Consider the following 139,384-nt stretch of genomic DNA (forward strand, 5'->3'; position numbering starts at 1 on the left):
GTGGACAGGGAACAACTGGCACTGAAGGTCCCCCACAGCTGTCTCACAGCAGCAGAGGACTTTCTAAATCTCTAGCCTCTCTTCACATCCCTCATCAGGTATTTTAGGATGTCTTTGGGAAGCCATCAAGGCAAAAGAGAACTCTGAAGTCCTTTTGTTCTAGCCCAGAGTTTTGAGAAAATTGTGGGAAGTAGATAGAAGAGACCACGGTGACTTAGGATGGAACTTTTCTGCCTTCTTGGCCTACAGACTGCCGTCTGTCCCAGAGCAGCTGAGAAAGCCATAAAACTGAACTTCTGAGGGACCCAGCTTAGGTTCCCCCACTTAGGCCTTCAATTCCTTTCCTTCCCAGGGGCAGCCTTGGTGCCCGTGGCCCTGAAACACGCATACATCTCCCCCTTCCTTTCCTGGCACCCACAGTGCATCCTTACAAGTGGAAGAATTAGGATAGCTCTCAAATTTCTTTTTTCTTTTTTTAATATATTTATTTATTTATTTATTTTTGGCTCTGTTGGGTCTTCGTTGCTGTGCACAGGCTTTCTCTAGTTGCGGCGAGCGGGAGCTACTCTTCGTTGCAGAGAGCGGGCTTCTCATTGTCGTGGCTTCTCTTGTTGCGGAGCACGGGTTCTAGGCGCGCAGGCTTCAGTAGTTGTGGCACGTGAGCTCAATAGTTGTGGCTTGCGGGCTCTAGAGCTCAGGCTCAGTAGTTGTGGCGTACGGGCTTAGTTGCCCCGTGGCATGTGGGGTCTTCCCAGACCAGGGCTCGAACCGGTGTCCCTTGCATTGGCAGGCAGATTCTTAACCACTGCGCCACCAGGGAAGTCCTCAAACTTCTTAAAAATGAAGTTTTTCTCTGTGCTGCTTTCTCCGTGGAGCAGGAGAGAAGATGTTTCATTGCCTTGGGACTGGGAAACCATTTCACCAGGCTTCATCTCCCCTCCCCAAACCCCCTTAGGAACAGGATTGGCCTTAGCTTCTGGACCTATCTGCTGCCTTTCTTCTGCTCCCTACCAGCTCTTCTGCTTTCCTGTGAGCTCTGTTGGGCTTGAGGAATCTTAGTGTTTACTTCCCAGCTCTTCACTTTTTCCTTCTGCTCAGTTTTTTTTGGGGGTGGGGGGGGGGAGGGCGTGTGTGTGTGTGTGTATGTGTGTGTTTTTCTACTAAGAAAGTGTTTGACTTTTTCCCCCCTTCTTCCTCTTCCAACATAACAATTGTAATGGAATTCAACTGCTGATTTACTGCTGCATTTACTCTAAGTAAAAAAGGAAAAAAATAAAGAAAGAAATTAAATGAATGATAGCAATGACCAGAAGAGAAATAGAGACAATGAAAAATTTCTTCTACTGAACTTTATAGGTGTGTGTCTGTCAGTTTAAAAAAAAAAATTAATTAATTAAATAATAATGTAATAATAGTAATAAAGTACCTACCAGTTTTTTTTCCCCCCAAGGTAACAGTAGTGTTTGTTTTTTATTAAATTGCACATGTCTATAAACCTAATAAACAGGTTTTTTCTATTTTTTTTTTATACAGCAGGTTCTTATTAGTCATCAGTTTTATACACTTTAGTGTATACATGTCAATCCCAATTGCCCAATTCATCACACCACCACCACCACCACCCCGCGGCTTTCCCTGCTTGGTGTCCATACATTTGTTCTCTACATCTGTGTCTCAATTTCTGCCCTGCAAACAGGTTCATCTCTACCATTTTTCTACGTTCCACATATATGCGTTAATATACGATATTCGTTTTTCTCTTTCTGACTTTCTTCACTCTGTATGACAGTCTCTAGATCCATCCACATCTCAACAAATGACCCAATTTTGGTCCTTTTTATGGCTGAGTAATATTCCACTGTATATATGTACCACATCTTCTTTATGCATTCATCTGTTGATGGGCATTTAGGTTGCTTCCATGACCTGGCTATTGTAAATAGTGCTGCAATGAACACTGGGGTGCATGTGTCTTTTTGAATTGTGGTTTTCTCAGGGTATATGCCCAGTAGTGGGATTGCTGGGTCATATGGTAGTTCTATTTGTAGTTTTTTAAGGAACCTCCATACTGTTCTCCATAGTGGCTGTATCAGTTTACATTCCCACCAACAGTGCAAGAGTGTTCCCTTTTCTCCACACCCTCTCCAGCATTTATTGTTTCTAGATTTTTTGATGATGGCCATCCTGACTGGTGTGAGATGTTATCTCACTGTAGTTTTGATTTGCATTTCTCTAATGGTTAATGATGTTGCAGCTGCGTTTTCTTCCCTCAAGACTGCTTTGGCTATTTGGGGTCTTTTGTGTCTCCATACAAATTTTAAGATTTTTTGTTCTAGTTCTGTAAAGAATGCCATTGATAATTTGATAGGGATTGCATTGAATCTGTAGATTGCTTTGGGTAGCATAGTCATTTTCACAATATTGATTCTTCCAATCCAAGAACATGGTATATCTCTCCATCTGTTGGTATCATCTTTAATTTCTTTCATCAGTGTCTTACCGTTTTCTGCATACAGGTCTTTTGTCTCCCTAGGTAGGTTTAGTCCTAGGTATTTTATTCTTTTTGTCGCAATGGTAAATGGGAGTGTTTCCTTAATTTCTCTTTCATATTTTTCATCATTAGTGTATAGGAATGCAAGAGATTTCTGTGCATTAATTTTGTATCCTGCAACTTTACCAAATTCATTGATTAGCTCTACTAGTTTTCTGGTGGCATCTTTAAGATTTTTTACGTATAGTATCATGTCATCTACAAACAGTGACAGTTTTACTTCTTCTTTTCCAATTTGTATTCCTTTTACTTCTTTTTCTTCTCTGATTGCCGAGACTAGGAGTTCCAAAACTATGTTGAATAATAGCAGTGAGATTGGACATCCTTATCTTGTTTGCTATTCACTACAAAGTCTTTACCAAAGATTTAAGAACAATAGTTGGGAAATAAAGAGTAAATACAGCTAGAGAATGTGATCTACAAAATCTCTGGAGTGCACAGCACACAACTATCCAGCTCATACTCTGCCTGCTATGGGCTGAACTATGTGTCCCTCTGACAAATTTGTATGTTGAAGCCCTAATTCCCCATGTAATTGTATTTGGAGCTAGGGCTTTTAGGAGCCAATTAAGATTAAATGAGGTCATAAGGGTGGGCGTCCTAATTTAATAGGATTGGTGGCCTTATTAGAAGAGGAAGACACAGGGAATTCCCTGACGGTCCAGTGGTTAAGACTTGGCGATTTCACTGCCTGAGCCGGGGTTCAATCCCAGGTTGGGAAACTGAGATCCTGCAAGCCATGTGGCATGGCCAGAAAAAAAAGAAAAAAAAAGAGGAAGATACATTCTCTCTCTCTCTCTCTCTCTGCCCCCACCCACCGCCTCTGCATGCACAAACCGAGGAAGGACCATGTGAGGACATATCAAGACAGCCATCTGCAAGCCAGGAAGAGAGGTCTCACCAAGACCAAATCGGCGGGCACCTTAATCTTGGGCTTCCCAGACAGGAGTGAATTGGGAGAATTTCCAGTTAAATAGTTGTCTCCTGTCACACATGGAATCAGCTATATGCACTCATTTCAAGAGTAAGTTCTCTATGAGAAATGAATTTCTGTTGTTTAAGGCACTCAATTATGGTATTTTTAAAATTTATTTATTTATTCATTTATTTAATTTTTGGCTGCATTGGGTCTTCTCTGCTGCACACGGGCTTTCTCTAGTTGCAGTGACCGGGGGCTACTCTTTGTTGTGGGGTGCAGGCTTCTCATTGTAGTGGCTTCTCTTGTTGTGGAGCACAGGCTCTAGGCACGCAGGCTTCAGTAGTTGTGGCACACGGGCTTCAGTAGTTGTGGCTCGCGGGCTCTAGAGCGCAGGCTCAGTAGTTGTGGCTCACGGGCTTAGTTGCTCCGTGGCATGTGGGATCTTCCCAGACCAGGGCTCGAACCTGTGTCCCCTGCATTGGCAGGTGGATTCTTAACCACTGCACCACCAGGGAAGCCCCTCAACTATGGTATTTTGTTATGACTCCCAAGCAGACTGATACACTGCTCCATGTAGTGAACTCCACCTTGCTCTGACAGGAGTTGCCAAAGATATGGCTGTAATCAAGGAGGATATTTAATCCATGGCAAGCAGAGGAAGAACTTTTGGGGCCTTAGAGTGCCCAGACTGGAGATGGCTGTGGACTTGGTAGATGGACTCCAGGGAGAAGAGGGACACATGAGACAAACTCCTGTGCTTGAGTGCCAACTTTCCTTTCACCCCCAATTTATGACCAGTTTATGTGTGTGTGTGTGCACGTGCACGCACACTAATGCATATTTTATTATGCCTCCAAGTATCTTTGGAATTAAGACATTTTAAAAATAGTTTAAAGTGAGTACAAGAAGAATGAAAGGGGAGGCATTAAAGAGAATAACCGTAGAAAGCAAACAGAAAGAGGCGGACAGAAAGAAAAAGGAGGAAATTAGAAGATGGGAATAAATGGTGGAGGAAACATGGATTACTAGCGTGAGTTCCCTGCATTCACCTCAGTTGGCAACATGAGAAGTGACTAAAGAGACAGCAGGGTCAAGAAATATTCAACCACGGATGTAAAAACTTACATCGGTTATCATTGGGAGAAGTTGGGTGAATGCATTAGGAACTCTCAGTAGTACTGTTTTTGCAACTTCTTGTGAGTCAAAGTATTTAAAAACTGAAAGTATATGCATATTTAAAATACATAAATATATTTTAGCTTAGAAGAAAAGCTACATCTAAAACTCCACTGAGCAGGTAATATAACATACTGTCAAATAAGAGTATAGTTTATATCCGTTAAGTGATCTGTTGAATAAATATTCTTTTTTTTAGTAATATTAAAGTTTTATTCAAGGGATAGACACCTACAAAATGTTAAAGGGCAAATGGCAGAGGTTTAGGTCTGATACTATTTAATTAATTTTAACTAATAACTAGGGAAAATATGAGGGACATACAAAGAACAAAATATGGACATTTTCCACAGGTATGAAATTGAATAAATATTCTTTTATATAGATCTGGTGCCAACCAATGTGCTAGGAGCTATGAATATAGAGGTGAAAAGATAAGGTCACTGTCCACAAGGAATTGATGGTTTAGTGGAGAAATAGACACACATATAATAAATACAAATATATTTAATAAATATAATATAATATGACCACTAAATCAAAGGAGAAATGGACAAATTCTGTAGTGGACATTTGTTTGTTTTGGTTGTCCAGCTTCTAAATATCCTTCCTATTTGGAAGCAATCTGAAGACCAACAAGAGGCAGGGCTGCACTGCCCAATATGGAAACCTAAAGGGGGCCCTGCCATTGTCCCCTGTATTGGCAGGTGGATTCTTAACCACTGGACCACCAGGGAAGTCCCAAGTTACTGGTCATTCTTAGCTGCGGTGGTATGTTGGAGTCAGCTTGTACCTGCTCATGAAAGCTTATTGTAAATTATTCAGGAATATTGTGAAAATATTGTGACAATGCTGAGTGTATTAATTTCCTGTATCTGGTATAAAAACTGCCACAAACTCAGTGCTTTAAAGCATCACAAATTTATTACCTTATAGCTGCAGAAGTAACGTGTCTGACATTGGTCATCAGGGCTGCATTCCTTCTGGAAACTCTAAGGGAAAATCTGTTTGATTGCCTGTTCCTTTCCTTGGCTGTGGGAATTACCTCCATCCATCTTCAAAGCCAGCAGCATAGCACCTTCTACTCTCTCTTTTTCTGACCTCTGCTTCTATTGGCATATCTCTTTCTCCTCCCTGTGATGACATGGAGCCCACCTAGATAATCCAGAATAATCTTTCCATCTCTGAATCCTTAACTTAATCACATCTGCAAACCTCATTTTGCCATGTCAGGTAACATATTCACAGGTTCTGGGGGTTCAGCTGTAGACATTTTTGAGGAGCCATTATTCAGCCTGCCATTAATGATCAATCTTTCAATTCTTACTGAGTACAGACTTGGTCTCAGATTCCTAACACAATCACTTTATAGCAATAGGTCTGAGTCAGCACGGGAGATAAAAACCTATATTCCTATCTTTAGCCAACGTTAAATTTGTCCAATCATTCAACATATATGTGTAAAGTTTTTACTATGAGTTATGTGTTGGCCTAGACAAATGTTGATGGAAATGGATGCAGACCCTGCCCTAGTGGAGGCCAAAGTCTATGGGGGAAGAGAGGCACTAAGCCAGGAAGCACAGCAAGGAATACAATAAAAAAGTAAGAAGAGTGCTAGCAAGGGAAAACACAGGGTCCTGATAGAGAGCAGGTGTGATGGTCAGGGAAGCCATGTGTAAGAGGGTAACAAGCTGAGGCTTGAAGGATTGGGAACCAGTGCTGTGAAGAGTGGAGAAAGGTGTTACCAGTGAGGGACCTCTGTGTGGGAAAGCTCTGAGGCCGGACTAAATGCTTTCATGGAACCAACACTGACAGTGCTGAGAGAGAATGCTGTGGCAGCCCCAGACTGCTTCCTTGAGGTACAGATTCTCTGAATAAAGCTGACTTATTTCCCCATAGAGGACTTACCATGGTGAGACTGTATTCACCTATGGCCAACTTCCGTCCCCACCTGGCCACAGCCCAAGCCACACCCTTTGACTAGAGCCATCTAGCAAAGAAAGCTGTTAGAAAATAACCTTTGCTCTCATTCTTCACCTGTTCAGATTGCCATGCTGCAGCACTTGAGTTTGGCCAGAGTCTTTCAACAGTCTGTTTTTCTGTGTAGGAGGGAGAAATTGGACTTGTGCATTAGTTCAGAGGGATATAACATTGTAGACAAGTAGGTATTGCTTTTATTTTAAAAGAGCAACTAGTATGTTCTCTGCCCACGAATCTGTTACACACATTGACGCTGTTAAACAGATACCCTTTAACCGAATAAAAAAGGTACAGTTTTACCTATCTGTTGAATATTTGAAAATGTCGTAGTAGCTTTTTTTCTTCCAGAACTGCTGTTTCTGTCTTGCTTCATATTTCATGTTTGATTAATACTGTCATTGTTCCTAAATGCCCCTACTGTTAACTACGTTTTATTCATTGGAACCTTTAATTTGTCTTTTATTATTGTCCTTTCTGTTTTCAAATTAAGGTATTGATATTATTCCCACTTTTTAAACTTTTTTAAATTGAAGTATAGTTGATGTACAGTATTACATAAGTTACAGGTGTGCAATATAGTGATTCACAATTTTTAAAAGTTATACTCTAGGACTTCCCTGGTGGTGCAGTGGTTGAGAGTCCGCCTGCCGATGCAGGGGACACGGGTTCGTGCCCCGGTCCGGGAAGATCCCACATGCCGCGGAGCAGCTGCGCCCGTGAGCCATGGCCGCTGAGCCTGCGCGTCTGGAGCCTGTGCTCCGCAACGGGAGAGGCCACAACAGTAAGAGGCCCGCGTATCACACACACACACACACACAAAAAAAAGTTATACTCTGTTTATAGTTATTATAAAATATTGGCTATATTCCCTGTGTTGTACAATATATCCTTGTAGCTGACATTATTCCCATTTTAGGACAGAATTCTTGAACTCAAAAACAGAAGCGTTAAAAATCTCTATTGTCTCTTGTCATGAAGAACTCTTTGGTAGGAATGTCTATTTTAAGGAACTTTAACAAAGGCCAGGGAGGGAAGGCAGAGTTTAATTCTGCAAGTTGCTGTACTGACTCCATATGGCCACCAGGGGGAGAGAAAACCTTTGAAGCTCTTTTATCTCCAGAGCTTCTGCAGTATTTTTCTTTAGCCGTAATCTTTGCCTTTGACTTGTTCCAACCCAAACATGTACATAAATTAGGGAAGTAACTTGCATAAAGCGGCTCAGTCCTGTTTTCCTCATATAATATAATTCCTGGGAGCCTTTCCTATTTGTTTACTGCTCCACCAAAATGGTTAAGTGGCCCACGTGACAAAGTGAGCTTTGTAAGCAAAAGTGAGGTCATGAGGATACAAATTCTGACCACTACTGCGTGCAGACATGCCCCAGTAGATCATGTAGCAGAGAATCAAAGCGAACTCAGCTTTTCACACAGATGTGCGCATCTCTTACACTTCGGACTGAGCTCTCAAAAGTGGCTGAAAAAAAAAGGGAGGGGCCCTGGATACTGAAAGGGTAACAGTGCTTTAGCCATGCTAAAAGCAACACTAAGCTATAAAATGACAAGTGCAATGTATTCTGAGGGCTCCCTGCCACTTCACAGAAGAGGAACTGGGAGGATAATTTCATGTAAAGAAGTTCTAGACAATATTGCAGTCATTTGATCACTGACAGGCAGCAGGACTTATTCAAGCAGGTAGAAGTAGAGATGCAGATGTGACAGGTTATTTTATAATGATCATCTAATAGATTTCATGAAAAATTGCCTCTATTTATATCTCTATTGATGAATTTACTAAAAGGGATGTGCTCAAATTTATCAAAAAACTGATAGAGTCAATTCAATTTAGTGAATTATTGAATTCTTTTAACCATGTCTTCTAGATTCTCTCCTAATGCTCCAGTCACTCATGGACTCAAACAAACAAAAAATGTTTGGCACTGCTTTCTTAAATTTAGGTTCAATAGATGAGGCAAGTGGGCTCAGATATCTAAATTTTTAAAAAGTTTTAGAGATGCGTTTGATTCATGCTCAGACCTGAGAAAAGGTGGCATGGATTCACCATGTGAATGAATGGTGATGAATTCATTATTTCCGACAAATATGTCAAGGTGGGACTTCCCTGGTGGTCCAGGGATTAAGACTCCATGCTCCCAGTGCAGGGGGCCTGGGTTCAGTGCCTGGTCTGGGAACTAGATCCTGCATGCCGAAACTAAAAGATCCCACATGCTGCCACTAAAGATCCCGCACGCGGCAACAAAGATCCTGCATGCAGCAACTAAGACCCGGCACAGCCAAATAAATATATAAATAAGTAAATAAATATTTCTTAAAACGTGTCGGGACCTCCCGTGGCGCAGTGGTTAAGAATCCGCCTGCCAATGCGGGGGACACATGTTTGAGCCCTGATCTGGGAAGATCCCTCATGCTTCCGAGCAACTAAGCCCGTGCGCCGCAACTACTGAACCTGCCCTCTAGAGTCCTCCAGCCACAACTACTGAGCCCGCGTGCCACGACTACTGAAGCCCATGCATCTAGAGCCCGTGCTCTGCAACAAGAGAAGATACCGCAATGAGGAGCCCTGACATGGCAAGGAAGAGTAGTCCATGCTCACCGCAACTAGAGAAAGCCCGCACATGGTAACGAAGACCCAACGCAGCCAAAAATAAACAAATAAATAAATTTATGTTTAAAAATGTGTCAAGGTTATGGAAGATGGAAGCTGGATGAAGGGTATACAGGAACTCTCTGTACTTTGCAACTTTTCTGTAAATCTAAAATTATTCCAAAATAAAAGTTTATTTTAAAGTTAAACAAAAAACTTAATAGAACCAATTTAGTTAAATAACCATTAAATATTTTATCTAAATGTTTCCCATCAAAAGATATTTTTAATTGTCAAATTTTTTAAAAAAAGGAGATTGTAAAACAGTTTTATATGTATAATATAGATGAAATACAAGTAATTGAAAAGATATTTTATACTCCATGTTACAGTTATCTCTCTTTGGAAGATGGGATTATAGGTGATTTTTTTTTCCTGGTTACCATTATTTTTTAAATTTTCTATAATAAGTAGGTGTTATTTTGGTAATGAAAGAGGTTTTGTGTTTTGGGTTTTTTTCAATTTAATATTCTCCAATATAACTCTAGAGAGGTCCCATATCAAGGCCAGTTATCGTACACAGCTCTGGGCTTTTTCCAAAGTTCTGATTCTTATTAATTAGTGCTTTCTAGGAAGTACTCCACTTAATGATGGTAATTTGACTCCAGGCAGAGGTTGGAGAAGACAGATTCAATCTCCTCTCTGTCCTTCAAGTCAGAGTAGATCCAGAGCTGGGTCAGAAAACCCAAAGATGGCTCATTGGAAAAAAGTACTAGTCTAGTCTTTTACATAACATAAAATTTACCATTGTAAACATTTTTTTTTTTTTTTTTTTCGGTACGCAGGCCTCGCACCACTGTGGCCTCTCCCGTTGCGGAGCACAGGCTCTGGACGCGCAGGCTCAGCGGCCATGGCTCACGGGCCCAGCCGCTCCGCGGCATGTGGGATCTTCCTGGACGGGGGCATGAACCCGCGTCCCCTGCATCGGCAGGCGGACTCTCAACCACTGTGCCACCAGGGAAGCCCCATTGTAAACATTTTTAAGTATACAATTCAGTGGCATCAGATAAGTACATTAGCAGTGTTGTGTAATCAAAACCACTATCCATTTCCAGAACTTTTCATCATCCCAAACTGAAACTCTCTACCCATTAAACACTAACTCTTCATATCTCCTTACCCCCAGCCCCTGGCAGCCTCTTTTTTACTTTCTGTCTCCATGAATTTAACTACTTTAGGTACCTCAAGTAAGTAGAATCATACAATATTTGTCCTTTTGTGTCTAGCTTGTTTCACTTTAGCAAATGTTTTCAAGGTTTATCTATGCTGTAGCACGTGTCAGAATTTCATTCCTTTTTATGACTGAATAATATTACATTGTATGTATATACCACATTTTGTTTATCTGTTCATCAGTCGAGGGACATTTTAGTTGTTTCCACCTTTTGGCCATTGTGAATAATGTTACTATGAATATTGGTGTACAAGTATCTGCTCAAGTCCCTGCTTTTAATTCTTTGGAGTATACAATAACAATAATTCTAGGAGTAGAATTACTGGGTCATAAGGTAATTCTGTGTTTAACTTTTTCAGGAAAACAGCTAAGCTGTTTTCCTCAGAGGCTGCACCATTTCACAGTCCCACAAGCAGTACACAAGGAAGGGTTCCAATTTCTCTATACCTTTCTCAACACTTGTTATTTTCTGTTTTTGTTTTGTTTTGTTTTGTTTTGTTTTTTTGCGTTACACGGGCCTCTCACCGTTGTGGCCCCTCCCGTTGCAGAGCACAGGCTCCGGATGCGCAGGCCCAGCGGCCACGGCTCACGGGCCCACCCGCTCCGCGGCATGTGGGATCCTCCCGGACCAGGGCACGAACCTGTGTCCCCTGCATCGGCAGGCGGACTCTCAACCACTGCGCCACCAGGGAAGCCCCTTGTTTTGTTTTGTTTTATCATAGTTACCGCACTGAGTGTGAGAACCACCCACATTTTATATGTCACGTGTATTGTTAGCAAGCACAATTATACTTGTTCGTTAAAATTTGTCACAATAAAAAAATAAAAAGAGTTGTCACAATAATTAATAATTGACCCAGGACAGTTGAAAAGCAAAGTTTGCTGTTTACTGTCCCATCTCCAGGACAGTGTGTCAGAAAACAGGCACGGGACTAGATTGCCACCGGAAAGCAGGACTAGAGGGGGCAGGAGGGCTTCCGAGGGAAATATTGGAGAGGCAATCAGAGCCCAGAGGAAACCAAGCAAAGCCAAAAGCACAAGACAGGGGGCGCCTTCAAGATGGCAGAGAAGTAAGACGTGGAGATCACCTGCCTCCCCACAAATACATCAGAAATACATCTACATGTGGAACAACTCCTACAGAACACCTACTGAACGCTGGCAGAAGACCTCAGACTTCCCAAAAGGCAAGAAAGTCCACACTTACCTGGGTAGGGCAAAAGAAAAAAGGAAAAACAGAGACAAAAGAATAGGGACGGGACCCGCACCAGTGGGAGGCAGCTGTGAAGGAGGAAAGGTTTCTACACACTAGGAAGCCCCTTCACTGGTGGAGACAGAGGGGTGCATGGAGGGGAAGCTTCAGAGCCACGGAGGAGAGCACAGCAACAGGGGTGCAGAGGGCAAAGCGGAGAGATTCCCGCACAGAGGATTGGTGCCGACCAGCACTCACCTGCCCGAGAGGCTTGTCTGCTCACCCGCCGGAGTGGGCGGGGCTGGGAGCTGAGGCTCGGGCTTCGGTCGGATCCCAGGGAGAGGACTGGGGTTGGTTGCGTGAGCACAGCCTGAAGGGGGCTAGTGTGCCACAGCTAGCCGGGATGGAGTCCGGGAAAAAGTCTCGACCTGCCTCAGAGGCAAGAAACCATTGCTTTGGGGTGCGTGAGGAGAGGGGATTCAGAACACCACCTAAACGAGTTCCAGAGATGGGCACAAGCCGCAGCTATCAGCATGGACCCCTGAGACAGGCATGAAACGCTAAGGCTGTTGCTACAGCCACCAAGAAGCCTGTGTGCGAGCACAGATCACTATCCACACCTCCCCTCCTGGGAGCCTGTGCAGCCCACCACTGCCAGGGTCCCAGGATCCAGGGACAACTTCCCCAGGAGAACACATGGCGTGCCTCAGGCTGGTGCAACGTCACGCCGGCCTCTGCCGCCACAGGCTCATCCCGCATTCCATACCCCTCCCTCCCCCCGGCCTGAGTGAGCCAAAGCCCCCAAATCAGCCGCTCCTTTAACCCCATCCTGTCTGCGTGGGGAACAGATGCCCTCAGGCGACCTACACGCAGAGGCAGGGCCAAATCCAAAGCTGAACCCCAGGAGCTGTGCAAACAAAGAAGAGAAAAGGAAATCTCTCCCAGAAGCCTCAGGAGCAGCAGATTAAATCTCCACAATCTACTTGATGTACCCTGCATCTGAGGAATACCTGATTAGACAATGAATCATCCCAAAATTGAGGCAGTGGACTTTGGGAGCAACTGTAGACTTGGGGTTTGCTTTCTACATCTAATTTGTTTCTGGTTTTATGCTTATCTTAGTTTACTATTTAGAGCTTATTATCATTGGTAGATTTGTTTACCGATTTGGTTGCTCTCTTTCTTTTTTAATTTCATATATATATATTTTTTCCTTTTTCTCTTTTTGTGAGTGTGTATGTGTATGCTTCTTTGTGTGATTATGTCTGTATAGCTTTGCTTTTGCCATTTGTCCTAGGGTTCTGATTGTCCATTTTGGTTTTGTTTGTTTGTTTGTTAGTATAATTTTTAGTGCTTTTATCATTGGTGGATTTGTTTTTGGTTTGCTTGTTCTCTTCTTTCTCTTTTTTTTTTTTTACTTATTAATTTTTTAAAATAATTTTTTCTACTTTAATTATTTTATTTATTTTTTCTTTCTTTCTTTTTCTCCCTTTTTTTCTGAGTCATGTGGATGACAGGGTCTTGGTGCTCCAGCCAGGTGTCAGGCCTGAGCCTCTGAGGTGGGAGAGCCAAGTTCAGGCCCCTCGTCCAGCAGAGACCTCCGAGCCCCATGTAATACCAAATGGCAAAAGCTCTCCCAGAGATCTCCATCTCAACGCTAAGACCCAACTCCACTCAACAACCAGCAATCTACAGTGCTGGACACCCTATGCCAAATAACTAGCAAGACAGGAACACAAACCCACCCATTAGCAGAGAAGCTGACTAAAATCATAATAAGGTCACAGACATCCCAAAACATATCACTGGATGCAGACCTGCCCACCAGAAACACAAGATCCAGCCTCATCCACCAGAACACAGGCACTAGTCTCCTCCACCAGGAAGCCTACACAACCCACTGAACCAACTTTACCCACTGGGAACAGACACCAAAAACAACGGGAACTACGAACATGCAACCCGCTAAACAGAGGCGCCAAACACAGTAAGTTAAGCAAAATGAGAAGACAGAGAAATACACAGCAGATGAAGGAGCAAACTAAAAACCCACCAGACCAAACAAATGAAGAGGAAATAGGCAGTCTACCTGAAAAAGAATTCAGAGTAATGATAGTAAAGATATCCAAAATCTTGGAAATAGAATGGAGAAAATACAAGAAACGTTTAAAAAGGACCTAGAAGAACTAAAGAGCAAACAAACAATGATGAATAACACAATAAATGAAATTTAAAATTCTCTAGAAGGAATCAATAGCAGAATAACTGAGGCAGAAGAACGGATAAGTAACCTGGAAGACAAAATATTGGAAATAACTACAACAGAGCAGAATAAAGAAAAAAGAATGAAAAGAATTGAGGACAATCTCAGAGACATCTGGGACAACATAAAATGCACCAACATTCGAATTATGGGGATCCCAGAAGAAGACAAACAAAAAAGGGACTGATAAAATATTTGAAGAGATTATAGTTGAAAACCTCCCTAATATGAGTAAGGAAATAGTCAGTCAAGTACAGGAAGCATAGAGAGTCCCATACAGGATAAATCCAAGGAGAAACATGCCAAGGCCCATATTAATCAAACTATCAAGAATGAAATACAAAGAAAAAATATTAAAAGCAGCAAGGGAAAAGCAACAATTAACATACAGGGAATCCCCATAAGGTTAACAGCTGATCTTTCAGCAGAAACTTTGCAACACAGAAGGGAGTGGCAGGACATATTTAAAGTAATGAAAGGGAAAAACCTACAACCAAGATTATTGTACCCAGCAAGGATCTCATTCAGATTCGATGGAGAAATTAAAACCTTTACAGACAAGCAAAAGATAAGAGAATTCAGCACCACCAAACCAGCTTTATGACAAATGCTAAAGGAACTTCTCTAGGCAGGAAACACAGGAGAAGGAAAAGACCTACAATAACAAACCCAAAACAATTAAGAAAATGGTAATAGGAACATACATATCGATAACTACCATAAATGTAAATGGATTAAATGCTCCAAGCAAAAGACATAGACTGGCTGAATGGATACAAAAACAAGACCTGTACATATGCTGTCTACAAGAGACCCACTTCAGACCTAGGGACACATACAGACTGAAAGTGAGGGCATGGAAAAAGATATTCCATGCAAATGGAAATCAAAAGAAAGCTGGAGTAGCAATTCTCATATCAGACAAAATAAACTTTAAAATAAAGACTATTACAAGAGACAAAGAAGGATACTATATAATGATCAAGCGATCAATATAAGAAGAAGATATAGCAATTTTAAGTATTTATACACCCAACATAGGATCACCTCAATACATAAGGCAAATGCAAACAGCCATAAAAGGGGAAATCGACAGTAACACAGTCCTAGTAGGGGACTTTAACACCCCACTTTCACCAATGGAAAGATCATCCAAAATGAAAATAAATAAGGAAACACAAACTTTAAATGATGTATTAAACAAGATGGACTTCATTGATAATTATAAGACATTCTATCCAAAAACAGCAGATTACACTTTCTTCTCAAGTCCTCAAGGAACATTCTCCAGGATAGATCATATCCTAGGTCACAAATCAAGCCTTGGTAAAATTAAGAAAATTGAAATCATATCAAGTATCTTTTCTGACAACAACACTATGAGACCAGATATCAGTTACAGGAAAAAATCTGTAAAAAATACAAACACATGGAGGCTAAGCAATACACTACTAAATAACCAAGAGATCATTGGAGAAATCAAAGAGGAAATCAAAAAATACCTAAAAACAAATGAAAATGTAAACATGACAATCTAAAATCTATGGGATGCAGCAAAAGCAGTTCTAAGAGGGGAGTTTATAGCAATACAATCCTACCTCAAGAAACAAGAAACATCTCAAATAAACAACCTAACCTTACACCTAAAGCAATTAGAGGAAGAAGAACAAAAAGCCCCCAAAGTTAGCAGAAGGAAAGAAATCATAAAGATCAGATCAGAAATAAGTGAAAAAGAAATGAAGGGAACAATAGCAAAGGTCAATAAAACTAAAAGCTGGTTCTTTGAGAAGATAAACAAAATTGATAAACCATTAGCCAGACTCATCAAGAAAAAAAGGGAGAAGACTCAGATCAATGGAATTAAAAATAAAAAGGAGAAGTAACAACTGACACTGCAGAAACATAAAGGATCATGGAGATTACTACAAGCAACTATATGCCAATAAAATGGACAACCTGGAAGAAATGGACAAATTCTTAGAAAAGCACAACCTTCTGAGACTGAACCAAGAAGAAATAGAAAATATAAACAGACCAATCACAAGCACTGAAATTGAAACCGTGATTAAAAATCTTCCAACAAAAAAAATCCCAGGACCACATGGCTTCACAGGTGAATTCTATCAAACATTGAGAGAAGAGCTAACACCTATCCTTCTCAAACTCTTCCAAAATATAGCAGAGAGAGGAACACCCCCAAACACATTCTACAAGGCCACCATCACCCTGATACTGAAAGCAGACAAAGATGCCACAAAAAAAAAAAAAGAAAACTACAGGCCAATATCACTGATGAACATAGATGCAAAAATCCTCAACAAAATACTAGCAAACAGAATCCAACAGCACATTAAAAGGATCATACACCAGGATCAAGTGGGGTTTATCCCAGGAATGCAAGGATTCTTCAATATATGCAAATCAATCAATGTGATACACCATATTTACAAATTGAAGGAGAAAAAACATATGATCATCTCAATAGATGCAGAAAAAGCTTTTGACAAAATTCAACACCGATTTATGATAAAAACTCTCCAGAAAGTAGGCATAGAGGGAACTTACCTCAACATAATAAAGGCCATATGTGACAAACCCACAGCCAACATCGTTCTCAATGGTGAAAAACTGAAACCATTTCGACTAAGATCAGGAACAAGACAAGGTTGCCCACTCTCACCACTATTATTCAACATAGTTTAGGAAGTTTTAGCCACAGCAGTCACAGAAGAAAAAGAAATAAAAGAAATCCAAATCAGAAAAGAAGAAGTAAATCTGTCACTGTTTGCAGATGACATGATACTATACGTAGAGAATCCTAAAGATGCTACCAGAAAACTACTAGAGCTAATCAATGAATTTGGTAAAGTAGCAGGATACAAAATTAATGCACAGAAATCTCTGGCATTCCTATACACTAATGATGAAAAATCTGAAAGAGAAATTATGGAAACACTCCCATTTACCATTGCAACAAAAAAGAATAAAATACCTAGGAATAAACCTATCTAGGGAGATGAAAGACCTGTATGCAGAAAACTGTAAGATAATGATGAAAGAAATTAAAGATGATACCAACAGATGGAGAGATATACCATGTTCTTGGATTGGAAGAATCAATATTGTGAAAATGACTATGCTACCCAAAGCAATCTACAGATTCAATGAAATCCCTATCAAACTACCAATGGCATTTTTCACAGAACTAGAACAAAAAATTTCACAGTTGTATGGAAACACAAAAGACCCCAAATAGCCAAAGCAATCATGAGAAAGAAAAACGGAGCTGGAGGAATCAGGCTCCCTGACTTCAGACTATAATACAAAGCTACAGTAATCAAGACAGTATGGTGCTGGCATAAAGACAGAAATACAGATCAGCGGAACAGGATAGAAAGCCCAGAGAAAAACCCACACACATATGTCACCTTATCTTTGACAAAGGAGTCAAGAATATACAATGGAGAAAAGACAGCCTCTTCAATAAGTGGTGCCGGGAAAACTGGACAGCTACATGTAAAAGAATGAAATTAGAACACTCCTTAACACCATACACAAAAATAAACTCAAAATGGATTAAAGACCTAAATGTAAGGCCAGACACTATAAAACTCTTAGAGGAAAACATAGGCAGAACACTCCATGACATAAATCACAGCAAGATCCTTTTTGACCCACCTCCTAGAGAAATGGAAATAAAAACAAAAATAAACAAATGGGACCTAATGAAACTTCAAAGCTTTTGCACAGCAAAGGAAGCCATAAACAAGACCAGAAGACAGCCCTCAGAATGGGAGAAAATATTTGCAAACAAAGCAACTGACAAAAGATTAATCTCCAAAATATACAAGCAGCTCATGCAGCTCAATATCAAAAAAACAAACAACCCAATCTAAAAATGGGCAGAAGACCTAAATAGACATTTCTCCAAAGAAAATATACAGATTGCCAACCAACACGTGAAAGGATGCTCAACATCACTAATCAGTAGAGAAATGCAAATCAAAACTACAGTGAGGTATCTATCACCTCATAGCAGTCAGAATGGCCATCATCAAAAAAATCTAAAAACAATAAATGCTGGAGAGGATGTGGAGGAAAGGGATCCCTCCTGCACTGTTGGTGGGAATGTAAATTGATACAGCCACTATGGAGAACAGTGTGGACGTTCCTCAAAAAACTAAAAATAGAACTACCATATGACCCAGCAATCCCACTACTGGGCATATACCCAGAGAAAACCATAATTCAAAAAGAGGCATGTACCAAAATGTTCATTGTAGCTCTATTTATAATAGCCAGGACATGGAAGCAACCTAGGTGTCCATCGACAGATGAATGGATAAAGAAGATGTGGCACATATATACAATGGAATATTATTCAGCCATAAAAGGAAACAAAATTGAGTTATTTGTAACGAGGTGGATGGACCTAGAGACTGTCATACAGAGTGAAGTAAGTCAGAAAGAGAAAAACAAATACTGTATGCTAACACATATATATGTAATCTAAAAAAAAAAAAAAGGTTGTGAAGAACCTAGGGGCAGGCCAGGAATAAACATGCAGACATAGAGAATGGACTTGAGGACACAGGGAGGGGGAAGGGTAAGCAGGGATGAAGTGAGAGAGTGCCATGGACATATATACACTACCAGATGTAAAATAGATAGCTAGTGGGAAGCAGTCGCATAGCACAGGGAGATCAGCTCAGCACAGGGAGATCAGCTTGGTGCTTTGTGTCCACCTAGCGGGGTGGGATAGGAAGGGTGGGAGGGAGACTCAAGAGGGAGGAGATATTGGGATGTATGTTTATGTATAGCTGATTCACTTTGTTATAAAGCAGAGACTAACACAACATTGTAAAGCAATTATCCTCCAATAAAGATGTTAAAAAAAAAAAAAGCACACAACAAAGAGATAAAAGAAGAAAAAAGGAGAAAGATTAAAGAGTTAAGGGGAAGGACTAAGAGACCAAAAATTCAAAGGAGATTTTACCCAAACAGAAATATTACCACCTGCCACTCATCTGGATCAAGTCCGCCTCCAGAAAAGCCAGTTTGGCAGGTTGAAAAAAGAAAAGGGTAAAAATCAAAGCTTCTGATTTGAGCGTTAGGAAACATATCTGGACATGACCCTTTTATATTTTGATCCTTTTGGGTTCCTTCTTTAATCCCCACCCCAATTAAATTTCTTAATTTCAGAAATTAAGTGATTTCTGAAATTAACCTGGGCATTACATAATCACAAACTTATTCAGGCATCTGCAATGAAACTCCTTTCACCAGTTTTCAGAAATAGATGTCTGGTTGTGTGCAGTCAAGTAATTACCAAACTTGCATGTCTCATACACCATCCTGTCTCACAAAAGCATTCTGAAGACTGACAACACAGTTTACATTTTAAAAGAGTTTTTAAACTTTTTATTTCCTATTTTTTTCTAGAACTGTTAGGTTTTATTAAAAGCCTTCCATTTCAACTGTAAAGGATTAATCTCGAAGCCGTGAGTAAAACATTTTAAAGTATATATAATATTTTTGATTGCAGTAATTGACTCCTATTCCTAATGCCTTTTTTCCTCCATTTCACACTGGAACTTGGTGATCTGAAAAGAGATTTATTTTTTAAATCTTAAAATTAAAAACAACACTTGGGAAACATATTCTTCCTGAAAAAATATTTTAAATATTCTCTTGAAACGTTTGTCATAGAAAAAGAAAAAACTAAAGATAAATAGAAAAATTCTCAATGGAACCTTAGCTATTATGCCACTCTCCCAAACTAACTTCATTTCTAGGCACAACTAACTGGACATCTTTGGAGACCTTCAGGGAAAACCTACTGTGCTTCGGGACATAATATAGGTCATTTAGTAAAACAAAATTTCCTCATGAGTCAGCAGTGGGACAATCTTATTTATACATAAAATGACATATAAGGCATAAACAGGAATCTCAGGTTGACCTCTTAAGGTGCCAAGTAGGCATTATCTCATCTATTTTACTATATGTCATTTCAAGAACATATTTATTTACAACTTCTCTTCCTTTTCTTAATTTCTGCTGAGGTTCCTTTTTTATACTGTCATTCAATTCCTCTATATCAGAGAAACAATCAAACACTGTTTACTGAGCCCCGTTTTTGGACGCCACACTAGCAGACATCAAGAGAGACAGAAATGAGGTAAAACATAATTCTTGGTCCTTAAAAGAAGTCGCTGTTTTTTTAAGATTTCACAAGAGCTGTGCGGTCTGTTTGTGAATGTACGTTTTGCCTTCTAATATAATTAGTTATTTAAACATCTGTCTCTCCCAATAGACTATACATGTGAATTCTTGAAGATAAGGATAAAAACTATCCAGGAACCAGGCTTTATTCTTCCACGGATCCATCACAATCCAATAAATATTTATTGAAAAATATAAACAGGTGGGCCACAATTTATAATATCATGTTTCTATAGTTTATTAGTTAAGTTTCAGGAGCTCAGCACAAGATTTCCCATAGAAAATTTTTAAATTGGTGGTTTAATGACCAAACTGGTAAAAATGGGAGTTCAGTGGCCAAACCCACAACACTGGAAGTTGAATTTTGATACTATATTCTAGTGTGTAAGGTGTAGGAGAGCAGGAAATGTTTCTGTCTTGGTGTATCAGTAAGAATACTTTTGCTACAACGCAACATGAATCAACTCTACAGGAGCTTGACGTGTACAGAATCATAATCAATGAAGCGTATGACAGAGGAAGAGAGTAGACTATAAGAGCACACGATAGAGAGGGATGTGGAAAGTTTCCAAGAGGTTGTTTCATTTAAGGTGAATCTTGGAGGAACAAACACATTTCCAGGCAGAAGAGAAGAGAAAGGATCATCCCAATGGAGGTGGCAGCTCCTGCAAATGTGAGAAGGGGAAGTGAGAGGTTACTTGAGGCATCCAGGGAATGGCTGTTTAATAGGACAGGAAATAAAATTTTCAAGCATTCAGTCATTGATTCATATAAAAATATTTATTGAGTGCTTACTATGTGCTAGTATAATGAATGTTTGTTGTCTTTTTAGCTACCGGTATCCGTTTTCTCTTCCCAAAATCATCTTATTTCCTTTTAAGAAATTGCCTCATCCTAGTTCATCAGTTATACGGTACTTCATCAGGGCCCTGCTTTCATGGCTAGGGATGGGCATAGCTAGGACAATTGGATATTCCTTTCTTGAAACTTGCCCAGCCAAACAGACAGAAAATGGTTGGAGTTCATCCAGTTTGCTCCAGCTACAAGACTGTTCTGTCCACTTCTGTTTTCTATTTCCTAAGAACAGCCCTGGACCCTTCCTACTTCCAAATCTGGCTCTCCATCCTTCCCTTCTATGAGCTGATATCCCTCCTGTAAATTCCCTTTGGTTTAGGTTAATTAGAGTCGGGCTTCCATTGTTAATAGCAGAAGACTCTTAACAGATACAGCCATTCCCTATGTTAGCAATGATAATGTACAACTAAAAAAGTGGTGGTTCTTATTCTGAAGAAGCATATTTTCCAGAATGGGGTTGGGGTCGTGGTGAGGATTATATAAAGAAACATAACTGGGACTTCCCTGATGGCACAGTGGTTAAGAATCCGCCTGCTAATGCAGGGGACACGGGTTCAATCACTGGTCTGCGAAGATCCCACATGCCACAGAACAACTAAGCCCGTGTGCCACAAGTACTGAGCCTGCACCCTAGAGCCCGCGAGCCACAACTACTGAGCCATGTGCTGCAACTACTGAAGCCCACGCACCTAGAGCCTGTGCTCCACAGCAAAGAGAAGCCACTGCAGTGAGAAGCCCGTGCACCATGACGAAGAGTAGCCCCCACTTGCCGCAACTAGAGAAAGCCCGTGCACAGCAACGAAGACCCAATGCAGCCAGAAAAAAAAAAAAAGAAACATACTTGAGTTATGTAAAAGATATAATGAGAACATAAGGAGAGCAACCCTACGTCTGTCTGGGAAAATCAAGACAGACTACACAGAAAAGGAAGCTCTTACTCTATCTCCTGAAGGAGAGGAAGAAATTTATGGATAGGGAATTGTGGAAGGACATGCCAAGAAAAGAGAACTTTATGCAGGAAGGAAAAATCATGGCTTATTTGGGGAAACTACAAGTATATTTTAGAATGTGAAAAAGACCTTGTATAGGATGCAGAAATGTTTGTATTTTATCCTATAAACAGTGACAAGTAATTCAAGAAATTGTAGGCAGTAGAATTATATGACAGGATTTATATCTAGAAATATAACTCTGCAGAGTATTGAGAATAAACTAAAAGAAGGTAAGAGATGGGAAGAAGGAAGAAGTGTGAAGTGTGAGTAGGAGGGGTGGGATGGAGAGGAGGGAAGTATTAGCCTGGAAGGAGAAAGTTTCCACAAATAAAAATGTTATTTAGGTGAGAGATGGCAAGGGTTCAAGTCTAAAAATTATAGTGGGAAGGACTGAGTCTAGAGATATTTCAAAAGGTATTTGACAGACTCGAAACCTGTTTGCTGTGGGAATTGAAGGAGAGCTGAGGGAGAATAGTATGGTCTAAGATAAAGGATAAATCACTGGGTAATTGGTAACGACCAAGATAAGGCACGCAGGGGAGGAGCAGATTTAGGAAAAGATGATGTGGCACGTTCAGGAGGCTATGACTGCATGTCAGGTCTAGAGTTCATGATACATGGATGTGAGTTAGCATGAACCAGTAATTAAAGACGTGGAAGTAGATAAAATTACTTGGGAGAGTATGTGGAATGAGAAGGAAAGAAGAGGGCCCCAGATGGAAGCTTGATATGTAGCAAGTCTCCAAATACGGCCCCAGCGAAACAACACCTCCCACTATTTATGCCCTTTTATAGTCCCTGCTTACATCAAGTCTGAGGTATCAATGTTCTATATCTTGGTTGTAGTCATGGCTACACATCTACATGCATCTGTCCAAACTCATCAAATTGTACATCTAAAATGGGTGAGTTTTACTAAATGTCAATTATCCTTCAATTTTTTTTTAATTAAGAAGAGAAATAAAGCCAAGAGAATGATATTCTAGTTCTATTATCTCCAGTGTCTTTGAGAACCAGGATTTTTGGTGAGGAGAAAATAAGGCACAGATGTAATATAGAAGGTTATATAAAAATCTCGTAGTCCTGAATTAGAACTGAAAATATCGTATGACTCATGAAGTATTTTATCAAAACGAATGAAAGGAAGAAAGGAAGAGATAAAGAAAAAACAGAAAAGAAATAATGACAAACTCAAAGGCAATTAATAACTCTAATACTCAAATGTGGTCTTAAAAATGCTTCTTGAGAGGGCTTCCCTGGTGGCGCAGTGGTTGAGAGTCCGCCTGCTGATGCAGGGGATGCGGGTTCGTGCCCCGGTCCGGGAAGATCCCACGTGATGCGGAGCGGCTGGGCCCGTGAGCCATGGCCGCTGAGCCTGCGCGTCCGGAGCCTGTGCTCCGCAGCGGCAGAGGCCACAACAGTGAGAGGCCCGTGTACCGCAAGGGTAGACCCCACTTGCCGCAGCTAGAGAAAACCCACGTGCAGCAACGAAGACGCAACGCAGCCAAAAATTAATTAATTAATTATTTAAAAAAACTGTGGCACTGCCATTTAAAAATAAAAAATTAAGTGGTTTTATATATCTCCCAAAATGTAACATGACACATCTACTTTGGAAAACTGGCAGTTTCTAATAAACTTATATATATGCCCTATGACCCAGCAATTCTACTTCTTAGTAACTTCCCCAAAGAAATTAAAACCTACATCCATGAAAAGAGTTGTATACAAATGTTCAGAGTAGCTTTATTCATAACAGCCTGAAGAGATCTGGAAACAGTCTAAATGTCTATCCGCAGGGGAATGGAGGAATTCCCTGGCGGTCCAGTGGTTAGGACTCCATGCTTCCACTGCAGGGGGCACGGGTTTGATCCCTGGTTGGGGAACTAAGATCCCGCGTGCCAGGTGGCACGGCAAAAAAAAAAAAAACAATTAGGGGAGTGGATAAACAAATCTGTTATATCCATACAATGGAATAGCATTCAGCAATAAAAAGAACTATTCCATGCAACAGCATGGGTAAATCTCAAAAATGTGACGAGTGAAAGAAGCCAGACCAAAAAAAAAAAAAAAAAATCACATATTGTCTGATTCCATTTATAAGAAGTGCAACAACAGGCAAATGTAATCTACGGTAATAGAAGTCAGAATAGTAGTTATCTCAGGAGGGCAAAAATCTATTCTTCCCAGGAAGTTTGGAAAAGTACATGTTGTAAATCCTTTAGTCCGAGTCATTTTTATTAATAGAAAACTAGTTTCTCTCCACCCTCACTAAATAAATGTTGAACGTTTGCAAAATATCTGTTATTTGAAGGGATACCCAATTCTCATTCCAGCCCTGGGAGTGACTGCCATCTGTATCATGAATAAGGGACATGGAGAAAAAAAGGAAACATACCATCGAGGTTTTGAGGGGGAGAGTGTAACTGAATACAAAAATACCTTGGCCTTCACCACCCCACAGAGAAAGCCAGTTCTCTTGAACCCACCCCCACCCACCCCCGAGTTGAGAGATTCTCCACTGCCTGGGTCCTTCCGGGAACGGAAGCTGAAGATGGAGGGAGTTTAGACAGAGGGAGTGCTGTCACTGCCGTCAGAAATGAGTGTTTTCAGTTTCAGCTGCTAGGGGGCAGAATTGCAGCAGCGGTAATGGTGGAACGTTTCCAGATATGGAGAGGCTGGAGGCGGAATTAGGCACCTAGCCAGTGAAAAAGCAAGAAAAGTTACAAGCCAGAAAAGGCACAGGAACCATAGGCTCAGCAGAGCTGGTAGGTTGGAACGAGGGTGTGTACAGACCAGGAGCATAATGTTGAGGTGGCAGTAGGCTACTGAAAACTACTGAGAGGCAGGGTGAGAAGGGCCCAACCAACCTCCAGAACCTGGCATTGCCTCTGACAAGGGTACCAAGGTGTAGCTACTGCAAGCAAGAATCCGTAAGCCTGGACACTTAAACATATATTGGGGGTGGGGGGAAACTAGAGGAACAGTTTTCAGAGGGAACCCCCCAGGAAAGTTAGAAGGAACCCAGAAGCAAGTACAGAGAGAAAATGGGGGTGGCCTCTGTGAAAATCGAGGTAGGAGTTTTCAGGACAGTGGTGAAGAAATTCTCCTCGGTCCGTAAATTGATGATTGAAATCTCACTAGCTTGCTTCTTTTTTTAAAAAAAAATAAATTTATTTATTTATTTTTGGCTGCATTGGGTCTTTGTTGCTGTGCGAGGGCTTTCTCTTTGTTGCTGCAGAGAGCAGGGGCTACTCTTTGTTTCAGTGCATGGGCTTCATTGCTGTGGCTTCTCTTGTTGCGGAGTGTGGGCTCTAGGCGCGTGGGCTTCAGTACTTGTGGCACACGGGCTCAGTAGTTGTGGCTCGTGGACTCTAGAGAGAAGGCTCAGTAGTTGTGGTGCACAGGCTTAGTTGCTCTGAAGCATGTGGGATCTTCCTGGACCAGGGCTCAAACCCATGTCCCCTGCATTTGCAGGCATATTCTTAACCACTGCACCCCTCAGGGAAGTCCCTAGCTTGCTTCTTCTTGATCTTAAAGCTTCGATCCCAGGTAAAATGCAATGCCCCCCAAAAATGGAATACTTGGAGCATTTGTCAGTCGTCTGTACTATTGTACAAATGAGTGATTTATTAGACAAATGTTAATTGAGCATCTGCTTTGTGGGGCTAGAGCTTGCATTCTAGTGGGGCTGTACCAGCAATAAACAAGTAAACAGATATATAAATTAAAATTTCACACCATGAAATGGCAAAGAAGAAAATGAATCAGATACTGAGATAGAGAAAGACTAGGCAGGCTGGGAGAATCTTCAGTTAAGATGCTCAGAAGAGTCTCAAGGGTGACGTCTGAGGAGTGCCAAGGAATCTACAATGCAGAGATCTGTGGAAAGAAGTTTCTAGGCAAGAGGGGACAGCAGTTCAAGGGTTCAGACTTTGTAAGCTCCAAAATAAGGGGTTGGATTTTATTCTACTTGCAATGAAAAGTCATTGGAGAGTCATAAACAGAAGAGTGGTCTAGCCTCATTTACATTTTTAATAGTGTTCAGTGAGACATCAGCTCTAAGGAGGGCAGAATGGAAGCAGAGAGACCAATTAGGGACCAAGTGCAATAGTTTCAGTGGGAGATGATGGCGGCTGAACTAGAGGAGAAGCCGAGGGATGGAGAGGGGTGGAGGGGTATTGACTATTTTCTAAGTGAATGAGGGAGGTCAGCAGAAGCACAGATGATGGCTAGATGTTTAGCTTGAGCAACTGCATGGGTGACAGTGCTGTTAAACGAAAAGAGGAAGGCTGCAGAACCAGTCAGTGGTTGTGTCGGTTGCGGGGGTCAGGGCTCTATTTTGGACATGTTGAGTTTGAGGTGCCTAACAGATACCCAATGGAGATGTCAAGTAGGCAGCTCTGGAGGAAGGTTGGGGTGGAACTGTACCTGCCATTAGCATATGGAGAGTAGAGGTGCTAGCGTTTGGATGGCATTTAAAGCCATCTGCTTAAATGGGATCACCTAGCAAAAGAGTGCAGATGGGGCAGAAAAGGGAGCCCAGCCAGAGCTCCAGGCATGGGACCTGGAGGGGTGAGGCCCGGGAGGTGGACAGCAAATGAGCTGAGAAGGAAGAATCTGAGAGGTAGGACAGCCCAACATGTGGAAATCAAGAGTTGGACGTGTTTCAAGCTCAAAGGGTGTGCCGCCGTGTCTAGCGCTGCCGAGCTGTTGCGCAAGATGAGAAAGCAGTGATGATGACCTTGGCAAGGGTAGTTCCAGGGAGTGAGGAGGTTGAAACTCCACTGGAAACAAGGTTGTGATAAAAGGAAAACTTTCTGAGGACAGAGCTTCCTGGAGGCACTGAAGGCAAATCCCAAACAGAAGAGGTTCCCAACCTGGCTGAATGTCAGAATCATCGGAGGAGCTTAAGAATATATTCACAAGTTTCCTGGTCGCCTCCCAGATCTACTGACTTAGTAGGAGTGGGAATTGGAATATATTTGTAAATTATTATTTTTATCATCGTTAGTTTTGAACTTAGTTTTTATTAATTGAACCTATATTGCTTTAAAAGCTCCTCGGGTAATTCTGATCTAGCTGATAAGAGTAGAAGGTGAGCGAGGCAGGAATATTCCCACCAAAACAGGATAAACACTTTCTCCTGGTTTGAAAAAAAAAAAGGTTTATTAACCTATAAACATTTTGGTAGAACTTTCAAATTTTGTTTATCTCCCCTAAATATTTCTTCTACCTTTACAGCTTGCTATCACTTTTCTTTTGGTGAACTTTAGCCAAATACAAAATGAATATTCACAGAAAAACTCAGAAACAGGTAACCATGCTTAGGCCTCCTGCTCTCTTTCATGGGTATGTCTGCTCACGACTGTGATTTTATACTGCATACACAGAATTAGAGAATAGAATTTTTTTCTGTCATTGAAACTGTTTTTTGTACTTAATAGTGGCGTTGGTTTTAGCAGTTTTGACAGTGTTATGCAAATTGCCAACAGAACGGGTTTGAGAATTGTTAAAAAGAGCCCTGAAATCTATTCATGCTCTCTCTCTCCCTTTTCTTCTCTAAATCTCTCTCCCTCTCTCTCTCCCTCCTCCCCCATTGTCCACCACCGCCCCCCAACCATCACCACTTTTCTCTCGCTCTCTCTGCTCAAGTAAGCAATTTCCTCAAGGGAGGAAGGCCTGAAAGTTAAATTCCTGTCCCCCTTGAGCTCAGCCGGCTGGAAGAAAATCCCAAAACGGGAGTAATTTGATATGTCTGGAAGAAGCAGTAAAAACAAAATTCAAACTAGGAGCTTCCCTCAAAGAGGTCTTTATAACGTCTATGTGCGTCACTTCACCGTTCTCAGTGCCTCATTATGTCTATTACTTCGTCTGATCTTCATACCAATCCTGGGAGAAACTACGCTCTTAACTTAAACTACGCATTTAAACTTAAACTACGCATTAAAAAAAAAAAAACAGGTGAATAAATGGAGGCTTAGAAGAGTCAGGACAGTTTCTGGGGGCCTTCAGGTAGAAAAGTATAAACTTCTAAGTGACATTTTCACAATCACAGAGTGAAAAAGTGAATGAACTCGGCAATGAACAAGGAACAAACTATTGATACATCCAACAGTTTGGATGACTCTCCAGGTAATTATGCTGAGTGAAAAAAGCCAGACCCCAAAGATTACATACTCTATGATTCCATTTATATAAAATGTTTGAAACGATGAACATTTAGAAACACACTAGTGGTTGCCAGGGGTTAGGTATGGTGGAAGGAGGTAGGGCAGGAGGGGGTGGGTGCGGCTGAAATAAAGCAACACAAGGGATTTTTGTGATGATGGAACTGGTCAGTATCTAAACTGAGATGGTCGATACCTGAACCTGCACATGTGATAAAAGTGCATAGATCTAAATACACACACACACACACACACACACACACACACACACACAAATGAGTACGAGTAAAACTGCAGAAATCTGAATAATAGATTATTTCAATGTCAACCTCCTGGTTATGATATTGCACTTTGGTTTTGCAAAATATTACCATGGGGGGAAACTAGGTAACAGGTACACTGTATTTCTGTTTAATTTCTTACAACCGCATATGAATCTGTAATTATCCCAATAAAAACTTCAATTAAAAAAAGAAATGAGTCAGGGTGTGTCCCTGGCTCCTGGCTCTTGTCTGTGCATTATTTAAGTTCCCCAAGTGTAATGAAATGAGATATGGCCTTGCTCTTGGAATCCCTAGTTTGACTCAATGCCTTTGGAGTGAATGAGTTAGAGATGGGGTATATCCAAATTTGACCATGGAAGGTATTGTTAAATCAGGCAAGGAAATAGTTTCCCTAAATAATTAAACTCAACAACAAGGATTTACTGTGTAGTGCAGGGAACTATATTCAATATCTTGTAATAAACTATAACGGAAAAGAATTTTTTAAAAGAATATAGATATAAACGTACATATGTATAATGGAATCGCTTTGCCGTACACTTGAAACAAACACAGAATTGTAAATCAACTATGCCTCAATTAAAAAAAAATTTAATAGAATAAAAATAAACTCCCAGAGTGATTCCTACATTGAGATCCAGAAGAACTTAGATTTTTTTTTTTTTTTTTTGGAAGTATGGTTTTGGCCCCACCTCGAAGGATCTTAGTTCCCTGACCAGGGATTGAACCTGGGCCACAGCTGTGAAAGCGCCGAGTCCTAACCACTGGACCGCCAGGGAATTCCCGGGAGCCAGGAGAAGTTAGATTTTACACCGAGCATTGCAACATTCTAAGTTTTCTGAGCTAGCTATTCCAACACATACACCCTGAGTTTTCCCTGACTTTGGGGGCTCAGCTACGGATAGGGGACAGCGGTAAGGGTAGAAAGGAGAGGATAGTAATACAGCCTTAGATCTGTGGCGTGCAGCAATCGGGGTAGATGGTGGGAAAGGTGCTGCTTTCTAAGCAATTATTTGTGTGACCGAACCAGAAGCTGAGGGTTGGTCTGCCCAACAGTCTGGAGCAGAATGCTCGCCTGTTCCATGCCTTGGATTTTATTTGCCCTTTTATTTCTCTCCTCTTCTTGTCACATAAATTTAGTTGCTTTTCTCTCCCCTCTCCCCACTGCAAGTTCTTGTCTGTCTCTTTCTCTTGATTTTTCCTTGCTACATTTTTCTACTAAGACCACATTTTAATTAATACACAATTTTAAAATAGTAACCAAAAAAAATCACAAGAGAGTGGCTGAAGGCTGGTACGGTTCTTGCCATGAGCTCAGGACTGCAGCTCCAGTCCAGAGCGGTCTCCACTGTGCAACAGCTCCCTGACACAGGTATGCTTCACTGTGGGGAAGAAAACCTGAGTTACCATCTGGCCCACACCACTAACTGGCCACTTGACCTAGAGCAGTTTGCTTCCTCACCTACAGGACAAAAGGGATGCACTCAGAACTCCCTCTCCAAAGTCTCTTAAGTTTTGTCTGAGTCAAGAAACAAGCCTTTCTGGCCAGGAGTGGTGAAATGCTGAAAAAAGGCTCGCAAATGTAGGTGAAAGTAGGTCACTTCATTTGGAGCCTTTCCCGGAGGCTGGGTGTTCCTAGGGCCAGTAAGTTATGATCAAACCATGTGCCATCAACCCAGGGCTGTGCAGGCAAACGCTGTCATTACACTTAGGCCTTAATGGCCGGCAAGACCTGTAGGCCTTGGACCACAGAAAGGGGGTGGGTCATCAGGAGAGGAGGAGGGATCTGACCTGTGCAGAATGACTGTCGAACTAGAAAAGGGAGGTGATTCATTTCATGCCTCTAGGCAGAAGTTTGGGTGGGGTGATTCAAACAGTGGCAGAGAGAAGGAAGAATTGGCTCTCCTTAGGGACTGAGTGAAGAATAGAAAACAGAAATAGAGTCAACTAGTGGAAAACACTGAAGAAAGAGAAATGGCTATTCCCCAGGCTGATTCCCATAGCAACAGCAAACCCCAACCCCTAGGCCCTCACAGGTTCGGAGCAAAGTGGAGGAGAAATTGCTCGTTGTGGGTAGGATACACAAACGTTTATTGTGCTCTTAGTCTGTGCCAGGCACTTTCATGGGTGTTACCTCATTTATTCTTCACAGCAGTTCTACAAAATAAAAATATCTCCATTTTTTATTGGAGAAGAAACTGACACTCAGGGAGGTCAAGTCACAAAGTAGGACCTTGGGCAGAGCCAGCCCTGAAACTGGGTTTGTCTGAGTCCTAAGCCTGAGCTCTTCCTTAGGGAGAGCTGGATACTTCTCTGTAGGTTCTTTTTAGCAGCTGCCGAGCCACCACCTACTCTGAAGTCACTGCTCACCTTGCCACTGACCATACTTGCTCATACACCAATGATAGCTCTGAGTGCCACACGATCTGGCAGTGGGCAGGGAGCTGTGGCCCAGATTTTGAATCAGAAAATCCTGAACTTGAATCCTGACTCTGCTAACTTGGTGCCTGTGGGCAAGAGGCAAAACTTTCTTAAGCCTCATCATTCATTTCTTTAAAGTGGGAATACTAATACTAAAGTCCTAGAGTTGTCGTGAGAATTGTATATAAATGTAATGTGAAGCTCAGTGCCTGGCACACTATCAGTGCTTAATAAATGATGGCTGTTAAATTATATCAACGCGAGCCTAAGCAGGGGTTCTCAGGCTTGGCTGCACATCAGAATCACCTGGGAGGCTCTGGAAACACCGAGGCCTGGGCTGACTCCACACCCAGGGATTCTGGCTTAACAGGCCTGCGGCGCAGTCTGGGTTTGGGAGTTTTACAGACTCTCCGGGTGATTCTCCCGTGGTTCTCAAGACTCCAGAACATGCTTCAGGACCACCTGGAGGGTGTGTTGTAACACAATTTACTGGGCCACATCCCCAGGTTCTACATCTGAAATCTTAAATCTTTCAGACAACCTCCAAGCTTTCCAGCTTCCTTCATGAAAATAACATTTTTATTGACTAGCTATTTTGTGAGGTTGTATTGACTAGCTATCTTGTGCGGACATTATACTAACTCCTTTACAGGTAGTGTATCTCATTTAATCCTTACAAAAGCCCTATGATTATTTTTCATTTTACAGATGAGGAATCTGAGGGACTTCCCTAGCGGTCCAGTGGGTAAGACTCCGTGCTTCCACTGTTGGGGGCGGCGTGGGTTCAATCCTTGGGCGGGGAGCTAAGATCCTGCATGCCACTGCTCGGCGTGGCCAAAAAAAAAAAAAGAAAAGAAAAAGAGGAATCTGAGTCCCTGCGTCTCTGAGAGGTTAGGTGACTTGTTCAAGGCCCCACGGCTGCTCAGTGGACAGAGCCAGTTTGGACTCCCAAGCGCATCCTCTTAATCAAGACCCTGTAGGCCCTCTTTTCCCCCTAATGCAACTGTTCTTTGATCGTACTGAGAACTGCAGGCCTTGGCCTCTTGTTTCTCCCAGTCTCTCAGCTATCATCCTTCCTTCCCTCTCCATCCTCCAGCCACGCCAAGGGTGGAGGCTGAGAACTTGCATTTCTAACAAATTCCCAAGGTGATGGTGACGCTGCTGGTCTGAGGACCACACGTTGAGAACAGCTAGCCTAAAGGAAGTAGGGAGGGGGTTGAAAGGTGGAAAAGCACTTGTTTTAAAATCGCACACCCAGGAATCATGGTTAGGCCTCCAGAGATTCACAAACCATTTGCTTCCAGAAGCAGAACAAGGTTCTAAGCCTGGGTTTCCTCACCTGTTGAATGAGGTTGTTCAGAGTTGTTGGGAGATGTGGTTATAAGTGCCTGGGATCTGTGGGTGGCATCGAGTGGGCGTCTAACCTGGTAATTGGCAGAAGGGGCACCTTTGCCCTAAGTCCTAATATATTTACAACAGGTAGTCCCATCAGGAAAGGAAACGTTCTTACAAATCCTTTACACCTTGCTAGACAAAACGTCCTGCCCTCTGCACAGCTGTTCTTCAATGGCCCCACTCAGGGAGTCACATACAATGGCTTTCTGGCACAAACTGCACAGCAAAGCATCCTGGGTTTACTCTATGATCCCTCCCTGGAATACCTGCCATTAAAAGACTTTGATAGGGAGTGTGAAGTTAATCACAAATTGAATTACTATTAGATGGAACTATCTAGAGCTAGTAAACATGCCTTTCATTGGGGAGAAAGATAGCTGAGTTAGAAGCTATCGAACTACCACCAGGCAGGGTCCTTCTCTCTGTTCAGTTTCCTTGTTAACTCAACAGCACGGTAGGGTCTAGACTCGGGCTGACCTTGTCTGAGTAGAGTTTCAGTGAGGTCACTGGAGGGGGTGGAGGATGGATTTAAGAGGGCAACCCTGGAGCCAGTGTTCTGTTCAGAGGTTCTGAACAAGGCAAGAAGAGGCAGCCAGGGAGCGGAGGTGCTAGACATGAGGTTTTAAGGAACAAGAGTCTGTAGGCCTTGTGATACACTGAGTATGAGGGGTGACACGGAAGAAGAAGAGTCTAGCATGATGCAGGATTCTAACTCCCAGAAGAGAGTTTAGAAAGAGAAGTGGGTTTAGTTTAGCTGGGGACACATACAATTGTATTCATGTGTTTGGAACAGCTGAATGGAGGTATCAAGTAGCTAACATTTATTGATCAAAATAGATACTGTGATCAGGGCTTCACAAACCTTATTTCTCAAGTCTTTTGGAGAGGTACTTCATTTTCAGATGAGACAAAGAATTAATCAATAAGCTAAATAAATTGTCTAAGATAGGTAATAGAATTGGGGTTGAAGCCCAGTCCCTAAACTGGGAAGAGATGTTTTCCCTGAGGCCCTGAGACTTGGGAGTAGAGCTGGAGCCATGGCAATGAGGGAGAGAAAGTAGGTGGAGGGAAACAGGTGTTCAGAGGATGAGAAACCTGCAAAGGCCACCGAGAAGGCCCTGCTGGAGAGGTAGGAGGAAGACCAGGATAGACTGTTCCCTTAAAAGCCAAGCAGGGCTTCCCTGGTGGCGCAGTGGTTAAGAATCTGCCTGCCAATGCAGGGGACACAGTTCGAGCCCTGGTCTGGGAACATCCCACATGCCACGGAGCAACTAAGTCCGTGCGCCACAACTACTGAGCCTGCGCTCTATAGCCCACGAGCCACAATTACCGAGCCTGCGTGCTGCAACTACTGAAACCCTCATGCCTAGAGCCAGTGCTCCGCAAAAAGAGAAGCCACCACGATGAGAAGCCCACGCACCGCAACGAAGAGTAGCCCCCGCTCGCCACAACTAGACAAAACCCGCACGCAGCAACGAAGACCCAACACCGCCAAAAATAAATAAATTAAAATAAGTAAATTAAAACAAAAAAAAAAAGCCAAGCAAAAGGAAGCGACGCATCAAATGAAGGGACAAAGTGCCATATAGGAAAGGACAGAGCAGCAGCCGTGGGACGTAGCAACTTCCCATTGGTGACCTTTGCCAGAGTAAGTTTCAGCAAATTGTGGGGACCTAAAGCTAGAAGATTATTGCTCGGTTGAAAGAGGCACAGAGGAAAGGAAGAGGAGAAAGATACTAAGTTTTCTGAGGCAGTGGCTGAAGAGCAGGGAAGAATAAAGGCTTTATCTAGAGGAGCATCCACGGAAAGGTTTTCTTAATGAGAGGGAAGATTTGAAAATACAGTTTAAAAATATGTGTATGTATTTATAATCACCGAAACTTTTTTTTTAAAGTAGGTGAAAGCTTTTGTTTCTGTTTTTAGTATTTATTTATTTGGCTGTGCTGGGTCTTAGTTGCAGTACGCAGGATCTAGTTCCCTCACCAGGGATCGAACCCAGGTCCCCTGCATTGGGCACGCAGAGTCCTAAGCACTGGACCACGAGGGAAGTCCCTAAACTTTTGTATTATGAAATATTTCAAGTGTACAGGAAAATTAGTGATATTATAAAATGAATATCCTCACCCACATTTGTCATATCTTAATGTTTTGCCACATTTTATATACATGCACACATTTCATGTTAAAAAATTAGCCACATCATGCTTAAGTTTTCAAATGGTGACTGTATGGCCTGTCTTCTGAGAGACTGTTGAGATGATCTGATTTATTTTCCCTCATTAAGCGCCAGGGCTCTTTGCCTTGTGTGATGCCTGTGGTACAAGCCTGCTTAGACAGGGTGGGGAGACTTGACTCTGTGTATCAGAGTTGCATTGTACCCACGTTAAAAACAGGATTAACATGTAAGTTGTTTTCTTTCTGGTTATTACTCTTGTCAAGCTTTTAGAATCAAAATCACATTAACCTCCTGTTACTCACAGGGTACAAACTTTCATTTACAAGATATGTAAGTTCTTGAAACCTCATTTACAGCATGGTGACTATAGTTAACAATTTATGCTTGAAATTTGCTAAGAGACTAGATCTCAAATTGATCTTACCACCCCCAGTCCCGCTCCCATGCATAACCAAGCATGGTGGTAACACGTGAGGTGATGGATATATTAATTTGGTTGTGGTGTCAGGATGGCGGAGCGGGAGGACGCAGTGTTTGAGTCTCCCCACAACTAGGGCACCTGCAGGATGCTGGTGGGGGGCCTCGATGCACAAGGAGACAAGTGAAACCCCTGAGCAACCGGGTAGGACATGGGGGGCAGTGGGGGGAGGAGAAGTGGAGGTTGGACGGGACTGGCGCCCCTGAGGGGTGGCTGCAACAGGGGGAGGGGTTCCCACACCTGGAGGGACCCTCCGGGGCTCAGTGGATTGGGGGGAGCGCAGTTAGCGTTTCCCCCACCCAGTCGGCCCTGGGAAGCCTGCTGGGCTCCTGGGTGGGGTCCTCCCCCCACTGGGGCCCCCTCCTGCCTCGTGGGTCCTAGGGGCATAAGAGGGAGGAAGAGGGGGGAAGAAGAGGAGAGGTGGATGGGGAGGGGCCCTCCGGTATTGGAGGATCAGGGGAGACGCAACTAGTTTCCCCTGCCCACTCAGGCTCCAGGAGCCTGCTGGGGTCCCCGGCCAGGTCTTCCGCCTTCCAGGGCCCTCCCCAGCTGCGTTGGTCCTAGGGGTGTATGAGGGAGTGGGGGGAAGAAGAGGAGGGGCCAATGCAGAGGGACCCTCCAGGATCGGAGGATCAGGGGCAAAGTGCCTAGCACTTCCCCAGCCAACTCAGGCCCAGGGAGCCTGCTGGGGTCCTGGACCTGGTCCTCCACCCTCTGGGGCCAGAGTCACTCCTGGGCCCCTCTGTGACACTGAGCCTAAGCCCCGCCCCCAACACCCCAGGGCCTTTTCCGGCCCTGTGGATGTAAGGATAGCCCCCCACCCCCGCTAAACCTCGCCCCTGCCTAAGCCCCTCCCACCACAGCCAAGACCTTTTCCAGCTTTTTTTTTTTTAATTTTTTTCTTGCTGTGGTGGTTCTGTATTACCTTCCAGATGTTGTTTCATCTATATTTTTTCTAACATACCTTATTTTATTTTTTACTTTTTATTATTTTTTTCTTATTTTATTTTATTTTTTATTTTTATTATTATTCTGCTCCTTTTTTTCTTCTTTTTTTTTTCTTTTTGCCACCCCACGTGGCTTGCAGGATCTTGGTTCACGAGCCGGGGGTTGGGTCTGAGCTCCTGTGGTGGGAGCTCCGAGTCCAAACCACTGGACTAACACAAAACCTCAGACCCCAGGAAACATTCACTGGAGTGAGGTCTCCTGGAGGTCCTCATCTCAGCACCAAGACCCAGCTCCATCCAACAGCCTAAAAACTCTGGTGCTGGAAGCCTCAGGCCAAACAATCAGTAAGACAGAAACACAGTTCCACCCATCAAAAAAAAAAACAATGAGACAACAAGAAAATATGTCACAGATGAAGGAGCAAGGCAAAAACCTACAAGACTAAATAAATGAAGTGGAAATAGGCAACCCATCTGAAAAAGAATTCACAGTAATAACAGTAAAGATGATCCAGGATCCCGGAAATAGAATGGAGGCATGGATTGAGAAAATACAAGAAATGTTTAACAAAGATCTAGAAGAACTAAAGAACAAACAAACAGAGATGAACAACACAATAACTGAAATGAAAAATACATGAGAAGGAATCAATAACAGAATAACTGAGGCAGAAGAACGAATAAGTGAGCGGGAAGACAGAATGGTGGAAATAACTGCCAAGGAGCAAGATAAAGAAAAAAGAATGAAAAGAATTGAAGAAAATCTCAGAGACCTCTGGGGCAACACTAAATGCACCAACATTTGAATTATAGGGGTCCCAGAGGAAGAAGAGGAAAAGAAAGGGTCTGAGAAAATATTCGAAGCGATTATAGTCAAAAACTTCCCTAACATGGGAAAGGAAATAGCCACCCGAGTCCAGGAAGCGCAGAGAGTCCCATACAGGATAAACCCTGGAGAAACACACCAAGGCACATACTAATCAAACTAACTTAAATTAAATTCAAAGAAAAAATATTAAAAGCAGCAAGGGAAAAACAAAAAATAACATACAAGGGGATCCCCATAAGGTTATCAGCTGATTTTTCAGGAAAACTCTGCTGGCCAGAAGGGAGTGGCAGGATATACCTAAAGCGATGAAAGACAAAAACCTACAACAGAGATTACTCTACCCGGCAAGGATCTCATTCAGATTTGACAGAGAAATCAAAAGCTTTACAGACAAGCAAAAGCTAAGAGAATTCAGCACCACCAAACCAGCTTTACAACAAACGCTAAAGGAACTTCTCTAGGCAGGAAACACAAGAGATGAAAAAGACCCACAAAAATAAATCCAAAACAATTAAGAAAATGGTAATAGGGACATACATATCGATAATAACCTTGAATGTAAATGGATTAAATGCTCCAACCAAAAGACACAGACTGGGTGAATGGATGCAAAAACAAGACCCATATATGTGCTGTCTACAAGAGACCCACTTCAGACCTAGGGACACATACAGACAGAGAGTGAAGGGATGGAGAATGATAGTCCATGCAAATGGAAATCAAAAGAAAGCTGGAGTAGCAATAATCATATCAGATAAAATAGACTTTAAAATAAAGACTGTTGGGCTTCCCTGGTGGCGCAGTGGTTGAGAGTCTGCCTGCCAATGCAGGGGACACGGGTTGGTGCCCCAGTCCGGGAAGATCCCACATGCCGTGGAGCGGCTAGGCCTATGAGCCATGGCCACTGAGCCTGCGTGTGTGGATCCTGTGCCCTGCAACGGGAGAGGCCACGTCAGTGAGAGGCCCGTGTACCACAAAACACACACACACACACACACACACACACACACACACACAAAATAAAGACTGTTACAAGAGATAAAGAAGGACACTAGGACTTCCCTGGTGGCACAGTGGTTGAGAGTCTGCCTGCCGGTGCAGGGGACACGGGTTCATGCCCCGGTCTGGGAGGATCCCACATGCCGCGGAGCGGCTGGGCCCGTGAGCCATGGCCGCTGAGCCTGCATGTCCGGAACCTGTGCTCCGCAACGGGAGAGGCCATAACAGTGAGAGGCCTGCGTACCAAAAAAAAAAAAAAAAAAAAAGAAGGACACTACATAATGATCAAGGGATCAATCCAAAAAGAAGATATAACAATTATAAATGTTTATGCACCCAACATAGGAACACCTCAATATATAAGGCAAATGCTAACAACCATAAAAGGGGAAATCAACAGTAACACAATAATAGCAGGGGACTTTAACACCCCACTTACACCAATGAACAGATCATCCAAACAGAAAATAAATAAGGAAACACAAGCTTTAAATGACACAATAGACCAGATAGATTTCATTGATATTTATAGGACATTCCACCTGAAAGTGGCAAAATACAATTTCTTCTCAAGTGCACATGGAACATTCTCCGGGGTAGATCACATCCTGGGTCACAAATCAAGCCTCAGAAAATTTAAGAAAATTGAAATCACATCAAGCATCTTTTCTGACCACAACGCTATGAGATTAGAAATCAATTACAGGGAAAAAAACTATAGAAAACACTAATACATGGAGGCTAAACAGTGTGCTGCCAAATAACCAAGAGATCACTGAGGAACTCAAAGAGGAAATTAAAAAATACATAGAAACAAATGACAACAAAAACATGACCACCCAAAACCTATGGGAAACAACAAAAGTAGTTCCAAGAGGGAAGTTTATAGCAATTCAATCTCACCTCAAGAAACACGAAAAATCTCATAAAATAATCTAACCTTACACCTAAAGCAACTAGAGAAAGAAGAACAAAGAAAACCCAAAGTCAGTAGAAGGAAAGAAATCATAAAGATCAGAACAGAAATAAATGAAATAGAAATGAAGAAAACAATAGCAAAGATCAATAAAACTAAAAGTTGGTTCTTTGAGAAGATAAACAAAATTGAAAAACCTTTAGCCAGACTCATCAAGCAAAAAAGGGAGAGGAGGCAAATCAATAAAATTAGAAATGAAAAAGGAGAAATCACAACTGACACCACAGAAATACAAAGGATTATAAGAGACAAACAACTATATGCCAATAAAATGGACAACCTTGAAGAAATGGAAAAATTCTTGGAAAGGTACAATTTTCCAAGACTGAATCAGGAAGAATTAGAAAATATACACAGACCAGAAAAAATGTAAACAGACAAATCACAAGTAATTAAATTGAAACTGTAATTAAAAATCTTCCAACAAACAGAAGTACAGGACCAGATAGCTTCACAGGTGAATTCTATCAAACATTCAGAGAAAAGCTAACACCTACCCTTCTCAAACTCTTCCAAAAACTTGTAGAGGGAGGAACGCTCCCAAATTCGTTCTAGGAGGCCACCACCACCCTGACACCAAAAGCAAACAAAGATATCACAAAAAAAGAAAATTACAGACCAGTATCACTGATGAACATAGACGGAGAAATCCTCAACAAAATACTAGCAAACAGAATCCAACAACACATTAAAAGGATCATACACCATGATCAAGTGGGATTTATCCCAGGAATGCAAGGGTTCTTCAATGTATGCAAATCAATCAATGTGATACACCATATTAACAAATTGAAGGATAAAAACTATATGATCATCACAATAGATGCAGAAAAAGCTTTTGACATAATTCAACACCCATTTATGATAAAAACTCTCCAGAAAATGGGCACAGAGGGAACCTACCTCAACATAATAAAGGCCACAGCAAACATCATTCTCAATGGTGAAAAACTGAAAGCATTTCCTCTAAGATCAGGAACAGAGAAGGATGACTACTCTCACAACTCTTATTCAACACAGTATTGGAAGTCCTAGCCACGGCAATCAGAAAAGAAAAAGAAATAAAAGGAATCCAAATTGGCAGAGAAGAAGTAAAACTGTCACTGTTTTCAGATGACATGATACTGTACACAGAAAAACCTAAAGATGCCACCAGAAAACTACTAGAACTAATCATTGAATTTGGTAAGTTTGCAGCATACAAAATTAGTGCACAGAATCTCTTGCATTCCTATACACTAACAATGAAAAATCAGAAAGCGAAATTAAGGAAACAGTCCCATTTACCATCATAACAAAAAGAATAAAATACCTAGTAATAAACCTACCGAAGGACACAAAACCTGTAGTCTGAAAACTATAAAACACTGATGAAAGAAATCAAAGATGACATAAACAGATGGAGAGATATACCATGCTCCTGGATTGGAAGAATCAATATTGTGAAAGCAATAAAAAGCAAATCTACAGCTTCAATGCAACCCCTATCAAATTACCAATGGCATTTTTCACAGAATTAGAACAAAAAATTTCACAATTTGTATGGAAACACAAAAGACCCCAAATAGCCAAAGCAATCTTGAGAAAGAAAAATGGAGCTGGTGGAATCAGGCTCCCCTGACTTAAAACTATACTACAAAGCTACAGTAATCAAGACAGTATGGTACTGGCACAAAAACAGCAATATAAATCAATGGAACAGGATAGAAAGCCCAGAGACAAACCCATGCACATATGCTCACGTAATTTATGACAAAGGAGGCAAGAACATACAATGGAGAAAAGACAGCCTCTTCAATAAGTGACGCTGGGAAAACTGGACAGCTACATGTAAAAGAATGGAATTAGAACACTCCCTAACAACATACACAAAAATAAACTCAAAATGGATTAAAGACATAAATGTAAGGACAGATACCATAAAACTCTTAGAGGAAAACACAGGAAAAACACTCTGACATAAATCACAGCAATATCTCTTTTGACCCACCTCCTAGAGTAATAAAAATAAAAACAAAAATAAACAAATGGGACCTAATGAAACTTCAAAGCTTTTGCACAGCAAAGGAAACCATAAACAAGACGAAAAGACAACCCTCAGAATGGGAGAAAATATTTGCAAATGAAGCAACAGACTCAGGATTAATCTTCAAAATATACAAACAACTCATGCAGCTCAATATCAAAAAAACAAACAACCCAATCCAAAAATAGGCAGAAGACATAAATAGACATTTCTCCAAAGAAGGTATACAGATTGCCAACAAACATGTGAAAGGATGTTCAACATCACTAATCAGTAGAGAAATGCAAATCAAAACTACAATGAGGTATCACTTCACAGCATTCAGAATGGCCATCATCAAAAAATCTAGAAACAATAAATGCTGGAGAGGGTGTGGAGAAAAGAGAACCCTTCTGCACTGTTGGTGGGAATGTAAATTGATACAGCCACTATGGAGAACAGTATGGAGTTCCTTAAAAAACTAGAAATAGAACTATCATATGACCCAGCAATCCTACTACTGGGCATATACCCTGAGAAAACCATAATTCAAAAGGACACATGTGCCCCAATGTTCATTGCAGCACTATTTACAATAGCCAGGACATGGAAATAACGTAAATGTCCAATGACAGATGAATGGATAAAGAAGATGTGGTACATATATACAATGGAATATTACTCAGCCATAAAAAGGAACAAAATTGGGTCATTTGTAGAGATGTGGATGGACCTAGAGTCTGTCATACAGAATGAAGTAAGCCAGAAAGAGAAAAACAAATATCGTATATTAACACATATATGTGGAATCTAGAAAAATGGACAGATGAACCTATTTGCAGGGCAGGAATAGAGACATAGACATAGAGAACAGACATGTGGACACAGGGTGGGAAGGGGAAGGTGGGACTAATAGGGAGATTAGGATGGACATATATACACTGCCATGTGTAAAATAGATAGCTAGTGGGAACAAGCTATAAAGCACAGGAAGCTCAGCTCGGTGCTCTGTGACGACCTAGATGGGTGGGATGGGGGGCGGGAGGGAGGTCCCAGAGGGAGGAAATACAGGTATACATATAGCTGATTCACTGCACTGTACAGCAGAAACTAACACAATACTGTAAAGCAATTATACTCCAATAAAAAAAATTTGATTGTGGTATCATTTCACAATGTACAGACATACCTTGTTCAACTATTGCAACTGGATGATATTGTGTATTTTACAAATTGAAGGTTTGTGGAAACTTTGCGTCAAGCAGGTCTATCTGCATTATTTTTCCAACAGCATTTGCTCACTTCTGGTAATTCTCCCAATATTTGCCTCTGTGTCACATTCTGGTAATTCTCCCAATATTTCAAACTTTTTCATTATTATTATTTTTGTTATGATGATCTGTGATCAGTGATCTTTGATGTTATTACTATGACTTGCTGAAGGCTCAGATGATGGCTAGCATTTTTAGTAATAAAGGTTTTTTTTTTTTTTTTGGTCGGATGGCTTGCGGGATCTTATTTCCCTGACCAGGGATTGAAACCTAGGCCCTTGGCAGTAAAAGCACAGAGTCCTAACCACTGCAATAAAGTATTTTTTAAATTAAGGTATGCACATTGTTTTTTTAGACATAATGCTATTGCATACATAATATACCACAGGAGAGTGCAAACATAACTTTTACATGCACTGGAAAACCAAAAAATATTCTTATCTGTGTTGTCTGTATTAATTATGGTTTTCACATTAATAATTACTTACTTGGGGGATTTCCCTGGTAGTGCAGTGGTTGGGAGTCCGCCTGCCAATGCGGGAGACATGAGTTCGATCCCTGGTCCGGGAAAATCCCACATGCCGCGGAGCAGCTAAGCCCGTGCGCCACAACTACTGAGCCTGTGCTCTGGAGCCCGCATGCCTAGAGCCCATGCTCTGCAACAAGAGAAGGCACCGCAACGAAGAGTACCCCCGCTCGCCGCAACTAGAGATAGCCCACGCGTAGCAACGAAGACCCAACGCAGACAAAAATAAAGAAAGAAATAACTTTTTTTTTAAGAAAAGAGGTACCATACTTAAAAAAAAAATTACTTACTTGGAAAATAATGTTATTAGGTCCTGGTATTAAAAAATCATTGATGGGGCTTCCCTGGTGGTGCAGTGGTTGAGAGTCCGCCTGCCGATACGGGGTCACAGGTTCGTGCCCCAGTCCATGAGTATCCCACATGCCGCGGAGCGGCTGGGCGCATGAGCCATGGCCACTGAGCCTGCGCGTCTGGAGCCTGTGCTCCGCAACGGGAGAGGCCACAGCAGTGAGAGGCCCACATACCACAAAAAAAAAAAAAACAAAAAAACATTGATGATTCACTGGTTTATATGCTGCAGTATCTTCATTTACAGTTAACTTTACTAATTTTTACTTCATTTTGGGTCACTGTTTAACAAAGATTCTTGGTCATCTGTTTGTTTTAATGAGATATTTAGGGTTATAGAAATGTTTGCCCTAATAAAAGTCTACTTGAATATTGCGATATTCACTTTATTGTGGTGATCTGGAACTGAATCCACAAGATCTCCAAGGTCTGCCTGGTATATATGTATATCAAGACATCATGTTGTACACCTTAAATATATACAACTTTTATTTATCAATCATACCTTAATAAAAAATAACATATTAATCTCATAAAATAAGTAAAATTGTAAAACATGCCCCCATCTTTTTTTTTTGGCTGCCCGACACGCTTGCAGGATCTCATGTCCCCACCAGGAATTGAACCCAGGCCATGGCAGTGAACTCACAGAAGTCTAAACACTAGGCAACCAGGGAACTCCCAGCCCCCATCTTTTTAAAAACTGTAATATAATTTAACATATGTAATGTAATATGGGGTTTGTACAGTTTTTAAAAGTTTGGAGAAGTCTTCTCAGAGTCTTTTGAGACAAGTGACCATTTTTACCCAAATATCTTCACTGATTTTACCAATTTTAGTCACTGTAAAAAAATCAATTAGAAATGTTTTAAGTAAAAGAGAAATCTTCAAATCTTATTCATTACAGATAAACACTATTACAGTTTCATACACTTCATCCTCCCAGCCTTTAGAAAAATTTTAAATTGGATTATATATATATACCTTTGTAACCTGTGTTTTTTTTCTTCTATCAATAGATTTTGCCCATCATTTATGTCAATACATAGAAAATTATGCTGTTTTTATACCACATCAAATTTCCAAAATTTTTATTCTTAAAAACAATCTATGATAAGTAAATCAACTATACTTCAATTTAAAAAATCCTTTCAGGGCTTCCCTGGTGGCGCAGTGGTTGAGAGTCCGCCTGCCGATGCAGGGGACACAGGTTCGTGCCCCGGTCCGGGAAGATTCCACATGCCGTGGAGCGGCTGGGCCTGTGAGCCCGGCCGCTAAGCCTGCGCATCCGGAGCCTGTGCTCCACAATGGCAGAGGCCACAACAGTGAGAGGCCCACGTACCGGAAAAAAAAAATCCTTTGACTTATCATTAAAAAATGTTTGTGATGAACAATTTCTCTTTCTCTCCTTGAAACATTCATATTCAAACATTTAGTAAATAAAGTACAATTGCAGGTTCAAATATTTGCTTCCCCCCCAGAAAAAAATCTTGATATTTCTAAATGTTACTCCAGAAAAGTTCCACTACTTACACTCCCAAGAACAGCGCATGAAACGGTGGCTTGTCTGTTGTTGTTCTACTAATCATCTGGTAAGCGCCTGCTGCTTTCTCTGCTGTGTAGATCTTCATGGAGTCTCTTTGGCCACCTTGAGTTTGCTAACCTTACACTATCACAGGCAGTATCCTCTTCTATTTCTTTAGCACATTTTATAAGCTTGTGGCTTAAAATAACATTTCTGTCATTAAAACATATGTCTGAATTATACCACTTTTTTCCATCCGTGACTTTGTTAATTTGAATTTTCCTTTTATTTTATTAACTAAGCTAGTGGTTTCAAAATTTTATTTCCAAGCCATACTGTGTGTCATCAATTACATAAAGGCAAAAAATGGAATTGATAAGCAAACCAATATAGTTCTTTTAAAAATTAACAAAACTAATTTTTCAAATCCCTAATTTTATATGAAATATGGCAAAATGTTAAGGTATGGCTGAACTGGGTTGTAAATGAAACAGATACTTTCTTTTTATCATCTTTAGCAGAGACATAATTCATCATTAGCTTCTTTCTTAAAAACTTTTTTATGAATATTTTTAAAAAATTATTTAAGAGCAAAGAGATTTTCTTCTAAATACTGACTTAACAATATCTGATATGTATTATACCTTACATTTTTATTTTTTTCCTTAAGAAAACTGATGTTTTCATCTGGATTTGCTTTATTACTTAGGTTTTATTTAAGAGACTATATGTATATATACATGTGCACACACACAGTACACATACATGTATGAATGTATTGATTTGAAAAAACACTGCACTAAAACCCTCTTTAAATTTTGTTTTGTCATTGTCTAAGAATGTCCTATATAGAAATATTATCTTGAGGTATTAACTGTATCTTTGTCCTATAATACAGGATAAAATTCTGTGAATCTCACAACTACACTTGCGGAGAGTGTGTTCCCCATGTTCTACCAGTAAGATCTTTTCACATGAAAGTCTACCATGAATTTTCCAGTTCTGTAATTTAAATTTTTCAGTATTAGGAGAGTGACATATTAACTTTTCAAATATACTCTACTGTTATGGTTCCTTTTTATCTTTCACTCTGCCAGCTTTCCAATGGGTTTGGTAGCTTTGGTTCATCCAGGCGGTGGGAACAATGTGTACAAAGGAGGTGTCAGACCATACACTGGTGGTGTACCTGTGTGGTTTGGCGGGCCTAGAGGATAGAGAGTAAAGGAAGGAAGCGTGCTGGCCAGGAGAATGGGGAGAAAAAGGAGGTCAAGGCCTCAGTAAGATCAAAGAACAGTTGCCTTAGAAGGAAAAGAGGCCCTATATGGCCTTGATTAAGAGGATGCACTTGGGAGCCTAAACTGACTCTATTCGCTTAGCAGCTGTGGGGCCTTGAACAAGTCACCTAACCTCTCTGAACCTCAGATTCCTCTGTAAAGTGAAAAATAATCATAGGGTTGTGAAGATAAAATGAGATACACTACCTGTAAAGCAACTAGCATAATGTCCAGCACATAACAGCTGATCAATAAAAATGTTATTTTCATTAAGGAAGTTGGAAAGCTTGGAGGTTGTCTGAGGTTTAAGATTTCAGATGCAGAATTATTCTTAAGTATAAGTAATTGTTTCCTCTCATAAGTAATTGTTTCCTAATTTTGTTTATTAAGGAAATTTCCATATCATTATATCACTTGCCCATTATAGCATGTATTCACATTGTATTTTAATTATTTGCTTCCCTAATGTAAACCTGGGGCTCTGAAAGCTGGGATGGGCCTCATTCTTGTTTATATTCTCAGTGCACCAGGCATTTTGTCACTCCCATAACATTTGTTGAATTGATTTTGGAAGTCATTCGCACAGAAGCCGATGGCTGAGGTAAACGAGAAAGATCTCCAGGAGAGAACTTTGGGTCAGGAACTGCGCACTTTGCTAGAGACTAACAGTCTACAGATTTGATTTCTGTTCTTATTAACTGTGCACTTACAAGTCTGGCAGAAACATATTTTCACAGTGTTGTCATCTGCTGCATTCATTACTTGGCTTCATGACTGCTGCCTGTTTATAAAATTGATAATAAGCACAGTGGTGATTTATTAAAAATTTAAAAAGAGCAAACGTAGGGACTTCCCTGGTGTCACAGTGGTTAAGAATCCGCCTGCAAATGCAGTGAACACTGGTTCGAGTCCTGGTCCGGGAACATCCCACATGCCGCGGAACAACTAAGGCCGTGTGCCACAGCTACTGAGTCTGTGCTTTAGAGCCCGTAAGCCACAACTAGTGAGCCCGCGTGCCACAACTACTGAAGCCCACCTGCCTAGACCCCGTGCTCCTCAACAAGAGAAGCCACCACAATGAGAAGCCTGTGCACCGCAACAAAGAGTAGCCCCTGCTTGCCAAAACTAGAGAAAGCCTGTGTGCAGCAATGAAGACTCAACACAGCGAAAAATAAATTTGTTAAAAAAAAAAAAAAAAGAGCAAACCTAACAGTTCTCTGTTGCCTTATTGTTTACACATAGGCAGAGGCAGCTGCCCGCTAAGAAGTCAGACTTTCCTGTCTCAGAAAGGGGTAATGGAAAAGCAACCAATTAGAGGTAACAGCGGGGTTCCCAAGCCGACTTTGCTGCATACTAGCTGTGTGAATTGAAGGAATCATTTAACCTACCCAAATCTCACTTGCCCCATCTGCAAAATGAAGATAATACTTCACCTACCCTTTTTAATAGATTTGAGTAACAAATGGAATATTGCATGTGAAATCCTTAAATACTGCATAGTTCTCTTCTATAAAAATGCAAAACAGGATTCTCACTAATTCACTAGAGCCTGGTTTTTAAGCTCTTTCTAAAATGTTGCTACTAATAGCCCAGTGGAAATACTTCAACTCAACATTGGACGCAGTGTCATATATTGAGTGCACAATTTACTTATTCACTGCCATATCCAGTGCCTGGCACAATGGCAAAAAGTGCTTGATAAACATTTGTTGAATGAAAGATGGGAAGTATGAAGCTGGGCAAGTAGGTACAACCAGTAGGTTTCTGGCTTTAAACTGTGTGAATGAAGCATGCTGATCACCTGAGGCTTTTTTTTTTTTTTTTTTTTGGCCACACCCGGCTGCTTTTGGGAACCTGTGCCCTCAGCAGTGAAAGCGCAGAGTCCTAACCACTGGACCGCCAGGGAATTCCCAAAAAAAAAAATTTTTTTTTTTTGTAATTTAGACAAGTCTTTTTCCTATTTATTTTGGCTGCGCTGGGTCTTAGTTGTGGCACTCGGGCTCTTAGCTGCAGCAGGCCAACTCCTTAGTTGCGGCATGCAGACTCTTAATTGCAGCATACATGCAGGATCTATTTCCCCGACCAGGGATCGAACCCATGTCCCCTGCATTGGCAGGCGGATTCTTAACCACTGCGCCACCAGGGAAGTCCCCAACCTTGGCTTTGAAAGGAGGATTTCCAGAGTGAACAGAGTTGGTTGTGGCAGACAAAGATGAAACTATTTTCCTCTGTTTTTTTCCAATTGAAGCAAATTCCTTTGTACCTTTGTCTAATCTAAGGAGGTAGGAAAAGGCTTTAGGAGAGGGTTTGAATCAGCATTTTGTCTGAAAATATTCTTAGTTAGGGAAACACCATCAGTTAACAATATTTAACAATAATTAAAAATGGAATACGGGTTTCCCTGGTGGCGCAGTGGTTGAGAGTCCGCCTGCCGATGCAGGGAACACGGTTTCTTGCCCCGGTCCGGGAGGATCCCACGTGCCGCGGAGCGGCTGGGCCTGTGAGCCACAGCCGCTGAGCTGAGCCTGCGCGTCCGGAGCCTGTGCTCCGCAACGGGAGAGGCCACAACAGTGAGAGGCCCGCGTACCCCCCCAAAAAAAAAAGAAAAAAAAAGGAACACACTTAGCAGATAATACCGCCCTTACCACCCGTATCTAGACTGCTTCCTCTCCTGTGTCTCCTAGCCTAGGGAATTGCTGGCTGCTCCAACCCGGTGCTTTTCCTTCTTTATGCCTCTGCTCTGCCACCAATAATCTTTCCTTCCAACTTCCTGCTAAAGTCTTAAACTTCTTTCAAAGAATTAATTACTGGATCAACAAGTATTTATTGTGTTCATTGAGTACCTCCAATGTGTAAGGATGAAGTAAGTTCATAGTCTAATTCTAGTAGGGGAAGAAATACATATGAACACACAATTTTAATGCTATATGATAGGTACTTTTATACACCAGCTTTATTGACATATAATTCACACACCATAAAATTCATCCTTTTACAGTGTACAGTTCCGTGGTTTTCAGTGTATCACAGAGTTGTGAAACCAACATCACTATCTACATTTAGAACATTTCATCACCCCCAAAAGAAACTCCAGGTTCATTAGCAGAAATTCCCCATTCTCCTCTCCCTCCCAGCCCCTGGCAACCACTAAACTACTTTATGTCTCTATGCATTTGCCTGTCCTGGACATTTCATGCAAATAGAATTATACAATATATGGCCTTTTGTGACTGGCTTCTTTCACTCAGCATAATGTTTTCAAGTTTCACCCAGGTTGTAGCAAGTATCAGTACTTCATTCCTTTTTACAGCTGAATAATATTCCATGGTATAAATATACCACATTTCTTACAGTTAGGTCTATGATCCATTTTGAGTTAGTTTTGGGTACAGTATAATGGAGGAGGTCTAACTTCATTCTTTTGCATATGGCTATCCCACTGTCTCAGAACCACTTTTAAAAACACTATTCTTTCCCTATTAAATGGTCTTGACACCCTTGTAGAAGATCAACTGACCATAAATTTAAGATTTAAAATTTTTTTTTTATTTTATTGAAGTATAGTTTACAATGTTGTGTTAAATTCTACTGTATAGCAAAAGGATTGAGTTATACATATGTATATTCTTTTTCATATTATTTTCCATTATGGTTTATCACAGGATATTGAATATAGTTCCCTGTGCTACACAGTAGGACCTTGTTGTTCACCCATTCTGTATATGAGTTGCATCTGCTAATCCCAAACTCCCAATCCATCCCTCCCCCACCTCCCCACCTTGGCAACCACAAGTCTGTTCTCTGTGTTTGTGAGTCTGTTTCCGTTTTGTAGATAAGTTCATTTGTGTTGTATTTTATTTTATCTTTCTTTCTTTAATTATTTTGGGCTGCATTGGGTCTTCGTTGCTGCACGCAGGCTTTCTCTAGTTGTGGTGAGCAGGGGCTATTCTTTGTTGCCGTGCACGGGCTTCTTATTGTAGTGGCTTCTCTCGTTGTGGAGCACGAGTTCTAGGCATGTGGGCTTCAGTAGTTGTGGTGCATGGGCTCCGAAGTTGTGGCTCCCAGGCTCTAGAGTGCAGGCTCAGTAGCTGTGGTGCACGGGCTTTATTGCACCATGGCATGTGAGATCTTCCCAGACCAGGGCTTGAACTCGTGTCCCCTGCATTGGCAGGTGGATTCTTAACCACTGTGCCACCAGCGAAGCCCTGTGTCATATTTTAGATTCCACATATAAGTGATATCACATGATATTTGTCTTTCTCTGGTTTACTTCACTTAGTATGATAATCTCTAGGTCCATCCATGTTGCTGCAAATGGCATTATATCATTCTTTTTAATGGCTGAGTAGCGTTCCATCACATATATGTACCACATCTTCTTTATCCATTCATCTGTCGACGGACATTTAGGTTGTTTCCATGTCTTGGCTATTGTAAATAGTGCTGCTATGAACATAGGGGTGCATGTATCTTTTCAAATTATCATTTTCTCCAGATGTATGCCCAGGAGTGGGATTACAGGATCATATGGAAACTAAGAGTTTCTTTTTTGATTCTCAATTCTATTCTATTGATCTATATGTCTATCCATATACCACATTGTCTTAATTACTATAGCTTTGTAGTAAGTTTTGAAGTTAGGAAGTGAGAGTACTCAAACTATTTTCTTCCTTTTCAAGATTGTTTTAACTATTCTGGTTCCTTGGCCTTCCATATGAATTATAGGATCACCCTGTCATTTTCTGCAAAAAAGGTCACTGGGGTTTTGATAGGGATTGAATCCATAAATCAATTTGAAAAGTACTGCTATCTTAACAACATTCAGACTTCCAGTCTATAAACATGGGATGTCTTTCCATTTATTTAGGTCTTCTTTAATTTCTTTCAGCAATGTTTTATAGTCTTCAGTGTACTCATCTTACACTTTTGCTAAACTAATTTCTAATTATTTTATTCCTTGTCATGAGATTGTGAATGGAATTGTTTTTAATTTCATTTTTGGGTCATTCAGGGCTACTGTTATAAAAATACGACTGATTTTTATATATTAATCTTATATGCTATAACCTAGTTGACAGTTTTTAAATTTTTTTTAATAACTTATTGAAATATAGTTGATTTACAATGTTGTGGCGGGGGGTTGTTGTTTTTTCGGCTGCATTGGGTCTTTCTGGTGTTCAGGCTTTTCATTGTGATGGCATCTCTTGTTGCGGGGTCTAGGCACAGGCTTCAGTAGTTGTGGCTCGCGGGCTCTAGAGCGCAGGCTCAGTAGTTGTGGCACATGGGCTTACTTGCTCCGCGGCATGTGGGATCTTCCCCGGCCAGGGCTTGAACCTGTGTTCCCTGAATTGGCAGGCAGATTCTTAACCACTGCACCACCAGGGGAGTCCTTGTTGACAGTTTTTTAGTTCAATTTTTATGTCGATTCCTTAGGATTTTCTATTACAATGTCATGTCATCTGTGAATAGTTTTATTTCTCCTTTTCCTATCTGGATGCCTTTTGTTTTCTTTCCTAATTTCTTGGGCTAGAACTTTCCAGTATACTGTTGAATAGAAATGGCAAGAGCAGACATTCTAGTTTTGTTCCTAAACTTAGGGAGCAAGCATCCTGTCTTTCACCATTAAGTATGAGGTTAGCTGTGTCTTTTTCATAGATGCTCTTTATCAGGTTGAGGAAGTTTTCTTCTATTCCTAGTTTGTTGAGTGTTTTTATCATAAAAGGGTGTTGGATTCTTTCAAATGCTTTTTCTGTGTTAATTGAGATGATCATGTGATTCTTGTCCTTTATTCTAAGAGTATGGTGTATTACATTGATTTTTTTTGTATTTTGAGCCAATCTTGCATTCCTGGGATAAATTCCACTTGATCATGGTGTATAATCTGTTTAATATGTTGCCGGATTCAATTTGCTTTATTTTCTATATTCATAAGAGATACTGGTCTGTAGTTTTGTTTTCTTGTAATTTCTTTATCTGGTTTTGGTATTAGGGTAATACTGGCTTCACAGAATGAGTTGGGCAAGTGTTCCCTCCTCTTCCATTTTTCGGGAGAGTTTGTGAAGGATTAGTCACTTCTTTAAATATTTGGTAGAACTACCTGTGAGCCATCTGGGTGGATAGGTTCTTTAAATACTATGTGATAGGAAGTTTGAGCAGTTGTGGGAGGTTGGATGAACAAGTGACCAACTCTGCCTAGAAGAAAGGAAACTGGAAAAAGAGGAAACAATAAGAGTTTTATTTATATAGCTGATATGTTCAGGGTAAGGAGAATGAGAGGAAAGGGGCTGGAAAGACAGGCTGGAGACAATGAAGCAGGACACTGAATGTGTGATCCAGACTCTCACCAGAGATAATCTGCTACTTCTCCTATGTGGTTGTTTCTGCCATTGTTTTAAGAGCAGGGGAGGTAAGGGAGGTTAGCTGAGGGTTTTTTTACTAAAGAGCAGAGCCACTGACCAAAGGATCGTGGAAAGTTAGCTAGCAAACTATCAGTCAGTAAAGATCACACTTCAAGTGGAAGAATGTAGTTGAAGCCTGAGTGTCCAATAAGGAAGACGGAGAGCTGCTAGAGTAGGTACAGGTTGGCGGAGGTAACAAAGTGAGAATAGAAAATGGGTCAGCCACACTGGTGACCTAGGGGTTCAGAAAGCATTCCTGTGCAGATCATCTGCTGCAACATCCTTATGCTTATGCTTTCTCTGGGCTAGGGCCATGTTCTTAAGGGGTCCACACCTCACCAAGCTCTTTGAACTTTGCCTGTTTTATCAGATTTCAGTCTCCTTAACAGCAGAGATCATGTCCTGTGTGTCTGTATCTTCTACAGAGAGATTTACTAAAATCAAAAGAATGCATTCATTAAAATTTCTTTGGGGCTTCCCTGGTGGTGCAGTGGTTAAGAATCCGTCTGCCAGCTCAGGGGACACGGGTTCGAGCCCTGGTCCGGGAAGATCCCACATGCCGTGGGGCAACTAAGCCCGTGCGCCACAACTACTGAACCTGCGCTCTAGAGCCAGTGAGCCACAACTACTGAGCCCGCGTGCTACAACCACTGAAGCCCTCGTGCCTAGAGCCCGTGTTCGGCAACAAGAGAAGCCACTACAATGAGAAGCCTGTGCACTGCAACAGAGAGTAGCCCCCACTCACCACAATTAGAGAAAGCCCGCGTGCAACAACAAAGACCCAACACAGCCAAAAATAAATAAGTAAAAAAATTAAATAAAAAAAAAATTTGGACACTTTAAAAAAAGAGAATGGCTCATCTAAAGTTCACCTCCTACCTCCTGCCCCACCACCAAAACTCTTCTGAATTCTCAGTGTGTCAGGCACTAGCTCCAGAATCAGACTCCAGGAGAGTAAGAACTGTGTCAGCATCAGAGGTGGACTCCCAAGTCTTATTTCCATCCCCTAGGCTGCAATGAAGAGTGCTCAACCAAAATGTCTTTTCCCTACCAAAAGAGATAATTGTAACCAAAACCAGCTACACAGACATCTCTGAGTCCCATCTAGAAATCCTGTTGTATTCTCAGCGTGTACCCACGCTATCTGGGTAGTCGTGGACACAACAGGGAAAGAGCATTGGGTTGGGAGCCAGGAGACCTGAGCTCCAAGTACAGTCCTGATGCTAATTAGCTGTGTCACCTTGGTTGGGCAAGTCACTTAACTTCTTTGGCCTCTTGTGAAACAAGGATGTAGGAATAAAATTTTCAAAAGTCTCTTTCAAATATGAAAACAGTAAACTTTGATGACACATTTGATACTTATTTTAACTACCATGCTATTTATAACTATTCTAGAATGTTACTTCTTCTAATGGGTCTCAAGGATATTTTATAATTCATGATTATCTTGTAAACAAGCTGAAGTATAAAATGCAGATTACTTTATAAAATTTAAAGTGTGATATTACTAAACTGTTAAGTCAGTTTACTGTAGCTTTGCTTTTGTGGCTTATTATTGGTCATGTGTATGTGTTGAAGTTCAACTCTCATAAGGAGATAGGTTTTACTTTGTGACAGCTTGCCTATTCCATTTTTTAAAAACGATTTCTAAAGTATAAAAGTGGTTCACGTTGAGTATAATATAGTGGCTAAACACAGTTTCTGGAGTCAGAATCCCTAGGTATAAGTCCCAACTCTGTCAGTGCCACTTGTCATTTTCACCAAGTTATTCTTTTTTTTTTTTTTATCTTTATTATTTATTTATTTTTGGCTGCGTTGGATCTTCATTGCTGCACACAGGCTCTCTCTAGTTGCAGTGAGCGGGGCTACTCTTCCTTGCAGTGCACAGGCTTCTCATTGCAGTGGCTTCTCTTTGCTGCGGAGCACGGGCTCTAGGCATGTGGGCCTCAGTAGTTGTGGCACTCGGGCTCAGTAGTTGTGGCTCGTGGGCTCTAGAGCACAGGCTCAGTAGTTGTGGCGCATGGGCTTAGTTCCTCTGCGGCATGTGGGATCTTCCCAGACCAGGGCTCGAACCCGTGTCCCCTGCATTAGCAGGCAGATTCTTAACCACTGCACCACCAGGGAAGTCCCCAAATGATTTTTTGTGTTGCCTTCCAGAATGAAGATGTGATTCAAAATATTGTTTGCAGAAATGAATTCCGATTTAAATCAGATATTTCCCCTACTAGCTAAAGCAGGGATACCGATTTGGACAAGAAAGGAGCAGTTCTTCTATTTCAGAAGTGTTTATTCTTCCGTCTAAGTTTAGCAAAACTGATAGATACCCTCACCAAATTTCTTTCCCAAGTTCTAAGCATGAGCAAGTTCTGCTGGTTGTTAAAGTGCATATAAAGAGAATTTAACAATGGGCATGAAACCAGCCATAAGGACAGTGACCAATAATTGAGAGTCTGGAAAGATTCTGTAGTTTTGGCCCAGAAAGGTCACATGAAGAATGGAGCGGGAGTGAGTGGGGAGACTCCAAGGGACTTGGGGAAAACGTAGACGGGGGGGTGGGGGTGGGGGGGGGGGGGGGGGAGTCAAGGTGATGCCCAAGGTCTTGCCTTCTCCTCAAGCACCTTCAGTCTTTATTTCCATAGCCAGCACCCTCCCATCATAGGCCTCTGCACACTGTGCTGCGGAGACAGCGCTTTCCCTCTTCCTTACCCGCTCCTACCTCTGCTTATTTCACTACTTGTGGATTTTAATTCAAATACTGCTGCTCATTGGCCTCTTTCTGGTCTCCCTGATAGTGTTTATGTCCCCTTGTGCAATCCCAGAACACTGTGTACCTTAAGGACACTAAACACTGTTTGCAGTAATACATTTGCTTTTGTGATTATTTGTGCCCCCACTTAATAAGGGCAAGGACCCTGTTTGTGTTTATTCCCTATTTATTGTGTTTCCAGTGCCTAATACCTTTCTTGCCTCGTGCATAGTATGGTGCCAGTACATAACTGTTAAACAAATGACTTAATGTATCCATCAGGACTGACACTTTGTATAGACTTTTATAGTCATTTAGGAATCTCTAGGTGAGAATGCACTGACATGGAAATGAGATATAGGCCTCTCATAAAAATTATCCTAATTGTCTTCAAACGGCGGTGTCCACCAAGTAAACGATCTCAACAGCACTTTAAATACTTCAAACAGACACACAGCAGGGCAACAATGATTTCTTGGTCTTTGGGTTACATTTTACCAGAATAACAAAACTGGCCCTTTATCAGTCAAATAGTTGGATGAGTAGGCAAAGTACAGGGGAAACAGAGGAACTTAGGAAATAAGAGTAACAAAACTTCTTTCCTTCCTAAAAATCTTTAAACACTCCCGTCAACCCACCTTGACTTAAAATATAAGGTCTGCTGCTGTTCTTTCCTCTCTGACTGGATTTTGAGAGAGGCAGGGAGGTACAGTCATCCCTTGGTATCTGCGGGTAATTGGTTCCACCCCCGCCCCTCCACATACCAAAATCTGAAGATGCTCAAGTACCTTACATAAAATGACGATGGTATTTGTATATAACCTAGGGAAATCCCCCATTTATTTTAAACCACCTTTAGACTACTCATAATACCTAACACCATGTAAATGCTGTGTAAATAGTTGCACTTTTTGGAATTTTTTTTCCCTAGTATTTTCAGTCCTCGGTTGGTTGAATCTGCCTGTGGATGCGTAACCACAGATACGGAGGTCTCACCGTACTCCTGGGCAAAGGACTTGAGGCCGGGAGTGAGGAGGGAGGAATTCCTTAGGTGGCATCTTCTCCTTGGATGCCCAGTTTAAATGGATCAGCTCTGTAGTCCCCAAGGAGAAGACATGTCTTGCCCAGATTCACGGCACATTTCCCTATGCGTAGTTTTTCTGTGCATATTCCTACCACCGACAGTCAGTAAAATCTTATTTAATGTTTCATCCTCACTTGATGGTGTCTTTAGTCCAATCTAAGGCCAGAGCCTTTGTGGCTGTTGTCTGGAGAGACCCCTCCCCATGGGGAGATTCCTATTTTGTAGTAACCTTCCTGGTTCTCAAGTTTTTTTCCTTAAAGAAGACACTTCTTTATACATTTCCTCTCCCCTGAAAACCTATGAAGTGTACATTATCAGAATCCCCGTTTTTACAGGTGAGAAACTGAGTCCTTGTAAGGCTAGGGAACATGCCCACAGCCACGAGGTAGCACGTGTCAGGGCCGATTATTAAACCCATACTTTGTCCACACAGATCACCTAGAATAATTGCTATAATAAAGGTTCAGACCAGTAATTTGCTTAAATGTGTAATGCACTGAGTAATTCATAGAAAATTATATATAATGTATTTAGTTACCCTGACCATCATTTCCCCCTACCTCTCCACTTCAGAGAGATTGGATGAGTCTAGGGAGTATAAAGTGTGATCTGTTTTACAACTTCACCCAATACAAATAACTAGGAAACACCAATGGCTTGTGGTAGCCTCAGAATAGAAGCTTTTACTTTGATTTCCTCTTTTAAAAACTGAGATATAATTTACATACCATAATATTCACTTTTTAAACCGTACAATTCAGTGGTTTTTAGTATATTCACACGTTTGTACAAGCACCACCACTAACTAATTCGAGAACATTTTCATACTTTGATTCCTTTTTGAAGGCTGTTTTCTTACAGGTATGAGAGAACAACTGAGTACGTGCAAGTGAGAACTCCAAGAAAGATCTAGAGACCTCAAAACAAAACTAGAGCCAGCAAATGCAGTGCTGCTACTGTAGTCTTTAAAAGGGAGCTGCATTGCAAGTAATAAGAATATGATATCGAGGTACCACTGTGTCAATAGTCAGGCCACGGTGGGCACGTTTGTCTTCTGTCTAGTTCAAGGGCTGCTCTCTAAAAGTGGTAAGAGGAGAAGGGTCCAAGGAGCGTAATGAAGATAATTAAAGAGCAGGGTAGTAAGATTCATGATGAAAACTTTAAAGAGCTTGCAGTAATTTCGTCTAGTTATTTAAGAAAACCTTCAAGAAAAGAAAAAAGAAGAAAACCTTCAAGGATATGAAACGATTTTTATACAGAAAATAGTGACCTTTTCTTTCTCCTTCTTTCACTAAGGAAAAAACAAAGAAAATGGGTTCATTCTATAGTATGGAGGATTAGGTTAACCTAGAAACTCATGAGACAGCCATTGTTAAACACCAAATGACGGTGGCAGCAAAAAGTCCTCTGATGCTTTTAAAAAAATTATTTTTTAAGTTGCAAAGAATAGTATAAAGAATTCCTTCACTCAGATTCTACAACATTAACATTTTACACATTTGCTGTATCATTCTCTCTCCATGTATGTATATATATATGTATGTATGTATATATTTTTTCAGAATCGTTTGAGAATAAGTTGTAGACAATGATTTCCCGTTATCACTAAATACTGGGTACTTCTTAAAGGAAAGGACATTCTCTGCTGAACTACAGTAATATTACAAAAATTAGGAAATTAACAGTGATACAATATTATTATTTAATGTTCAGACCTTATTCGATTTTTTCCTATTGTCCCAATAATGTCCTTTAAAGAAAAAAAAAAGTTTGTTTTTTAAAGGAAAAAAAAAAGTTGGTTTTTAAAGGAAAAAATAAAAAGTTTCTGGCCCAGGATCCGTATTGCATTGAGTTCTCATGTCTGGTAAATTCCTTTAATCTGGAATAGTTCTTCAGAAAACAATTTCAAGGTCTTTCATGACTTTAAGAATTTTAAGAATACAGGCCAGTTATTTTGCTGCCTGTCCTTCAACTTGGGTCTCTGCTGCTTTTAACAAAGATTCGCTTCTGTTCTGAAAGTTTTAGGTGTGGTCCTTTTTTTTTTTTTTTAACATCTTTATTGGAGTATAATTGCTTTACAGTGGTGTGTTAGTTTCTGCTTTATAACAAAGTGAATCAGTTATACATACACATATGTTCCCATATCTCTTCCCTCTTGCGTCTCCCTCCCTCCCACCCTCCCTATCCCAACCCTCCAGGCGGTCACAAAGCACCGAGCTGATTTAGGTGTGGTCTTAAGTGAAGACCATCGGTAAAAGGAGGTGCGAGGTTCCTCTCTCGTACAGACTATTCCTGCTATATTAGAACTGTTTGTAGCTGGTGGGATGGACAATAAAACGTCTTTGTATTAGGAACTGACCTTTTTGTATTACACAGTTTTCTCAGCATCCCTGCCTTTTACAAGAGTTTAATTTCTTTAACAGAAGTAGTTTCGTCTGTTAGCAAAACAGACAATAATAATAATTGTATAATTAGCACCTACTCTTTTAAAAAACATTTGAGACTTAAATTACCTGTAGACTCCCATTTCCATAATCTCACCGTTGCAGTGATGAACTATGCCCTAGCTCAGGAGACAAAGAGCTGCAAAAATGGGTGGGTGTTACTCATTAAAATCATTCAACAAATATTTGAGTACCTGGTGTATGTCAAGCTCTGTTCCAAGCCCTCGGAATACATTCGAGAACAAAATAAAACAAAACCCCCTGTCCTTGTAATCTAGTTGGACAAATTTAAATTTAAATTTAAAAAATCGCACACCAGGAATCCGACTTCTTAAAGAGGAAGAAGACAAGTCTCTGAGAAAAGGGACAGCCCTGCGGTTCGATTCTAACGTGGATAACGTCGCTGAACCCCTGGCTGGTAATCAAGTTCTCAGTTTATCCAGACGCGCTACTCAAATGATTAATCCGAACACCAAAGACCTGAAAGGACCGGCGGGGCAGGACTTCCTGAGCTGTTCTAACCACTTTTTCAGCAACAGTCTCCCGCCCGGTGTGGGGGCCTGACCGCCCCGCGGGGACCACGCACCTGGTCTCGCGCCCCTGCGCGGCGGTACCTCCGGCGCTCGGCAGAGCCGCGCACCTGGGAAGCAGTCGCGCACCGGGAAAGCCCCGCGGGGAGATGGCTCTGGGGAAACGGCTCCTCCGGCGGCCTCGCCCACTGCAATGCAATCTGGGTGGTTTTTCCAGGTCCCTCCCTGCCTCGTTCCGCGCCCAGCCCCTGCCCCCGCGGCGCCTGCGGGCCCGGGAGGGTGGCTGGGAGACACGAGGACTAGGCGGGGCTGCAGCTGCGAGCTAGCTGAGGGGCGGCGGGGGGCTCTTTCCGGCCCCCGCACCCTGAAGTCCAGGAGCCGAAAGCACGCGACGCTGGAACTCCAGCTGCGGACGAGGAAGGGTGGTACCCAGCACCCTCGTGGGCCCTTGCAAAGCTTCCTGGCCCTGGTAGAGCCCGGCCTTCTCCCGCTCTCTGGGGACGCGAGCTGCGCTACCTGTGCCGCGACCGTCGTCGCCAGCACCCTCTCCAGCCAGGAAGCGCGGCGCCGTCGGCCTCAGACTCCTAAAACCCTTCCGCCACCTCCCCACGCAGTCCGCGCTTCCTCCGCGTCAGGAAAGCCGCATCTCCAGCTTCCCCTGACATGCGTCCTGAAGGGTTCTCAGATTTGCACCTGGAGTGGGTTACTGGCGTGATAGGTGTCTGGTTGCCCGTTTTCACCTCAGGAATAAAGGGCTGGACACCTGGAGCCGAATTAGTAATACTTCAGACGGAATTGTGTTCCCAAGAAGAGATCACTTTCAAATATAAAAGCCGAAGAAACTTCATCTCTAGCGCTTTTCTCTCGAAAATGTCAACAGGACCCACCACACTGCCGTCCGACTTGGTGGCAGGGCGATGGGGGCGGTGGGTGGGTGGCGGAGGTGGGCGCTCAGGCCCCTGGGCAGATCTAACTGCGCTAGGTAGGGAGACCGCTCGGGAACTTGGCCAAATCGACACAGAAGTACAAAGAAGAAGGTATGAGGTAGAGGGCGGGAGATCAGAGCGGGGACCTGTGGAAAAATCTGGCTTTGGCCTGATTTAGGAAAACATTAGGTACTGTAGATACATTTCACTTAGGGCCCAGGGCAAATCAAAGGAAGTGGGCCCCTGCCCCGGAGGAGGCTCCAGTCTCGAGCTAGAAGCCAGGACCAAACAAGGAGTAGCAATTAAGGGAGTAGTTGAGAGAAAAGGGCGTGGGTTCCATTGTGCCTGAACTTCCTCACGGGCGACCCCCTGCTGCTTTGCGCGCCGCAGCTGAGTCCTTGGGCGTCCCTTGGTGGCCGGGCGTCCAGTCCCGCGAGTTCCGCTCAGCCGCGCGCGGGGGGTTTCACTTCCCAAGGTGGACAGTACCTCGGGGTTTGGAGAAGCGGGCGCCCGGAGAGTGGGAGGGCCCCAAGGGTTTCGTCTGCTGTTTGCACTTCAAGGTGTGTTGGGCTCGGGAGAGGCTTTTCCGGTGCTTGGCAAATGCTCCCGCCACCTCCCGGCTGCCGTTGGCCGGTCCCTCCCTCCGTGGTTCGCCCTCTCGGGGCGCCGCGCCCTGGGTAGCTCCGCACCCGAGCCACACCTCTGGCCTCCTTTCGCCTCTCCGCGCCAGGCCTTTTCTCTTGACCCTTTAGGACCTCCGGCTTCGCTCCCCACAGCCGGCATTTCCCCAAGACCCCCACAGTTCGGCTACTTCCAAATGGGTAACCCGTCCCTGCGCGCCCTTTACCCCTCACCCTTTTCCCGTGCGGCCTCGGCTACCCTCTGGGTGGCAACCGCCTCTTCCCCGCCCCTCGCGTCTCCCCCTCCTCCCTTCTTGCCCTCCCCTCTCCAATCATCCAGCCATTGTCTCCCGCCCCCTCCTCCCCTTTCCCCCGGGCGGCCTCCTCCCCCACCGCTGCCACGTCGTGGTTTGAAGGAGCCAATGGGCAGGCGCCGCCAGGTGTCTCCTACCTGCACCACGTGGGGGAGGGGGAAGGGGCGGGCAGGTAGAGCCACATCCCAAAACAGAAAAGCTTTCAGCCATTGCGCGCGCCTCCCGCGGGTGCAGCCCTGCTCCAGGCTTTTTGCATAGACGCACGGGCAATTGAATACAAAAAGGGCAGGCCTCCTCCGCCCTCCTTCTCACCCCCTTCCTGCCCTGGGTGTGGAGCTCGGGCCAGGTGTGGGCTTGGGTGGTTGGTTACCGCCTTTTGCACCAGCGGCGGCGAGGAGGGGGGGGTGGTCGCTCTTTCTTTTTCTCTTAGAAGAGGTTTTAGCACAGGTTTCCTCGTTCTCACTTCCACCTCACCTCACCGCCTCCCGACCCCCCTTCTCCCCCTCCCCACCTATCGTCATGACGGCGTCTCCGGATTACTTGGTGGTGCTTTTTGGAATCACTGCTGGGGCCACCGGGGCCAAGCTGGGCTCGGATGAGAAGGAGCTGATCCTGCTGTTATGGAAAGTCGTGGATCTGGCCAACAAGAAGGTATTTATCCACGTTTCTGTCCAAATGATAGGAGTGGGGCAAGAGCTTGTAAAAGTTTGGGGAGTCGGTAAACAAGTGCTCTTGTTTGCCCACTTGGGAGGCTGGACCCGGGGCCTAGAGAATCCAGAATAAAACCAAACCTCTTGGCCAACCGCCTTGGAACCGTTTCAGTCCTCCAAAATCTGGCCCAGGTGGGGAGGCCGGGGGCCGCCAAGCCATGCTCTCTACCGGACGGGGGACGCCCCGGGAAGGCGGGGTGGGATCCCTGGGGGCCCAAGTTCTCACTTCCAGGGCCTTTCGGACCTGATCCGGGTGGGGGTGGGGCTGGGGGCTGGGCTGCGACGACCTCTCGGCCACTGGAGCCGCTGGCGACAAGTGAGCTTTGATTCTGAGGCCAGACCCGTCGAGAGGTGTGGGGCGCCCCAGAAGGGGAGCAAGGAAGGAGAGCGAAGGTAGAGGTTCCCAAACTGAGGAAGGGAAAACTGAACCCTAATTTTCTCCCCCGGAGGTGGGACAGTTGCACGAAGTACTAGTTAGACCGGATCAGTTGGAGCTGACGGAGGATTGTAAAGAAGAAACTAAGATCGACGCCGAGAGCCTGTCCTCGGCGCCGCAGCTGGACCAAGCCCTCCGACAGGTGACAGCCCTGGGCCGCGCCGCCCACCCCATCTTAGCCACCCGGGCGTCCCTCCAAGCCAGCCCAACTCTATCAGGTCCCACGCCCTCGCCGGGCGGTCCACGCGTGTCCCCGGAGCGAGGGGACAAGACCCGGGCTTGCAGCCCCTGGTGGACCTTCTGCGAGGAGGTCGCTGCTCCTTTTCGCCTCCCAGCTCCCAGGGTCTTTGGGCCAAAACTTGCTAGCTTTCGAATTGCTTCCTGAATTATTCCTGGGGCCAGAGAATCTGCTGAGTTTTACCAGTCGAGTGATGAGCGGAGTTTGAATCCTAGCGCTCCAGCTCCAGCTCTAGACCCAGACCCCAGACCCCAGACCGCAGACCGCAGACACGCCAGCCCTCTGCCGGGTTTGGGTCTGCAGCTCAGCCCTGGGACAGGGGGCGCTGTGGTGTAGACGAGCTGTGGCGTGCTGGAGGCGGCCCCAGCTGGGTGGGAACCTGAAGGTGCCTGCTTGGGTTTAGGCTGCTGAACTCCCAAAGGCCCGGTTCCGGTTCCGCTTACTTCTTTAGTGGCCTTGGTCCTAGCGCCGGGAGGGTTTGCAGACCCGGACATGTGAGGCTGCTCCTTGGGTCACCGTGAAAGTAGTGGAATCCCCTTACTGGGATTGAGGTGACCTAAAAACCAGCTGCTCCAGGGTGCCGACGGGTACTGGATTGCGGATAGGGCGGGGCGCTAAACACCTGTGCACAGGTGAGTGTCCGGCGCTCTCACGGCTTCTGCCCTAGCACAGGAGTTGCGAATTACAGGGGAAAATTATCATTTCTGTGGTGTGTTACAGGAAACGTATTACTAGATTTTCCAGAGGTCTATATACACATTACCCACATTCGTATCAGAAACTGACATCTTTCTTAAGTCTAGAACATCCTAACATAAAAAAAAGTAGCACCAGAGAATGATGTAATCAGAAGGCAACTTGCTGATGAAATGAGACCTCTGACTTAAAAGTCTCGAATGGATTTATCACAGAAATAGAAGGCGGTGGGTGTTGAACGGGAGGAAGAATGCATTTACTAAATTCTCCTGTACGTAAACTGAGGATTGACTGGAAAGCTACCTATATAAAGGAAGCTACACAGTTTGTAGGAACGGAGTCTTTCTAATGTTGCCCCCAGCAGCGGTGTTCTTCACAGCAGTTAGCGCGGTTTTCTCAGGTTATAACCAAGTGGGGCCACTTTTCAGAGTTTGTAAATCCTGCATCCATTGCATCCCTGGGTGTGTTTTGTTCTTTTCAGTTTAACCAGTCAGTGAGCAATGAGCTGAATATTGGGGTAGGAACCTCCTTCTGTCTCTGTACTGATGGGCAGCTTCATGTCAGGCAAATCCTGCATCCTGAGGCTTCCAAGAAGGTAAGAGTGCTGGCTTCTCGAAAAAACGATTGGACCTTAGGGGTGACTGGAGGCTTAAAAAATGGTTTATCCAAGTTTCTCCATTTTAAAAATATGCATATGAGGAGTTAGTATTTTATGGGTACAGAATTTCAGTTTGAGAAGATGACAAAGGGATGGTGGGGATTGTTGCACAACAGTGTGGATGTACTTAATGCCACTGAATTGTACACTTACAAATGGTTAAAATGGTAAATATTGTGTTATGTATATTTTACCACAATAAAAAGGTCACAACACTTTCATAGAGATGTTTGAGATTACAGTAATTTTATAGATACCCTTTGGTGACTTAATAAAAGTTTCCTTTTGTTTATGTCAAGTTTTTGAGATGCTTGACAGTCTCTCTTTTCCAAAGCATATTAGCTGAATTTTTGACATTTAAAATAACTACAAGTAGGTAGAACTGCATTTTAATACATTGTAATATTCCTGTCTGTGTGCCTTATCCTAGAAAGGAAAGAGCAAAGAAAAATCCAATTAAAACTTTTAAATTGCAATTCTAATAATTTCATTAAAAAGTTTTGTACTCTGACTTCACCATATAACTGGTGAGATGTTAATTATAGCATGCTGGACTTTGTGTGACTTAAAGTAAATGTTCGAAACTGATTGAATTTTGTATCAAAACAATAGGGTCACCCCCATCTTTTACCTTTACTTATCTTTCTGGTATGGAAAAGAGTATGAAACGAGAAAAATACTACCTTACTGTAGATGTGATTTCTCTCTCTGGGAAGAATACTGAGGGGCTGAGAAAAAATGGTGAGCGCAGACAGCAGACCCAGTGTAATCAATCATTGCTAATATAGTTGATCTTATCAACTTAATTAATTAGAGCTGTAACCTTTTATTGTGGTAGGCAGATACTGAACTTGAAAAGATGGAAGTAAAATATTTTTAAGGAAACTTTGTGAGGTCAGTCTTGCAATGAAAAGTTTAAACTGGCGTTTGATGTCATAAGTGAGTAGTCAGTGCACATTTTCTTTCTTTTTACTCCAATAGGGAAAAGGGAAGACATGAACTAAATGTATAACGACAATTTTAAAAGTCTGAAGGAGAAACTCAAGTTCCTTTATCTGGAGGCTTGAAGAAAACACTCCTTTTTACATTAACCTTAGTAATTATTTGATTAAAAGGGGGGAGTATATTTTATTAATTAAATGCTAGATAAATTGCTATACCCTTAATCCAGAAATAGATATATATGAGAATTTTTTTTCCCCTCAAACTCATATAAGGGATAAAACTTAATCCTTCCCTGTTGGGCTGGAGGAAAACAGCTGTTTTTGTTATTTTAGGTACACTGCTTTGGATGTGGGAAAACCTCCAGAGAAAAATTGAGACATTTTCCTGAGCCACTTCTATTAGGATTTTGATAAAGAAAACTAAAACAATTAATTTAGTATCATTATGAAAATAATTCTATTCATTACAGAAAAATAAGGAAATGTTAAAACATAAAAGAAAATAATCCTTCCAGTCAGAAAACATTAAAGTGGTTTCTTGAATGTGAACATAGTCGAATGTATTCTTTCAGAGTTGTAGAAAAGCCTTACTTTACAAGGAGCACTCATACTACACAAACATTTTAGCCTACTTTAAATTTAATATAACATTTGTATCCTTCGTAAGCAGTAAATAAAATATTCAGTATTTTAAACGGATATACCTATTGAAACCAAACATTGTTGGACATTTGAGTTATTGTCATTATAAACAGCTTTTACATAAGCATTCTTGTAGGTAATCTTGAAGATTCACAGTTCTTTTGGTGACTGTTGTGGAAAATGTCACCATGATGTAGTGATACCTATTTCAAATATAGCGTGAGCAGGTCACATCTAATAGAATCCAATAAAGGAAAGTTATATAGAGACATTATTACTTAAATATTATGGGTCACAAACATTAAAAAGTATTTATTTCCTTGACTTTATAATGTACAAATTCCCCATAAGTGAATACAAATTATCTTGAAGTTTAAAAAAAAAAAATCTAAATTCAGTGTAACAAAATTAAATTTTGAAAATTATTCAATGAGGATTTTTTTTTTTTCAGGAAAAAAAAGTGACACAATAGTATAATATTTGCTCTGACAGTTGAGCTTTGTTTAATTACCACAAGAGTGATGCTAATAGCTAAGAAAGACTGGTAGCAACTTCTCCTTTGCCGTTGAGATTTGTGATATATATATTTTTTTAAGTGTAATTTGAGTTCTCAGGTTTAGCCAAAATAATAATGGTCAGGAAAACTAATGTGGGACTATAATTTGGCACAAAAATAATCCTCTTCAGGTAATCAGGAATTTACTGTCTTAATCTAATTTTAATACACAGAATATGTATTATTAGAACCCAGTATTTTAAACTACTAGGCTTTAATAGAAAACTAAATTTTGATAAACATGTAGAATCCTATGTCTAGATATGTATTGTAAACATACGCATCTGTATGAAAACTGAGAGGGCTAAATACAGGGTGAAAATACAGATGGTCTAAAATAATTATGGCTAGACAAAGTACATAATGTTATCAAACAGAAAATATAATAGCCCAAATGTTTTATAGCTTCAGAACTGTTTTGAATGGAATACATCATGGAGCACAAACGTATAATCTACTGCCTTAAAATAAGATGAATTTTTCTTCCATGAGACTTTTATGTAGGATGTAATACTGTAACAGAAAATGAAGACACTCTAATGTTTAACTTAAAAATATTTTTTTAAATTGTGGTAAAATATACTTACATTCAATTCTTAGGTTCCCAATCATTAGGGAATCACTGAACTAAATTTATCTAGTTAACAGTGTCTACCTTGTCCCTCCTCAGAATGTATTATTGCCTGAATGCTTCTATTCCTTTTTTGATCTTCGGAAAGAGTTTAAGAAGTGTTGCCCTGGTTCACCTGATATTGATAAACTGGATGTTGCAGCAATGACAGAGTGTATCCTTTAAGTGATGACCCAGGAATCATTTGAAAAGACAGCTCCAGAAAACAATGGCAATTCAAGAAACTTTAAAACATTTTTAACTTTGACAGTGCATGAAAATTGACTTGTCCAAAATTTGTCTACTGTGCTAGGAAAAATGGTGCAATTACTGGCGTCTTTCAAAGTAGTTATAATTTACTGAATTTGAATAGTGATTTAGATGGATTTAGACATGGATTTTTGTTAGGTGAACACATCTAAAATAGAATTCAATTTTGGATTATGGGAGTGGTTTTGTTTTGTTTTTTCAGTTGATGAATTGATAAATGATAAAATTGATAAAAGAATGTGGTGAAGACCACATTCTTTGCCAATTCTAAGGCCACTTGTTCTTGATTATCTTGGTTTTAGGGTTTATTTCATCTTCTTTTGAATGGATAAAAATTTTTTAAAGTTTGGATGTATACTCTTGACAAACAGCTGTTCATTGGCGCCCCTTTTAACCTTCTCTGGGTTTGTCAAATACATGTAGATTGTGGTAATTATTACAAGCCATCTTTTGAGATGATAAGATGAAGCTGAGATTGTACCCCAAATTCTTTCATAACCAAGAAAATATATCTGATGCATTATGTATTGTAAAAGTAAATTTTATAATCACAAATCTTGTCATGAATGACCCATCATCTTTCATCCAGTAAGTCTTTAAAGTGCTAACTAATAAGAGTCATGTGCTAACATATCAGATGTAACACTGAGTAATAGAAGTGTTGGAGACTCGCCCAAAGCCACTATGAGAATCATCATGAAGTCAGATTCAAGTTATTTTCATGAACGTGGGGGTATAGACGTTTATTCTAAAAATTTCTCATCCATTTTCAGGTGCTAAAGCTTGATTTTTGTTTTATTTCAAAATTTCTTGATGTAAAAGGTTGTTTGGATAGTTTTCCTAACCATTTGTAAACAGATCAGACCCATTTTATTTGCCTTCTTGGAAGTAGGTAGCTAGAATTTTGGTGTAGCTGATTTAGCTACTAGTTAATTACTGGTTTAGCTCCCAGCAGTGCCGGGAGAAGGGTAGAATAAGCGCATTTGAGTCAATTCTTACAAGTTTCATTAGAAGGTTGGGACAGTAGAAAAACTTGCTATGTGTTTTGTTGGTTTAAATGCTGTATGAATTAGCTCAGGCTGCCATTACAAATACCATAGACTGGGTGGTTTATTAGCAACAGATATTTATTTTCTCACAGTTCTGGAGTATGGGAAGTCCAAGATCAGGGTGGCAGCAGGTTGACTTCTGGTGAGGGCTCTTTCTGGCTTTCAGATAGCTGCCTCTTCCCTGTGTCTCAAATGGCAGGTAGGGGGAGTGGCATGGCCAGGAGTGTTGGGAGAGGTATCTTTCTTTTCCTGTCTTTATAAGGCCACAGGCCTAACAGATTAGGGCTTCTTCCTTATGGCCTCATTTAACTTTAATTGCCTCCTAAATACTCTATCCCCAGATACAGTCACATTGGGGGTTGGGGCTTAAACACATGAATTTTGGGGAGGGACAACAATCCCATCTATAGCAAATGCTAAACCATTTAATGTACTGGTACAAAATAGAGAATGAAAAATTCTGGCAAAGTGTTAGTAGATATTGAAGGGAAAGTGTAATAAGTTAATTTAGAAAAAGACAACTTGAGTAGGAAAGACAGTATATTAAGAACCGTTTATCCCTGACTGCTCTGTTTTCTCTTTTAGCAAAGAAAATCTTTCCCTAGTAATTGTAGGTCAGATATTAGTAAAAATTTCCATAGCTACAAATAAGAGGTTCTTATATTTAGGTATTTCGGTTTTCTCAATGTGTTCACAGTTCAGAGAGCTTGTTAAAAGGTTACCTATTTTTTTTCTCCTTGGTTTCTTCTTAAGAGCTTCACGTATATACGATTTGGGGTTATTAGTAAACATCTTCAGTATGGTAACCTGGGCTTTTTACTTGCTCTATGCTGTCTCACCTGCACAATATATACGTACTTTTTAAAAGTACTATATACCTTTATATAGTTTTTGCATTGTCTGCCCTTAAAGGTTACCTAAGGTGAATGGGTAAGCTATGCTGATTATTTTTTCTGTCATTCCTTTTTATCTTAGCTCTGTAACTGTTTGTTGGCAGTTCTATTTTTCAAGTACCATGGAGAGGAAAATCAGAAATATTTGACTACAGTAAACAGGTGAATTGTGAATGAAGCTAAGCTGGCCTTCATTTCAGCCATATAACACCTGACATTTGAGGAAGGATCTCATGACCATTAAGTAATGCATTCATTGAAAAATTAGGGAATTTTTCTGTTTATTTTAAAACAGCCTAATTTTAGCCTAGTTTCTTTGGACTTACATTGGAAGTCTTAGCTTTTTTAGTCTTATTGCCAATCAAAAAGTGGATTTTTGTTTTTTGGTTTTTGGCCGCACCGCATGGAATGTGGGGATCTTAGTTCCCCGACCAGGGAAGGATCCCATGGCCCCTGCAGTGCAAGAGTGGAGTCCTAACCACTAGACTGCCAGGGAGTTCCCCCCAAAGTGGATCTTAATCTTAAATGTTTTTATTAGTGTTTTATTTGCATACTTCTTTCCCATTTAACAGGTAAGAAATGTTGTTAAGCCTTTCTATCTGTGGTTTTTGTTTTATGTTGCTGCTGTGATCAGTTACTTTATGACTCTTAGTCAGAGGATTCATTATTTCCCTGACTAGGCCATCAAACTAGTCCCTCAGGTCAAAGACAATCATACCAGATTTGACTGTGCAGAGGATTTCTACAACGTCTGAACTAAAGAGCTGTCCAATTCTGTCAGACCACTAAACATTTTCCTTTCTAATATGGAAATGGCACTGGATTTGGAAACATAAAGGTACTCATTACGCATCCTTGATGGTTTTGCCAAGTAGCTGGAGAGTCATTTGCTCCAGAGGGATTACCTGTTCCACCAGGTAACCAGCGGGGGAGGGAGAGAGACTCTTGCCAACCCTCAGAAAGGAACAAGTAAGAATTTGCAGCTTTGCTTCCTTGGGAAAGTTACTGGCCTTCTCCAAGCCTCACTTTCATCTCAGGTAGTCCCCAGTGAAAGCTTTGTGAACAGTGGGTGCTATGTAAGTGAAGTGGTATGACCACTTTGATAAAAGAAAAGGTTTAGGCATTTCTTGAATGCAGTCTTCGTTCTTATTTTAGCACATATGTTCCTCTTTTGTCCTTGTGTTGGTTCTAAAACCATTTCTGGTGTTAGAGTTGATCTTCTCTGAGTTATTCCAGCTGCAGTTTTGTTACCTGCTTTGAGTTATGCAGTCCTAGCTGGAAAGAAGACCTCATTTAGCAGGTGAACTGTGGGTGGCATTTTGTAAGCTTTTTACTTAATCATGTGAGGTGGTGAGGGTGTGATGATAGGAACTGGGGCCCATGTGATTTTTTTTTTAAAGGAAATTTATCATAGGTCCCTTGGGGAAATTAATGCTAGTTGTCCCCTGCTGAAAGTACATTTTGATTATGAAGCTATTTGTATAATGACTTATCTGTTTTTAAAAAAAAAAAAAAACCTATTTCCCCCAACAGTATTGGATGGAATTACTTCCTCCTGGTTTCTTAACCTATTTTTTGTTAGCTTTGTAACTCATGAGCTGATTTATTCTCCTTGATCAAGACCTCTGCCGTTGTGTTTATTTCATTTTGCCAAGCCTTTACTAAGAACTCATTTTAAATGAAGTATGGCCTTGTCCAGAGAGCAGGTGAAAGAAGAGAACTGTCTATCAACTGGGTGCTCACTATTTATCCCATCAGTAGCCTCCCAAGAGCCCAGTGGAGGAGGTATTGTCCCCTTTTCATAGCTAGGGAAACTGAGGCTTAGAGATTTTATCTTAAGTTAGAAGTGTCAGCATTTGAACCTGAGTCTGACTGCAAACAGTCTGCTTGTTAACTAGGGGATAATATTCTAGAATTTATAAAGATTATCTGAGGGTGGGGTTGGCTGTTTAAATAGATTATCTCCCTTATAAATTTATAGTCTATGTTTCCTGAGACTAAACTATTCAGGAGAAAAGGGAAGTTAATTTTGTAAAATTTCAATCTAGTTGTAGGGTATTGCATCCATATGTGCTGTTTGATATTATAAGCATATGCCGTTTCACTAGTGCAGCTTTCCATTAACAGGGCAAAAAAAAAAATCACTAAACCACTCTTGTCTACCCATCCAAGTGTTAGTAGGGGTGTGTGTGTCTTTCCCTGTGTTTGTGTTTCACCACTTCTTGTTGGGGGTATACGATATGCGTTTCTGTGGGCGTGCTACTGACACAGTGACGAGGGCAGGTTTTTCCCATATATTAAAGATGGAGATAATAGCCTTACTAGCAGAGTGGTTAAGAACACGAGCTCTGGAGTCAGATTTACTGGGGATGAATTTACTGTACCTCTCAGCCCCAGTTTTCCCATCTTAAAATGGGCATAACTACTGCAAGGAATAATGAGCTAGTACATGAAACCACTCAGCCACTGCCTGCCCTACTGTGTGCTCTCCAGTGTCGACTGGGTTGTAGCATGTCTCCAAAGAAGAAAGCCATCTGCCAAAGACTCTGAAAGGACTTCCTTATTAATTTAAGACCTTATCTAAACTATCTTACGCCTAAAGAATTTTTTCCTAATCTTTCCTGAGACTGGTTATAGATCTTTTAAAACATCAGCTACATGTTAGTACAGGTAAGCTTCAGGGTTTAGCTTCTCCATAAGTAAAAATAGTGTGTGCGAGTGTGGTTCATTCTGCACTTATGTGCTTATTTGTTATGACTAGTTGAACTGGGCCTTTGCAGTCGCAAAACCTTCATTGCTCTTAGAAAGTGGACGCAGATGCTGAATCCTCCTTGGCACCTTTTTGCGTATGAAAGGGATTTTAAGTATCACCAAGTGTATGGTTAAGTTGGGTTAGTAGTTGACCTTGTTGGCTAGAGGGGGGAAGAAATGATCTTTGGCACCACATCGGTATGATGTGAGCCAAACTGGCGAATACTCTGGTATGTGGTCTGTAATACGTTAGGTGACTAGAAATACTGTATATTCTTGGCCAGCACTCAGAGTTGTTATGTTAATTTTGTGTGGTTTATTTTGATTATAAAATAATTTACTTTTAAAATGTGAGTTTCGGAATTCCAGGATAGTTTTTTTGTTTTAGAAGACTTTGGAAGACATTATCATGGAATCTCCCTTTCCTAATTTATTTATGCCATATAAATGTCTTTTTCTAAAGTAGAAATTTTTATCTTTTTTTTTTTTGCATTAGTTCCTACTTCTACCTTATTTCTTCGAAGGTATAATTTACTTGTCAGTTTTGCGCTTTGTTAACAATAATACCTCCTGAAGTAATATTTGGTAGGATGGATCTCGCTTTTTTTGTTTGTTTTTCCCCCTGTTGGAAAGAGTAAGCTTCTGAGGAAGCTTAGTTAGAACTAAGCATAGTTAAAACTATGGTTTTAGATTCCCCAGCATTTATTACTGGTATAAAGAAAGTTTTTGTTGCTTTGGCTCTTAGTTACATTCTTTTACACTGGCATTCTTTTTTCTTTTTTTTTAAAAAAATATTTATTTATTTTTGGCTGCGTTAGGTCTTCGTTGCTCCATGCAGGCTTTCTCTAGCCATGGCGAGCGGGGTCTACTCTTCGTTGCTGTGCGTGGGCTTCTCATTGCCGTGGCTTCTCTTGTTGCAGAGCACAGGCTCTAGGCATGTGGGCTTCAGGAGCTGTGGTTGTGGCTCATGGGCTTTAGAGCGCAGGCTCAGCAGTTGTGGCACACGGGCTTCGTTGCTCCGCGGCATGTGGGCTCCTCCCGCACCAGGGATTGAACCCGCGTACCCTGCATTGGCAGGCGGACTCCCAACCACTGCACCACCGGGGAAGTCCCTACACTGGCATTCTTGATTTGCTTCTTTCAAAGCTCATTTTAAAATATAGCAGGTTATTTATAGAACCTGTTTTTAATTTAATTAAATTAATTAATTAATTAATTTGGCCATGCGGCAGGTTTGAGGGATCTTAGTTCCCCTGCTAGGGGTCAAACCCTTCCCCCTGCAGTGGAAGCATGGAGTCCTAACCACTGGACCGCTGCAAAAGTCCCTAGAACCTGTTTTTTAAATTATACAACTCCTATAAGGGTAATTTATCACTTTCTGTTTTTTCCTTCACATAATTGTAGGAAATTCAGTTCTTAGTTGGAGCACGATTTCAACTTTTCTCATGACATTTTATGCTTGCTATTCCTTTGTTCCTTTAGCATAGGAATTTTAATGAAAAATGTCTGACAATATGGGCAGTTGTGTTACTCTTATAAAAGAGTAAACAGAGTAGAACGGGAAGAAACAAACTTGTTGTCTTGGGGGGGCGGGGCGGTGTTTAATGGCAATGAAAAATGGCTTTGAGTTGGAATTTTGAATTGGGATGCAATTTTAACATAGTTTAAACTAATTGCTCCACAATGTATTTTTATATGTGTGCTTCATTCATTCATTCATTCATTCATTCATTCATTCATTTATTTTTGCGGTACGCAGACCTCTCACTGTTGTGGCCTCTCCCGTTGCGGAGCAACAGGCTCCAGACGTGCAGGCTCAGCGACCATGGCTCACGGGCGCAGCCGCTCTGCGGCACGTGGGATCTTCCCAGACCAGGGCACGAACCCATGTCCCCTGCATCGGCAGGCGGACTCTCAACCACTGCGCCACCAGGGAAGCCCTATTTTTATTTATTTTAAAATTTTTATTTATTTTGGCTGCGTTGGGTGTTAGTTGTGGCACGTGGGATCTTCTCTAGTTGCGGTGTACAGGCTTCTCTCTAGGTATGGTGTGTGGGCTCCAGAGTGTGCGGGCTCAGTAGTTGTGGCACACGGGCTCCCTAGTTGTGGCTTGAGGGCTCAGTCGTTGCGGCGTGTGGGCTCAGTTGCCCTGTGGCTTGTGGGCTCAGTTGCCCTGTGCCCTGTTGCCCTGTGGCGTGTGGGCTCAGATGCCCTATGTGGGATCTTAGTCCCCCAACGAGGGATTGAACCTGCATCCTCTGCACTGGAAGGTGGATTCTTAACCACTGGACCACCAGGGAAGCCCCCTATGTGTGCTTCTTTTAGATAGAAACTAAGAACTTACTTTTAAAGAGAGGTTATTTACCTGGGAAAACTGAGTGTTCTGAAACCAAATGTGTCCATTTTCCGCAGTCAGAAAAGGTAACTTCTTTTGAATGGATAAGTTAATATTGATGGACTTTGTGGCACTGAGGAAACGTTCCTTCTGTTCAACTATAGGCGAAGTCTCAGGACTTGTCTAAGTTCTGTGTAAATGCAGCAATTTGCTCAGTTGTATCCTGACATGCTCATTTTGTTCCCACCATATCTGGCTTTACTCTTCCTCGTTTCCTCATGGCGTTTCTCATTGCAAAGCTGGCTAAGCCTGTTGGTGCTGTTGTGGCTGCCTCAAGGGCAGAATGACTAAGTTGCATGACAACCATAAATCAGGAGGCACAGACTCATCTTTCCTTCTCTCAAGATCAGACGTGCAGCAAGTAATTCAATATATAATTATAAATTGATAGGAGAAAGAATCGGTACTAAAAGTTTTTTCTCACTCCCGTTTATTTATTGTTCATGCTACATTCTGGTAAGAATTATGAAAAACTGAATGAATCTTCCGAAGACAGTGGTGTGAGTGGGTGGGTGGTTTGGGCATGCAGGAGGTTGGGTGACTTTTAAAAGTTGCTGGGAGCTTAGAGCTGCTGATCTTCCTGGTGTGTGATGACTTGAAGGGAAACATGTTGGGACGTGTTACGTGGGACCAAGTTAGCCAAATGTCTAGAACGTATTCTTAATTTAAAAAGTAGACTTCAGTAAAATCTTCAGCTACAAATCTATTCTACAGAGACAGGATACTTTACGTTGTTGCTTTTTCACTTGGCTTTCATATCATACATTTAGAAAGCTTCTCACAAACTATTGCTCAAAACAAAACAAATTAAGCAAAACTTCTTATCTTGGTGCAGGGAATTACAGACACATTGTCAAATCAGAGCTGGGAAACTTGAATGAGTTACAGAACTTCTCTCAATCCTAGTTTCATCTGTTTGGTTTTACTGCTATCTACCTGGCAGGGCTACTGCAAAAATAGGAGGAAATAGACAGTGTTTGGCACAAAATGGTGTGTAGTAAATGCCATCATTATGTCAGTAGAGTCTTAGAAGTAATAGGTGCTGTGGTAGATGGAAAGAGATCAGAGGAAAGCGGACCTGTGCTCAGGAAATGCATAATACAGTTGAAGAGAGTAATATTTTATAGGAATAGTATCTAATCAACTCTTAACTTGATGGTTGTGACCTAGAGCAGTTAGGGAAGACTTTGGTGCTGAGTGGGAGTGATCCATGGTCTAATTTGGTTAAGGGATTAAGAAGATAAGAGGGTTTTATAGGGGAGTTACCTGAGCAAAGGTGAGAAAGTTTATGCCTCTTGTCATTGATAGAGGAGAAAAAACTGGTTTGAATTGAATATAGTTTCCAGTTCCTTCAAAGCTTAATTTTTCCCCAAGATTCTGTTTTAGGATAGAAAGTTACGATGTGGCAAACGTTCCTGTGGCATTCTCTGTTTTCGGCAATTTTCATTCCTCTAGGTCAGAAGTGAGCAAACTTTTTCAGTAAAGGGCTAAAGCATCAATGTTTTAGTTTTTTTGCAGGCCACGTACAGTCTCTGCTCATTCTTTCTTTACAATCCTTTAAAAAATGTAAAAGCCATACTTTTCTCTGGGCTGCACAAAAATAGGGTGAGGATCAAGGGTTGACTCTTGCTGTGTTTTCATCCATGTTCCTTACGGTGTAGGGTATGCGTGCTTGCATGAGTGTGTGTGTGTGTGTGTGTGTGTGTGTGTGTGTGTGTGTGTGTGTGTGTTTGTCTCTGCTGATAGGGGTTTTGCCACAGCATCAGGTTGGTCCTTATGCAGTGTTTCCTTGGTCAGATTTCTTCAAAATTTCTATCTAGTAATGGTCTCCTACATGTAAAAGTTGTCTCTGAATCAATAGATGGCAAGGGGTTAAGTTGCCACTCTTGGGAGATGTTGGCTTATACCTGTGGTTCTCAACCTGGGCTGGGTTTTACCCACCTGGGGACATTTGACAATGTCTGGAGACATATTTTTTGTTTTGTTTTGTTTTTGTTTGTTTGTTTGTTTTTTGCTGTATGCGGGCCTCTCACTGTTGTGGCCTCTCCCGTTGCGGAGCACAGGCTCCAGATGCGCAGGCTCAGCGGCCATGGCTCACGGGCCCAGCCACTCCGCGGCATGTGGGATCCTCCCGGACCGGGGCACGAACCCGCGTCCCCTGCATCAGCAGGTGGACTCTGAACCACTGCACCACTAGGGAAGCCCTGGAGACATTTTTAATTGTTATTACTGGAGGTAGGTAGAGGTCAGCATGCTACTAAAAGTCCTATAGTATACAGGACACTGCCCCACCCCCCAACAAAAAATTATCTGCCCTATGTGCCACTAATGCTGAGGTTGAGAAACACTGGCTTATACAATGGCATTGGTCTCCATTCCTTGGATATGTTTCTCTTTACTTCATTGTACGCCCTTATAAGGCTGAAAGTGTTATTAGAATTGCAGGGCTCCAGACATTTGGTGGCAGAGTTTACATGATAAACTATAGCTAGTCACAGCTCTTCTTTCTTAGTTCTGTAAGGATCCATAAAGTCCCTCCCATCTCCCCAGAAAACTTAGGGCAGTTGTCTCCCCAAAGCATCTTCATCCTTTGGCTCCAGTTTTTCTGTCCTATCATTATGTTCTTTGAAAATGGCGCTGAATTAATAAATACTTCATAGTACAGCTTCCCAAGGAAAATCATTTTAATGACCCCAGTCAGTGGTCATTGCTCTGTTGCTTGAACATCTCTTGGGATTGATTTTCTAATCCCTCAGTGGGGAGCACATTTATTTCATCACTAGATGATTGATGTAAAGGGCAGGACTGCAGGGGGAAATGCAGAAATTATCCACCATTTTAGCTTGATGATTATCCTGTGAGCCTACAAATAGGCATCTGGTGAGTTCAGATTTTTTAGTCATAAATGTGACCCTCTTAAAGTGTGATTATCATAAGTTATGGAAGTTGATCACCTGAGGGTCCTAGGAAGAGTGGGGAGAGCATCACGTATTAAATGCCTGCGTTGTGTCCTGGGCTTGTTTTATCTCATTTAATCTTCACAAGAGCCCAGGGAGGTAAAGATTATCACAGCTTTGGCTTTACAGGTAAGCTGAAGTTTAGTGGGGTTAAGTAATTTGCCAAGGAACATATGGCTGCCTTTCTACATGCAGCATATTTAATGACAGAGAAATGTAACCGGTTGAGAGATAACACACAAATGAATTTGCTTAGCATGTCTCGTTACTGGAGAAAGACAAGAGGAAGCTGTGGGGATGAAATAGAAAGGAATTTTGAATTGAGAATAGAATATTACTGATTCAGAAGACTGGCTATAATTCTTGGTGGGGAGAAATCCCTGAGTTGTTTTTACATTGTATCCTTTTTGTTTGCAGTAAAATAGTACCTACCGACTTTTTCTTACTATTTGTCTTCACATTTTACCCTTCTTACAAAATACCAGTCAGGAAACATTTTTATAAAATAAGGCAAACATCTTAATAACCACCACTCAGATGGCTGTTTTCATTTTAAACTCGAGAAAAGATAGAGTCCCATAGTATTATTTGTTATGTGCATTGTACTACATTATAAAACTTAGGCAAAACTTGATGGAAATCTCTTCTGGTTGCACCCTCAAACCCAACTTGAGCCATGCATTTCTTTAAAAGCCATGTTTCCTGGCTTACCCAAACAGTGTACTCACTTAATCAAAAGCTACATTAGCCATTGTTGTCTCTGAGTGCTTGAACCGTTTCTACACATCTACTCTAAAAGGACAAGCATTTGCTGTCATCCAAGATGGGTGTGTTATGGGGTTCCAAAAATCTTCTAGAAGGGAGTTCTGGATAAAAATGGAGTCAGACATGTTTTCAGTAATCTGAAGTGTTTTGAACATTGGGCTTAAAAAAGTCATTTAATACCTTGTGGTCTTGAAGGATGTAACTGTATCCTTAAGTCAGCATGGTCATTGCCTTGTGTGTGTTGTAAAGGCAGGGTAGGAATTCTGTTAACTTTGTTGTACGCTTCCTGGTTTGACACTAAAGTGCTCAATATTCATGCATTTGCTACCACTCAATAAACATTTTATTCCCGGTATTATTATTCCTGGTAATCCTCAGGACAGGATTGATTTGGCCATCTTAGCCCAATAGGGCAATTGGACACTTCAGGAAGCCTGGGTGAAGTCCAGACTGATGGGAAGCAGCTATTCTGAGATTTCAAAGAATTGTCAATCAAGATGCATTTTACTTGGCTTCTTGGCTCCATGAGAGTTTAATTTTGGGTAAAAGCAACCTCATTTTACCTCCCCAAAATGTTTCCTTAACTTAATCTCCCAGGTTTAAATTTCGAGAAGAATAGTTCAGCCTCCCGGTATGGAGCCTGTCAAGTTGAAGATATGGGAAATATAATTTTAGCAATGATTTCAGACCCTTATAGTAAGTATTGGTGTTGTAACAATGCGGACCTAGTATCTGATCCCATCTACTTTTCCCTCTCCTATACTTCTGAATCGCCACCACCCTCCCCCTCGGCTTTGTCTCCCTGATAGCTAAAATGATGACTTGTGTGTTCTCATTCTAGATCACAGGTTTTCAGATCCAGAAAGAGTAAATTACAAATTTGAAAGTGGCACTTGGTAAGTACTTGAATACTATTCCATTTGAGCCTTTTAATGTGTTTTTATTCATATCGTGATATTTAACTCCTGTTATATTTTAGTAACCTTACTAAACCTTTTGGGTATCCATTTTTAAATAACAGGTCATTTGTTAAAGAAGATTGTATTTTAAAGTAAGTTTGGATGTTGGGATTAACATTTAATGAAATATTTGTATCCTTAGTCACTATGACTTTAGGTCCATCATAAGTTTGTGGTGTGTGTGTCTGCGATTCTGATTTTAGCCTCTCTGAACTGTCCATCCTCACTGGAAAACTTCCAAAGGAAAAAATCATAGGCTTTAAAAAAGTTCACAAGGTTTTTACTGAGATAATTTTAAGTACGTTCTATCAGCTCCTACGTTAAAGCAAAGGAAATAACTGGGGAGAAGTATGAAACGGTGGTGTCTCTGTTTGTGATCACAAGTCGACCTATTTAAGTTTGTAAATCACTGCAGTGAATTTCATGAGATTGCTTGGTGCCTGAAGTGAACAGAAACTTCTGACATGTTTGCCCATAAGAGAGATGTTGAGGCCTATTTAGTTGTGGAGAAAGTGACTCATTAGGAAATGTCCTAGGAGTACTGAAAATATAAATACGAGAGGAATAGAACATCAGAAGGTGTCAAAATATAGAATAGGTGATTTAGAAATGACTCATTAAGGTGTGGGAACTCCCAAGCATTTCCATAAAGTCTCTCTGTGATGCCGCCGTTTGATAGGGGAGATATTGTAATGGCAGACTTCTTACCATGTGCACACATGACCCATGCGGGTTAATTACCAGCTTTAGGTGGATCTTAAGTTTTGCTGTCAAACTGGATTTAAACCCCACTGGTGTACTAGCCAGATCAGAGAAGGAATTTAAACCCATCCTTCTTGGCTGTAGGAACTTACAGGCCATGAGAGTATTGGGAGAACTTTACTTCCTATGAATTGTTGCTGCGTTCTTTTGAGAACAAGGAAGTAGCAACTCAGCTGATAGGTGGTTTGCTGGGTGAGCAAGCTGTGCTGAACTGGCATGGGCAGTTGCCTCTGTATAGTAAACCACCTAAAGAATAGTTTGAACTGTGCCCAGATAATTTTGGAGGTTATGAAGTAAGTTGGGCAGTACTACAAGTCTGTCTGAACTCCAAAGAAATAATACCTCAAGTGTAAATAGGCCAGTTGTCTTCTGGGGGTAATGGGTCAGACTGCCTAGCATTAATCATGCAGCCTGACGTTTTGCTTGAATCCGCAGCAGCAAGATGGAACTTATTGATGACAACACAGTAGTCAGGGCACGAGGTTTGCCATGGCAGTCTTCGGATCAAGATATTGCAAGATTCTTCAAAGGACTCAATATTGCCAAGTTGGTTTTTTCCTTAATCTCTATTTTATTTAACAATCCCAAAGGGATAATAGATTTTCTGTCATTTTCTCCTCACTGTTTGCTTTTTTTCCTGTTGCTTTCTGTTCTGTTAATTTCAAAGGGGAGGTGCAGCACTTTGTCTGAATGCCCAGGGTCGAAGGAACGGAGAAGCTCTGGTTAGGTTTGTGAGTGAGGAGCACAGAGACCTAGCACTCCAGAGGCACAAACATCACATGGGGACCCGGTACATTGAGGTGTGTGCTCACAACCTGACATGTGACACCCTGACCACCCTGGCATCTTGAATAAGTGTTCACATCAGAAGGCTCAGAAACTGTATTTAATTTCCCTTTCTCTTCTTAGGTTTACAAAGCAACAGGTGAAGATTTTCTTAAAATTGCTGGCGGTGAGTACCTTTTATATAATGTGGCTATAATAAGAATCTAAAATTTTACTTATATAGCAAAGGTAGATAAATAGGGTCATGAATCGTAAATAAATAGGGTCATTTTATTCCCAATGAAACATAAAAGTTGACTTTTTTTTTTTAATAGGAGGAAGAAATATCCAGTAGTGTCAGTGTAATGTGTAACGCTTGCCCTAAGGCTTGAGTCAACCAACTGTAGTTCAATAGCCATTAAAAATAGTGCTATACAAAGGTCAAAGGGTCATATAAAGTCGTGTACAAAGGGAAAGAGTAGTTCAGGAAAGAAATTAAATGGTCTGAAAACTACTTTCAAACGGCCATATCAGAATATCTGGAATTGTTGCATATCTGCTTCTAGTTTTTCTCTTAACTTCCTTTACTCATCAGTGGCCGGGAACGTGGTAGCATTCTGGCTTCTAGTATTTTAGGATATATGGTGTTTGTAGTAATACGGTCAGAAAGAAGTGGGAACAGATAAAGTCATTATCTAATTCTTGAGTGATTCATAACTTTAAAACCTAAAAATAACAGATGCATAAAAAATGTTAACTGTGGTTTGTCCAACAGATGTTTTTCTATATGTGTACCTACTCTGTAAGTTCCTATTTTTCTGCTCATATTGTTTTAACTTCCTTTCTCCTTTTAGTATATTATGAATATCTTCTTATGCTACTCAAATTTCTTAAATGTTAAATGCTGTACAGTATTATATGTACCATAATTTTTTTAAAAAACAATCCTATTGGGCATTTAGAGCTTACCTTCATTTCACTCTATGTTGCAGTGAATATTTTTATATCTCTGTATGTGCCACTCATTAGGATAAATCTCTAAAAATAGGATAGCTAATTCAGAGAATGTGGGTGGACCTTTTAAGGGGCTTTTGACACCTATTGCCGAAATATACTAAGGTGATTTTCACTTAAATACAGAGAACATTTATATCCCTTCATTATATAGTCCTGTTAAAAATCTTTGCAACTGTAAAACTTGTAGTAACAATATGCTGTTTATACAATGTGCTGGTATATTTCTTGCACTTTTTTCTTGAGATAAACCAAGGCTTCCCAATTCAGAGCTTCAAGGTTAATAGTGTTTCCATTGTTTGATATTGGTTGGGGATAAAGTATATTTGGAGGTGCTGTGGTCCTGAGGTTCCATGGCAGATAACATTGCAGATGGCAAAGTTAACGTCCACATCAGTGTCCTGGGACTTCGTGGTATATGCGCAGTACGATAAGAATTTGTGCTTGGGGAAAATGTTACTAGTAAAGGATGTATATTTGAGTATTTGCTGCAGCACTGTACATAGTGCTTTATGTCTGGCAGAGTGTTGATAAATGTTGAAACTCGCTGCTAAGTATATTCATTATTCTCTCTACTCGAGTATGTTTGGACCTTTCTTAATAAAAAGTAATCAGGAAAATAATACCAAAAATCACTAAAGAGCTTTCTATGTAATAACTTATTCTCATAATTTATGAGGTAGGTAATTTTACTCCCATTTTACAGATGAGGAAACTGAGATACAGAGGTTAAACTTGGCTGAGGTCATAGCTTGGTAAATGGTAAAGCCACAGTTGCACCCAGACATTTCTAGTTCCAGGGCCTGTGCCCTTAACCACCATGACTAGTTGCCTCTCCTTGAGAAGAATATGGTGGTTGGTCCATGATGTAACTGTATGGCTACCTTCCTATATTAACAGGGGTATTTTATGAAAATGGTAGGGGGAAAGTTTTAAATTTATGGGAAGAGGATTCTGATTCCTGGGATGTTGTTAATTCATATGGGAGTGTGGGACTTATGAATTAAAGACATTGCCAAAAATTTTACTTTTTTAAATTTGGTAAAGTTGATGTCTTAACCACTTCTCCCTGTGCTTCCTGATGTTTGTGTTCCCTAGGTACATCCAATGAGGTCGCCCAGTTTCTCTCCAAGGAAAACCAAGTCATTGTCCGCATGCGGGGGCTCCCGTTCACGGCCACAGCTGATGAAGTGGTGGCCTTCTTTGGACAGCATTGCCCCATCACTGGGGGGAAGGAAGGCATCCTCTTTGTTACGTACCCAGATGGTAGGCCAACAGGGGACGCTTTTGTCCTCTTTGCTTGTGAGGAATATGCACAGAACGCATTGAGGAAGCATAAGGACTTGTTGGGTAAAAGATACATTGAACTCTTCAGGAGCACAGCAGCTGAAGTTCAGCAGGTTGGTTTTTAAGAGCATGTTGGTGGCTTTGCGTTATTTCTGTTCTTTCTTTTTTTTAAAATTAATTTATTCTTTAATTGAAGTATAGTTGATTTACAATGTTTCAGGTATACAGCAATGATTCAGTTATACACACATATATATATTCTTTTGCAGATTCTTTTCCATTATAAGTTATTACAAGATATTGAATATAGTTCCTATTCTTTATTTCTGAAAATAATACATTATTCATTGTGTTAAAATAAAACTTGGAAATTACAGAAAGTATAAATGCATGAAAAATATCTATTCTGTAACCAAATGATAGCCACTGTTATGTTAATATACACACAAAAATACTGTGTTTTTATATAACTGGAATATTGCTGTAGATATACTTTTGTATTCGGTTTCAAAAGTTTACTCATGTCTGAAAATTTTAATCTTTAAGTTAATACTGTGTTTCACAGGGGCATATAATTATTAATTCTATTGTACATTTGGGTTGGGTTTTTTTCTATCAGAAGAAATTTCTAGGTAAACATGCTTATCTGTCAATTTCTTCTTTTTTTAATTAATTGATTTTTATTTTTGGCTGCGTTGGTCTTCGTTGCTGTGCGCGGGCTTTCTCTAGTTCCGGCGAGTGGGGGCTACTCTTCATTGCAGTGCGCGGGGCCTCTCATTGGAGTGGATTTTCTTATTGCGGAGCACGGGCTCTAGGTGCGCAGACTTCATTAGTTGTGGCTCGCAGGCTCTAGAGAGCAGGCTCAGTAGTTGTGGTGCACGGGCTTAGTTGCTCCGCGGCATGTGGGATCTTCCCAGACCAGGGATCAAACCGTGTCCCCTGCATTAGCAGGCAGATTCTTAACCACTACGCCACCAGGGAAGTCCCTATCTGTCAATTTCTCATTGATTTCTTTAGAACTGGATCTAGGGTGTGAGCTTTTAAGGCTTTAATGTCTTGCCAAATTTATTTCCCAAAAGACTTGATCAGTTCCATATTGCTGGTGACAGTGCAAATTGTCCTTTTGTCCTGTTACTACCTTTCAGAATTCAGTGCTGTTTTTGAGGCACAGATGGGACAGTCAGCTCCTGAAAACACACTAAGATCCAAGCATAAAACCATCTGTAGGGTCTCAAGCCTTTCAGCTATTCTTCTTGACTTACCAGCTGAACATTTCTCTTCAAGGGTCAGTTAGTATTACCTTTGCACCTGAGATCCTATAGACTGTTTCACATGGCTCTTCAACTTATTTTACTTGGCTCCATAGTAGAACACAGTCATTTCAATGATTCCTTTGGTCTTTTTTGCAAGCAGTTCAGACACTGACTCTTATTTCTTTTTCTTTTCTTTTTTTTTTTTTGGCTGCGTCGGGCCTTCATTGCGGCTTGCGGGATCTTCGTTGTGGCTCGCCGGTTCTTCGTTGCAGCGCTTAGGCTTCTCTGTAGTTGTGGCTTGCAGGTTTTCTCTCTCTAGTTATGGCGTGCAGGCTCCAGAGTGTGTGGGCTCTGTATTTTGTGGCACACGGGCTCAATAGTTGTGGCGCACAAGCTTAGTTGCCCTGCGGCATGTGGGATCTTAGTTCCCTGACCAGGGATCGAACCCATGTCTCCTGCATTGGAAGGCGGATTCTTTACCACTGGACCACCAGGGAAGTCCCTGTACTGGTATTCTTGAACCCTAAGCTATGAGCATTCTTGTAGTTTAAACAATTCTGTACTTTGTTGAAAATGAGTATCATAAATTCTGAATCTCTAAAGTATGCTGAGCATGCTTTAGACTTCAAACACCCCAAACTAAAGGGGAAAAATGAGATTTTTATTTTAGATCTTTAATTCGAAGAACAGTTTCATGGAAATCATGCCCTAGAATCATACAGAGCCTTGGCTACTGTACCTTAATTGGTTTGGTTGTAGAGTATGCTTTCTCTGTTTGACTCAGCCATAGGTGGTTTTGAGTGTGGGTGAACTTTCGCTTTCCAGCCTCCCATCTCTAATAATTTATTTAATAAGTGTTGAAGTAGTCATAGACTTTGCACTGTCTTCTTTTCATTAATAATAATCACTTCATTCAATAACGTTTTACTGATCTCCTATTTGGCAGGCACTGTAGGTGCTAGACCATTTCCTGTCCCAAGTTTGTTTATAACATTTATTTTCTATTCGTGTTCTCCCCCCTAATGTTTGTACTGTGTCTGAATTGTTCGCATAGTTTCTTAAAGTCTCGCTTTCTCTTTGGCTGTGTTGTGTTTACGCTTTGATTGTTGTCACCTCTTATTCAGATAGCAACTGGACAGGCTGTGAGTGAGGAAATTAGGGCAATTTGGGGGGAGTTCATTGATTGTCTTATATTTTTAGTTATGAGCTGATAAGGCTGCAGTGGTAAATGGTTCAGAAATCCTGGGGATTCCACACACAGCATTTGCACAAGGACCTCCTCGTATTATCAACTAGTAGGCATATTCTAAACTAAGACAAAAGTAGACAACAACCTTGTAACGTGAGTTTTGCCTGGGAGCAGTTCTTTCTCCAAAATGTACCTGACCTGGCATCCATTCTCAAGATAGCAGGATTCCATGAATTTAAAAGGTAGTCAAGGGACTTCCCCGGCTGTCCAGTGGTTAAGACTCCGCCTTCCAGTGCAGGGAGGCATGGGTTGGGGAATTAAGATCCCACATGCTGTGCAGTGTGGCCAAAAAATTTAAATATATATATATATACATATATATATATATATATATTCAAGATCTGCTGTTTTGCCACTGTCTCAAATTCACATGATTATTTTTATTTTCACTAATTGATTTTTTTCAGGTTTACATTACCCAGCCATTCTGCCTTCTGCTTTGTACATCATTATAAATGTGACATATTTTAATATAATACAGTCACTGTTTGACTGTCGTTACTTTGCTGGGTCATTTTCTATATATTTCTTGGGTTTGGAGGTGGAATGTGAAGACAATATTGAGAGAAACACTAGTGAAATGAAATCTAATACGTTGTACATAAGTCCACATTTTAACAGTATGTCCCGATTCTTATAAAAGCAACAGATTGTCTTAAGGCAGATAGTGAGACATTTGTCCAGGTGGATAAGTCCTTAATCTAAGTGCATTGTGTTGTGTGTGGTGTATACCTCAGCAGGCATCTCACAAAAGTTGGTATCATGCTTTCCCAGCTGAAAAGCATGAACAACTTTCTCCACGAGTGCTTCTCAAACTTTAACATGCTTGTGGATCACCTGGGGATCTTGTTAAACTGCAGATTCATATAGACTAGGTCAGGGTGGAGCTGAGATTATGCATTTCTAGCAGTTCTCCAGGGATGTCAGCACTGGTCTGCAGACAACATTGGAGTAGCAGGGCTCTAAACCACTTCTATTTTGCTTTGAGTACAGGTGCTGAATCGATTCTCCTCGGCCCCTCTCATTCCACTTCCAACCCCTCCCATTATTCCAGTACTACCTCAGCAATTTGTGCCCCCTACAAACATTAGAGACTGTATACGCCTTCGAGGTCTTCCCTATGCAGCCACAATTGAGGATATCCTGGACTTTCTGGGGGAATTTTCCACCGATATTCGGACTCATGGGGTCCACATGGTATTGAATCACCAGGTAAGAAAGTCACTTACTGGAAAACTGATTTGCTTATTCTTATTAAATACACCCTTCCAATAAAAAGGTAACAAATGTTCATCAGTTGTATAGTAAGTCTTAAAGGAAAGATTTAACTATAAATGCAAGGGGTCTTTAAGATGAACTCGGGAAAGAATGCTATCATTGGTATGGTAATTCAAATTCAGCTCTGATTCCATCATCACATATATACATCGAATTATCAATAGCATCGGGTAGGAGACAAATACATTACCAGTCTAATACAACATTTTACTGTTGCAGTTACTGAAGTCTGCAGCTCTGCTGCTGTAGTGTGAAAGCAATCATAGACAATATATAAACCAATGAGCATGTCTGTGCTCCCAAGTATTTTGTATCCATAGACTGTTTAGAAATGACTTATTTTATTTCACATATATATAGTAGATACCAAATTACATTCAGTAGAGTACAAACTCCAAAATAACTTGTATCTATACCACCTAGAACACTATGTGATCTTAAAAGGCGCTCAGATGTGTTAGTGAATTAATTGTTGAGAATCCTCTATCAAAATCTGATCAGCTTCTTATAGTATGCAATATATATTCTAAGCATATTAAAAGTAGTTCCTGGCTTGGTGTCTCTCATTTTTTAAATAAAATTAATTATATTAGTTGCTGGGCAATTTGCCAGTATTTTGTGCCATCATAAGCAGGACAGAACTTTAAAAACCCATAAAGCACGTAGTTCTAATTAAAATGTTGGAACTCTTTATTAAAAGCGAAGTTGTATCAATTTTTGAAAATAAGATGTTTTCTGTGCATCGTAGTCTGAATATAGGTTTGTATTAAAACACCAATTTTTTTCTAAACTGCTAGTTTCCCACTTTCTCTTTTCATGTGATGATTTGGTCACATTCATAACCATAATCCTGTCTCACTGGAAAGTGCATGCCACTGGGTACAAGGAATCAGAAAACATTGAGCCTCTGTTTGGTGTTCCACACCAGCACATGCTCATTCTAACTCTCACGTCAATATGAAGCTTTGCAGCATTTTATCTGACTAGGAGTCCTCTCGGCATGCTTCACTGATGGGATTCGTTTTGGATAAAATTCCCCGCAGTTCAGCATCACCAGGGAATTGTTTGGGTTCTCTCTGAGTCACCACTTCTAATAACCTAGGGGCTACTATTACTCTATGATTAACAACAGTAGACAGATTTGCCTCTCATTGACCCTGGGACCTGTTTGACTACACTTGGGAGAAATGCTTCTTTGATGATGGACAAGCTCTTAGCTGCCTCGAAGATGTTAGTTTTCCATCTTGGACTGGGTTTCCCTGGTGTCCTTAACTTCCCTGGTATGGTAACTCTTATGGTAACTTGCATGGTAATAATTTGCAATAACTAGTCCCTTAGAGACTTTAAAGAAATCCATAAAATAAAAAAGGAGTCTTATAAGCTGGTTGTGCCTTTTTTCTCTCCCATAAAATGTCTATGCTAAAGAAAACTAAGGCATTCTGGTTCTGTGGAGCAGACATCTACCAGCTTTGTTTTAAATAGGATTTTTAGCAAGCTATTAGTAACAGAGGAAATGTCTATAAACATCTGTCGGCCAAGGTTTAAAACAGAGATGCAAGGGAAGAGGTGAGAGAAGGGCTCCCAAGCAATGCTGATGATAACAGCTCTCACCACCCTTCACTGTGCTTTGCAACTCCCAATTCCTCTCCTCCTTCCCTATCCACAAGCCACATTCCAATCTAGGCTTCAGGGAGAAGGGGAAGAGATGTTGCAGGTCAGTGAGAGACAGACTTGAAAGACAAAAGAGAGCAGTGGTTTGTTCAGTTTCCTGTAGGAGGATGCATAAAGCTCTAATACTGGTTCTGTTACTAGCTTTTCTCAATTGAGTAAGATTTAATCGGACTTTTCAGAAAGGAAAAACCCAGTATACAAGCCTCTGCTTTGAAACTGCAGTCACAAGGAGACGTTTTCAAAGTCCATAAATCTAATTCTAATCGATAAAAATCAAAAAGGATCACATTCAGCTATGAGCTCTCAAAACTATTTCTTCGAGGTTTTGTGGGCAATTCTGTTGATTAGGTGATGAAACATAAGTCTGATTTCAGTAGATCATACTGTCACCCAGATGTTATGGCTAAAATGTCTGTACTATGGGTGATTGTCACTGTGCATGTTTTGTAAGCAACCACTTCCTTGTTGAAGGAGACAGTCTCCTTTTGTTTTTATTCTTCCCCCACGTGCTCAGGGACGCCCATCAGGAGATGCCTTTATCCAGATGAAGTCTGCGGACAGAGCATTTATGGCTGCACAGAAGTGTCATAAAAAAACCATGAAGGACAGATATGTTGAAGTCTTTCAGTGTTCAGCTGAGGAGATGAACTTTGTGTTAATGGGGGGCACTTTAAATCGAAATGGCTTATCCCCACCGCCATGTAAGTTACCATGTAAGTTTTTCTTGGGTCTTGGCGCTATTCTACGCTATATGCTGGTAGGTGCTTAAGCTGCTTTCATAACTTTCTGTGCCCCTGGTTCTTTCTAAGGCAGGTGAGGTGGTTACATAAGTCTTTCCCATCTGAAATCGGTAGTATCTGGTAATCATTTAAGACCTTGGTTGTGGACACTCATAATTAGAGATTCTACAAATACCTCCTTTCAAATTATATTCTTGCTTTTCCAGTGATAAGCACTTGATTTCTGAAGCTTAGTGTGCTCAAGATAAGCACTGACTCTGGGAGACAACCTGGCTATGTAGATATTTTAATACGTAATAAATATTACATATTAAATACATAACATTTAAAGGTAAAATAAGTATGGACAGATCCTTTTTTTTTTCCTGCAACACATTAAGCTTTTTTGTTTTGTGTTTTTTAAAGAAGGGCGAGTTGATGCCCATTTTGCATTTTTAATTTTTTTGAGCAGTATTTTGGGGGAAGGATAACCTGAAGAGCATCCCTCTTGCTCTCCAGGATATCTGGAATGAGCAAGTTAGTAAAAAAACAAAAAACAAATGCGTAAATAAATTAGCCAAAGTTACCATTGGATCGCAGGATCAGTGCTTAATATCAAGCCATGCTGTTGCTCATTGGCACCTGGGTGCACGCCATCTGGAATCCTGTTTGAGAGGAATAAGCCCTTTAGTCGGGAGACCAAGTTCTGGTTTGTGACTAAGGAACATTTGGGGATCTGATGTTTAAAACTTGAATTTTCTGACCAAGTTTTCACTTTTGAGTAAGACATACCTTGTTAGGAAGCATGCTGGGTATGTTTAAAGAAAGTATCACTTGGAATACAGTCCAAAGATAACCGAGAGAGTAAACTGGATTATGTGCTTGATTCCAATAAAGTGGGGAGCGTTAAGACATCACTTTCTAGTAAAGAGGGATCTACACCAATAAACCTATTTGATAAAGTAGTATTCCTAGGACATTCAGTAGGGCTTAATCCTTTATTTGCCTTGGAATGCCTAACTGCTAATGTTCCATTTATCTGCTGCTTGCTATTGGTGGATATCTAAGAGTTGATCATTAATGAGTATCAAGTTTTAGAAATTCATGATTGGGCTTAAGTGGATATCTTAATGTAATCTTAGTTGGAGGTTTCCTGTCCATAAACCACTGATAATATCAGTAACTTTTACAATTTCCCATACTGATAATCTGTCAAGCATTATGAGATAAGGGAATTTCTCCATCATGTATAACCCAAATTCTTTTGCTGTGATATCCTTTCACTCCTCTCTTCCTGGTGGAAAAGTCGTCATTACAGACTTCGTAAGATTTTTACTTCTTCCCTTTTCCCCCTCACAAGCCCTAAAATAGTAATAATTTCCCTGGCAGTCCAGTGGTTAAGACTCTGCACTTCCACTGCAGGGGGCACGGTTTCATCCCCTCTTTGGGGAAGTAAGATCCCGCATGCTGCACAACGCGCGGCCAAAAAAAAAAAAATTTTTTTTTAATCTAAATGCATTTTTACATAAAATATATTTCCATATCTTTTAATACTTTCTAAAAATTTTATTTAAAATTTGGCCATTTGTCAATTTAGTGGAAGAGTTCACTCATTAAAAAAATCAGAATTCTAATTTATACATGCTAATATGCTTGTTCTACTGGACTTTTTTTTTTCCTACCAACTCGCTTTAGGTGACAATCTCTTTATGACTTAGGTGTCTCGGTTTGTTCTGTTTGTCCTTTTTGTGGACTCTTTTAGGCCAGGGACCATAATTTTAAAATTATCTACATTAGGTATCTACCATGTAGCAATTTTTGATGGGTATGAAGGAGGTACCCAAAAATTGAATATGAAATCAATATGTTGGTCTTGGGTTTTTTTGTTTGTCTGTTTTTGTGTTTTTTTGGCCATGCCGCACAGCTTTCAGGACCTCAGTTCCCTGACAGGCGTTGAACCTGGACCATAGCAGTGAAAGCCCTGGAATCCTAACCACCAGGCCACCAGGGAATTCCCAGGTCTTGGGTTTATGTACCCATATTCAGCTGACTCACTCATCTCCATAGACATATAAAAGCTCGTAAGAAGAGCAAAAGACAGTAGAGATTTTCCTGTGAAAATTATCCAGTGGGCTTGAGCTATTTGCAACATATATTAGGTGGTTCTAGGTTTGAAAATTAAAGTCAGGAATTCCAAATTCAGTCAACCTCTTAGTTATCTCTTCTGTTGGGTGCAGATGGCTTGGAGAGTTGTGTTCATCCTACACATTAAAGCTAGTGACCAGCAAGTGGTCTGACTTAAAGTGAGTTACTGGGCCTTGAAGATGTTGCATATCCAGAAGACAAAGGAATTCCATCCTTTCTACTTTCTATTTAATCTGAATCAACTGACTCTCAGGAAGACTTGCACATATATTTCTTCAGGGTTATCTCCCAGATTGGATTTTTTTATTTTTTAGACTGGTCTGAAGATGTAGATTAGCGTCAAAAACCCATCTTCCGGGTTTCCTTGAAGTGTACATGATCCAGAGTTAATCTACTCCTTTTAGGTCAGTTTACTCTGGTACAGTCTATGCTTTGGCATAATACATGGTCCTGGTGAATAGTGTTTTGTCATAACTGTCTTCATGTTGTCCTATAGAGTAGATAACAATATGAACTAGCAGCCTAGTGCTCAAAGGGGGAAAAAACCCAGCTTTTGGTTTGAAGTTACACTAAATGTCAGTTTGTCCCATGTTTCTCTCCTCAAAGAGTTACTTTGTGGTACTTAGGAGTGGGGGAAAAAAAATCATGTGTCATGAAATGGTTGCGAAGACTTGAAAGTCCACTTGATACTGGTTTTTCCAAATTTCAGAATAAGAACCATTCTTTAGGTTGACAGAGTGTGTGAGATTTGAGATTGCTTCTAGGTGTTATCTACATAACCAAAAGGAAGATGCTTGGGATGGTATACAGAACTGGTCTCTTTCTTTCGAATGTATATATGGAATAGCGACCTTGTAGCTTTAGTGCTAGCAGATGTGTCAACTACTGCAAATATATCTCAAGGTCTCTCTCTTTGCTTATTTAGGCCTGTCTCCTCCCTCCTACACATTTCCAGCTCCTGCAGCAGTTATTCCTCCTGAAGCTGCCATTTATCAGCCCTCTGTGCTCTTGAATCCACGAGCACTGCAGCCCTCCACAGCATACTACCCAGCAGGCACCCAGCTCTTCATGAACTACACAGCGTACTATCCCAGGTAAGGCTCTGATGGAAGTGGAAATGAGGGACAGAAACAAAGGACTCCTTTAATAGCCGCTGCCTGAGTTCACAAAAGAATGTTGTCTGCCACGTTGAAGGTTAGCATGACCGGCAACGGTTTCTGGTCATATCTCTGACCAAGAAGGTTGTTTCAAGACAAACCAAAATGTTTATTTTTTAACCATCTATTGACAGCATGATATTTTAGGTTACGTGTGTATACAACTTTCCATTTTTCCTTCTATTTTAGGGTTGTTAGTGAGTAGCACAGTAATCATTCTAATAGGGTGGCAGTATCATGTGAATGAATTACAAAACGGGAAAATCCATGATGATGACAATTATATTTTTAAGTACCATGAATTCATGTCAACCCAAAATAAATAAAAACTGTTGTTTTAAATTTTATAGGGCTTGTATTCTTTCCTCTCTAAATCTTTACTAACAAGTCCAGAATGAGATTATTCAGTACTTTATTAGAATCAACATATTTTAAATCTGATTATTTTTAGTTGTCCTCAATTTCTTGGAGGCAACAGGATATAATGGAGAGAAATTTGTCAGTCTGGAAATTGGGAGACCCGAGTTTTGGTCTCATCTGTTCTACCTGAGGCAATTCACTTGACCTTTCTGGTTGTTACAAAATGATGAGATCAGCCACGCTTTTGGAGTCCCTCCCAGGTCTGATTGCCTGTGATTCTAACTTGTATATATAATAACCTCTCGTTCTCAATTTTCTTTTCAAAAAAAAAAAAAAAAAATTTTTTTTTTTTTTAAAGTCTTTGTTTGGACTTCCCTGGCGGTCCATTGATTAGGACACCGCACCTCCACTGGAGGGGGCCCAGGTTCGATCCCTGGTTGGGGAAGATCCCACATGCTGCAAAGCCAAAAAAAAAAAGTCTTTGTTTAGCTACTAACCAGTTCACTTTATTAAAATAAAATTTTACTTTGGCACAAGCAATATTGCTCAAAAACTTTGTAAAGTATACCAGGCCTTGTTTTTTCCTTCTCAAGCTATTTAAAATAAATGTTTTGAGTACATCCACCAATGTGTATGTGAGGTTTTTGATAAGTGGCCTGGAACTTACCTATCTGATCTCTGTGTGGTTTTTTTTTTTGTTTATTTGTTTTTTGGCCTTGCTTCGTGACTTGCAGGATCTTACTTCCCCGACCAGGGATCGAACCCAGGCTCCCTGCAGTGGAGGTGCGGGGTCCTAACCACTGGACCGCCAGGGGATTCCCTGTCACACTGTATTTTTTATTCTCTCTCCATCTGCAGTTTCCCAATAGGGAGCAAGAACTTTGGAATCTTGGTAGCAGTGAAACTGGTAGCCACTATTAATTAAATTTGTTTAATTTTTTTAGAAATTTTAAAAACATTCATTAATGCTATTGAAAATATTCTTTTTGTTTTGTTTTGTTTTTTGAAAATGTTCTTTATTCTCCTGGGGAAGAAGAATAGGGAGAAAGCCATGATAACCATCAGCTGGCCATCTTTTGAAAGCTTGAAAAAGGTCTCAGAAGCATGAGTAATTGTTAATTGTTCATGGTTGAGTACCGTCAGACACCCAGCCCAATCCCAATCTGTCACCTTCTCTAGACCCTGTGACAGTCACTTGCTGGTAGTGGCTCTGGTTATAAGAAAGATCTCTGTCTTCTTGTCTGACACCATCAGAATGTCAGGAGTGGAATGCGTTGTGCCACTGGATGCCTGGTGCAATTTCTTGTGCCTATAATACACTTGCAAAGTATCCAATTCCACCATTGCCTTGCTATCTGGACACTGTTAAAAGAAGGAATCTCTTAGAAATAGTTTTCCATCACAGTGAGATGGGAACTTGAGTCTTGAATTGAAGCCCCAAAGGCAAGCGGAACTGACATTTCTGGCTTAATAGCTCCTGTAATTTTGGGCCCCTGCTTATATGTTAATTTTTTTCTACTAGTGTTTTTTTTTTTTTCTACTAGTGGTTTTAAAGTTTGTAATGTCCTCATTATTAAGTCTAAGAGGATAGAAGTAGTGAGTAAAAGTAGACTCCCATTCTACACAACACCAAGTCCAAAAGTAACCACTACTATCAGTTTGATAACATACACGTATCTGTGTGCTTGTAAATAATGTGGCGTACTAACATACTGCCCACTGTTTTGTTTTGTCTGTTTGTTTGTTTTAACTTGCCAGTATGTCATTGACTTCTTCCCTAAGGAATATCTGTATATTTACCTCACTCTTGTAACTTCCATTTGATATCCCAAGAATGAAAATATATCATAATTTAACAATTCCTTTATTTTTATAGACATTTAATTTTATTTTTCTGTTAAACAAACTCGTATTGATCTTTAAATACTTCTATTTCTGTAGAACAATTTCACAGGAGTGGGATTTTTAAATCAAAAGTCATGTATGTTATATTTAAATTAATATTTCCAAATAACTCCTAGTATGGTTCACTTTCAATTTACATTTCCCTAATTCTAGTGAAATTACTGACACAAAGTGTTCAAACATGGGGATGTGCTGTTAACCATACTTAAAATCTGTAATAATTTAAAAAGCAAATTCCAAAAATGATAAAATATTTTACAGTTTTGGGAGAAAGCCATTAATTTCTAACATCACATGACTGTAAGGCATTTGAGGCTCTGTGATGTAAATGTTTAAGTATCTTTTGGCCTATTCTCTGATACGTAGGAAAGTGTGAGATAGCAAACTTTAGGCTAAAACAAGATATTAAATCAGAAGCTCTGGAGTTTGTCTCTTTTTAAATCAAAAAAAAAATAAATTCCCTCTATTTTTTTTTATATTTCATTGAAGTATATTGATTTACAGTATTGTGTTAATTTCTGCTGTACAGCAAAGTGATTCAGTTATATATTCTTTTCCATTATGGTCTATTGCACAATATTGTCCCTCCACTTTTTTTTTTTAATTTTTAAAAAATTTTTATTGGGCTTCCCTGGTGGCGCAGTGGTTGAGAGTCCGCCTGCTGATGCAGGGGACACGGGTTCGTGCCCCGGTCCGGGAAGATCCCGCGTGACGCGGAGCGGCTGGGCCCGTGAGCCATGGCCGCTGAGCCTGCGCTTCCGGAGCCTGTGCTCTGCAACAGGAGAGGCCACAGCAGTGAGAGGCCAGAGTACCGCAAAAAAAAAAAAAAAAATTTATTGGAGTATAGTTGATTTAAAATGTGTTATCCACTTTTTAAATGAAATATGTCCGTTTGACTTCAGATTATGCAACATGTTCATTACTTTAAAACATCAATATGCTAACATTTTGCAGACTTTTAAAAGTATGCCCCTCAAAAAAAGTAACTGGTTTTACTGTTTTTAACTTTGAATTTATCTGGGCAAACTATAATTTAGTACCTCTGTGTGCGACATACTGGGAATATTAGGGTTAATGAAATATGGACCCTTTCTGGTGTAGAGTAGCTGACAGAGTTCATCCCTGTGCAAAGTCAGTGACTTCAAAGGGCTCCTTCAGCTAGCAGGCATTTGTTCTTATTTTATTTCCTCTAACTTGGTATATTTGGAGATAGAACCTATGATGGGTATTTCATCATAAGGATTTGGGTTACTTGAGGAACATTTAAGGAGAAAACAGTGAACCAGTGAATTGCTTTCTTTTTGTTTATTGTTAAATGAGTTTTTAGCAGTCTAAATGTGTGGCTGTAACAACAGCATCTTGAAGAGCAAGTGAAATTAAAGCAAGTGGTTCTATTTTCTGATTATGAACATTGGTTTTTCCTTTCACCCCTTGGAAGAAGATTTCGGTTACCCAGTATCCCAGAGCTTAGCCCAGGGTACAAAAGAATTAGAAGGGACTATCTGTTCATGCCCACCCTGCTTATTACTCAGAACTCTGTTTTCACACCTTGTCTCTCCCATTACATAAAGTCCTACCTTCTGTTCTGACCGCTCATTTTTCTTAGAAAAGAATATTCTCTTTTGCATCAAAGCTGTAGCACACGTAAGAAACATGCTGAGTCTTCAAAGAAATGTTGTGTGATTTAAAGAAAGATGGATCAACATAAATGTCTTTTGTATATCCGTTGCCTCACCTTTTGTAGGTGAGGCAACGGATATACAAAAGACATTTATGTTAATGTCTTTTATATGTTATAAATAATAACATATCACCTTGAACCAAAAGAGAGGGCAAGGGATGTTTGACATTTTTAATGAGTGACACTTTATTTGCATACCCATGAGAAAGGTTTGGGAGGTGTGGGAGGGGACTTTTATTTTTTCAGATAACCATTACTTGTAAAATCATTCTTTCTACCCAAGCATTGAATACGTATGTTTAGTAATATTGAGGCATTCTGCAATGCTTGGTTTGTTGTGTGGTGTTCTTGTATTCTATTCTGAAATTCTTTGCACCTGAGTCAAAAAGAATACCAAGCCTCTGAGAGATGCATGCATTTCCTATTTTGAACACTTGGCTTTCTTATTCCAGTTTCCTTTTGTTATTGAGATAAGTATAGGTTCATAAGGTTGTAACAAACAGTACAGAGGCATCCCATATACACTTTAACTAGTTTCTCACAGTGGTAACATTTGACAACCAAATGTAAAGTTAAATTTACTTTCTAATTTACTCATTGAAAGCTTTCTTTTTTTTAGTATATATTTTATTTATTTATTTTTGGCTGCATCAGATCTTAGTTGCAGAACGCGGGGTCATCCTTGATGCATGTGGGATCTTTCGTTGCAGAACAGGCTCCAGAGCACATGGGCTCTGTAGTTTGTGGCATGCAGCCTCTCTCTTTGAGGCGCGGGAGCTCAGTAGTTGTGGCACGTGGGCTTAGCTGCCCCGCCGCATGTGGGATCTTAGTTCCCTGACCAGGGATCGAACTTGCATCCCCTGCATTGAAAGGCGGATTCTTTACCACTGGACCACCAGGGAAGTCCCAAAAGCTTTCTGATAGGACTAAGAAAAAGTTCTTGTTTTAAAAAAATTCTTTTTATAACTTAAACATTTAGTGCCACAAATGCAAACTGGAACTCAGCATGCAGTGAAATTATACTAGAACATTGTAACAATGCAATATTAATGCAATATCAGGCAATGTTGTTATAACGGAGAAGCACCAGATAATTTTTGTTGGTGGGAACAACTTTTTTTTTTTAGTTTGAATGACATGGCTAAATGATGTAAGCAGGAACTGCTGTGGGCAATTCAGTCTATACTATCAGTCCCTGAGAATTCAGTGTAGTTTCATGGAATAGTCATTTGTTAGTCTAAAGACCTTATTCATATGATGAGCAGTTCAGGGAATTTAAAATATGCTTAAAATTCTTTTCAGCGTTGTAGAAAATTATCAAGTGCAGTGAAGGTCAAGGAAAAAAATTTTCATTACCCAAAACACTTGATTGATTTCAATGTGTAAGGTTTTTTTCCCTATGGATTTTTTTTTCTTACAAAATGGGGATGGTATTATACATGTTATTTTCAAGCATAACTTTAAAAGAATCTATTACAGAAATTTTCAAACTAACATAATTTGGGAGAATATCTATTACCCAATTTCAACAATATCAATATTTCCCAATCTTGTATCATCTGTTTCCATGCGTACCCTGCTATACCCTTACCCGCAGAACATTTTAAAGCACAAAAACCTAGAGATCATTTCTTTCACTTGTTGCTATTTATGTGCCCAATATATCTTTAAATTAAGCACCTTATTCTTAAGCATTAATGACTTTAGTTAAAGCAGAACTTAACTAAAACACATGTGTCAATGTTGATAAACCTATTTTGCCTCCATTGCCCTATTTAAGCATTCCTTGGTATATCTTTAAGACATTACCTTGAAGTAGGCTAAAAGGAAAAATTGACATTTGTCTATGAATTTTATCTAATAATATAGAGTAATGACTTTTGATTTTCTTTACTGTGTGTTATGTGGTCTTTTAAGCCGCCTTTTTTTTCTTTTTCTTTCGGCTGCTTTGGGCCTTTGTTTCTGCACAGGGGCTACTCTTTGTTGTGGTGTGCGGGCTCCTCATTGCGGTCTTCTCTTGTGGAGCTTGGGCTCTAGACTCACGGGCTTCAGTAGTTGTGGCTTGCTGGCTCTAGAGCGTGGGCTCAGTAGTTGTGGCTCACAGGCTCTAAAGCGCAGGCTCATTAGTTGTGGCGCATGGGCTTAGTTGCTCCGTGGCACGTGGGATCTTCCCGGACCAGGGCTGGAAGCTGTGTCCCCTGCATTGGCAGGCAGATTCTTAACCACTGTGCCACCAGGGAAGTCCCTAAGCTGCCTTTTTTTAAACCAAAAGCAAAATGGCTTTATTAGCAAACATTTTCCATTTAAGTTCAAAATAATCAAATCATAATAACCACGAAGCTAGAATGGGATTGCTTCTGGAGAGGTTCTGATCTGGAGGGGGAGGGGTGTGATGGAGTCATACTGCTGGCTCTGTATTTGTACCTTTCAATGTTGTATGCTATTCCTATTCCAAAACAAGACAAAAGCTCATTTAAAAAACAGAACGCCAAAATAGTTTACAAAATAATAACTTCTGTAAATGTGCCTCTCTGGAAATTGTTGTCTTCTGTTACTTCTGTTACAAATGTCCATGGTTAACAGTGTGTTTTGCTTCCTTCTTCATCTAGATTTTTCATCAAAATATTACTCTTAAAAATGTCACTGTTTTCTAAACATGTAAGAAGATCAGTTGTTATCATTTTATACTTTAAATCAAGCAAAAAGATTACTTATAAAATAATTTCTACTTGTGAGGGCAATTCTTGTTTTGAGTAAGCAGTCTGTAACTTTACTATGTATTTGGAGCATATTATGATAACTGTAGTAGGGGGGTTTTTTGTTTGTTTTTGGTAATCTTTGACATAATTAGGGTAAGTTAAGTTCAGTTACCAAACTATTTTGACAGTACCTAAATTTGCTTACGATTTCAGTGAAATAGATTCTTAGAAGATTTCTTTATTCCTTCCAAAGTGTTTTTATATTTGTTGGTTACTTAAACTTTCTCCAAGGGGTAGATGCACATGCACAGAGCAGCTTGTACAGCCTTTAGGAAGAGCTAACAGAAATTGAGAATCCAGATGTGATCATCCGTCCTTCTGCCTCAGTATTAAACTCAAAAAGAATGTTGAAAAGTCATCCTTCTTGAGATTGTTCATTTCAGATGAACAAGTTAGTTCAGAAATTTCCTACGTGAAAAGTGACTCCATCTTTTGCACTTGCTAGGATTAAAACATTGTTTCTCCAGTCACTTTCCAAAAATATATGGTCTTTGTAACACTAGGGGTGTTAATAACCTTAATACAAAGGCTCGGTGCAGTAATTTTGCAAGAAGTAGAAACCAGATTTCTTTTTGCAAGACTTCTCGGCATGTTTTCTATGTAACTGTGTTTTAACTTTCTATGTTTTTTATGTGTTTTTTTAATTAATGTGTTTTAGTTTTCTATGTTAATGTCATCTCATCCAGAGGAGAGAATATAGTCTTCTATTCTTTTCCCTTAACCTCTTTTTCTAATAGGACAGATAATGCTTTGATTCTCTCTCCTCTAGGGAAATATGGCAGGTCCTCAAAATATGAATATTATCGTGCTATGACTACTTCTATTTTGGAATGCTACCTGATAACATCAGTGTTACCAATGTTTAGTAATTTGTAATTATTAGATGAAAGGGTGTTATGAGAATTATTTCCGATAGAGTATATATTGTGTTGTTAGACACCCTGGCCTTCAGTATTTTCATATCTTTCCCTGCTCTACAAAGAATTTTCTATGAGTTATTAGGATACATAGAATATTATAAAATTAGATTATGTACATTAGGATTTGAAAAAATATAAGATAGGAAGAAATATTTGATAGTCTGACAACAGAATCTTAGGCAATTAAATTAATATTGGCATAACAATCATAGGCTCTGAGCATGGGGAAACTTGAATTACAAAACTCATAATTTCAAAGGAAAGAAAGTCATTAATTCTCAGGGAAATATAGTTTTTCTCTACATTGGGTTTGAAAGTTTTTACCCAAATACGTAGAGAGAACATGGAGTACTGCCATGGAGGAAATCTTCACCAACTTTATAATGTAGTCACTGGTGTGTTTCATTCAGTAGTTTCTTTTTCTTTTTTTTTTTATAATATTTTTTTTATTTTTGGCTGCATTGGGTCTTCGTTGCTGCACGCAGGCTTTATCTAGCCGTTACTCTTCGTTGCTGTGCGTGGGCTTCTCATTGCAGTGGCTTCTCTTTGTTGCAGAGCACGGGCTCTAGGCGTGCAGGCTTCAGTAGTTGTGGCGCGTGGGCTCAGTAGTTGTGGCGCACGGGCTTAGTTGCTCTGCAGCATGTGGGATCTTCCCGAACCAGGGATCAAACCCGTGTCCCCTGCAATGGCAGGCGGATTCTTAACCACTGTGCCACCAGGGAAGTCCTCAGTAATTTCTTAATGCAATCTCAGTGTGACTTGCTGAATGAATCTCAGCAGTAATGTCTTCATAACTGTGATGCTCTAGCAGTTTTCTGAATATAAACCTTTGGGGAGACCCCTCTTGTGCTATTTACTTTTTCCCTTCATTTCCTCTCATCTCCCTTCAGTTCTTTGCCCATTCAGGCAACTCCAACAGGGTTTCTTACCCAGCTCAAGTGCAGTCTCCTTGTTAGTTTATGTGATGCGGTACAGTCCCTCCATGCACTGTAGGACCTCGGAGTTCAGGGTTACATTGACTCACTCATTTGGCCCCTAACCCGTTGGGTTCCTTTGTAGTTTTATCAATTTTTGATCCTCTGTAGCTTTTGAGTAGCAGTTACATTATTGTTACCATGTACACCTGAGACTGATAAATACTGACACTTGAGAATCTGAAACCTAAGTAAAGATAAAATGGAGGTAAAAACCCAAAACAATGACTTAAAATGAATGTTAGGATGCGCTACTGGCATAGTCTTGTTTTGATGGACAGCTCTCTTTTTGCCGTTATTTAGGGTGTGGTTAAAAAATTCCTTATCTTTCTCTAAACCACCGCCACAAAGCAGATGCACATAATTTTTACGTTATCCTTATTCTGTGGCGATGGCATAATCCATTTATTCTGTGGTGATGGCCTAATCCATTTATACTTTATACTTTGAAGCTATTCTTTTGTTTAAAATTGTTTCCTTTATAACATACAGCACTCCCTACCATTCCTTAAATTACATGGGATTTGAAAAAGGCTAAGATTTTCTGATAACTGAGCAACTTTCCATGGAAAGCATTAAATATCTCAAACATTGAAGGTAAATTGTACTTAACTGAATTGGATTAGTTGAAAAGTTAATTTATTTACTTATTTTTTTTAATAAATAAATTTATTTATTTTTTGCTGCATTGTGTCTTCGTTGCTGCACACGGGCTTTCTCTAGTTGCGGTGAGCAGGGGCTACTCTTTGTTGCTGTGCGCGAGCTTCTCAATCCGGTGGCTTCTCTTGTTGTGGAGCACGGGCTCTAGGCATGTGGACTTCAGTAGTTGTGGTGTGTGGGCTCAGTAGCTGTAGCTCCTGGGCTGTAGAGCACAGGATCAGTAGTTGTGGTGCATGGGCTTAGTTGCTCCGCAGCATGTGGGATCTTCCTGGACCAGGGCTCGAACCCATGTCCTCTGCATTGACAGGAGGATTCCTAACCACTGCACCACCAGGGAAGTCCTAAAAACAGCTTTATTAAGGTAGTTTACATATCATAAAATTAACCTATTTTAAGTATACAATTCAGTGGTTTTTAGTGTATTTACAGAATTGCGCAGCTAATTTTAGAACAATTGTGTAAACTAATTTTTAGATAATGTAACAATCTAATTTTAGAGTAACCCATTACCCCCAAAGGAAACCTGGTGTCCATTAGTAGAAACTCCCATTCACTTCCTTTCTACCCACTTTACTTGCCCCTCCCCCATCCCTAAATAACTATCAATCTATTTTCTGTTTCTATGGATTTGCTTGTTCAGCTATTTCATATAAATGGAATCATACCATATGTGGTCTTCTGTGACTGGCTTTTTTTTTTTGGTGGCATTGGGTCTTCATTGCTACATGCGGGCTTTCTCTAGTTGTAGCGAGCGGGGGCCACTCTTTGTTGGGGAGCGCAGGCTTCTCGTTGCGGTGGTTTCTCTTTTTGCAGAGCACAGGCTGTAGGCGCACGGGCTTCAGTAGTTGTGGCACGCAGGCCCAGTAGTTGTGGCTTGCGGGCTTTAGAGCGCAGGCTCAGTAGTTATGATGCACGGGCTTAGTTGCTCCGCGGCATGTGGGATCTTCCCGGACCAGCGCTCAAACCCGTGTCCCCTGCATTGGCAGGCGGATCCTTAACCACGGCACCACCAGGGAAGTCTGACATGTGAACTCTTAGTTGCAGCATGTGGGATCTAGTTCCCTGACCAGGGATTGAACCTGGACCCCCTGCATTGGGAGAGCAGAGTTTTAGCCACTGGACCACCAGGGAAGTCCCTGCACATTTTTAAATTGAGTTATTTTTCTTACTGTTTTTTAGTTGTAACATTTCTGTATATATTCTAGGTAGGAGAGCTTATATGACTTACAAATATTTTCTCCCCGTCTGTGGGTTGTCTTTTCATTTTCTTGATGGAGTCCTTTAAAGCACAAAAGTTTTAAGTTTTGATGCAGTCCAGCTTATCTATTTCTTCTTTTCTCACTTATACTTTTGTTGTCAGATATAATGCAAGGTCATGAAAATGTATTACTACATATTCTTTTTTTTTATTTTTTTATTTTTTTGCGGTACGCGGGCCTCTCACTGTTGTGGCCTCTCCCGTTGCGGAGCACAGGCTCCAGACGCGCAGGCTCAGCGGCCATGGGTCACGGGCCTAGCCGCTTCGTGGCACGTGGGATTTTCCCAGACCTGGGCACGAACCCGTGTCCCCCGCATCGGCAGGCGGACTCTCAACCACTGCGCCACCAGGGAAGCCCACTACATATTCTTTTAAGAGTTGTGTAGTGTTAGCTCTTACACTTAGGTATATTATCATTTTGAATTAATTTTTTATATGGAGTGAGGTAGAGGTCTAAATTCATCCTTTTGCATGTGGATATTTCATTGTTCCAGCAACATTTACTGAAAAGACTTCTTTCCTCATCAAATTGTCCTGGAACCCTCATCAGAAATCAATTGACCAGGGAATTCCCTGGCTGTCCAGTGATTGGGACACTACGTTTTCACTGCCACGGGCCTGAGTTTGATCCCTGGTCGGGGAACTGGGATCACATGGGCTGTGCAGCGTGGCCAAAAAAAAAAAAAATCAATTGACCATAAATGTAAGGGTTTATTTCTCACCTCTCAAATTCTATTCTATTGATCATTGCCTACCCTTATGGGAGTACCACACCATCTTGACTACTGTAGCTTTAGAGTAAGTTTTGCATTTAGGAAATGTAAGTCTTCCTACTTCGTTCTTTTTTAAGAAAGTTTGGCTATTCTGGGTCATTTGTATTTCCATATATGTTTTAGCTTCAGTTTGTCATTTTCTGCAAAAAAGCCAGTTGGAATTTTGATAGCTATTGCATCAAATCTGTACAATTTAGAGATAGTATTGCCATTCTAACAAAATTAAATCTTCTGTTTATGAACATGGGCTGTCTTTCCATTTATTTAGATCTTTTATTTTCTAACAGTGTTTCATAGTTTTTAGTGTACAAGTCTTGCTCTTCCTTTGTCAAATTTTTTTCCTAAATATTTTGTTCTTTTTGATGCTATTGTGAATGGAATTGATTTCCTAATTTCCATTTTGGATTGTTCATTGTAGTGTATAAAAATGTAGTTAATTTATTTTATGCATTGATCTTATATCTTTTAACCTTGCCAAACTGGCTTATTCTAGTAATAATTCAGCAAACTGTATTCGATTTTCTACGTATAAGTTTGCCTTCTCTCTATACTACCATTTTTACTCCATAAGTTACTTTATTTCTTGCTGTTTTTTATTTCAATAATCTGAAAGACCTGGAATTTAGGTTGAAAGAAAATTCTTATTCTCATGCCCTGTCAGGTAGATACAGATTATTTAATTTTTCTTAAGATATGTTGTCTACAGCAGATAATGCTAGTGCAAAGAATAAAGATGTGAATCCCAATTGTATTGTGTTTTGGCTTCATTGGAATAGGTGCTACCCTACAGATGCTGAACATAATTGTCATTTATAGCCTTAAATTTCTAGTTAGATAACTTTTATTTTATCTTGGTTGTATTTTGAAGGTATTGGGTTGGCCAAAAAGTTCCTTTGGTTTTTAAGTGAAAATAAAAGACATATTTTTCATTTTCACCAAGACCTTTATTGAACAACGTATTCACCATTTTGTTCCACTACCTTCTGCCATTTTTCAGGCAACTTCATAATTCCATCTTCCCAAAAGTTTTTATCTTTTTGAGCAAAGAACTGTTCCGGGTGCCTTTTACAGTCTTCCAGGGAATTGAAATTCTTTCCATTAAGAGAGTTTTGTAAAGACCGAAATAAATGGAAATCTGAAGGTGCAATGTCTGGTGAATACAGCAGATGAATCAGAGCCTTCCAGCCAAGCTGTAACAATTTTTGCCTGGTCATCAAAGAAACATGTGGTCTTGTGTTATCCTGATGAAAAATTATGCATTTTCTGTTGACTAATTCCGGACACTTTTCGTTGGGTGCTGCTTTCAGTTGGTCTAATTGGGAGCAGTACTTATTGGAATTAATCATTTGGTCTTCCAGAAGGAGCTCATAATAGAGGACTCCCTTCCAATCCCACCATATACACACATCACCTTCTTTGGTTGAAGACTGGCCTTTGGTGTGGTTGCCCCACGATCGCTTCCATTCCACATTATTGTACAGTATCCACTTTTTATCACCTGTCACAAATTTGTTTTAAAAATGGACCGTTTTCGGGCTTCCCTGGTGGCGCAGTGGCTGAGAGTCTGCCTGCCGATACAGGGGACACGGGTTCGTGCCCCGGTCCGGGAAGATCCCACATGCTGCGGAGCGGCTGGGCCGGTGAGCCATGGCCGCTGAGCCTGCGCGTCCGGAGCCTGTTCTCCGCGGCGGGAGGGGCCAGAGCAGTGAGAGGCCTGCGTACCGCAAAAAAAAAAAAAAAAAAAAAAAAAAGGAACGTTTCAGTAGAGAATTGCATGCACAAATATGGTCAAGAAAGTTTTTATCGCTTAACTTAATGTGGAACCCAAACATTAAAGCAATTAACATAACCAAGCTGGTGCAAATGATTTTCAGCAGTTGATTTGGATATTTTGAGTATGTCGGCTGTCTCCTGCGTGGTGTAACATTGATTTTTCTCCATTAATGTCTCGATTTGATCACTATCAACTTCAACTGGTCTTACCCGACCTTGGAGCATCACCCAGCTCGAAATCTCCAGCACGAAACTTCACAAACCACTTTTGACACGTTTGATCAGTCACAGCACCTTCTCCGTACACTGCACAAATGGTTTTTTGCATTTCAGTTGCGTTTTACCTTTCTTGAAATAAGAAAGCATAATATGCCGGAAATGTTGCTTTTTTTCTCCCATCTTCAATATTAAAATAGCTACACAAAAATCACCAATTTTGATAAGTTTTTTTTTTTATGCATGCTGATATGACAGCTGTCACAATGCAATCTAACAAAATTGTTTCAAATGAAGTTAAGACAACTAAGTGCTACTAGGGCCATCTTACGGAAAAAACCAAGTGAACTCTTTGGCCAACCCAATACGAGATACCTAGATTTAATTTATAAGAGATCTTTAACCAGAGGCATAGAATATGCCAGGTCAGAGTCATAGAAGTAAGTTGTATACTATGGAAATGATCTGATTTTCATATCCAGTGTGGAAAGTCTGAGTAACTCAGCAAAATACACAGAAGTCTTGATAGTCTTTGAGTATTAGTGTTAGTATCTATCAGGCATTTGACATAAGCAAATATGGTCTTTGAATGAATGGTGCTTGTATAGGGAGATACTGAACTAGAAGTTGAGAAATCTGGGTAGTTCTTCAGTTTTGTGAAGAGCTAACTGGTTGTGTGACCTTTGGGAAATTATTTAACTCTTAGTTTCCATTTCCATCTCTGTAAAAATGAGGAGGTGTGGCTAAATGATGGCTAAAGTCCTTCTCAGGCCTAAAGTTCAGCATTCCCTCTCTTTGCTCTGACAGTTACACACAGATTGACTCTTGATCTCTAAAGAGACTCTCCTCGTAGAGTTGTAAAAATCTCGCTAAGTGACTCTAATATGCAGACAAGTTGAGAATCACTGTTTTAGAGACTTAAGTTATGGGCAGCTTGATGTCAAGTAATATTTTTTCAGGCTCCCATATTTTAGAAATGAAATGGAAGAATGATTATGGAAATAGCAAGAGTGAGAATAATAATAGAACAAGAAATTACTGTATTTTATGGTTTGTGGAGTAATTTGTATGTTAAATCATTGAAGCTGAAGAACAATTATGTGAAACTAGGAAGTGTAATCCCCATTTAACAAATGATAAAATTGGAATTCAGAGACATTAAGTGACTTGCTCAAGGTTACTGTGCTACTAAAATGGAGTCTGAGGGGCCTCCCTGGTGGCGCAGTGGTTGAGAGTCCGCCTGCCGATGCAGGGGACACGTGTTCGTGCCCCGGTCCGGGAAGATCCCACATGCTGCGGAGCGGCTGGGCCCGTGAGCCATGGTCGCTGGGCCTGCGCGTCTGAAGCCTGTGCTCCGCAACGGGAGAGGCCACAACAGAGGCCCGCGTACCGCAAAAAAAAAAAAAAAAATTTGCATAAAATGGAGTCTGGGACTGGATTCACCATCTGGTATCATTCCTATTAACCCATCAGTTAGGATTATGTAGGATAGATAATCTCAAAGATTTTTAGTCCCTTCCATTATGTGTTTACTTGTCTTTGAAATGGGATAATTACTTACTTAGAATGATTTATAAGAGTTAATAATCTAAAGCTGTGGGTCTTTATTGCTCTTTAAGCTAATGACTACTTAAAAAAATTTTTTTCCCTGTGTGTGTGTGTGTGTGTGTGTGTGTGTGTGTATTTTTTTTTTTTTTTTTTTTTTGCGGTATGCGGGTCTCTCACTGTTGTGGCCTCTCCTGTTGTGGAGCACAGGCTCACCGGCCATGGCTCACGGGCCCAGCTGCTCCACAGCACGTGGGATCTTCCCGGACAGGGGCACGAACCTGTGTCCCCCTGCATCGGCAGGCGGACTCTCAACCACTGCGCCACCAGGGAAGCCCATATTTTTAAATATGGGTATCTAGCAACTAAGTGTGGTGGCAAACAGATTGGGTAAGGGACAGGGTGAAACTAATTTCATAATACAGTAATTAGTTGAGTTACCACATAAAGAATGCTTAGGGGGATTTCCCTAGGTGGTTAAGACTCTGTGCTCTCGGGCTTCCCTGGTGGCGCAGTGGTTGAGAGTCCGCCTGCCGATGCAGGGGACACGGGTTCGTGTCCCGGTCCGGGAAGATCCCACGTGCCGCGGAGCAGCTGGGCCCGTGAGCCATGGCCGCTGAGCCTGTGCGTCCGGAGCCTGTGCTCCGCAACGGGAGAGACCACAATAGTGAGAGGCCCGCAAGAGTCTGTGCTCCCAATGCAGGGGGCCCGGGTTCGATCCCTGGTCAGGGAACTAGGTCCCGCCTACCACAACTAAAGATCCTGCACGTGGCAACGAAGATCCTGAGTGCCACAACTAAGACCCAGTGTGGCCAAATAAATAACTAAACATTTTTTTAAAAAAAGAAGAAGAATGATTAGGTATTCATGTGGCTTTTGTTCCTTGGAGGTAATTGCGCCCGATACACAAAGAGGACCCATCATCAATTTCCCCTCGTGTTAATGGTGGTTGATGTAGTTTGTTATGCATCCCTTGCAATTTACTTGTTCCTTTCCACCCCCCACACATTTTTTTTTCAGTCAGGTTGGAAACAATAACTCATGGGTGCTATAGTACTCTGCTGTCGTATTATGCTCTACTTACTGTGTTGTACATTTGTGTATAGGAGTAAAACAGTCTATTCTTTGGAGCAATCCTTTTGTATACTTTTTGGTCTCTGTGGCTATGGTTTCTATTATTCCTTTGCGTTCATGCCTTTTCATGCCTAAGTATTCTTGATAACTAGCCAGTTAATCATCAATGAGCTCGGCTTTGGAAGCGGTGCTTTGTGGTTGAGTGGCTGCAGAAATTTCCTTCTCTCCTTCCTTCATTTAGGACTCTCAGACAGAACTGGATCTTTGGGGAAACCCTGTATTTAACTCTGCATTAACCCTTCTATCTTTCAACTTTCGGCTTTTGTGGAGCTGTGGGACAGAATAGCTATGGTGTACTTGTCTTGGGAGAGATAATTCTAAGAATTCTAAGAAAGATCACCTTGAGAAAGTCTGTTTCCTTAAGTAACTAATGTTTTTAGAGTAAATATTAGACATTGTCTATTTCTATTGGTTCACTGTGCTTTCTCTCCCTTTAGCCCCCCAGGTTCGCCCAATAGTCTTGGCTACTTCCCTACAGCTGCTAATCTTAGCGGTGTCCCTCCACAGCCTGGCACGGTGGTCAGAATGCAGGGCCTGGCCTACAATACTGGAGTTAAGGAAATTCTTAACTTCTTCCAAGGTTACCAGGTCAGTACCTTGAAGAAGAAAAATACTCAGTGCCCTTATTACTTAAGTTGATGTGCCTAAAGAATGCAGCCAGGAAAGAAGCAAATTCTCTGAAACTCGTGTGTACGTGTTAATAAATAGATTTTCTTTATGAAGAACCAGAGTCAAAGTCAGGGGGACTAGTTGTCTGAGTGCTAACTTCAAACTCATCCCTTTAATAGGATTGGGGCTTTTCCATGCTGTTTTAATTACTTCAGCTTAATCTATTGATGCTTTTTTTTTTTCCCCAATTGGGCTGCTTTGAGAAAGCTCTTTAGGGCACACAGTGATGTGGGTGTTTCCATCTATAGTAAGATTGGCTAAGAAGGAGTTTTCCTCAGACGTGGAATTGGAGTATTTAAAAAGTAGTCCGAGGCCTCTCTGCCTAATCTGGAAAAATAAGGGTGACTCAGTGAATCTTTAGATGGTAACTCCTTAAAATGAGCTATAAGATATTCAGTGAGTCTTTTATGATCTATTAATTCTTGTGAAACTGATATTTACTCTCGTCAGTTTTTCTACGACTGTCTGTGTCCATCAGCTGTTCTTTGACTTAAGAACAGCTTGGTAAGAGCTCCTTAACAGCAAGCAAAATCTTCTCATTGTCATCTCACCTGAGCGGACACCTTTCCTTCCTTAAATCACATGGTTAGAACCCGAACTCCTTCCTTTCCTGCAACCTCTGAAAATCAGTATCTTGCAGCCTTTTAATTGCACTAAAAGCAAAAATGGTCTTTCCTCCTGGAGCTGAGTTGTGCTTGAGTCTTCAGAATTGAGAAGCACTTGTAGGCCTAATCATCAAATCCTAAAATAGCCCTTGAGCATTTACAGTACAGCATGATAAGGGCTGTGCCTGCAGGTGCCATTTCACTCTTAGAACAGGTTTACAAGCTCTTGGTATCCATGAATCATGGAGGATTGTGGAGCTCAGCTAAAATGATGTCAGTGGGGATGCCCCGAACCTACCAAGTTACCATGATGGAATATTTTTTGACAAATGGAGAAAAGCTGTGTCTGATAGTGAAGACTGAATGAAGGTGGACAAAAGTTATCTTTTGTTACTGCTTGGCCTAGCACATTCTTTCCAGAAGTGAGCTATTTTTCAGAGATCAGTAGATACTTTACTTCTTCCCTAAACAATGACGCTGCCTGTTGGAAACCCTTGCAGGAATAAAAATGTTACTTTCCGAACTTCGTATCTGATTCACTTATGAAAAGAGTAGAGAATTTTACTGAGGGCTATTGAAAAGATTATTTAATCTCATGGGGAATACATTTGAGTTTTGTATTTTCTCCCATGGTTTTCCAGTTCTAGAAAGTATAAGCAAAGTTTCAGGTTTTAGTAGTCAGTTGAATTAATTTCTTTTGTTTTGACTAATTAACTTTTATTACATTCACACTGAATAGAATTAAGTGGTCGTACACATATATTGATTATGAGAGTAAGCAAAATTGCTCTTACTATGAAGAGTGCCATGGCTGGCTTTTGTGGGTGTTTATTATACCACAAACACGTAATAGCAGCTATGTCTAGATTTATGGCTAAAAGGTTGACATGCTTCAAAATTAAGATAAACTGCTACAGACTGAAGTTATTTTATTTAAAAATTTTATTTACTTCTTTAAAAGATTTTTTTGATGTGGACCATTTTTAAAGTCTTTATTGAATTTGTTACAATATTGCTTCTGTTTTATGTTTCGCTTTTTCGTCTGCGAGCCATGTGGGAACTTAGCTCCCCGACCAGGGATCGAACCCGTACACCCTGCATTGGAAGTCTTAACCACCAGATGGCCAGGGAAGTCCCTGAAGTTATTTTATCTCCTAGTAGCTTCTAAGGAATCATTGAAGGTTGGAGCAGACCTAGTATAATCAGAAGCACAAAGATTCTGTGAAATTATTTTGTCTCAAGGCATTTGCCTTCATTTCTGAAGTGCTTGGAATTTATGAACTGGATCAATAAAGTAGGATTACATAGGAACCTGAATTATCTAATTCAGTATATCATATTATTCTTCAGTAGTTTGAGCTTTAAGGTAGTCACAATGCATACTTTCAAAATCTTCTGTGTATAACCTGATTTCATATCACGCTTACATAAAAGCTGATATTTTCTACTGCGTTTAAGAGTCCTTTCTTGCCTTCTTATTTATTTTTGCCTGTTCTCGGTTATTTTAGTAATAGCCGCTAACCATGAGAGTCTAGATTCTTTCAGATATGGCTTTGTCACAAGACAAAAATCAATGGATGGCTTTTAAAAAAAATTGTTCTCAAGTGTAATCTGTGTCTGTCTTTACCTATGGTGCATTTATTGCTGATTTCATGGGAAGTTTTCATTTGATTGTTGGTTATTTATGATTCATCCTACATAATTATATAATTTACTTATGTAATTAAGCAAATCCTTGGTAATAATTGGTTGAATGAATGAAATCTCTTAATGGTTTCTGTTTCTGTCTTTTAAAAATATATATATATAATATATAAAATGGCATATGTTATTATATATAAAATATATATATTATATATAAAATGGCATATGTCATCTTTATAAATGTTATTTTTAATTTTTGGATGTATGTTTCCTCTATCTTCAGCAAATTCTTTCTATAAAACTACTCCAACTTAATTTTTCCATACTTCATTTGGGGTCGAGGAGGCTGTAAAGTTGGAGAGGGCAAGGATTTACAAAAAGGGAAGAATTCTGATGCTAAGGCAAGAAGCAGGACATGGGTTCTGCTATCAAATCTGCATTCTTGTAAAAGTACCCGAGTTAGGCCCATTTTGATAAATGAGATTAATAGAATGAGGATTGAATTTACGAAGGCAAAAAGACAACTGTAAAAATATTTGGTGATGAGGATGTCATTCTGGTCATGGAAATAAATCTGTGTCTGTATTTTAGTTGATGGGCCTCTTATTCTGAAATGGGCTGTTAGGTATCCTTATATAAGTCCTTTAACTTTTTCACTTGCTCTTTGCATTAACCTCTACCGTCAATGGCTTTGCGTTTTCAATAGTGCTAGTTTTTGTTTCTCCTCGAAGTACTGACTTTATTCATTATCTCCTTGGGCCTCTCACTGCTTTTTACTTGCTGCACTGCTGAGAGAATTAGTTTGCTATTACAAATATATCTAATGCTATTTAAAGTTCACCAAGTTATATAGAGATATTGGGCTTATTGTAGAATACCTTGAAAATAGTTGGTGCTCAAATATTTGATATCTAGTCACACTTGTGGTGTGATGGAAACTGTACTATTATCAAGATCTGAAGTGTCTGGTGGCGTTGCAGTACGATGTTCTTCTTCTATCCACGTGTTCAATCTAACTTCCCTCCTAGTAGGGATTTTTATGGTATTTAGACGAGTTAAGTAAGAAATGACGACTTGGGATTAGCAGTTACATATATGGCTTGTATCAGTGTTAACTTGTTTCCTATGGTCTAAATGTCCTATAATTCAGTTGGTAGATCTATTCAGTTGAAATACTAACCATCCATAGTGACAATTTGTCCATCTTTTGATCCTGTTTGTTTTAACTTGCATTTTAGTATGCAACCGAGGATGGACTTGTACACACAAATGACCAGGCCAGGACTCTATCCAAAGAATGGGTTTGTATTTAAGGGCCCCAGCAGTTAGACCATCCTCAGAAAAGAAGGTAAGGCTCTATGATGTGAAAGTTAAATTATAAAGGGCCAAACAAATAGAGGTCAAGAATCTCAAAGTGTTTTTTAGAAGTCAGGTGGCAGTTGCCATCTTCCCTTCATGTGATGTAAGAATGTCAGAAATCTTAGAAGGAATGGAGACTGGAATTAAGGTTGTCATCTAAGTAGGTAGTATCTAAGCAACATATATGGAAAGAGTTTTCCATTTGGAAATTTATTCATATCCTGTGGAATACAGGTTGGGTATGCTTTCTTTCTTTTGTTTTTCTTTTTAATTGAGGTAAGAATCGCATAACATAAAATAAATCATTTTAAAGCATACAATTAAGTGATTTTTATCAACTCTGAAAGAAAATCCTATACCCATTAAGCAGTAGCTCCCAATTTCCCCTCCCCAGAGACCCAGGCAACCAATCTGCTTCATTTCACGTTTTTGAGGTTTATCCACGTTGTAGTGTGTATCGGTACTTCACTCGTTTTTGTGACTGAATAATATTCCATTGTATGGCTATACCACATTTTGTTTCTTTCATTTATCTGTTGATGGGCATGTGGGCTATTTCTACCTTCTGGATATTGTAAATAGTGCTGATATGGACAATTATGTACAAATATTTGAGTATTTTAAATTATTTTGGGTATATATCTAGGAGTAGAATCACTGAGTCATATGATAATTCTATCGAGTTGGTTACACTTTTTTTTCCTAGTTTCATTTTTTTTAATGTTGTGGTAAAGTAATACATAATATAATACCATTTTAATCATTTTTAAGTGTATAGTTCAGTGGCATTAAGTACATTCACATTGTTTTGCAAACATTACCACCGTCAACTTTTTCACCTTCTCATACTGAAACTCTAAATACATTAAACAATCTCCTTTCCCTCTTTCCCCAGCACCTTGGGAACCATTATTCTCTTTTCTGTTTCTATGCATTTGACTATTCTAGGTACCTTATAAATGGTATAACACAATATTTGTCCTTTCATAACTGGCTTATTTCACTTAGCATAATGGTTTTAAGCTTCATCTGGGTATACTTTTAAATATGCTCCATTCCAAAATGACTGTGAGGTTTTTGTTGCATGTCTTTCTTCTCTTTTAAACTAAATCTAGAAGACCCAACACAGCCATCAGTCAATCAATCAATCAGTCAATCAATAAAAGAAAAAAGTCACACTATCTGTCTTCTCATGTAGCCTAGTCCTCTCAAACCAGCCAATATTTGTTGACTGCCCCAAGAACTACTGTAGATATGCCTCTTTTTTTGGTCATAAAAGACCCCCAAGGACAGCTCACAGTCTATTAAAGATGCCCAAGTTTCCCTCCAGAGAAGGAGATTGTGATGGCGGGCTGGAAGGAATGCCTTCTCAGATGGCCAGGGTTCTGGTACCCCCTCACTTTCACTGTGAGTTCCAAGTCTCATACTCCTAGGATTTCAAAGGGGCAGGGTCAGCTCATAAATTTAAATCTGTCAACAAGTGCTTCTTAACTATATTTACAACTATATTTTGCATACATATGGAGATGATAATTCTTTAGAGGTGACATTTCCCTTCTCTGTAAAAATTGGGAAAAAATCTCTTCTACATATGTAACATTTTTGGGGGGTGAGAATTAGGTGGATTAATAAGTATAAAGTTATACAAACTAAAGTTCTTTATGTATACAAATAACTATTTTGTTGCTATGATCACAATAATCATTACACGGGCAATGTTTTTGACTACTATCTACATTTCAGACATTTTTCAGATTTCACCAGTATTTCCATTAATGTCCTTTTTCTATTCCAGGATCCAGTCTAGGATTTCACATTTAGTTGGCCTGTCTCCTTAGTGTCCTCTGGCCTGTGTTAGTTTCTCAGTCTTTGCTTATTTTCTAGACCTTGACAATTCTGAGTTATGCTGCTTTTGAAGTCTTATGGGCTGTCCTTTAGTTTGAATTTGTTTAATGTTTTTCTTGTGATTAGGCTGGGGTAATGGGTGTTAGGAAAGAATACATAGAGGTGAAGAGCCCCTCTCATGAGATCTCATGATACGTAATATCTGCTGTACTATACCCACATGACCTCCCTGGTGGTATCAATTTGATCATTTGGTAAATGGCTTCATCCATTCAGGCTGTCCTAACGCAATTCGATGGACTTGGGTGGCTTATAAACAACAAATATTTACTTTCTCATAGTTCTGAAAGCTGGGAAGTCAAGATAAAGTGCTTATAGTTTTCTTTGCTTTTTTGTGAAAACTTTTGTCTGTATACTAGTTATTTTTGGAGATTCTTGCAATATATTAAGCCTGGTATTCTCACAACAGCTAAATTTTATGCAAAAAAACAAAACAAAACAAAACATCTCCATGTAACTCATTTGAAGAGTGTTTTTTATACTTGGTCTCTTAAGTGTATAGTTTAGATTACTTTGTGGATTGAAAAATCATTTTTTGTTTTTGGATCAATATTTTAGTTTTTGGCCCAAAAATTCAAGGTATCTTTTGTTTGTTTTTGTTTGCTTGATTTTAGAGATTTCAGTTTTGTTTTGTTTTTTAATTATTTATTTATTTAGCTAGCTAGCTAGCTAGCTAGCTGCATCCGGGTCTTGGGCACCCAGGGTCTTCGTTGCAGCATGTGGGATCTTTAGTTGAGACATGCAAACTCTTAGTTGCGGCATGTGGGATCTAGTTCCCTAATCAGGGATTGAACCTGGTCTCCCTGCATTGGGAGCATGGAGTCTTAGCCCCTGGACCACCAGGGAAGTCCCTCAAGGTATCTTTTGGATAAAAAATGTAGCTTTCAAAATTAGACAAAACTTCTGTCTTCCTCCTCCAACTAGTATTATAAAAATGGGCAAGAATAACAGATAAATGCTGATTCTATTGATTTAAATGACAAACAGGCTTTCTTTGATTAAAGAATCTGAGTTATGGGTTTTATTTTATCTTTAATATAAGGAAGAAGAAGCTGTTCTTCTGTCCTAACAAAAAAATCTCACCTATGAATTATACTTTCAGAAAAGAGATGTCAGAATTACTGGGAGGAAATAAAATATTACAACTAATCAGAATTGCAAGCTTTTTTTTTAAGGGGTTTAGGTTCATTCCATAGGGCATAACACCAGTTGGTGAAATCCAGATATCTTAAAAGAATTCTTGGTACATAGTACTTTTAATGACAGTTTAATGCAAAATACAACATTGTATGTTTTAACACAGACCTTACTAGAAAGGAAAGACTGATTTGTGGATACTTGCAGTTGTAGCTTCAAAATTGTCTTTGCATAATAGTGTTTGCTTTCCTGCAGCTAAAGGGGAATAGGAAACATTTTCTCCTTATTTGTCTGAGATCTTCTATTTTTTGCTGGCAGCTAGGAATGTGCTCTTTGCTAAATGCTAAAATTCCATTGGATACCACTGGGATTAAAAGGCAGGTCTGAGAAGGTTAAACTTTTAATTTCTTCTGAACTCTTCCACATTTTGACAAAATATGAAGGTATAATTTTCAGCATCTACAATGGTTTCCTACTAGAATACTAATAGTATGGGCTGAGAATGAGGAAGGTAGAATTCATTGACTCTGATAACAGACAGGTCCACAGTTGACTGACTTGGCTAGATCCAAGGGCTCACTCTCAACCAAACTCTCTCCATGACGTACCCCCAGCAACTCTTGCCTTCCCACCCTTCCATTGCAAGTCCAGAGGAAGCCAGGAATTCAGTGTCACTGGCCCCACTTTAAGTCCATCTCTGAAACCACTGTGGCCAAGGATATGCAGGGCTCTTATTGGCTATATCTGAGTCACGTGTTGGGCTCAGCAGTAAAGTTGCCTCTTTATGGCCTTGAGATTGGGTGAGGGGCAGTCATTTAAGGAAAATCTGTTGCTATTGCCAAAAGAAGGACAAAATAGTTAATGGACAATAATGTTGTTGGGTCATTGATAGAGATTTTCTTGTCTGTACCAAGGAGGAGGTTTCAATGCATAATGTTTAAAGCTAAATGTTAACTATGGTCACTTTGTAAACCACATTTTAAAAGCGAGTTCTAACAAATGTTTCTCTGTTCTTAAAGTACCTGAATCTAAATCTCTACCAATTTTGGAATCTGTTCTAAAAGCAAATCTAGTCTTAACCACAGTTACAAACTGGCCATGTGAATAAGGCTGAACTCTGAACAGCTATCTTTATTTCTATCTTCATTTCTGTTTCTCATTTACATGTCAAAGTATACACATGCCTAGTTACAGTTTTCATTTTAAAGATTTTGTGTGGTGTATAAGAAAAATAGCACAGTGGAACTAATTTACATTCAAATTCTAGATCTTCCAATTATTGGCTTAATTGCTCTGTGCCTCAGTTTCCCCATCTGTAAAGTGGGGATAACATGGTAATATAATAAGGTGGTTGTAAGGATGAAATAATCCACATAAAGGTGGCTTTTATTGATTAGTCACTGACATGTAGAGCTCATGTTTGCTACAGTGTCAGTGTCATTCCTCAGTGCTTCTTTTTTTTGGCCGCCCCACACGGCATGTGGGAACTTAGTGCTCAGACCAGGGATCGGACTTGCACCCCCTGCATTGGAAGTGAGGAATCCTATTGACTGGACCGCCAGGGAAGTCCCCTTTCAGTGCTTCTTACTGATACAAATATTCTTGAAATTTTTAAAAATTTCTTATACTAGAATTTAATTTAAAATTTTTGTCTTAATGGTTTAATTTATTTTTAAAATGGTATTAAACCTCTAGTATCAGTAAAATGTTCTGATAACTTGGGAACCCAGAATAAGGAATGAGGAGAATAGTCTCTTCACAGAAGAATTAAGTGGGGAGGTGAAAACACACACGTCATCCCATGCATGGTAATACAAAGGGTAGGGTATTGTGGAAATGCCAATTATCACATAAATTTCACTTGTCAGCACTGTATTCCCTGAGAATTTGCTGGGTAAATCCCAATTCTGTCTGTGTAAAATAAAAATTTGGACTACCTAAAGGCTTTTTCAGACCGTTTAGAATTCAGAATCTCTTTTTTTATGGCTACTAAGTATTGTAAAATTTAGAGACTATAATTTTTCCTTTGTTCATTTTTTTCAGTGTTTGAAAGATGTATGGTGATCCTGAATCCTTCAGACATAGGACAACTTCTAGCAACTTCAGGAGAAGTTTGTCTACACTCAGGCTGCAGTATTTTCAGCAAACATGATTGGACAGTGGGCCTGTGCCCTATCTTTTGATGGAGTGAAAAATTTGAGCCAGTGAAGCCAAATTATTGCAAGCAGCATGCTTGGCTCCTTGCTGATTGCAAATAGGCATTTAAAATGCGAATTTGAAATCGGGTGTCTCCATTACTACCAGCTAACGTGGCATCATAGGTGTTTCCTAAGTTTTAAGTCTTGGGGGAAAAAAATACTCCACTAGTGTCTACTATCTCCATCAGGAACTCTGTTATGAAAGCTTCATTTTTGTGTGTTCCCACTCTTTTCTCCCCATCTTCTGCACAATCACGTGCTCTTCCTAAGTAACTCAAGAATAAGGTCCTGGAATAAAGTCACAAACTTACAAAAAAGAAATAAAACTAATATTTTCCCAGTCTCTTGGCCATCACAGTGTCTTACAGTTAAAAGCCACCGAAACTATTTTTAAAACACCTTGGAAGAAGTGAGGTGAAATGGTACACCCACCACAAAACATACATAGTTCAAAAGTTGGATTTTTTCTCAGTAGGTATCAATTGTAAATAAGAATGAACTAGGGGCCAAAATGTAAAACCAAAAATGAAGCAGCTACGTGTAGTTAGTAATTTCTAGTTTGAATTGTAATTGAATATTATGGCTTCGTATGTATTATTTTATATTGTACTATTCCCATTATTGATGGTTTGGACTTTAATAAGGAATTCCATAGTTTTTAATATCACAAAATGAGATATTTGAACAGTGTATTCTAGAAAGCAATATACTAACTAAAGTGAATGCTTGTATATATTAAGATAGCCTTAAAACTTTTTCTCTAATGCCTTAACTGTCAAATAATTAAAACTTTTAAAAGCATAGGGTTATAGTCAGCATGCTAGACTGAGAGGTAAACACTGATGTGGTGAGAACAGGTACTGATGCTGTCAGTGTTTAGCACTATGTGTTTAGCTGTGTTTATGCTCCAGAAGTGCAATATTAGACACTAGCTAGATAGTACTGCTGCCTCGTGTAACTCCAAAGAGGAAACGGGATTTGATTAATTGAGTGCACGTTTCTTTAATTTACTCATATTGTCCTTAGCTTGGATGCAATGCCATGCAGATTTATGTGGCTGCTATTTTTATTTACTTTGCATTACTTTAACACCTTGAATGGAGAGCCAAACATTCCCTCTTCACTGACCAGCAATGGCCCTTTAACTGCAGTAGGAGAAATAAAAAGAAAAAAGAAAAACCATTTTGTGTGAAAATTGGTGATAACTGGCACTTAAGATCAGAAAAATAGTTCTTTATACTTGGCTACCTTAAGATGCTGTCTGCCCAAAGCTCTGAAAGACTTTAAGATAGGCAGTAATACTACAATACTACTGAGTTTTTGTAGAATTGTTACATTTGATAATAAAACTTGCCTGTTTAATCTCAATGTTTGCATTCTGTTTTGTTATTAGAAGAGTTAAGGGTAATGGTGGAAGGGTGTGGTGGGTAAAGCCTTTTTTTCCTGAGGTGGTAGGATATTTACCTAAGTTACTATAAGTATTTGTAAAAGCTATCAATGATTAATGCACTTCAGATACAGATCAAACAACTATCCTTAGAACATAAATCACTGAGACTTTGATTTTGAAATTCTTAAGTTATGGTAGTGATAGATACTAATACGTGGTCCTTGCATCTTATTACTAGGGCTCTATTTGCTTGACAATTTGAAAACCTATTCAAGCCACATAAGCCTTTTTCTTTTTTAAGGATTTTTTTAAAAAATTAATTTTTGGCTGCGTTGAGTCTTCGTTGCTGTGCCCGGGCTTTCTCTAGTTGCAGCGAGCGGGGGCTGCTCTTCGTTGCGGTGTGCAGGCTTATTGCAGTGTCTTCTCGTTGCGGAGCATGGGCTCTAGTCACCCGGGCTTCAGTAGTTGTAGCACGCGGGCTCCGTAGTTGTGGCGTACGGAGTTAGTTGCTCCGTGGCATGTGGAATCTTCCTGGACCAGGGCTCAAACTCGTGTCCCCTGCATTGACAGGTGGATTCTTAACGTCTGCGCCACCAGGGAAGTCCAAGCCATTTCTTAAAAGCCATATAATAAGAGCTAGAACTTTAGTGTTTCTGAATCCCACATGCTCCTCCTTTATTCCAATCACTCTTTGCTAAAGCTGAGTTCTCCAATATTCTCTCTAAGCCAAATTTATTTAGGACCCTGGTTAAGTCTTGTGTGACTTACACCACTTTAGAGTTACATATATTGTCAGTATCACTTATTTGATGTATATACTCTATTTTATAGAGTTCAATTCCAGATTTAGGTTATAACCTCAAGGGCAGGAAGTACCTGTATTTCCCTCACATTTCTACATACATGTTCTTGTTAAGCATTCACCAAATGAAGTTTAGTTCACCTAGACAGTTTTTCAGTCTCAGTCCTTGCCAATGTCATTTATAAAAATGAAGCAATTTCTTTCCATTTTGTGCTTCAGCTTTGGGTCTCTGTTATCTGCGAGGAGGCAACAGAGCTCTCTAGGCAAGCTGAGGTTCCTTTGCACTTTGATGTCTCTGGCAGGCATTTAACATTGTCCAGGCTATTCCTTGCCTTCAAGAAAAACAGGTTGCGTGGGCTAAGGGAATTTCCTATTTACCTCCTTGAAATAGCACCTCATGTAGTTGCCCTCCTCATGGCAGAAAAGGAACACAGGCAGTCAGGAGGGTATGGAATCGAGTAAAGCTGGTGGGGGAGGAAGAGACTGAGAATAGAGAGGACTTGAGTATACTAAAAAACCTTAAAGGTCCACCTCGTAGGTTTATAGTTGATTTCACAACTTCTCTTCCTCTCTCTGCTTCCCCTAGCTCTTTGGGGAAAAATTTTTTAACATATACAAAAATAGAATAATGACCACCATGTGTCTTTCCAGCTTCAACAATTATGAACTCAAAGCCAATCATTCCTATAGATTATGTAATCAATTGTATAATCTATTACATATAGGATTATATGTAATTATATAGATTATCCATATTCCTTTCCACTTTCCCCACTGCTGTATTTTTTTGAAGCAAATTCTTTGGGTCATGAGTAAAATGGAGTTCCAGGTTTAAAACTGGGCCACGGTAGGAAGTGCTCTTATTGAGAAGAGGAAAAGGATAAATAGGACTGAACTGGTGGAAGTAATTCAGTTTCCAGATGTCTTCTGTTTAAGGTTGAATCTCTACAGTTGTGCTCAGTACTCCATTCCCTAGCCCATGTGCTAATAAGAGACACAGACTAGACAGGAGGCGATGTAAACTTTGAGGACTGGAAGGCCACCAGGATGAAATTCAGGAGTAAGAGAGCACTGAGTGGGTGCCACAGGGAGAAATTGTTTTTCTACGTTTTTGCTGCCTCCTTTGTGTTATGTGAGATCTTGAAGGCCAAGATCCCAAAGGGTGGCCCGAGGGATAAAAGGTTCAGAAACAACAGCTTGACTTGCCCCTAGCTTAGACCTAAGTTAAAGGGCAAATGTCCTTATTTCAATGTACTTCCCCTCAATTCCTTTATGTGGAAGGTGGAGGGATATTTGGGGCCAAAACCCAAGCTGGTAATCATTATCTTGGCAGAGTATACTATGAGCTACAACCAAAAAAACCACCGAGAATATGTGTGATCAACAATAAAAAGCATTGTATTGGTTAAATGAATCTTCACAACAACCTATTACAGTAGGTACCACTATTATTATTTTTATAGACCAGGAAATGAAGGGTAGGTTAAATAAAACATACCATGGTTGCACAGAAAGTACAGGAAAGGATCTAGAATATAAAGATCTGGAGACAGGTTGAGGTGATTAATGCTCTCCTAATTGCTTAGCTGCTCCTCTTTTCCTAGCATTGCACAAATACAGTCCATCGTTACAGAGTCACAGAGTAGTGCTTCATAGTGTTCCTTTGGTCTGCCTTTTTACTTTATTGCCGGTATGCCATTAATTCAGCTGCTGAATTATTCGATAGCTATGTATTGTTGCTGTACTAAAAGTGAATGTTGATAAATGGGTAACAAAGCTGCTTATTACAGACTCGAATTTGAGCCAGTGTTTTATAATGCGTATAAAACCAATATGATAGTAAACACCAGAAACATTTTTTTTAAAAAAACCAATGTGGAATTCTCAGCTGGTTCTGGACGGTTCTCAGCCTGTGTGTGTGTGTGTGTGTGTGTGTGTGTGTGTGTGTGTGTGAGAGAGAGAGAGAGAGAGAGAGAGAGAGGGAGAGAGAGAGGGAGAGAGGGAGAGAGATTCATCCTTCCTTACCTGATGGTGTTTCTCATGATTTCTTCCTGAGCCACTTTCTCTATCTATTCTCTGGGCAAACTCACTAATTTACTTCCACACGCTTCTTTGGAGCTACCGGCTTCTAACCCCAACAATGCAATAGATATTTCCATTTGGAAGTCTCCCTGGGCGTTTCAATTTCAACATGTTAAAAAAGAACATATCTTTCTGTGTCCAAAAACCTGCTGGTCCTTGTGTTCTCTTTACTTCAGGAAACAGCACCGCATACCACCAGGTATTAAAGGTAAGAAAGCCTTTTTTTTTTTTTTTTTTTGCGGTACGCGGGCCTCTCACTGTTGTGGCCTCTCCCGCTGTGGAGCACAGGCTCCGGACGCGCAGGCTCAGCGGCCATGGCTCACGGGCCCAGCCGCTCCGCGGCATGTGGGGCATGAACCCGTGTCCCCTGTATCGGCAGGCGGACTCTCAACCACTGCGCCACCAGGGAAGCCCAAGAAAGCCATTCTTAACTTCCTTCCCTCACCATCCTAGTCATCAGTAACTCTCACTGGTTCTTTGCCTCAGTATTGGATTCTTTATATCAAATTCTGCTTTCCTCTCTTGCCAGTATGTTTTTTTAAAAGAACAATCTTTTAAATTAAAAACACAGATCTGATTACATGTTTTTTTAAACCACTTTACTGAGGTATTATTGAGATATAAAAAGCTGTACTTATTTAGCATACACAACTTGGTGAGTCCTTGGAGATAAGGCTATACTAGTGAAACCATCACCACAATCAATGCCACCAATATCTATTACCTCCAAAAGTTTCCTCCCACCCTCTTTATTTTTTGTGTGCATGTGTGATAAGAAGACAACAAAGTGATTATGTGCCCTTAAAATCTTTTTATTAAAGGTTTCCATTTGCTGTAGGAAAAAATACCCAAATGTATGACCGCATGCTATTGCATGAGCTGACTCTTGCCTACCTCTTGAGCTTTTTTCAAGGCACTCTTCCTCTCGCGCTCTACACTTTGTTGTACCTTTTCCAGTTCTTCGCAGGAATGATGCACTTTTTGTTTCCTCTGCCTGAAACACATTTTTTTCCTGTTATTCCTCTCTTCACTGACTGCTATGCAGAAATCTTACTTTTCTGAGGAAGGCCTTTCCTGACTCACTAGACTCTGTAAGATCTCCCTATAATCTGCTCCCCATGTTGTAACTTCCATCAAGGTAAAATGTGTCTTCTTTCCCCCTGTATCCTTAGTGACTAGCCAGCCCTTGGGATATACACAATAAATACCTATTGAATGAATTAATGTATGTTCATTCCTGCTGGTGAAAACTAATGTGCTTTGTACAGTTTTCTTTTAGAGTTGTTTACAAATTTAAATGTTAAAAATCAAAAATTGTTTTTCTTTAGCACCGTTTAAAAATGTTTAAAATGTTAGTATTAATCTAGTTATTAACAGTATGCTTTTTACACTGAGGTACAAATTCAGAGAGTTGCCTTTCACATCCAAAGAGAGAGTTTGGTGTGAAATTTACCTAAACATGATTTCAGCTGCTTCTGCCATCTCCAATTCTCAACCAGAGTGCCTATCTAGGATTCCAACAAGATTTTAAAAATATATCTATATTTAAATCATGTCATAATCGATGAACAGCTTTTTGTTTTTTTACTGTATTAAAAAAATATCATGGCCATTACTCTGTTACACACAAATTGTTATGGTGATAAGTCATAATTGGTGGGAAGTATTTTCCCCCCCACAATCACTGTATGCTTTTGGTTTTAAGATACCAATACTTTGGAAGTGTGATTAGTCCTCCAAACAGCAGGTCTAGATATGCCCAGTCAAGCATCTGCACTGGCTGGTTGACTAAGAAGTGGTTCAATGGCAGCTCCAGGACTGCACTAGACCCATCCAGTTCTAGCTGGAGCCCTTTGTAGGGTGGGAAGACAGCAGAAGCAATTTCATGTATCAGGGCATTAGGAATGGCAGATTCTTTCCTGAATTAATAATTGAGGTACTCAGAATCCATCTGCTATCTAACTACCTTTCCTCTATCGTGCGAAAGAATTCAATCTGTTATTTACATGTGCCCAGAAGGCCTAAGAGTAGTCAATGCTAGGGAGCTCCTAGCATTGAGGGGGCAGTCTCAATCCATAAATAGGGTCAACAGAGGAACAAAAAATCAAACCAAAAGCAGGATACTCAATTAAATGGAAATTTCAAATACACAACAAATAATTTTTAGCTTAAGTCTGGCCCAAATATTGCATGGAACATGTACTAAAGTGTCCTATATTACCTGGCAATTCTAATAGTCAATTCAACTAAATTTCACAAATATTTGGAGGGCTTACTTATCTGAAAGAAGAGAGGATGGAAACTTGGTCCAAAGTCAGCAACCTTTGTCTACTAAAATAGCTTTGCCTGGGAAAATCTTGATAATAGGCCGCTTAGTACCAACAATGTTTTTCTTTATTTATGAATATTATTTCATATGATCAATTTGGTAAAAAAAAAAGTCTCTTCCTGGAGGAGTTTTAACTGTAGGAAAAAAACCTACTTTAGAAAATGTCCTAAGATGCTTAATATGTTAATTCAAAAATATCTAAATAGAACACACATTGTTCAATGTGTCCCACTAGGGAGGATTATATGGTTCCCAGTTTGACTCTGTTGGTTTGTATGATAGTAGTTCTCCCAGTCAGTGGAAAAGGAAGACAGCAGATCCTTAGGAGTGATAATAGAGCAAATATACTCAGGAGGCACTGACGCATAGCTTCAAACAATGAGGAAGAAGTGAGGCCTGCTTGAGAAATAACTGCAGGAGCAACTGATAAGTGCAGCCCCTTATCCCCTTTTTTACAGAAAAGGTAGAGAAGAAAATTAATCCGGGCTTCCCTGGTGGCGCAGTGGTTGGGAGTCCGCCTGTCGATGCAGGGGACACGGGTTCGTGCCCCGGTCCGGGAAGATCCCACATACCGTGGAGCGGCTGGGCCCGTGAGCCATGGCCGCTGAGCCTGCGCGTCCGGAGCCTCTGCTCCGCAACGGGAGAGGCCACAACGGTGAGAGGCCCGCGTATCGCAAAAAAAAAAGTTAATCCACAGTCACAAGTAGAACTAGTGACAAGCTAAGACAAAACGGCTTCAAATCATAGTTCTCGTTGATAGTGCAAAATATACAGCTTATCACGTTGGTCTTCTAAGACACCCACAGCTAATACTATTGTCAACAACTTTTAAGTCAATTACCAAAATATTTGTCTACAATGTGTTTCAAAGAGTTGAAACAACGGTATAAAACATGACCAAAATACAAGCCAGGATATAATGGTGGTAAGAGTGTTATGTGTTTTCAAAGATGAATTGATCATATTTGGTTCAGACTTCACAAAGGAGATGGTGTTTGAAAATAATTTAAATATGTTCATCAATGGATAATTACAAATTTATGACATAATAAAGATGAATCAGAGTTCCATATCTTTAACAGAAGAAGAGCTGAACTAATGCAAAGATTTCACACTAATTATTCTGTTACTAGTAATAAGGTGACGCATTGGATAGAAGAATGTTTTTGAAATAGACTTCGCCTGTACTTTTTTGGTTTCAAGTAGGTAAGTCTTCAGGGGCTTTTGTTTTATATTTGTCTCATATCCTGGTAACAAACTACTTGGCACACAGAAGGCACATATTTAATTTTAAGATAGAAACCTTAGGAATCATTTCAACTCATCATTTATCACATCCAATTTGTCACTAGGCCCTGTAAATTTACCTCCAGCATCTTTTGAATCCCTTCTCTTTGAACATTTTTATTTCCATTGCCTTATTTCAAGACTTTACTTTTTTAAACCCAGTTTACTACAATAGCTTCCTAATCTACATTTTCTTAAAAGACTTACAACAAAGCATTTCACATCAATCCCTAAAAATATCTACTGCATACTAAAGGGGTCCTCAAACTTCTAGAGAGGAGGCCGAAAATCATATTGTTCTTTGAGAGTGGACTGTAAATAAAAGACCATTTGAGAAAATTTGAGGTGTTTAGGATTGGTCAAGATGAGGCAAAGGATAATGAAATGACCCTTCAAATTCTGGATGGGAAACTAGCAGCCCATGGTTTGCAGTCGTAAAATGGTCAATCAAATTCGAATCGGAAGTTATCTTAGGACCATGTGTCCACTAGCTATGTGCATTATTATCTGGAAGCAGCTGGTCTTATCGACTTATGGAATGACTTACTGAACGCTCAGCTATACGGCCAGCTGCAAGGCAACATCTTGAGCAGTTAGGGGTACATCTTTTTGGATGAGTTGATATTTTGAACAAAAAATCTCTTATTTTTCTCATAGTAAAATTACACTGGTTCAGGGATAAAATGACCCATTCTCATTATTCTTATGTTGAAGTTTAGGGTTCAAAGGAAGAATGTTTCTACTAGGGAACACAATCACGATTCCACTGATTAGTATCTAAAGACTGAATATTTATCTCTCTTCTTGCATGTTTCCATTTGATTTTGAGAAGCTATTTTTTTCTCTGTCTCCACTACTGTATAGAGCATGCAGTATAATTTAAATTATACTTAAATTTACAATTAAGTCCTTGAGGTGATCATGAAGGAACTATGGGAGGAATGGTCATCACCTCAAGACCCTAGACTTGGAAAACAGTGGCCCTCAGTGGCCACTGTATTGTTCTCGCATGAGGTGGAGCTCTGCCTGCTTATCATCTGATAAGCTGGACGCTGAAATCTGCTGCTGTGTACGTGGGCTCTTGTGGTTTTCAAAGACCAACAGTTTTGTTCTCTCTGCTTTGACCCAGGCCTTTTCTGGGCAACTGGTATCTTCCATCCATGTTTCTAACTCCTGGTCCAGTGCTGTTTGACAGGCAAGACATATTTACATGCAACCAAAGGCATAAAAAGAGTTCCTGGAACTGTTTTTGCACAGCACTGAAAACTGATAGCTTCTCCCCAAATATCCTAACTTGATAAAGGAAGGAGACTCTTGTTGCCTGCTAAGAACGCCTTTTTCCTCTCGTTCTATAATGGGCATTTTGTCAGTTCCTAAATTACTTCTTAGTACTGTTGAGGGAGATAGATCCTGGTATATTTGGAGAATGCCAGATATAATAAAAGTGAAGGCAAACAGTATAACAAGTTAAAACTATGTTCCATTGTTGTGGAATATCTAAACGCACCTCTCCCCCGCACTGACCATAAGTATTACTGTTTTCAAAATAATATCATGCAAATACATTTGTCTAACCAGTTTGGGTGGTTAAAAACACTAAGTTCCAAGTACAAGCTTCTTTCCTGTAGATGTCTAGCGGCTTACTAAACCAACGCGTCAACCCAGAGGGTTTTGCCTCGCTCTGAAAGCACCAGGAGGACGCAGGAGCCCTGGGTTCCAGTTCTGGCTTCGACTAGTTTTGTGACTTACACTCGCTGCACCTCAGTTTCCTCTCTGTAAAATGGGGCGGGTATGCGGGCTGGATCTGGATATTCTCTTGACTACCTGAGTCCACCCACAAAGGCCCCAGAAAGCCCGCTCGGGCGCCCACCTTTACTGTGAGGACGGGCGAGGAAAGGGGAGGCAGCTGGACGCCCGCACTCGCCTCCCGTGGGGGGCGGGGAGCCGGGGGAGCGGTCCCGGAGCACCAGCAGTGGGCGGTGCCACTTCGCGTAGAGCCACCTTCCGGCCTGCGCAGGACCACGCGCGCTCGCCAAACGCTCCGGCCGCCCTCCGCTCCCGGCACTCTGGTTCCAGGGCCGCCCAGGGGGACGCGGTTGGCCGCGACACCGGAGGGGGGCGGGTCAGGAAGTGGGGGCGCGGCGGCCGGGAGCGGGCCTGGGGAGGCCGAGGGGTTCCGCAACACGGAGGGCGGGAGACTCTGAGCCGCGCGGGAGCCGGAGGGGCGCCCCGGCCTCCGCGGGGACGATGGCGGAGGAAGAAGGTGACCTCCCTGGGGTCCAGCGCGCCTACTGTCGCCCGAGGTCTCGGGAAAGGGGGCGGGGGCTCGAGGGCCCCGGAGGCCGGGGCTGCGGGCGGCCGCGGCGGTCCGGCGGGAAAGAGCGGGGCGGCGGGGGGAGGTGTGTGGAGAAATTCAGAAGGAGCGGAGTAAATAGCCCGAAGTTGTGTCGGCTCTAGTGGGAAGCGAAAGTGGAGCTTGAAGTTGGGAATCGTGTAGGAAGAGAGAAACCCGTGTGGGGAGTGATGGAGAGGGAGGGCTGTGAGCAGATGACTGATGGGGGTGGGGGACATACTTTGGTTTAGAAGATGTAGGTTTAGGTACTGAATGCATTTTCGAGAGGGATAGTTGTTTAACCAAATGCCCCTCAGTCTGAGTGCGCTCTTTAGAGGTCTGTGGATTCTGACAAATACAAAGTCATCACCGGTGAGAGGAGCCGCAGGCCAAGGGGACAAACAGAGGCAAGGGTTTGGGGTAGACGTGATAAGGTGGATTGGGAGGGCATGAGCAAGCAGAAACTGAAGAAGGTCAAGTTCAGTTACAGGTTAGGGCGAGATGGCAAAGGGAGAAGGGATGTAAGTGGTTTTCGGGGCATCTGGAAGCCAGGAGTACTTCTGGGTGAAAGTGGGTGGGCTGGAGAAAGCTTTTCATGCCCCTTCAGGGCCAATGCCAAGAAAATTATTCATAGAAATCGATAGGTATGAGATAAAAATGCGGAGTTGGGAGGAACTTAGCTAGTGAGAGATGTTATAGGAAACATTCGTGTCATGATATCTTCATGATAGGCATGCTACTTTCAGGCATAGGTATAATGGTGTCTCTTGACTGAGCAGTTAGATTTTTCATCCTTTTGGAAAACATGACTTTTTACCTTATTGAGGGGACTTGTGAATGTGATCTGTTTAGATTGAAGCCTTACTGAACCAAGAGTGGAAGAAGGGAGTTTCAAGAATTCAGTGGAAAGCAATTTAAAAAAATTAATTGTAAGAATTGTTTGCTGTTCTGTGTCTTGCTGTTCTGTCCCTGTGCTCCCTCTTGCTTCATATTTGCCTCATCTTCCTTAAGTTTTCTGTGTTAAAACTGATCTAAATTTAAGACACTCTACCTAAAAACAGCTTCAAAACCAAAACTCTTTGTAGTTGGTAAGGAAGAAGGTAATTCTGTTTGTTGCCTTGGTTTTATCTTTGGTTGCAGTATATGTAATACATTTTTTGATATTTTTTCCTTTTCTGATTAACTGCAAATCTCTAGGGGTAGGTTGATGAGCTAGCTTATATGTTTCCATGAGCACTTAAGTTAAAGCATAAAAAAATTAATACTGCAGTACTAAAAGTCTTTAATATTATATATCATGCAAATGAGAAATTGTTTTAAGAGGTTATAGTTACACCTAACCAAGTAGGTATGATGTAGAACCAGTTATGGTTTCACAAACTATACACGTTTGTGAAATTTAATTCTGTGATATAAAATGAAAAATGATTTTTGTTTGTAGAATTACAGATAATCCAAAGCAATGAAATACATCTTGGAACAATTAATGGATTGAAGTTTTGTTAAAGTTTATTCAACAGAGTTTTTAATTCCATAAATATTTGACTGTCTAATGTGTTAGGTACTGGGATATAATAGTCAACAATGAGTGAGTAATTCTCATTTATTGTAATCTAGTAATGATATTTATAGTAAACATGTCTATGTCCTACGCATTTTTCTGAGTACTTTCCATTTATTAGGCACTCTATACTTTTTTTCAAAATGCATGTTATTGGGCTTCCCTGGTGGCGCAGTGGTTGAGAGTCTGCCTGCCGATGCAGAGGACACGGGTTCGTGCCTCGGTCCGGGAAGATCCCACATGCCGCGAAGCGGCTGGGCCCGTGAGCCATGGCCGCTGAGCCTGCGCGTCTGGAGCCTGTGCTCCGCAACGGGAGAGGCCACAACAGTGAGAGGCCTGCGTACCGCAATAAATAAGTAAATAAATAAAATGCATGTTATCTGTATTCACTGTGTTAAAATTAGACTAAATAGTCTATTTTACTTGTATCCAGATGTTCTCTATATCGCTTTTTGCTTATCATTCACATTCACTTGGATCCTCTTCATTGTCCCACTTTTCTCTAAGTAAATACTCTTTGGGAAATCTCATCTTCTCTTCATGCTGTAGAGGGTCATGGTATTTATATTTATGTTTCCTGGAAGATATGTTAGAGCAAAGAAAGAAGTGATAGCCTTGAGCAGAGTAATGTTCATAATTCACTTGGAAGTTGCTATGTATAGTCTAGATGGACATTTGCAAGCCTATTTGTAGCCCTGTTAACTATCTTATGTGAAGATCACTGAGCCAGAGACTGAAATAGCAGGTTATTTTTGTGGCTATGTTATCATTTTTATTTATTTGACTTTTTCTTTTATTCTTTATTTTTGATATGGTTAGATTCTTTTGTTTTTTCTTCCTTTATTTTGGCTGTTGGGTCTTAATTGCGGCACGTGGGGTCTTCGTTGAGGCATGTGGGATCTTTCTTTGTAGTGTGCGGGCTTCTGTCTAGTTGTGGCGTGTGGGTTTTCTCTCTAGTTGTCGCACAGGCTCCAGGGTGCGTGGGCTCAGTAGTTGTGGCGCGCAGGCTTAGTTGCCCGTGGCATGTGGGATCCTAGTTTCCCGATCAGGGATGGAACCTGCTTCCCCTGCGTTGGAAGGAGGATTCTTTACCACTGTGCCACCAGGGAAGTCACTCTTTTTTTTTTTTTTTTTTAATTGAAATATAGTTGATTTACTACTTTGACTTTTTCTTTACAATGCTAAAAGTATAAGATAGTGAAAAGGAAACCTGAATTCTATCCCAGAGCTTTCCTATCAGGATTAATAATCTAGTTTGTACATAGCTTTGGCCTTTGTTACTTACCCACTTAAAGATTCTGGGCTTTGTTTATCAATTATGAAGTTAAAAGATCAATATAAAGGAAATGAGGTAAAGTTTGCATCCAGTCAGTTTTGATTTAAGGTCACAGGCAAAAAATTTAGGGACAAGATTGAAGGGATTGGTTAAAAAGTTGACTGTATTTCCCAAGTAGTACTTTTTTCTCCCACAGTTTAATGCCACTGAAATTGCCATGTCTTAAAACCAATGCACATATTTAACATGGTAGTGCCAATTTTCCCCTTGAAAAACATCAAATAGTATCTTAAAATATAGGCTTCTTAGAATCAGGAAAATATAGTATTGGAATTCCCTGGCAGTCCAGTGGTTAGGACTCTACGCTTTCACTCTGCGGGTTCAGTCCCTGGTCAGGGAACTAAGATCGCACAAGCTGTGCAGCACGGCCAAAAAAATAATAATAAAGAAAATACAGTATTATAGATCCTTTACAGATTATTTATTTGTATGATAAACATTGCTAATATAGATTCCTGAGAGATGACTGATTAAGATTTATATACTTCATAAATAATGGGGTTCTGTGCAAAATTTTTGTTAAATTCCCTGGTGGTCCAATGGTTAAGACTCTGTGCTTCCACTGCAGGGGGCACAGGTTCCATGCCTGGTCAGGGGACTAAGATCCTGCATGCTGCGCAGTGCGGCCAAAACCAAAAACCAAACCAAACAAAAAAACCATTTATGTGCACAGAGAACACTTTATTAAAATCCTTGTAAAGTGATTGATTTTATAGAGAATTTTTTTAAAAAGAAAAATAATAGCTTTTTGTAAAGAACACTTTATGTGAATATCCCCTTCCTTCCCAAATTATCTTTATCTTAAATGTGTGCTTTTAGACTGTAATAAAAAAAGCCCTATCTAACCCATTGGTCACATAATTTGTTAACTTCCTCAGTAGATTTGTTAACTTGATTTCTGAAATTACCCAATTAAAATTTTTTAATCCAGTACTGTTAATGTGTTTAATCATGCACGTGTATCTACTAAGTATATGTCTGGTGGTTATATTTTTTCCATGTATTCTTTTTTAATAAAATTTAAAATAATAACTTGCATTTGAAGACTTCATTTGGCTTTACATAAATTTTCATTCTTGTTGAATGCTTCTAACTTTTGCTTTAACCCATAGCGGGGGAAAATTAAACGGAAATCATGAAGAAGGAATATAATAATATTTATTAGTTGTCCCAGATTTGTATGCAAAAATACTCAATATCCATGGTATGGCTTTTCTAATAATGTCATTTTGTAATGTATTCACTGACTTTACTACTTAACATGATTATAAAATAAATGATAAATAGTATAGAAATGGTTAAAAATTAACTAGTCAGACAGAATCCACTAAATATACAGTAGTTTTTCCCTCAGTGTGTCAGTGTTTAAAGATATTTTAGCAAACGTGAATTTGCTTTGAAGCTACTTTAAAATCCATTTTACTCATTTTCCACAGTAAAGTTAGAGAATCAGCCATCTGATCATCAGCAACAGTAGCTGATTCATTTCTCCTTTTTTAACTCCTCTTTTTAGGCTCATTTTTCCTAGCCTTAAGCCATTACTAAGAAAAAAGAAAAAACTCTTCTCTGCTTCTATTAGAAGGAGATAAGTTCTTGTACCACCTGAAACCTTGACAGCCCATCATAGTATCCTATATCTACATGACATAGTCTACCTCATAATTAACTCTAGGGAGGAAAAGTAGTTAAGTTGAATATCGTAAATTCCTGTTTAATTTAGAATTTAGTTTACTGATTTCGAGGTACTTTCTGCATTACATTTTTTTAATTGGGTATAGAAAGAGTAGATACTCTAATTTTGGGAAAATTTCTGAGAGTTTCCCAAATATAGGGATTTTTATAGGTTCAGCCTGTTTTCCAATACCTAAATCTCTAAGACTGTTGAATGATACTGTGAAATTCTCCAGAACCTTCAGGATTATTTAAAAAAATGAAGTATAGGACTTCCCTGGTGGTGCAGTTGTTAAGAATCCGCCTGCCAATACAGGGGACATGGGTCGAGCCCTGGTCCGGGAAGATCCCACATGCTGCGGAGCAGTAAGCCTGTGAGCCACAACTGCTGAGGCTGCGCTCTAGAGCCCATGAGCCACAACTACTGAGCCCGTGTGCTACAACTACTGAAGCCCTCGTACCTAGAGCCTGTGCTCTGCAACAAAAGAAGCCATCGCAATGAGAGTAGCCCCTGCTCACCGCAACTAGAGAAAACCCACGTGCAGCAATGCAGACCCAATGCAGACAAAAATAAATAAGTAAATAAAATTTATTTTAAAAAAATGAAGTATAGTTTTATGATCAATGTATTTTATTTTTATTTAAAAAAATCGTTAACTCATGAATGATGCATGTTATACTCTCAGGTAACTAGAATAATAAGCTAATTTATTAAATAACACTTTGTTCTCCAGTCATTCTGGAAAAGAGTTTACTTATTTTGGGATATTTTGAAAATAGCATCATCTCAGGAGAAGAGCTCAGTTTATCAGTAGGACTATGAAAGCACGAGTTGGAGGCAGAACTAATACTGTCTTTTTGTATGTAGGAAAGGAAAGTTTTGCGGGAAGTGCTAAAATACTTACGAAGAAAGTTATCTTTGGTACAAATAGTTCTTCATGGGACTTTTACCTAAGTATAATAAAAGTAAATCAGTTTGAGATATAGACAGAATAATTTGATACATACATTGCAATAACTTTTCAAATATTTTAAGGACCAACTATAGAACTGCACCAAAGAAAAAAGCCAAAGTCTTCAGAAAATAAAGAATCTGCCAAAGAAGAGAAAATCAACAATACAGCAATTCCTGAAAGAGTTCCAAAACGTAAGTTAGAGAGATTTGGAGTTTTTATGCTATTACAAAAATAGTTACGTTAGGTAATATATTTTACATTAATATTTCAAAGTATAAACATATTTTATCTTAAGTATGTGGTGATATTGGTCAACTTGCATTAGGTTTTGCTGCAGAACAATTCCTAAGTCTCACTGGCTTACAAAAAACATTTATTTATGATCAACATTACATGTTGTGGCTGTAGGTTGGCTGATGTAGCTTCATGTCATGAAGGCATAATCCCTATTTGGGATATGTTTTTCTTGTGGCAGAGAAAAAGAGCAGGAGAACAGGCAGAGTCATGCAGTACCTCTTAAAATTTCTGCTGAACTGGCACACTGTCACTTGTACTCACATTCTGTTGGCCCAACCAAGTCATATAATCAATCTAGACAGTGGGATGGAGAAGTTTAGTTGACTACAGGGAAGCATGGCAAGTCACATGGTAATAGGCAGGGATGAAAAATCTTTTTATAGGAAAGGACAAAATAGTTGGGAATAAGAATAAGTCTACCACATTCTGGCCTTTTGGTCATAAATATTTACTTGTCTCCCTCAGACAAAATATACTTGGTACCTCCCCGACCCCAAGGAAGACACCCAGTGTTATCCAGTCAGGGCATCAGTCTTGAAGCCCAAGGTCTTGTTATCTTCATCAGGGTCAGCTATGACTCATTCAATCCAGAGACCTATGAATTAAAAAGACAAGTTATCTGCTCTGTGTCAGGGGTCCCCAAGAACACCACCATGTTCAGAGATTAGGAGGAGTCACAGGTCTCAGAATTTATTCATACTCACAGCTGTAATTTATTACAGTGAACAATACAAAAGAAAATCAGCAAAGAGAAAGGACCTATGGGCTAAAGACTGCAAGAAACTAGGCAGAAGCTTCCAAGTCACATAGGACATACATAATTCCTTCAGCATCAAATTGTGACATTTGTGGGTTTTTCTACCTGGGAAGCTTATTAGCAGCTCTGCTCAGGGTTTTTACTGGTGGCTGGTCATGTAGCCTCTGCTTAATGCATAGGAAAATTCTAGATTCCCAGAAGGAAAGCAGTAGGTATGAACCACACTGTTTGCACAAATAAGTTAGGCACAGTAAACCACTCATTAGAAAATGGTGGGAACCCTTTTGAAATCCAGGTTCCCAGATGCCTGCCAAGAGCCTGCCTTGTAAGCAGGCTTTTCTTAGCAAAGCACATGCCCCCTCTACTCATTATACACTTTTGGATGAGGATATGATATCAAAATAAATGCTTCCATTCAGAAAGAGGAAGAGTGAGAGACACATTAACCACTGGTCCATAGCAATTTTGAAATCCTACTAGGTAAATATGAGGTCTTCCTCCTCTGGGGAATGTTTCTTGATTAGGCCCTAGTTGTTTTCCTTGGAAGTAGTTTCCCAGTTCATTGTTCTTTGTCATCCTTGGCTTCATCCTCTGGAGGTCCTTCCGTTTCTGTTATCCTTCTGAACCATATCTGAAAGTGGCTTTGGAGAATATGCCATCCTTAGGAGCTGAACAGCTTTCGTAAATAGATTCTTTCCCATAGGGAGTTCAGGGGCCATTTATATAAATTTGCTCACATAAGATAAAGGCAGTGAGTCACCTACAGATCTAGTTCAAAGGTTAGCAGCAAGAAAACTTTTTGGGAGCTGGAAAATAATAATCCATCTGCGTGACAAAACATTTTATAAAACTGTTTCCTGTGAATAGTTGCAATTTTAATACTAATTTTTAAATTATTTTAGGTAACAAGATCACAAACAGAATATTACTAGAGTACCTTGATTATCAGCAGCTTTTTTTCTTTTTGACATTTTTATTTTAGACTGCAAAAAACAAAAACGAGCAAACAAACAGACAACAAAAAACTTGAAATAGGCTTGTCAAATGATGTAAATTCATCCTTTCCAGGGAAGCAGAAGATAGACCAGTGCAGGTTATCCTCAAGGCCACATATATCCTGCTTCACTGCTGCTTGCACTCTGCTGGGTTTTGATCCTTCTTTGGGTCATAGTCTGGATTATTTTCCTCATCTCCTTCTTCTTCCCCTTCCTCATCTGCTTCTTCACCCTCTTCATCATAATCATCATCATCTTCAATAGCTTCTCCAGTAAAGTATAACACTGATCTTGGGATTATATGCTCACGTAAAAAGTGACCAATTTCAAAGTCCACAGCAAGGATAGCTTCAGCCATCATCCAGATCTCCACTCTCAGGAACTTCAGGAGGGGCAAAAACATTAAAGAAAGAGTCATTAGAAACTTTTTTGGTCACAGTATGAATTGTCCCACATCCCTTATGTTTCTGTTTCTTCTTAATGGTTTTCAAAGTGACATTCTTCCCTTTTTTCCAATCTATCTGGCACACTGTACAACCCATAATTTCTGGTCCATCAAAAGAAAAAGGATCAGAATCATCTGGTTCTGACCTCATCCTATATGTCTTTGTCAGCCCTTCATTTGTCAAATATTCATTGGGTTCAAAGTGAAATTCTAAGACAAAACTCATAGGCTGACCAGCATCTGAGAACTTCACTTCAATATCTTTCAAGTGCTTCAGAATAGGTTCATCCCGTTCCTGAACCATATCACTGACCAAGTCAACATTCTTAAACATGGTCAGCCAAAATTCAGGAATTCTCTTGGGGTCTTCTTTTTCTTCATCCTTTTTCTAATCTACAATCTTGGCCTTTTATTTTAGCTCCTCCGAAATTTTATCTTCCTCATCTGGTTTCCATTCACATTCTTCTTCTATAGGTTCATAAATGGCATAATGATCTCAAATCACTTATCAAATAGAGGCTGATAGGGAACAGCATACCTTCTTTCAAGATCATGAACTTCCTCATAGAACTTGGCTTCTATCTGTGCACATTTAACTTGAAGGTTTTTGAGAGCATTCACACATCTTTTAACTACCCTAGACAAGTTGTCGATGTCTGCCATGTTGTATGAATGCCAAATATCAGTGGCTAGCAGGGGGAGCCAGGCGGCCAGAGGTGTGCAGGCAGTGACTCAGGGCGGCGGTGGGAGGAGCAGAAGCTATCAGCTACTTTTGATTACAGGAAAGAGACACATGAGAACAGAATTGGCCCATTTGCAGTCAGGAAAGAAGAGGAAAATAGGAATCCAAAATTTCTGGGGCTTGTAGTGTTGAAATTAGTATTGTTTGTCTTTTCAACTAGGAAAAAATATTCAATAAAATTGAGAAATACTTTAAGTAACAAAGGCTGATTAAGATGAATCCTTAGGGCAACGCCCAAATCAAGGGCATGACTGTCACATAGTTTGTTAAAATGTATGAATGGATTAAAGTAGCTCCTACTAACTCCATTCAGTTGAATAAAGCACTCAGGGAAAAAGAACAAAGGGTGTGGCTTTATGTGACAAATAAACAAAGCTTCATAAGCTCAAAATACTTGTAGTTAAATCTTTGAGAGAGGCTTATCTAGAAGAATTGTGGGTATAGTTATTGGAGTATGGAGTTGACTGGAATCAAGTAGGTAAAAAGCCAACAAAATTGTCTTTTCTTTGCAAAAATGAATGATTTAATTTAAAAAAATTAAGATATAACTAACATGTCATAAAATGCACAGAATCAGGGCTTCCCTGGTGGCGCAGTGGTTAATAATCAGCCTGCCAATTCAGGGGACAGGGGTTCAAGCCCTGGTCCGGGAAGATACCACATGCCGCGGAGCAGCCAAGCCCGTGCGCCACAGCTACTGAGCCTGTGCTCTAGAGCCCATGAGTCACAACTACTGAGCCCGTGTGCCACAACTACTGAACCCTGCACGCCTAGAGCCTGTGCTTCACAACAAGAGAAGCCACCGCAATGAGAAGCCCGTGCACCACAACAAAGAGTAGCCCCTGCTTGCCACCACTAGAGAAAGCTTGTGTGCAGCAACGAAGACCCAACTTAGCCATAAATAAATAAATAAATAAATAGAAAAGAAAGCCCTGCTTAAAAAAAAATGCACAGAATCATAGGTATTTAATGAAATGAGTTTGGGTACTTGACTACAACTAAGATACATAACATTCCCTTATCCCAGAAAGTTCTTTTGTGTCCCTTTCCAGGAGATTTTCCCTGTACCCCCCAAAACAACCACTCTTCTGATATTTTTCAATATTGATTAACTTTGCATGTTCTAGAATTTCATATAAATGGAGTCATACAACATATATGTCCTTGTGCCTGGATTCTTTCACTTAGCTCAATATATTATCCTTTAAAAATATAATCATTTTGAGATTCATTCTTCTTGCTGTAAGTGTTCTTGCTTTTCCTATTGGACATTTGAGTAATTTCCAGTATTCTGCTATTATGAATAAGGCTGCTGTGAATACTTGTACGAATCTTTTTGTGGACGTCTATTTTTATTTCTCTTAGGTAAAAACCTAGGAGAATTGCTGGCTAAGCTTTGAGAAAGACATACTGTCAAAAGAACTGCCAGCCTAGATTAAGGACACAACTATTCATGTCTTAAAATGATGTATGAGTCCCTAACTTTCTACATGCAGAAAGCAGGCTGAGTAAGCTGCTCTAAGGGTATCTTTCTTGAGAAGGAGTGAGTGTGTTTTGCCTTTGGGAGGGAAGTAGACATTTGTGACTATTGGGGCAAATCCTGGTGGATCCTTCTATTGTTTCCAAATGTTTTCTCCCTGCCCTGAAAGTGGATTGTACATTCCTTCCCATTACCATGTGATTTGGATTGCCTCTCTGAAGTGGAGTATACTTCCCTACCCCGTTGTCAGGTTTATCCATGTGACTTTCCTGGGCCAATGGAATGTGAGTGGAAGTAGCAGTGTACTAGTTCTGACCAGAAATTATAAGAGGCATTGTATGTTTTTGTCTGTTCTGCTGCTCTTTTCCTTTGTAATGAGAACAGCATGTCCCAAATAGGGACTGATCCCATTCTGGAATTCTGAAGATACAAGAAGAGCCACAGCTAATCTGAAGTCTGGAATTGAGTGGAGAGTGACTGCTGACCCCAAAACCACAGTAACATGAATGAGAATTAAATATATGTTCTGTAAGCCACTGGTAATATGGGGGTCACTTTTTTACTACAGCAAAGCTGACTAATAAGAGTGATCATTTAAAACGTTTTGGAAAATACAGTATAAGGAAGGTATTTAAACAATTTAGAGATAGGTCCTATAAAATAGTATTTTCCCCTGATTACAAAAATATATTTTTAGGGTAGAAAATGTGAAAATAGAGATAAGTATAGTAAAAATATATGCATAATTCCAGTAGATAATAACTATTCTTAAAATTTTGGCAAGTACTGCCTATATTTTTTTCAATGTATTTATACTTTTTCCTTTCTTGTTTTTACTTTTTGTGAAATTGAATCCTACAATTTTTTTTTTCTTTTGGCCGTGTGGCTTGCCGATCTCAGTTCCCCGACCGGGGATTGAATGCTGGTTGAGCCACGGCAGTGAAAGCCTGGAATCCTAACCACTAGGCCACCAGGCCCATGATAATTTTTTTATATAAATTTACTTATTATTTATTTATTTTTGGCTGCATTGGATCTTCGTTGCTACACGCGGGCTTTCTCTAGTTGCGGCGAATGGGGGCTATACTTCGTTGTGGTGCATGACCTTCTCATTGTGGTGGCTTCTCTTGTTGAGGAGCACGGGCTCTAGGTGCGCGGGCTTTAGTAGTTGCGGCTCGCGGGCTCAGTAGTCGTGGCATGCAGGCTTAGTTGCTCCGCAGCATGTGGGATCTTCCCAGACCAGGGATCGAACCCATGTCCCCTGCATTGGCAGACGGGTTCTTAAGCCACCAGGGAAGTCCCCCGTGATAATTTTTTTTTTTTTTGCGGTATGTGGGCCTCTCACTGCTGTGGCCTCTCGCGTTGCGGAGCACAGGCTCCGGACACGCAGGCTCCGGACGCGCAGGCTCAGCCGCTTCGCGGCATGTGGGATCTTCCCGGACCGGGGCACGAACCCGTGTCCCCTGCATTGGCAGGCGGACTCTCAACCACTGCGCCACCAGGGAAGCCCCCGTGATAATGTTTTAATAAATAATTTCCAGGGCCCAGAGCTCTTTATTTTCTCTAAAATATATACACTTATACCAAACACTGATAGCTTGATTCCAGCTTTGACTCTTTACAAAATCTTTCATAAACAAAATAGCACTAAGGTAAAGCATTTATATATAAGATTTGGTTGAATATATTTTTTGTAATAGCCCTTGATAATTAGGATTAATTTGTCATTGTCGAAGACTTAATTTTAAAAAAAACAGAAAAAGATACATATTTAGAAACTTTGTAGCACTTTTACCAAATTGCCATGGTAGGTAAGTTTTTTTATTAGTCTGTTTATAGTTTACATTGTGTCAACATTGCTTTAATTAACTGTCATTTTTTTTTTTTTTTTTTTTTGGTATGCGGGCCCCTCACTGTTGTGGCCTCTCCCGTTGCGGAGCACAG

At 40.4% G+C, this 139,384-nt stretch overlaps 2 protein-coding genes, 1 long non-coding RNA gene and 1 pseudogene across 13 annotated transcripts in view; 2 read left to right on the forward strand and 2 right to left on the reverse strand.

The window, feature by feature from the left end:
• Positions 1–1,113: 1,113 nt before the first annotated feature.
• LOC113633324 (uncharacterized) lies at positions 1,114–7,187 on the reverse strand. The gene is made up of 2 exons (XR_003438146.1): positions 6,684–7,187; positions 1,114–1,252 (listed from the first exon to the last, which is right to left on the reverse strand). It is a non-coding gene; the product is annotated as an uncharacterized LOC113633324 (long non-coding RNA).
• Positions 7,188–60,953: 53,766 nt separating this feature from the next.
• Positions 60,954–118,346, forward strand: ESRP1 (epithelial splicing regulatory protein 1). Of its 8 annotated transcripts, none has more exons than XM_027131415.1 (16): positions 61,015–61,325; positions 61,834–61,962; positions 63,236–63,349; positions 66,225–66,339; positions 77,842–77,940; positions 78,086–78,140; positions 79,401–79,511; positions 79,633–79,765; positions 79,875–79,917; positions 81,843–82,144; positions 85,527–85,745; positions 87,997–88,195; positions 91,272–91,440; positions 107,899–108,049; positions 111,618–111,727; positions 116,824–118,346. In XM_027131415.1, the coding sequence occupies exons 1-15, from the start codon at positions 61,194–61,196 to the stop codon at positions 111,690–111,692; spliced, it is 2,046 nt and encodes a 681-aa protein (XP_026987216.1). In that variant the 5' UTR covers positions 61,015–61,193; the 3' UTR covers positions 111,693–111,727; positions 116,824–118,346. The 8 variants fall into 8 exon arrangements, with proteins under 8 accessions (XP_026987220.1, XP_026987216.1, XP_026987217.1 ...); XM_027131416.1 differs by having other exon boundaries at positions 87,997–88,183; XM_027131419.1 differs by lacking the exon at positions 111,618–111,727 and having other exon boundaries at positions 60,954–61,325; positions 87,997–88,183.
• Positions 118,347–127,001: 8,655 nt separating this feature from the next.
• Positions 127,002–139,384, forward strand: part of DPY19L4 (dpy-19 like 4) — a 59,320-nt gene continuing 46,937 nt past the window's right edge. For 2 of the 4 annotated variants that reach the window (XM_027131424.1, XM_027131425.1), the window contains exons 1-2: positions 127,002–127,131; positions 132,805–132,915. In XM_027131424.1, coding sequence (XP_026987225.1) covers positions 127,116–127,131; positions 132,805–132,915 — 127 coding nt within the window. In that variant the 5' untranslated portion in view covers positions 127,002–127,115. Of the gene's footprint in view, positions 127,132–128,052; positions 128,130–132,302; positions 132,347–132,804; positions 132,916–139,384 lie in introns of those variants that run through there. The other 2 variants (XM_027131427.1, XM_027131426.1) reach the window with 2 other exon arrangements.
• LOC113633328 (nucleosome assembly protein 1-like 1 pseudogene) lies at positions 134,740–136,092 on the reverse strand (annotated as a pseudogene).

The sequence above is a fragment of the Aethalodelphis obliquidens genome, unplaced genomic scaffold (assembly GCF_003676395.1).
Source record: "Aethalodelphis obliquidens isolate GAN/ISIS:26980383/991018 unplaced genomic scaffold, ASM367639v1 scaffold39, whole genome shotgun sequence".
Taxonomy (NCBI): Eukaryota; Metazoa; Chordata; class Mammalia; order Artiodactyla; family Delphinidae; genus Aethalodelphis; species Aethalodelphis obliquidens.

What these genes read in the sequence shown, in the direction of transcription:
- ESRP1 (XM_027131415.1), top strand. Translation starts at nt 61,194, where the DNA reads ATGACGGCGTCTCCGGATTACTTGGTGGTGCTTTTTGGAATCACTGCT. An exon ending in AATGATTTCAGACCCTTATA is followed by an intron (nt 77,941 to 78,085) that starts GTAAGTATTGGT and finishes TTCTCATTCTAG; the next exon opens with ATCACAGGTTTTCAGATCCA. An exon ending in TGGGGACCCGGTACATTGAG is followed by an intron (nt 79,766 to 79,874) that starts GTGTGTGCTCAC and finishes TTCTCTTCTTAG; the next exon opens with GTTTACAAAGCAACAGGTGA.